We start from the raw sequence: 144,179 nt of genomic DNA, 5'->3' as shown, positions 1-144,179 counted from the left end.
TGACTACCACTGAATTCATGAGTGACTTTGGATAAACTATTTCTGCCTTATGTTTCCCTGAACAATCTTCGGTGTATCTTTTTATCATTTATGTTAGCTGTTGCTACAGAGTCTGTATTAGGTACACAAGAAGATCAAAGAGAAAAATGGTATTTTCTAGACCTCATGTCTGTTTGACTCTGCCACCCAATGGTGTACTTTGTTATTAGCCACTGCCTTCTCTCTGTTTCCGAGGAGTTGTTCCATTATTTATTTATTTATTTAATGCAAACTTATCTCCAGTGATACAAATCTCACATCAATGTAGCAACATTGTCCACAGATAGGAATTGTAATGAAAAACTGTCACACAGGAAAAAGGTTTTTTTTCATATAGATTTTTGCTACTGGTATTGTTGAATATCGTTTCCAAACTCTGTTTACATCTCACTTTTGGAAGTTTCTGATTCCTCTGAGATGAAGGTTCCTTTAATGTGGCACTGTGAAGACCTAAGAAGAAACAGAGGAAGTAAAAGAAGGGATTGCAATTCAACCTCCTACATTTTTATATCAGTCGTGTCATGAAACTCAAAATATCTGCCCCTGAAGTGCTTAAATATGTGAAATAACTTTATATACACATGAGACCTTTACAGGCTTAAACCATATGCCTGAAATGTGTGACAACCTCTCAACCCCTTCTGATGATGGATGCTGCTTTAAAATAAAAAGCTTAACTCTGCATTAAGCCAGGAAATGTGCCAAAAATATCCCAGCAAAGTATTCATGTGATCTTGATGGGATAACTAGCTGGCTCTCTAGAAGATGTACTTCAGGAAGTTGAGCGGTGGAATGGTGTGTCAGGATTATTGCTAGACTAGTCACTCCTCTCAGGTGCTTATTAATGGAACATAGAGTTTTTGAGGAAATGTACAAACTCATTCATCCTTATCAGCAAATGTGTCCAAAATAAGTACTGTCAACTGTCAGATCTGGAAGTGCTGTACATACTGTACCCTGAGAGTTCAGTCACGATGCTATGAGGTTGTTTACTTTGCTTTTTTGTCTTAAGAGTTACACAGGTGTGTACCTTGTGGGAAGATAAAAAAAGGGTGGGAGCTGAGAGAGAGGGAATGTTTAAGAAGTAGGATGATAATGAGCATAGTGCTATGTTGGGAAGATTTGATTGAACCCCAAGTACGGGGTGATTTTAAAAAGCATGGTAAAGGTTTTCAATAGCAGTGAAAAGCAGCTGAATACTGCGAGGTTAGGTGCATAGTGTAAGCTTACCCACTGACAGGGTTCAAATACCAACATAACATAATTATGGTAATCTGTGTAATATTTATAGGACTTGCAACCTAACTAGCCTTGAAATAGTTAAAAATGCAGATCCATCTCAGAATAGGTAGAAGCTGGTAATATTTTAGACCACACATTTTTAGACTGTGTTCAGGTTTTACTGAAATAAGGCTGCATGCCTGTTCCCCAGCCAGGAATTGCTATATTGACACATGAATATTTGTTTTTATTGACACATGAACATTTGTTTTTGTCTTGAGATCAAGATGTCAGTCTTGTGTTTATTTAAGAGACTAATAGAGATAGCGGTTGAAAGGGACCTTCGTTGATAAACTTGTTCAAACTCTTGCTTGAAGCAGGATGTGTAACTCTGCCTGTGTAACAGGCACTGTGTAACTCAAACATTTAGGAAGTCAATGTACTGCTGAAAATGCTGAGCTATTTAACAGTGATTGGTGAGACCGACAGTAGTAGTTAGAGATGTGCGTGATAAAGTGAGCCATCATAACTTTTAACTATTCAGAATATTCCTGCCTAAACTGTGAGACAGTTGCTTTGGAGTGCCAAGGTCTCAATAACAAAAAGGCATCTGGTCTAGACCTCTTGTGGCATCTTGAAATCTTGCTGCAACTCTGGGGCTTGCCCTATACCTATGAAAAGGGCAGGGACATACCTGAACTCTGGAAGAAGTATATTTACATTCTGCCATTGTGGCAAACAACAGGCATGTGGGTTTCACTGCACAATCCCAAAACTGTGGGGCCAGCTGGAATGGGTGGGCAACCTGCCAACACCTAGTGACAGAGGTTGCAGGGAATGTAGTTTGCTTCTTTCAACAGCCTATAGAAGGAGCAGTGTGTAGCTCATTCCCTAAGGCATTTTAACTAAGCCTGCTTTACTCAGAATATATCAGAGTACTTTGGCTGACTACTTGATCTTGTACCAATGGACGGTTTCAAAGCCACAATGTAGTTTTTCAGGAATATTGATCATGCTAATTTACTTTCACCACATAATATGTTAAAGATAAATTTCTCCATCAAAGAAAACAGAGAGGAACTAGTGTGTTCTAATATTGTATTTTGAACATTCTCTTTCCGACTCTAAAAGCAAATGAGGTTGCTTTGTAAAGACATGATTCACTACTTTCTTCTGAGAACAACACTGATGAAGTGAACAGTCCTCACTATTTTGCATTTTAGTGTTAAGGTTAAGTTTCTTTATGTTGCTTGTACTAAGTGTTCAGTACCAGTTGGTGTGCTTGTTTTCAAGGTATTAGGGTCAACTGCATTTTCTGTGACCCAGCTAGTGAGGATGAGGAGAGTGTATGAATTTTCCTGCTATCATTTTGGGCCTTCACTGACAGTGTTCAGCAGTTCCATTTGCGTTTTCCCCTACCATTTTCTTCAGCTGATTTCACGGTAAGGGCTAAGTCTTAACTGACCTGTACTTTTTTTTATTAGGTGCTCAACTTTTCTTTAAAGATATCTCAGAGACAATAAATTACCTCTTTACTGTCAGCCAGAATCGTCTCTTCTTTTGGACCAAGTTGAGATTTATTTTAAAAGGAATACCAACTTCAAATCCTCACTCCTCAGAAACACAGTGTCCTTCCGCAGCCTGAATATCCTGATATATGATAGTTAGCTACCAGTGTGTATACCAGTGTGATCCATTTGATAACAGTTTGTGTGCATTGGTGAACCACACAGGCCTGCACTGGAGCTTGGAAAAAGTACTGAGAATTAGTGGCTTACAAAATCTAAAGCAAACTCTGACGTGTATTCCTCATGAATCTTGTTGGGAGGCTGAGCCTCTGTTTCCCAGTCTTTCTGGCTATGATATTTCTGAGGTTGCAAACAACAACCTGCTAAGTTGTGTAATATGCTTTGACGGCAGCGTAGCGACTGAGTCACTGTGTAGGTTACTACTGCCTTGACAGCACATCTGCTGAAGGGCTGTCGGAGCAGTTTTCAACAAGCCTTTTTTTACAGGTTTGGCCTCTGATGGTAATGTTTCTTTGGAGGTTTTTGTGTAATTGAATTTGGTGTGACCGCTTGCTGTGTGGCATGTTGAAATACACAAATAACAATAAATGGAAATGGTATTTCAGGGCACTAAAATCAATGCTTCCCCTGCAAGGGTTCTTTGGCATGTATATATGGCTACCACCTTCCCTCTAGTTAGGAGCAGAAAGCCACCTCTGGCTTTTCTACCTCACAATAACTGACAACTGTATGAACTCAAAGTGTTCATATAATGATGGAAAAGTTGTGGCTTAATTTTTCTGTATCCATATGAAGGTGCTGGATCTGCCACCCATACACAAAACTCATAGAGAATCTTGAATACATGCTTAGCTAAGAACATTAATCTGTTGTGATTTGGAAGCTGTTTTCCTCCAAAATTGCCAAAGTAGGAAATGAGGAAGTTTTTTCAGACAATTTGGAAAGAGATGCATTACCTTACCAAAAAAGCTTTATAGGCCAAAAATATATTCTTATCCTAACAACATAGAATTGATGGAGGTATTTGTTACAGCTGTGACTCAGGAGACATTAGTTGTATTCTGTACTAAAATGGTCTGGAGAATCTAATGAAAAGGAAAGAGTAGGTCAGATTGACACAGTGAAATTTATAATTATTATTCTTGGCCTGTATTCATGGCCATAGCATTGCATCTGCTTTGTGTGATAGCATTTTTGTATCTAGGAAGTGTTGTAGTTGAAAACCAGGAATTATTACCAAAATATAATTCATATTAAGGAGGATCAGTTCCAGTGTTGCTGATTGTTGCCAGATAAGAGATACATATTTCAGAGAAGAGGGAAAGTTTGGCTATATAACTGAGGTAAGCAGCGTGCTGCCTTTTGGAAAAATGCAGAATTTTGTCACCTTTTCTCACGTCCTGCTGGGAATGCAGCTTTCTGCCCTCATGACATGACTCATTCTGTACAACTGGTTCTGTAGGCTGCATGCAGGGATTGTCAAGCCATGAATTTCCCTTGTGTCTGCCTTCTCTGTAAAGACAGTGCAGGAAACTGCCCCTGTACTCCTATATGGACCCAACTAATCCTGATTTCCCGCAGGCTATTTGTGCCCTGCCTGCATTGATCATCTAAAGTCAAGACAAAGCAAAACCTGATCCTTAGGCAACTGGCTTTCTCAATTTTTTTCAGTCATACTTTGCTTCACATTTAAAATCCCTACTGGATGTGTAATCTGTACTACAGAGGGCATCTATCCTGGACACAGAATTAGCAATCTACTCAGCTTTACAGTCATTGGAAAAGAAGATGCCTTGTACTGTCCTCTGCAAAACCTCCTTTACTTTATTATGAATAGACTAACTTCTGACTATTGGATGCCTAGAGCACTGACCAGTGTCTCTTTTAGTGTACACTTTTCTGTCCTTCCCTGTACCATTAAGCCATGAACTGGGATGGTTTTGGATTCCAAACTCACCAGAGGGCAGTTTTAATTTGGATGAATAGCAAAGTCATTCTGACTTACAAAATTCCTTGGGGAACAAGCATTATTTCTATATTGCTTTCTGTCATGGTGGAAGTTTATCAATGCTTCTGTCACTTGAAACAAAGATTTCTGCTGTAAACTATATATGTTAAAAATTCCTTAGTTTACAAGCAGTTAAAAAATGACTTCTTTTCTGTTCACTTATACTAGATTTCTACATGTATAGCTGCAACAGCTACTCTGAAGCCACTCTAGAGGAGAAATAGGCCTCATCAGTTGCTTGGAAAGTGACCATGAAACATTAAGGTTGTCTACAGAGTTGTTCAACATCTGCAAGCAGAAGTGATACTACAATAAACATAAAAAAGAAGAAAAAATAGTGCTGAAAAGCTGCATTTATGCAAAATTCAAGTTTAGTTTTAGACTATATTCAAGAAAATTGACTTAGCTGTCCCTGCCCACTATGGCAAATACATTAGGCATCCTAATATGGTGGAAAGTAGGCCATGATGCAACTGAGCACATACCAAATGAGGAAGCTTCTATTTGTACTATATATTGTGGATATTTGTCTTTATGAGATAATTTTTACTGGCGTGGATGAAACAGCAATGAAAACATTATTGTACAGTCCTGGGATGGAGTTTTTTGCCAGTTCATAAATGCATGCAATGGAAACAATGTTTCTGAATAAAATCAAAGCGCTAAATGAACTGTTCAGTCATCTGAATGTCTCCATTTGGAATGCTGAATAAAGAGTCCTATTTCTAATCCAAGACGGTTTTTATTAGCATTCAGTGCATTTAGCGCAAGCACAGACCAGTTCTGAAATCAGCCAGGGTACAACTTGAATAATAGGGAAGTTATTTTCTGCATAAACACTAGATTTATTAAAGCCTATTTTTTCTGCCTCATGAAAGACTAGTTGCAACTTGTTTCAGGAAGCCATCAGAACAATTTATACATTCCCAGGATCTTTGAGAAAAGAAAGATTGACATCACTGTACAAACAATACTGCACTTATACCTGTTACATCTTCTACAGAATGCCACAAAATATTGGTGCAGTAGTTACCTGCTCTACAACTCCCTTCTTTAGAATTTATCTAAAATTGGGATCGTACCGTACTCAAAGTACAGCTGGATAATTCAAATGAAAGATGGACAAGTTACCAGCTTTCTAAAATGAAGGTTGCTTTTAATTTATTCTCTGTCTCATCACTTTATTGGCTCACATTACCATCTGTTCCAGTTATGCTACTTATCTTCACACTATTATCTTGCTGCCTGACAATTTATGTAAAATGTCCAAGAAGGTGCAGTTAATCTGTGGATAAGTACCCACTGGTAAAAAAACCTTTTCATAGAAAATAAATATTGACAAGAACACATGAAAAACAACAGCCACAATTCATATCAATTTTAATTTTAATTAATTATGTTGTGCAGATGTGTGTGGCTCTCTTCCAAAGTTTCTTTGCTCCCAAATGTAATATGTGGTCAGCTGCCTTACTTGTAGATCTTAGATAGCTTCTGTTCATGTTGCATAATTATTATCTGTGCTGGAAAATTAAAAGGATGCACATACATTGATATTTTGGACAAGGTCAAGAGTCTGCTTTTGAGGTGAATCTGCCAGCTGTTGACACTTGCAGTCTGGCTGGTGTTGTGGGCTGGTCTTACAGTGCATATACTGGGATTCTTTCAGATGAAATGGAACTGAAGATGTACAGGAGCTTGGTGGGCAGCTCCAACTGTAAATGGAAATTCTGTTCATGAGAAGACACTGGAGTTAGTCCCAAGTAAACTCCTGACAGACATTCAGTGTGACTGCTCGGTTCTCCATACCAATCGTTTCTGTTAAATGGTCCTACTCAGCTGACTTCCTTCTGTTACACCTCGTGACTTGCAGTATAGAAACAACAAGAGATAAATGAATAACATATCCAACTCCCATTAATCTTCATGCTTTTCAATAAAAAATCATTTTTTAGTTGATCTCTCTTTGAGTGCCTGTCTAATGTTTCACACATAAGGTCTTAATGCAGAGCCGACATACAATACGACCTTGTGGTTAAGATACAGTTTTGAGAGGGTAAACTTTGCTTTCTCCAGAGGATTAAGCAGCTTTGTGCAGTTAGCTGTCCTCATTGTGTTTACATTTCTTAAAAGCACATGAAATGTAACACAATTTTCTGCTGTTCTGTGAGAAAAACAAATGAAAAAACTTACTTAGATATCAACTATTTTTTCCTCACTTTTTATTGACTGAAAAAAAATCATGAAATGTTTGCATATAATTTTCCCAGCACCTGTGAATTAATTTAGGTGGGACATTAAATGTCTTTCAGTTGGTCATTTTATGCCTATTCAGTAAGGGTTCCTGAGAAGATTTCCTATGGAATCTTACTAGTCCAGATCCGTTTGGAAATTGAATTTGAAGTTTATTCTCTCAGGACTGAACTTTCAGGCCACAGTATATGTGTTTAACTTTGTGGGGGTGATCCCACTGTCACTTTTTATGGTATGTCGGATCTGCTTAAGTCTGGCCAGCTGCTGGATTTTGGAACAAGAATTAATTAATTTTTTTTAGTTTTAAATGGCTATTCAGTTTATAAATCTTTGTATGTGTAGGCATATCTATATGCCTCTGTATGTGGTCACCAGCGGGGCTTACATAAAGGGAAAATGCAGGAAAAATTACTTTGCTGTAAATATACCATTAGCTAAATTTCAGTCTTTTTGAAGTGTTAAACTGAAATGGTGCCAGAGTGAATTGTTGTGTTGCTGGAACTAAGTAAATGCATATTGCAAAGTAAATGAAAATGTGTCAGGAATGTTTTCTGTTTGTAACTGCATTAATTTAATGCAACTGTAGGCAGTATTCAATGTCATGATTGAATGCAAAGAAAAACAAAATCGTGCCTGATGAAAACATCTGGATTCAAGTTTTGGTGCCAGTAAATTCTTCCCCCACTGGTAAAAAAGATTGTAAAACCACATTCTTTTTGGGTTATGTGATTCATAGGAATGTTCTACAGAGTGCTCCAACTCTTCTTCTAAATACATAGCTCAGGGTCATTGGCTGGCAATAGCAGTGTTCTGGGACTAAATCAGAGAGAGGTCAAGGGGCTATATCCTCGGTTATGCTGAGTTTGCAACTGGCAGGTAGGGGTGATTTAACCTCCATTTCAATTCCCTGAAACTCAGAATTCGGAACAGTCCTGGATGTAACTTGTAGTAGTTTGCTGGAGACCTTTGTGTAAAGATTGTATATTAAACAGTGTTATGTTCTGGGAAGCTGGTTTATGCTTCATTCTACCCCTGGCGTACTTTTATTGCTCTGCCACCTGTAAGGAGGATCAAGAAGTCTGTGATGTAAAATCAGCTATACTGTCTGTTGTAGAGAGTTCTTTCTGTAATGACTATGATCCTCAGCTGCTCCTGAAAACTTGTCCTCAGTTGCTTTTTGCTCTCTCATTACTCTGGAGATACAGTGATTGTGAACAATGTTTTGGCAGCACTGTTAGCTTCAGAAAGCACTGTTGTCTATTCGTTTTCCATGTCCTGGTCACTTGTTCTCACCCTTCTGTTGTCCCCAACCACTGCAAGAGTCACATCAGGGAATGGTGCCCCTGATCAGTAACTGCTTCATTGCTTGTTTCTTCTTTGACCTGTTCAGAGCAAAAGCAGCTGTGCTAGCACAGACGGGGAAGCACAAAGTGAGAAATAAGCAGCTGGGAGCAAGACAGGAAGGGGTGGCAAATTCTGAAGGAGCGTTACTGCCAAAGGTCTAACCATGGACTGAGCTAGGGTGGTTGGTGCAAAACATGAGTTTATCCTGCATTTTCTGGCCACAAATACAGTAAGGATGTGGTTGCGTGAGATTGAGTCTTTGCTAGCAGTCTTGAATATTTGTCTGCAGCCCCAGCCTTCTGCATGTCCGTGCACAGCGTAGATCACTTTATCACTCATGCCATCACAGATGCATGCGATACTGAATTTTGAATCAGATCAGAGAAAGTGATCCAGCTTAAATAAAATACTGCAAAAAGCGTTTCTTAAAGCTGGATCAGTTTGCCATTCCTGTTCACGGCTCAGTCAAAAAGATGATTGCATTCTGACATGTAGGATGTGTAGAAGAACGAGTGGCTGAGGACTGGAGAGAAAAGAGGGCTGCATGTGCATGGAAGCGCAGCCTCATAGTTACTGTACTCAGGATTAGAGAGTGAAAAATGATATGTCTAAAATTTATAGAAGTGTGAGATTCTGCTGAAGACTCATATCAATTTACATTTTTATTGAAATGATGAATCAGTGTCTTTTCTTTAGACTGGTTTATTCTGACACAGAGATAACAAAGATCACCAAGAAAGGCAAAACCATGGTAGCTCTAGTATCAGTACCTTTACCTGAGATATTAGTACCTAGATATGGCCGGACACCCTGTGGCCAAACACTACGTTCAGTGAATTTCTGTAGGGGTTCAATCCCTAATTATTTCAGGGTGACAGTGGTGCACAAGTTCATATAATGAGGAAGGGAACTTCATTTGATAGTATAACTGTGAAGGGGTATTTAGGGTACCCTGACTTACTGTCCTAAATGTGCAGACAATTGTGGGACCAGGACTATGAAGGCTTGAATACTAGAGGTGGGTTCATCTTGCATGCTTGACTTAGAGTTGAAAAGGTCCTGTCCAGAATTCAGAAGCTAACTGCAGCAATATAGTGAAATGAAATTTATGGACATGGGAAAAACTTCACTGCATGTTAGTTGAGGTGCCTTAACTAGCTTGTAAAGGAAGTGGTGGTCCTCAGATACAATGTGATTCACAGCCTGAGAATTCCAGCTTTCTTTGTGGGAAGGGAATGGTCTTCAGACATAGGGAGTAAGGAATTGGAGAGGTAGGAATATGGGATTTAAGAAGGTAGCAATAACATATAATATAGGAGTGGGGTCTTATTGCAGAAAAATGAACTATGGGTATAGAGAATGCTGCAGTTCTCAGCTTCATGAAAGCTTCAGAATATGACTATAAAAGTTAGGAAGTTACTAACTGTGCTTAACTGGTGGTTTTCTTAGTTGTTTGGGTTTTTTTCTTCTTCTTTTAAACTGATTTGGCTTTTTCTTAGTTATTTGCCAAAAACCTCTGTTCAAGTAGGATATGTGTTCTAAGTTTGCTGTCTACAGATCTAGTTCTGAGTTGTGTCCATCCTTAATTGTGTGCATTCTTCATGTGGAGCACTGCCAGACACCCATACTCCGTGTTTTCTTCTCTATTGGAGGCTGCCACTCTAGAGGGAGAATTGCTTTACGTGTTGCAGGAAATTTGAACATGTGCCATGGCTTGTGAAGGCACCATAAATGACAAAGTTAATGAGCTGTACGTGGCAGGACTAGTGAGTGTTCTTTCATTGAATTATGAGCAAAGAGGGAAGGATGTGATGGTGATGTACTTCTGAAATTTTATTCTGAAAATGAGAAAATGCTGTGTAGTAATCTGGTGCCAAATATATTGCTTGCAGTTATTCCTAGAAAAAACATCCAAGCAGTCAGTTTGTCAGCATTGAGATGGTGGTTGTTATTCAAACTAAACTCCCACTGTAACCGCTCATGTTTAGCTGGCCTAATCTTTGTCTCTGCTCAGGCCACATTGCAAAGGGTTTTAGCAGTCACTAAGTCCAATATGCTCTGTTACTGGATCCAAATTTTACAAGCGGGTAGAGCTGTATCAGGATAACTGCAGCAATTCAAGCCAGCACAGCATGATTTTAGGTCACGTCTACACTAGGTGCTTGGACTTTACTCAGCTATAATCATGACTGAGATCCTAATTCAAACAAGCCCTGAGGGTATGTCTACACTAAATCAGAGGCACGAATGCAACATGTACAGGCATGGTTAAGCTACCTTTAAACAATAGCAATGATGGAATGGCAGTGTAAACTTTACAAAAGATTGTCTAAGCACATTAGGAACTTGGTGGATGTATGCAAATAATAAGTTGTATTGAATTTCATGCCTCTACTTTCCCATTGCTATTGCTAACTCATGTTGTAATTGTGTCTCTGACTGCAGTGCAGAAATTCTGTAAAACTGTTTAGTTGCCCTGTTATAGAAAATAGGACATTGACTGGAAAAAAACCAACCAAATAATGTAAAGGTAACATGTCTTTGCTATATTACCAATAGTGTGATCTGAAACTCAAAACCACAAGAAGCATTCACGCAGTTTCCTGTTCACTAGGGAGTACGTGTGACATCCTTTTAAGTCAGAAACTAGGTACAGGCTGTCATAATGACCTCAGTGGAGTAACTACATAGCAGGTGCGTTTTTTTAGTGTTGCTCTGGTTTGAAATTAGAACAAAGGAAGGAACCACTAGATAGCTCTTTCTAGGGAAGTATCTATCTGCCGTAACAAGCATGTGGCTTTAAAATTGTTTTTCTTGTCTGTCTCAGATGCAAGGATATGCCCTGGATTTGGAGTTCAACCATTTTCTTAAGTAAAGACAGTTTTGTGGTCAGCTTGCATATTTGTCTATTCCAATTTCAGTTGTTTCAGTTCATAAATAAGAATTTTCCGAAGTGAATTTTAGGAAGGAAAAGATTTTCATGGACTAAATGTAAAATGTCTGCTGGAGAATAACAGGCTCAGTAGTCTTGATAATGAACTAGACAGATTTTTTGTATATAGCTTATGAGTTCTAATCCAACTGGCAGTTATTACCTAAACAGTAGTCTACACTGAACAGCTACTTTGTAGCCTACAGGAATGAGACAGTTGGTCTCATTTATCTTCCTAGAGGCTAAAGGTGTTCATATTATAAAATCAGCATTCTTATTCTAGCACTGGCTTGAAACAACTCAGAAAATTCAGAAAGAGCTAAGAAAAGGACTAAAGTGTCCTAAAGGAGAAATTAAAAGAACTTTATTTCTTTCATATTTCCCAAACCAGATCAGATCTGATTTAGGGCCTCTCACTGTAAGGTACGATACACATTATGAATCAATATTGGGATCTGAAGTCAGACATTCAATGAGCAATAAGTAACATTTTTAACAGTTAAAAAAAAAACAACAGACATTTTATTAGATTTTTTTATCTACACAATCCTAGAAATATTTTTCTAAAATAATCTATTCAACCTCAGCTGCAGTTACTGATGGAGGAATTAACTGAAAGAAATCCAGTGACTTGTTTTACATAGTAGATCAGGATAAGTAACTGCAGTATGCTCTTTTGACCTGCTAATATGCTTAGAAACACCTAGAAGAGGTTCCTCTAGCTGCAGTCTAGTTGTGCAGACTGATGTAATGTATTACATCTTGTCCTGTGCAAAAATGGGTAGAAGGTTCTGATCCACCTCTGACCTGTACCTTTTTCAAGTGTTACAGCAAGACTGAAAAATAAAGGCAGTCACAGCTGACCAGGAAGTCAAACTCTCATTTTCTGTTTGTGTGCATTAATCCATATCACATACGCAATGAATCAAGCTTTAGTCACCCGGTTCAGTTGCCAGCTACATTCACTTGATGGTTTATTTCTGTATACTAAAGGAACCTTTCATCCTGCAATGTGTGTGACCTTCCAGGTTTGAGTGATACTCAGCTGTTCCAGTCTTAGAGGACAGCAATACTGTACCTACAGTGTATACCTCATTTACAGGCTCTGTGATAAGTTATTGAAGGAAATTATCTTCCCAATAATTAGTCTGTTTTCATGGCTACTCCTCATCCTATTAGTGATAAAAATGATACCATCAAAAATGTCTTGGTGAATGTGGACTTCCTGTTCTTTAGAAAGTGACCAGACACAGGGAATTCTGTGTGCCTTACACCCAGTAATCAAAGGGCAGCACATGCACAAAGCTAGCAGAGCAAGCCAGGATACCTGCTTTGGGAAAATACAAATTCTTCAGATTTTATAAACAAACAGAGTATAAATTAATTCAGTAAGGTTCAGAGATTATTATTCTTGGCTTTGGACACTCAATAGCAAAAGCTTATTTGCAAGTACTTCACAACCGGCTAGAAGTGCATAGTGTTATTTAACATTAATATATTTGGGGATGGAACGAAAAATGACAAAGCAACTTAAAACAAGGTAAAACTGGCTCCCCATGGAAAGGCAAGCAAATTAAATGGATTGCTACTCCTGTCAAATTAAAACTTTTTAGCTGTCTTTTGCTCTCTGTGTGTGGGTTTTTGTTTGTTTGGTTTGTTCTTGTTGTTAGATTGGCTAACTGACTTTTCAAACAGTGTTTATTTCATTATCCAAGACAGACTGATATATGAGATATACGGATGATGTGAGCTGGATTTTCAAGACTGCTTGCATGTGTTTACAAATATTTCTGTTTACTTAATTTGTGACAGCTAATACTGACTTCCAGCTGCTTATCTGGCTGCATTTTCATATACTGGAGTTAAGGATTCTTTATGAAAACCTGAAGAGAATACAACAAAATAGTGAAGCCATGTAAAACCCATAGAGAAACCTTTCAATTTTGCATTGTTTTGATGTAAAATTGTGAATCTTGAGACTGCATCAGTTCAGAAGCCAAATGTTTACATGGGATAAAATCTGAAATCATTAGCATCAACACAGGAACCTTGTACTGGCGAGGAACAGTGTAGGCTTGTGATACTAGGAGTTGGCTTCCACGAAAGATTACCACAAAGATGTAGTTTCACCATAATCTAGCTACGTGAATGTGTACAAGGTGTTGATGTTACTCTCTGGAGGTCACCTCTTAGGTAAATAAATGACATTTGTTGGCTTGTGAGTTTTGTGTGCTGGTCGATAGTACCAAAGGAAGCCACAGATTCATCATACCCGTTTTGCCTCAACATTAGAGCAGGATCCGATTAAGAAACAACTCAAATTGACCATAAACTTATGAAGCTATTTGACAAATGTCTTACCTTTGAAGAGTGGAATGAAAGTAGAAACTATGGAAACTTAGAGTTTTCCTTATATTTCTATATATGTCCGTATAGATCTATTCCATATGATTTGTATTATCATCATATCACTGAAACCCCAAATAAAATGGAGAAAAACATTTATAGTTATAGTAGACATGCAAAATCACAGCTGAATCAGTTTTGTTAACATTAGTTTCAATCTACATGTTGACAGAGAACATTAAGGAAGACAGAAGATTTAAACCTCACATATATCTGAGTTCTAATGAAATGTCACTGAAGCTTGTGAGTATCTTGATCTGAGGATTAGGTTCAGATTCCTGTTATACTTAGCTTCAGACCATCTGCAAAGGTCCTTAACATTAGTTTAATCAGGATGATCAATGTAAAAGCTAAGTGAAACTTGTTTAAAAACCATTGTGATAATGATTTGAAAATGAAACTTTCATTTTTATTTGGTTCTGGAAATGAGATTTAGTAATCAGTTGGCTATAATAGAATGAAGTGCACTCCCTAGGCCACTTCTTAAACTGGGCAAGGGCTGCTAAGGTTAGCAGTATGCCAAATGTCAAGGCTTGTATCTTGTTCCAGAAGACTGTGTGTCATACAACATTGCTGTAATCTGACAGCTGGATGGGACATCTATCTGAGGTCACAGTTGATGCCAAAAGCCCGAAACATTCAAGCAAATCTTTCATTCTCCAAATCATGCAACAATCTGACATGTGCATGGCATTTTTTAGGTCTTTTGATAAGGTTTTCAGTGACATGCTCTTGTTTATTTAATGTAAATCATTAACACTTGGAAACCTGTGATAATGTGTTCTCTGTGAAAAAGAAGAAATTTGTTGGAAGTGGGAAGGGGGGGGGCAGGGCAAAGCAAAGAGAAACATCTTACAGAGAATACTGTGGTATAGTAATGGTAATCAGGCTCAATGTCAAGCACCTCAGCAGCTGGAATAAGCTTGTCTCTGCAGCCTCTCTCAATATGATAGTAAATGTGAAAGCAGTCCCATCTTAACACTTTACTAGATGATTTTTTGAACTTTCTTCTAAGCCTAGCTTGCAGTGAGTCTGGAACCAGAACTTGCCATGAACAGCTGAGGTTATCCGTGTAGTCTGGATGACAGCAGTGACTGACTGTGTCTTTCCAAAACACAAACAGTACGATGTTTCTGAGTCCCTTCTCACTTGAAAGCAACCAGAATTCTCCAGTGCAACCAGAGATTTACAGTGGGTTTTATGAACTCCTTTCCTCCATGCTAATCTCATTCCTGGCCTATTTTTTCTCCCTTTAAACTGGTAATCAAGAAAAAGGAACAAATCTCTTTGTCTGAAGTGTTTGCTGCTTTACTTTTATCCCTGTGCATTGCAGAAGTTTTTGCACGTTCAGTGGAAGAGTTCAGTTGGAAAAGATGCAAGTACAAATTTGGAAAGTACTGGATACCTGAAGGTGTTTGTGTCAGATGTGCTTGTTTGTGAAATACTCAGCTTTAGGCAGTTCCTGAGCTTTTCTTTCACTTAATATAAGGAAATAACATAATTTTCTTTTTCACTGAAAAGTACTGAAATGGTTTGATAGCATGATGTGATACTGTATGTGCCGTGTAAATATGCCATATGACAGTACTGAATGCCATAAATCATGTCACTGTCTTTGAATAGTCACGTTGCTGCTGTTTACCATGGTTTTGGGGCATAGCTGGTATACAGATTGCCATGAGGCTGCTTTTCCTCAGCGGGAACCCTGACACAGAGCATTCTGCAGATCTGTGGCAGACCCTTGACTAATCTCTCTGGCCTGCTTTTCAGACCAGTACAGAGAATAGATTAATTAAGCTTTTCCTGCTCTTTTGAAAACCTCAGAGATGTTTTCATAGCAGAGGAAGGCACAAAATGCAATGTAGCATCTTGCAGACACCCTCCTTTGCTGACTCATCCCTCATGGTCCAAGGGGGCCGAACAGTGTTGTAGCATTTTCTGACCACAGTTTAGAGGATCAACATACATGGCAGTTTTGGGAGTGGAATAACATTGTAGCCAGCATTCATAAGACTTTTGTTGATTAAAAGCAGAACTACCATAAAGTGGATAATAGTCCACTGCCCTGCTGACTAGTAGCTGCAATGCTTGCTCTGTTGTTTTTTACAAAGCTTTTTTTTTTTTTTGGGTGGTGGTGTTATGTAAGGTCATGAGTAGAAATACCCAATTCTATACACTTTTACTCATGTAATGATGGCCTTGACTTGTCCTCACTGTTTATTTACAATGTGGCCTTGTGGCTTAAGACAGAACAGAACTTTCTGAAACAGTTGTTCTGCGTCTCTCTCAGATTTCATGCACTCTTCAAGATTTTGAGCTATTTGGGGCCAAGCATTGTCTGTGTGGTAATGCCCTGCTACAGATCTCATAGTGACCCACAGTGCAGCCAGTATATCCAGTTACCCTTGGATATAGTACAACTCTAACACTATGACAAGAAACCGTTGCAGTATTTACTTAAAGGAAAACATGTCTCTCTCATCTGCCCATATCCATTAGTTTTCCTTCATCTTAGTCTGTGACCATACTCTAAACAGAATTCATTGTATGGGTCTGAGCAGGCAACAAAGGAGCAATCTATATGTATGTACAGTGCTTACAACCTGTCTAGTGGCCACTTGCTTGTCACCCCAAAACAGCATGTTTCTAAAATGAAGTAACTCTACACAAAAGCTGCAATAGAGGAACATGGAGGGGATGTGGTATGGCTCTGTAAAGATTCAAATCACAATTTGGGATAGCCAGATCTAATACAGGGGATGCAAATAAAGGGATCAGATAAATGTGGAGAGTGTGAATTTTGCACTGTGGATTTTCGTATTTTATTGTAATTGGGGTTATTAATTTCTCAGATGTAGATTGAAGAGGAAGTGCTGCAAACAGCATTACGACCCAGTTGTTCTTGGAATTCTTAACAAATCTATTTTTCCCAAGTAAGTTGAATCAATAGGGATTGTATTTTAAATTTAATCTGTATTAAAGAAGAATTGTAGTAAGTTATTTTGTACTGAGTGGGAATGCATTGATTCACATTTATAGGATAAAAGCAGGTCAACAACTAGTTTCCCAGTTCAAAATATCAGGTTTTTGGTGGGGTATATATATCCATCTGACAATTTCTGACTATGAAAACAGCAAACAGTTTTGTGATGTGCCAGGAAAATTATTTTCAGTGGATATAATAACATATTAAAAGTATTGTGAAGCAGATTAACAAAACCACATATGAAATGCCTTTTATGCTTCTGGTTGCCCCTGCACAGAGGATGATGAAGTGTAGAGGAAGGGTGAGCTGGGGAATAAAGCACCTGAATTACAAAAGATGTCTAAAAAAAGGTCCTTCGTCTAGCAAAGTTGAGGTTGGGGCAGATGATTCTTGTTTTCAGTGCTTCAGGGAATAAACACTAGGAAAGGAGGAAGAAAAACTAGCTTAAGAACAATGAATATTTTTTTGATAGAAATGAATTTAGATGTGAAATTCAAGAAAGTGTGTCACTATTGGCCAGATGAAAACAGAAACTACTGTTGATAAAAACAGGGAAAGCAGAGAGCTTCAGTGATTTTAAGATGGAGTTTGATAAGTATATGAACAGGGTTACATGGCATGGTTGCCTCCAGAGGCAGGGAGTTGGACTAAATGGCATGGACAGCCCTTCTGGTCCTAATGATCATCAATCATCATAAAAAGATTGCTTTCTTCTTAAGATTTTAGTAGCATCCTATGGCTTTTAACTGCCTATACTCACTGCTAGTGAGATAGAATAATTCCTAAATTCTCCAAACATCTTCCTCCTCTCAGACTTTACAACCACAAAATCATCACAAATTGGTTTGTGTCATCTGTCACTTTGCTTCCAGTAGACATGTGATAGCCTCATAAATGATCATGTCTTGCTTCCTCTAGAAGGGGCTAAATGTGCTCAGGATTTGTCCCTGACTGCTCATTCCTATTACGTGAACACCATATGCCTGTAGCACAGTTGTGTGCTCAGCAGATTGTACAGTATTATACAGCAGCATGCTCCTGCTTGGTGTAAGCAGAGACTTTGTGACTGGCTGTCAGGAAATTCACACTCACAGCAGCATTACCTGGCATTGAACATACTGTACTCTCTCCAGTTCTTCTCACTGAGTTTTTTTCAACTTTAAATTCCATTTCACAATAATGTGTTTCTGCCAACGCTACCAAATGCATGTCATCAGTAGCTCAAAATGTAATTCTCTTGTCATGTACTGTTGCTTAATTATTTATATTGCTAATTAGAAATATCAGTAATTTAACATAATCTGCTCTGAATGAAGATAGAGACAACAATGCTTTACATGTATTTCAAAGAGTAAAAACAGATATGAAGAATATGAAAATCATCTAACAGTCAGCATGTGACATCTCTGATAGAGCTTTATTTCTCCTGCCAGGCAGGTCCTTTTGTTCATTTCCTTATTTTCACATTTCTAGAAAAAAGGATTGCTTTCATGTTTCTAGAAAAAGGATTGAGAGAAACAGTTAGATCCAGTCTTTGTATTTAGCATAGAAAATCATGTAGCTCAGCTTTTTTGCTGTCATTATTTCACTGAGCCAAATTTATCCCAATACATGTCCAGTGATTCAAACCAGAAATTAATTTAGCCCATAACTTTTGTTTACAAAAAAATATTCAAGTTGGGTGGAACTGCAACTATAATTGGAATCAGAGTCTGAAATAAAAAACATTAAAGGCCAAATTCTCCTTAGAGGACCTGACCTTAGACATCTCTATCCACATTAAAAAAAGAAAAGAAAAAAGGCACGGTCTATTGTCTCTTAGGTCTGGAATATATGATGTCAGACTAAAACTGCAAAGTAACTCTCAGTGAATAAACCTTATCACCAAAGAACTATATATGTAAGATTACAAATCATTTCATAACTGAAAATTGTTGTGATTCTGGTGATATGAAAGACCTTATAGGATCATGTAGCAGTTACAAAATCGTTTTGACATGTTTAAATCTATGTATGATGTAAGGGCTATGTCTTTTAAAAACGCTTCTATTGGCGTATCAAACATCACCTAATTTATGGGGTCAAAGAGCTGATCTCTGTGTGTCCTTCAGATATTCCTACACACACTTTAAGCATTTACAGATTTTTCCTTGGTCACACCAGTAAAATTTCTGCTGCCACTGCTTTCTGAACTTCTCTGTGTTTAAGTATGGGAACATTTTATACAAGAGCTGTAACTACAGTCATGGTGGACATTAAGGCAAAGTGCATATGGTGTGTAATCAACTGGAACAGATGTGATGACATGTGGATTATCCTACTGCACCACGATACTTGGGAGATTCAGCATAAAGGCTGATATTCAAATGTTGGCTGACGGGTGTACACCTGCCTCAGTTGCTTTGTAATATAATACTCCCCTAGATTCCAAACATGGTACAAAAGAAATGTATGTGTCTGGGAATGGAATATACCATTAGCTCTGGTATTCATAATTGGAAAAGTTGTTGCTGTTGTAAGAAGGTTTTAGAAAACTGCTACAGAAATTATTCATGGGAAAAAAAAAAAACAAACAACAAAGAGAGAGAGACTAAGGAGTGAATAGTTTCCCATATATAATTTGGAGGGGGGGAAAAAGAATAAGTAGTAGAATATTTAAGATATGAAGTAAAGCATAACAAAAACTGAGTATGAGATTAAAACAGCCATTCAGATATAAGAAAAACATCTATTTTTAGCAGTGACTATTGAAACCATTGGAAAAAACTGTCAAACACAGAGAAAGGTTCTCCATGACTTGTCTGCTGGTGAATACTGGATACACTTCTGAGAGACTTGAAACATGGTTAAGGAGGTAATATTGAATGACCCATGATATCTGAGGGGGCAGACTAGAATAGGGATAGCCCTCTCAGTCTTTGAGTCATGTGAATGTAAACTAATAAAATTTCAGGTTGGAATTTATAGCAAAACAATTTAAAGGTGTGAATAATGCATAATGCAAAAAGTTTTGTGAAGAAGAGTATTAATGATATCTGAGGAAATTACAGCTAAAAGAATTACAATGAGAGAAATCCTAATAAGGTGAAAAAGAAAACCCTATTTAGTGAGCATCTGACTTCAAATTGCTAAATCAGCCATGTTTTGATAAAGATCTAATAGTAAGTCTCACAAGCCACCTCTGAATTCCCATAGGCATAGTATTAGCATTTCTGGTATGGATTGACTCTAACGTAAATTCTGCTGAGGATAGAGGGAGTCAGCTCTAACAACGAGGAGGAAGAGGAACAGGGAAAATCCCAAGCACCTTCCCATAAGCCACCTGAAGAACTTGTCCCACAAGCCTCAACTGTTTGTTTCCATCAATACCACCCTTTGTACACAAAAAAACAACCCATGCCTAGACCTGCTGGTAGCATGGAGAGCAAAACAGCCAGGGGAGCTAAGAGACGTCTGTCAAGACTTGTTCTTGCACCATGAGCGGTATAGCCAACTGTAGGGATTAAATACAGTGAGCCAGCCCCTTCTCCAACTGGAAGAGCCCGGCTCGCCGTGTTTTGATTGGATTCAAAATCTTAAGATATTTTAATGATAGCAATAATAGATTTTTGTTCTTTACCTGAAATTGGAGTTTTAAGATTGACTTAAAGTATTACCTTTCATTCATGAGGACTAGATTTTTTAAAGGACATGTGAGGGTATCTGTTGGTTTCTACGTTTATATGACAGAAGCAGCCAATCTGTCGCTCACTAGCCATCTGGCTTACAAAGGATTTTAATATGGTTTGTGAGAATGGCTGAAGATAGGCAAAATATGCATCATCTTGGCACAAACAACCATGCTTTGCTGATTATGTCACATACTGAACAGATTTGTGCAGGATTGCTTCCATGTCTTGAGTCCGAATTGTTAGAAGTAACTTAAGTCCAGCTTACGGCTGGACATTTCTGGGTCACCACATTTAGAAAAACACTAAAATATTGCAGAACTAAGAACAAAATCATGAGTTATCTGGCTGAGAGTTGGGTGAATACTACTGGCAAGTATTCATTTGACTGATTTGTTTCCATCAGCTTTGAGTCATGTATGTACTATGTCTTAATTCTTCATCTGGTTGCATTCCTTAGTGAATTAAATATGGGAGTTTGTCGGTTAGCACAGAGTGTGTTGCAAATTATTTTTAACATTGTTTATTTAATTTTTATTCTTGTAAGCGTTACTTATTTGTGCTGCTGGAAACTGATACTGAAATTTCTGAAGTTGCTCTATATGTTCAGTACCTGGAATATAAATAGTAGTTTGAGATTCCAGCAATGGAATTTATGATTCACAGAGTTCTAGTACAGGGAATGACAGCACTGCTATAAATGCTTATGATTTACTTTCTTGTTTTGTGAGTGGCAGGGTTTGGCTGGACCTAGTCAGACCTTGTCATGTTAGAAGCTTGTGCCCTCTGGAGTATATCAGACCTACCTGGGGGTAAAGTCTCAGCTTATTGGGACGGGCAGGCAGACTGAGATCTTTTTCATCCATTAGAGAACTTAGAAAAATAGAAAGGGAAAACAGAATCTGGGGCAATTTCACCTCTCCCCTTCCCTACCTCTGAGGTTTTCTGGGATCACTTCTTTTGTTCATCCTCATTGCAACACTTGCTGTGAAGAGGACTAAAGAACCTGAACAAGACAAAGAGCTGTGGGAGGAGGAGCATGTGATGGGATACAGCAGAACTGATATGCTGGGAAAATGTGGATATAGGATTGGAGGTTCAGAAGTAGACAAAAGTGTGAAAAAGAAAGAAAGCACCCGCAGAATAATATCATCTCCCTCTGTATTTCGGGGGGGGGGGGGGGGGGGGGGGGGGGGGGCGGGGGCTGACAATATGAAATGAGATGCAAAACTTGGAAAGATGAGCAGGTGGATTTTAAAAATCAAAAGGTACATAGATCAAAACTACAAGATGAACAAAACTGATTTCCTGATTTTGCATCATTCTTGTAATTGCCTGCGATCTGAGTATTGCTTTTACCTTTTTGACAATTGCTGCAATAATTCCTATCACTCCTTAAAACTCACCTGTAATAAGGGAGAGAATATAAGTAGACATACTGATGCAATGTGCAATTTTTTGCTTTACTGTCTTTAGGATGGTATTAACAGCCATCACAAGCAACAGAGATTCAATATTCCGTTCTTAATTACTTATATTTCAATATGATCAGCTGTTTGCACTGTTATAACTTGAAGCAGCATTTAAGACAATGTAGAGGGATAAAAAGTAACACAGGTTTCTGAAATGTCATCAGATATATGCTTAAATATATATGGTATAAGTATATATGCATGTATGCATATCTGTATATATGCATATCTACATATATCTATACACACACACACAGTTCCCAACACTCTAAAACCCTGATCTCTGGTATGGCTTTCTTGTTATATATGTGGGTTCATACAGTTTAGATTTATACAATTTAACATGTCATTTACATACACCCAGATTATACTTAATTTGTCTTTAATTACTAAAATAATATTTCCTTAAAATTGTGTAGTTCCTTTCCTGTCTTCTATAATAGAATACCTCCTGCTTCACCTGGCTATAAAGCCTTTTAGGTGAAAACCTGGTTTGTGGGAAATCACATTGAAGTGGCAATAACATAGCAACCAGCAATTAGAAATAAGCTGATGCAAACAGCAAGAACAGCAAATGTAATCAAAACACAGACCAGACACACTGCATTCTGTGCATTTTTTTCTCATTCTATTGTGACCTGTTGGATTTGCCTTAGCATTTCCTTGAGGCTTTCTATGGCTCTCATTAATTAGAATTTGTGCCTATAAATTGCTGTTGCAAAAAAAGCCTCTTCACTTTTGGTTTTTCAGTTCTGCTTTTTGTTTATCCTCCTCCTTGCACATACGCACGCGCATGCACGCACACACACACACATGCTCTAGTTGTTTACCTAGTATTGATTCAAACAAGGATAAATTGATGCTCGTGATTATGCTACAAGACATCTTATTTAAATTAACTGTGATCATAGTTTGTTTAATTTTAATGATTAGGCTTGATCCCTTTCTCACTGGAGAAAGCCATAATGGAGGTTTCTTTAATGCTGAGCAAAGGACATGGTACTCATTGAGGACTGGTTAAATGCACTGGTACAGAAGTGGAAGGTCTTACTTTCAAGCTAAGCCAAAGAGTGAACCATACTTAACTGAACTAGAGAAAGAATACCTGTGGTCCCCAACTGTTGTCATGATGGTTTCAACAAATATGCTTTACTTGGGGCAGAGTAAGAAAATTCTCACTTATGCTACTGTGATGCAGCTGGTGACAGGTAGCTTATAATTACAGAGTTTTCAGTCACATACCAATTTCTAGCCTTATACAGCTGTTCCCCAATAGTGACATTAAATTCAGTTATATACTCATGTTTCAGCTTCTCCATCTCCTAAAGTTCAAAATGTTCAGCTTCAGACTCCAAGTTTGTTGTTTATCTTGGTGTATAATTGCAGCCAAATCTTTAGACAATTAGGTACAGATATTTCGACTGCATGTGTAAGACCTGGTCTCAGTGAATTTTACTGCAGTCAGCATTTGGCCTCCTACTGTAAACATACTTATATTTTGGTGTTCTATACATTCCACTCTTTCTGAAGCACAGAACCTTTGAAAGGCTTCATCCTATAGCATTCATTGTGGTCTAGTGTGTGTGTGTGATAGAACATAGCCTAGAAGGTGGAAATATTAATGTCTCTTTCATCAGCAGCAATGCAAAATGTGTAGAAAATTGTCACATTATATCATATTATGTCCCATTGCCACAGCAGCCTCACCTGAAATAAAGCAGCATCAGGCACAATGACCTCGAATCTGAGAATTGCCCATGAAGAAGCAGCTATCTGTGAAATAGTTTTACCAAAGCGAAGGTCTTGCCAGTGAATATACGATACAAAAGAAGGTGCCAGTGACTGATTCCTGTTTTCAGCTTTGCTTTTTAATCAGTGACCAGTGTGATTCAAGTGAAATTATACAGCTAATTGCAATGCAATCCCAATGGCCCAATAAACATAAATCAGACTGAAGAAATGTGACTGACTGCTGGGATTTACAATAAAGCTGGTCTGAGGTCAATAGGCAAATACTATGTGTTGATAAGAAACCTGTGAAAATGAAAAGATGTTATCACCTGAAGTTTATGGTTGTTGACACACACATCTATTGCCTTTGTGCAAACAATAAGTTTGGTTGCAAGGCAACATTAGCAAATTCTCAGCATGAAATCAGAGGGAATAGTTTTTGGGAGATCTTGCCAGCATTTGAGAAGAGGAAAAGAGTTTTTAAGGGAGGAAAACAGCTTAAGGGAAAATCTGAATTTAGAAACAGATCTCCATGTTTAATGAGATAAATATAAGGCTGAGTCAACAGTAAATGTATCCAAGGGATTAATGATGAAAGTAGAGCAGACGTGAAGGGATCTCTTTCTCACAACACAGGAGCACTGGGAGTGGCAGGAGGCACCAGGACAAAAAAGCTGATTGTCACAGAACCAAATTTGTTTCCCATGGGGGGCAGTCTGCTAAACAGTAGCAGACAGAAAGGCCACACAGGTGTGACCAGAGAGAACACTGAAAAGGTCTTCTACCATCAGCAACCCTTCTGTAAAGATCATATGGACAACCAGCGGGAGAGGACCAGCTGGACCATACACAACAGGATGGAGGAAGTGGTAAGAGTAATACCACATCCTGAATCAATACCAGTAACAGAAACAGGGAAGAAGAGGCTGGTTTGAAGAGCATCATACTTCTAAGATGCAACCCGGTGTTACCATGGGGATGATTTTATGACAGACTGCATACTTCTAATCTGTGGGGTTTTTGACAAGCCAATGCTTAAACAAAAATCGGAACGATGTAATTTCTTAAAAGGAAAAATGTAGCAACTCACATGAATTTGGAGAGCAGAGGAAGTGTTGTAGAGAAGAGTTTGAAGGAGGCACAATGAACTCGGACTGCTGGCACATTGATAGAACTGGCACAAGACAATGACAGAACGTCTCTCCATGTAAAGAACTAGCTAGGTTTGCAAGCAGGGAATCGTGTTTCACATAGCACATAGTACAGAAAATAGTAGCTTTCTTCAGAATTTCACTGGAGGGCAAGGAACTCAGGTGAAAGCAAACCTTAGATCCAATTGGGAATAAAGACAAATGTAGAGCCTTTTGTCTTGAAAATATTTTGCAGCAGTTTTCCTGTGAAACAATTAGGGTGACCTTTCCAGGAATGATGAGTCTGGCTGGAACCCCAGGATTGTCAGAGTTCCCTTTTCTGCATAGACCCCTTCACATGCGTATGCACAGGATGCACAATTATCTTTTACATCTTTGGTTTCCAACAATATAGAAGCAAAAATTTATATTCTTGAAATATTTCAGCGAAATTTACAGTACAGAACTGCAGTAACAAAGAAGTTGATATTCTTCATAGAGTTCCTTTGATCGTATATTGCTTCCATGCACTGAAGCTAAGCCTTTATAGTTTTCCTTAGCATTTCACTGACTTACACACATACGTATATATATTTTAATTTTTTTTAAGGTAGCAGTAGCACATCATGAAATTAAGGCAGTGAAAGTGAAGGTCAGGGGTCATAAAGTCTGTTGCATCTCCACAGAATAGCTCATCAGCCTGTGTGTTTCCTTTTGCAAATGGATCCTTAAATATTGTTTATATCTATTAGAAAAAGATAACGATCTCAGTCCTTTCATAGCTCATATAGAAAAATAATCTTCTTCAACTGTGGCTTTGCTGTGGCTAGATTTTCCACCAGTCAAGTGGTATAGCTCTGTTAACTACTAAAGCAATGTTTTCTTACTCTAGCTGAGGATCTACTTTGGTGCTTCCACCTTTTGATGTAATATATTTCCAGAATGAAAAGTATTCTCCTGGTCTGTTACAGAAGTGTAATAATGAATACTTACTAGTACAAATCTTACTGGATCAGACTGTAGCTTAAAATGTGCATTTACCTTTACGGTGTGCTGACTGAAGCATTTCATGGAACCTTTTAGTTGACAGAGAGTGAGAGAGTTAAGAGGGAAGTGTTTGCCTATGTGTGTTTATCTTCCCCTGTACTGTACAATCCATTCATTCCACTTCTCAGCTGGGATGTTTAAAATACAAGTGCAAGTACCTAATACGTTACTTGATACCAAGCAGTGTTTTACCGGACATTACTTTAAATGTAACTTGCACCCTTTCCCTTCTCCAAGAAGACTGACCTGCTAGTCCTTTCTGCTTCCTGATGTCACTATAATTATGCAGTTGCATGGGATGCTCTATTTACTCTTCCTATTCTTTATTTCCCCTTGCACAGCCTCCTTCTCCCACATTTTGGCTGTGTATGCATCACTTAAAATTGAAGAACTGAAATTTCACCTCTAAATGGACATTGTGGTCCAAATATTTAGAAAAAAAACCCCAACAACCCAACAAACCCAAACTCTGAGATTTATGGGTTTTCTTATGTAAAACAAAAATTAATGTTTCTTTTTCAGACTTCTTAGCAACTGTAGAACAAATGGTTGCACCTTTGCTTTCATTGTCCTCACCATGACCGGAGTGTTCCCTTGTAGGCCACTATAGTTCTAGCCCTAGCTCTTACTTTAGCTCACTGAGGAACTAAAGCTCAGGGATTTCTGGCTAAGGATCTGTGTACTTTGGTGGCAGAGCCAGGCTCTGTCCCGGGGCTTCTCTGTCATATGACATTCCCTGTGGTCAGGAGACTTACTCAGTAGGTGGTATTTCTGAAGTGCCAAATTTGCCACACATGTTTGCAGAGCAACTGTACTACCCACATGCTTTTAGTGAGTGCATGTATCTCCAGCTGAGGACTGAAAGCACCTGGAAAATTATGTGGCTGGTAAGAGCCTGCCACTGCTAGAGAAATTCCCACTCACAACTTCTCCTAAAGATGAATTATCCATGTGGACCATGCAGAGACCATATGCTGGACACTGTTTTATGTCGTGAACTCTTCTGAGACATAAAACTTTTTTTTCTGTTTGTAAAGCACCTAATAAAATGGTTCATGATCCAAGACTGGCCTGTAACCTTCATTTACGATGGTAGCGTGTTAAATCTGTATTAAATTTACGCTCTTCCCTTATATAGATCTGTTTTGTTTTGTTATTCCCCTAATTTAAACCAGAAAGCAGGTTGACTGAAAAGTTTGGTATGGAGGAGCCAATTCTTGTCTCTTAAACTGCGGGAAATGGATTACCGTATTAGAAGTGAAATGTGAACCAGATAACAATAGACTGTAAAATCAGGGGAAGGCAATGTCACTTGAAATTAAAATTACTTTATCTGGGCTAGTAAAGTTTCCTGTAGTGTTTTACAGTTCACAGTAAAATGTAGCTTTTATGCAAGGAAGAAACTAAACAGTTAATGATTATGTCGAAAGTGGTAGACATCAGAATCCTGACAGCTTAATTGCTGTGCTGACAGCACTGGCTGTTTCAGTGCTCTGACGGTGTTTTCATCTATAAAGCTTGTGCTGAATTACGGCAGTGGCTGGGTCTGAGGCACACCTTTGTAAGGCACCTGCTGGCCGGGAGGAGGTGTGTAGGTGGCTCTCTCAGGCAAAGGAGACAGGCAATAAGGAATAACAGGTTCAAGCACCTGTCAGACAGTCTCAACATTCCCTTTTGTGGAAGGGGATGAAGCCCACATTTAAAGGTGTTGGAGGAAAGAGAAAAGAATAAGCAGTACCGTTTTAATTTTATCCAATGCTTATGTTACAGTTAATCAAGAAGGGTTTGATTTTTGCTTCCATCTTGAATAAAAGAATAAGGGATCCAAGAAGTCTTTAATCAGATAGCAAGCCATGAAGTATATTTCTGTAGAGAAATTGATATCTACCATTAACAGCCACTTTGTCTGTGCATTTGAAATTACAGTACACTTCTTTTTCTATGCAGCGACTGCCATATTTTTTTTATGCTGCTACATTTAACAGTGCTGCTGCTGAATAAAGATTCAAGTATTCTAAATATCAGCTCAGGTGACTTGTGGTGTAAAAACCTTGAATGTAGTGAATTCCATGATAAGATGTTTGTGAAGACATGGAAGGATGCTGCTGAATTCTCCTGAGGTCATTTCTTCAGAAGTTCCACTCTGATTTTGCTTCTCATGTTATAAAATTATTTGCATATTTGAGGAGCTAGAATTTGTAATGCTGTCTTCATACTGATGTGCAAGACAAAGGTATGATCTATGGCCAGAACCCAGCCCTGTCTGTTCTAGCAGTCCCACCCTAATGCTTGCCGTACTGGAAATATGGATTGCATAGAAAGCTAGAGGAGATTACTGCACTATGTTCTGCAGGAAAAATGATTTTTTTTTTTTAAACTTAACAATTTCCAAGCAACTGGGGCAGCGGGTGAAGAAGTTCTTTATGAAGTCTTTGACCTGCTGGGTTTTTACAGTGCATGATTACACAGTGGATTCACAGTGTTCAGTCTGTAAAAAAGCACGAAAAAAATTGTAACATGACATAACTACATCAGATGAGCTAATAACAGAATAGCCTTTTCATATAAGCATAATGTAAACTTTGAGTTAGTTGCATTATTAAACTGTATGCATAAAATAAAATGACTACATCTGATACCATCTAACATGGCCCCCTTGTGCAGTTAAAAGGGATGTTCTTTCTGTGCTGTGTGAATGGGCTACAGATGTTAAGTTTTATCTTTTCCTTTTCTGTGGTCTTTGATGGTTCTTTGTCAGCCTTCAGTGTGAAACTTTGGTGAATAAAAGCACTGAGTAGAAAATCAAGCAAGTGCGGTCAGTGTTGGGGGATTTTGAGTAACCTACCTGTAAGAACCGCACACGCACTTTCTATGAAGAATGCTGAAATGCTTTTCAGTAAGTTTAGCTGCAAAAAGGAAATGCTTTTATGGCCTTCCTCATCTCTCAGGCTCTATCCAGTTCACCAAATACTTCAGATTGAGAGACAGAAAGAAGTAACAGCCCCTAGTGTGGTTTCATTCACTAACTTTAATTTGCAGAGCTTTAAGAGCTGGTCCTTATTCACACCACTCCTACAGGATCGTTATATCAGACTGCAGACCTTCTGTGTGTTGTGGGGAGTACTTTTGCTTGCCTTTGAAATCATAATGGGTCTACCTTCTGTTCAAGCTTTCCTAGCTTGCTCGGGACATCATGTTTCAAGCTGCTAGAGGCAGAACACATTGAAATGGAGGTGTCTCTACCACACAAGCCACTGACAACCTCAGACTCAACCAGCCAGTTTTGGCTGTGTTTGCCTGCAAGACCGTGGGCTGAATGTGTAATGTGAAAAGGGTACACTGTCTCCCAAGGTCAGAGGCTAGATATGATTAGAAAATGTTACGTAATAAAAGCAGAAATTTCCCACAGATAATTTCAACAAATGAATGTGTCCTTCTGTTACTCTAAGCCCTAGTTAGGCCTGATTAGATTATAACTGCTGACCATGCTTTACAATGCAGACCACATGTGTACCTAGGGGCAGTATGTCATGCTGCTCACATGTTAATCCCACAAAACACATGTTATATTTCATCGTCTTCAGATTTTGAATTATATTGATTGTTTGTACAAAGGACAGAAAAGACACCAAGATGGCATCCCTACAGCCATTCATTGTATATAAACCTGAACCTGGCAAAGAGGATAGGGAGGGGAATCTCATAGCAGCTTAAAACCATTTGACAGGGAATTATGAAGATGCCAGAGGCAAACTCTTCTGTAGTGGCAGACGGTATAGGAAGGGGAAATGATCAAAAATTGTAGCTTGGGAGGTTCAAACTGGACATGGGAAAAACTTTTTCGCTAAGAGTGTACTCAGGCACAGGTTTCCTAGAGTTTCTGGTATCTCCACACTTGGAGGTTTTCAAGACTCAGACAAAACCACCACAGCCACCCTGATCTAGCACTGATGATAGTCCTGCTTTGAGCAGAAGATTGGGTGACATAACCTCCAGAGGTCCTTTGCAATTTCTATGTTTTTATTTATTTAGAACTATTAAGTAGCTTAACTGTCTGTCTGCCTCAGTGAAGAATTTATTCTACTGTTAGCTCAGTGTATCATTATCACACATGGAGGCAGATAACCAAGCATTAAAGCTCTTTGTGAAAAAATCCCTTTGTAAAAGTGAAGAAATTTAGGTTTTAGCATAGACTATATTGTCTAGGGCTTGTAGTGTGTACACAAAATGACAGTAGTAAACAGTTCATCCCCAGGGTACAACTGAGAGCTGTGTGATGAAGATAGCCTAAATTACTGTTTAAGCACCAACAGAAAATACAGCAATCCAGTCTGCCACAAAACAGCACCCATTAATCTGGTAAAGGATGCTGACTTCCCTGCTATAGTTGGCTCAAAATCTGAGTCAGTACCAAATTTAGGATTTAGCAATCTTTTTCTGCTGAAAACCAGGATTTTCCAACATAGTGTATTAATACGTCACTTGCAGCTCTCACCCCCGCCAAACACTAAGAGATTAACGTAATCTTTATTGCCATGTGGCATTTTTGTGCCTTACATCATTTTTCCTGAAAATAACTGAGTGATGGTTTGACACACATGATTTAATAACTGACATGGCACATGGCCCAGGCTTGGAGATGTCCAGTGTCTATTCAGCTACCATGATTTTTTGGCTAACATTCTCTGAGGGATACATAACAGCTAGTGCAGTAGTTATTTCCATTCAGCTCTTCACATCACTCATGTACTTCTCAGGCAAGCAGGAAAAGGCTACTATGTACGTATGTACAACAGTACCAAATCTGTACCAGTTACTGAAGCCTGGTCTTATTATGAGTGTGTAGTAAGTGGTAACTTTAGAATCTGCACTGAATAAGGAGTGACACAAGGTCAAGAATATTATTAAGACACAAGGCTCAATCACCCTCAGTCAGTAAGGATAGAACAAGATAGTGGAATTCAAACTAGAAAATGGATATAGATGTTTTTATATTAAAGGAAAATATGGCAGCAAAAATTACAGTCACAATGTGATCTGTATGATGTCTCTGGCACTACGTAAAGGATGACTTGTGTGGTTAGTTAAAATACAGATCCTGGCCACATTAAATTTGGGTTAGTAACTTCAGTAGTGGGAGGCAGTCACATGTGAATAGATTAAACATGAAGGAGGGTGTGGAGATAGTTATGAGTTTGATAATTGCAGATGAAGGATGTGCTAGTAAACTATTCAAGTACTTACAACCTGTGCAATGAGACAGTAATTTCTCTTAAATTGAATTAAATAGAATTAAAGCAGAACCAGTTAAAGAAGTCGAGATAAACCACTAATTTAATTTTGTATAATACTTAGCATAAGGTTAAGTATCTTAACCATGGAATTACTAGCAGATGAGTATGAACAAAGATAAAGATCTTAATAAGGACAGACTCAAAACTGAGGATAAACTATTGTAAGAAAGTTGTGGTAGATCTCTGTATAATAGTGTAGAACTAGTTAAGGAGAATTTTTACAAAAGTTACATAAGAAATAACCCATAGAGACATCAGGAAGCTTAAACATGTGATCTAACACAGCAGTTGTCAAATGAGAGCTGAATCATAGTATTTAGTTCCATGCCCCTGCACAGGCTGCTTCTCCTCGGTGCCTGGAGTGTCTGCAGCCACCCTGCTCTGTGTACGTGCTTGTGTCTGCCATGCTTGGGTCGTAGTTTGGAAACTGGGAAAGAAAGCAGGAGAGGTGATAGAAGCACAGCACAACTCCTCACCTGCCTACCCAACAGGAGAAGTGTCTGTGTCTCTACCAGTTCCAAAGATGCCAGGTATCTTTCTTACAGGATAGTTCTTTGTGTAAGAGCAGTTACTTTTTCATCCTGTCCCCGTCAGTGCTGTCAGAGGTACACTGCTACTCTCATCTTTCCTTCTCCCCATTTTCACTCCATACAGTTTTCAGGTTGGACAGTATTAGGCCACTGCTGTCGTATTTTCCACCTCACCTGGTTGCCCCTACTGGTTGCCTTTACTGGTCAGGTCCCCTTCTAGTGGGTTTGTCTAGGCACTGGCCCTGGGGGCATTCAAGTTAGCCTTTTTCTCCGTGCCCAATACACACAAATACACTCCTTCACACAACACATGCACACACACACAAACTCAGAGATGACTAGAGCTAAGCTATTACAGAACTGGTGAAGGAGGGATGCAGCCTAGGAATTTTACAGTCTTACTTACCTTCCACAAAGCTTCCTCCTATCTTTCTGTAGTTAATAAATCTTCTGAGACGCATTGTGCTTCTAGCTTCACTCCCATCTTGTATTAGATGATATTAGGGAGCCAAATTAATTATTTAAGTCTATCTGTCACTTGATTTATACCATGATCTTGACAAAGCAATAACACTGCAGTGATTAATAGTGACAGTAGTATTTTATATGTCCCAATTTGTACCTTAACTTTAGGTTTTGCTGATTCCTGCAACATATAGTACCCATGGCATATAGCTTCCCATGGTGATTTAAAAGGGCACGAACCAAAACATTCCATATTCTGGAAGAACTTAACAATGAAGCTAATTCAGTTCTGGAGCAACAAAAGTTCTCAGTAAAAAATTAACCTGGTAAGGTGTGATTCTGCTAATTTATAGTAAGATTCCACTTTAATCAGGGCAGTGCCAAAGAAAATAAATGATCATATATGGTGTATAAAGTGAAAACAGTTGAAGAGTTTTACTATGAAAGTTTATTTGTTCAGGTGTTCTAAAGCATTACACACTGGTTTTCATAGTTTGGCAGATGCATCAACAGGGCAGGTTCAGTTATCATAGAATCATAGAATAGTTTGGGTGGGAAGAGACCTGTAAGGGTCATCTAGTCCAACACCCCTGCAGTGAGCAGGGACATTGTCAACTAGATGAGGTTGCTCAGAGCCCTGTCCAACCTGGCCAGGGATGGGGCATCAACCACCTCTCTGGGCAACTTGTGCCCAGTGTGTCACCACACTCATTGTAAAAAAATTATACTTTATATCTAGTCTAAATCTACCCTCTCTTAGTTTAAAACCGTTACCTCTTGTCCTATTGCAGCAGTTGTGTGTACATGCCTTTTAATGAATCAGTTAATGAAAGAGAAAATCCTAGACTGTGACCCTGGTTCAGGAAAGTACCAAAGTGTGTACTTAGCTGCTCAAGACAGTACTACATCATGTGCTTAATTGTAAGAATGCAGTTATAAATAATACACTTCAGTGAGATTTAAGCACATGGTAAACACATGCTATCCTAAAACTTTGAGTTACTTCTAATTAGAAATTATCTTTGTCCATGTTGAAATCTATTTGGATTTTCTTCTTATGAACTCTTAGGAAAACAAAATGTGTTTCTTTGAATATTTAGAGCAAGTGAATGTAAAAAATTTATTTTATCACAATGTGGGTTTTATAATGTAGTGAAATTATGTTTGTTTCTTGTTTGAGTTTTGGGATAAGAAAGATTTTAGTAGCTAGAGTGATATTTTTGCTGGGGAAAGAAAAGGAAGCAAAACAGTGAAATGAATTGTCTAATAATAGAGGTTGACCATTAGTCCTACCACAGCTTTTTACATATAAGGTACTATCCATGGATAGCAAAGATGTGGCCTTCCTTTATGTTGAATATTTAATACGTGATGACTCTTTTGACATCAGTGATGAAAATTTGTCATATTGTATTTTTCCTCTGAATGCTTTATGCTAGCAGCATCTCCTTTCAATTTGTTTCTCTTCTTTGCTGGACCAGCAGCTCTAGGAATACTGACACAGGCATGATATCAACTCTCTTTGTTACTGCAAACTATCTTATGCTTCACCTTTACATCTTCATATGTAAACTGGTGCGACTGTTTTGCGCTTCACCATTATATGATGCAAATTACTTTAGTGAGCATGTCTGATTTGGAAAAGTTTTCCTTCTAGCCTATATATTGTTTCACCTAAAATGACTAAATTTAGATTTTACTTATGGGCACTTAAACTGGAACTCCACTTGGAGAATCAAAGCTAGCTTAAATATGCATATTTACTTGAAATTCATGGAGAAATACTTGTTAATGTCAGCTGGAGGTCTGGTCTTCAAATGCTGTAATTTTTTGTGTGGCTAGAGTGTAAATTTACGGTAGGTCTTTCAACATGTTGCATTCTATCCCTGAGGAAAGAAAGACAGCCATACCTGGATGCTCCAGGCCATTTCAGTGGAAGTCTATTGGTCAGGTTGAAGAGCAAGGAAAAAAGAACAATGACAGAAGGCTTTAAAAAGCCAGCACAGACCCTCATCCTAGCTTCAACTCAGTTCTGTTAGAAGTTTGTTGCAACTTTTTCATGTCGTCTTAGTAATTGAAACCAGCACCAATAACCAACAGTTGCAGAGAAAAGAAATAAAAACTGAAGACTCTGATCATGATACAAACTCATATGTCATATAAGGAACAGTATTCAGAGCTTGTACTCCTGCCAGAAAGAGGCAGAGGCCAGAGAAGTCAGGCTCTTCCATCTGCAGAACTCAGACATCACTGAAATGCTAACGAATCCTTAGACTTACACTGTAAATTGTGGCAACTTTTTTGAACTTGTTACCAAGTGACCCAGACTAGCTAGAACAAAAGAAATCCAAAAAAGCCAAGTCGTGTTAGAATATAAATTGAAATACCTAATATTTTAAATGAAGAAAACTCAAGTAATTAGTAGGACAGAATAGAAATAAAAAGAACTTATAAACAAGTTCCCCTGCCCACTGCGTGGGCAGTGGCTCCTCTGGTCTCTTCCCATCACCTCTGAGCCCTGAGTGCTTGCTCAATCATCTCTCTCAGTTGTCCCACTATTTGAGCCGCAGGCTTGGAGCTCCTTGCTGTGACTGTCTCTCTCCCATTTGTCTGTCATGTTCTTTCTTCTGGTTTGGAAGCTTCTGTCCCAGACCAGTCTCAATTGCTCCTCAAGGGAAGAAGCAATTTCTCACTCCCTCCACAGAATTTCTTCAGATCCAGTCACTTACTTTTTAAAGGAAAATAACATACAAATTAAGGACAAATCAAACAGATACTGGATGTCACAGAAGTCCATAACAAACTGAATAAAAATTAGATTTAAATTATTCCTCTGAAGTCACACTGAGTGTTTATGGCACAAGCAAGATTAAACCCAGTATTTTTTGACTGGGTTATAGCTGTGCTTCCTCTTTGAATAATGCCTTACTCTTGCCTGGAGTGCTGGGGGGGTGAGAAGATTCTTTGTAAATTCTGTTTTCATATAGAAGTCTGTACGAATTACTCACAGGCTCTTCTGTGACACTCTACAGTGTACACGTCATGTCATGAAGGGGATACAACAGTTCAGTCCAATACTTTCCTAACTCTCTTGCCATTATTCTGTACAAAATTAAAATACTCATAATATAAATACCTTTCTTTGGTGAGAGTGGGAAACCTCATGAACTTTGAGCTTGCTTTATTAAGCAAGAGAAAGGGAAGCTTATGCATGTTGTATTACAAGATGTTGTTTGGTTTGGATAAACTCACTTGACTTGTACACTGCCTATTGCTGTGGGGAGAGCAGCTGCTTCTGCTGGGCTACCAGCAATAAAGAAATGCAAAACCACTATAGTATTAAACTTAGTAATTTGTTCTTTGATGCTGATGAGTGCCCAGCTGATTCAGGCAGGACCTGTCCTCAGGTTCATCATTGTTCAAAACAGAGTGAGAGACAATCATCTACTTTATTACTGAAATACTGGGAGAGAAAGCAGGGCTAGAGAGGCAAGAGGCTTGTTCACTTGTGTTCATAAACCTACAACTTGCCCAACTTCCACACTGATATGCGATCTGCTCGATTACATTGCTTCCTCATAAACCAGTATTTTTTACAGAAAAAATATAAAACCTAAGAAGCTTGAAATTTTGAGAGCTGTGATACCGTAGTTAACTCTAACCTGGTGTATTTCTCTGTGGCCTAGATTTCAAAGTCCTGTTGTAAAACTGCTCAAGCCCCTAAGTAGACTGTCAAGCTTACAAAACTATCGAGATGTTCCATGCCTTCCGGCAACCTTCTGGACAAAGGCAATCTAAGCTGCTGCAATTCTTTTACAGAGCACAGAGCCCTGATAAGGTGTAACAAAGTGTAACACCTTTCTTAGTTATTTGTAGCAGTGTGTTGGCTAGAGTAGCAGTTCTTAAGTAACTCAAATTTTTGTAACAGTCTTGCGCAGTCGGATTCTGTACTAGGGAAGGCAGGCTATTAGACTCACAAAGGTAAGCAAATAATTAAATACACAATTTATCACTTTCCTTTCCTCTTTTAGTTTTTATAATTAAGAACAACAAGAAAAAAAATGCTGAGTCCTGTAGTCTTTGATAAAGTGTGAGAACTCTTGCCATGAGGCTATGAGCAACATAGGAGCTGCCTGCATCTCTCCACTTCCTTTTTACTATTTCTTTTACTAGCGCAGTAGGAACAGAAATCACACTGTATCAGTGGGAACAGCTATATGTCAGCGATTCCTGTGCCATTTTTGATTCAGGACATTTGTACTTTGCCTCTATAAAGTACCCAGTGCATGTAAATCTATGTTTAGTTTCTTAAAAAGGAGAAACCTGGTCACACAAATACCATATGCACTAGATGTTTTGACATGCACATTCTAAACCAGTGATTTTCAGGCTTCTCTGCAGTCACCAGAAGCCAAGTTGAGTTATCCTACTGTGATTCTCTTGGTGAAACTATTGGACATCATGGGATCACGTGGTACCATGTGGCCAAAAATTACAGGAACTGTAATTAATCAGCAAGGTGAGGACAGCTTTCAGGAAGATACCACAACAGCCTCTCACTTTGGAAATTCTAGCTACATAGTTGGGAAGCTAAAGCTTGCTTAACTTCTGGTTTTAATTTTGTCTCCCAGATGCGTGGTTCCAGATGTAGAGGGCTAGCACGCAAATCTGCTATAGTCCCGTAGTTACTCAGGAAATTCTGATCTTTACGTATGTAATACCAACCTGTGGCCTTGCACCTGCAAAACACTGAACACTTTGCACTTGTTGTGAGGCAACTTTCTTTCTGAATATAAAGGAGAAAAAGAAGAATTTTGTTTTAATAACACATAGAATGCAATGTTTCGTTTTACAATGTGACACACAGAAAACACAAAGTGAGAAAAAATGCACTATAATTTTTTAATAAATTGAAATAAAATACAACACCACCAATATGAGGGTGAATGTTTTTATGTGACAGGTTATAGTTCTAGTGTATTAGTTCTAATCCCAATGGATTAAGGACAGCCAAGTTGCTAAAATAAGACTCATAATAAAAAACATAGACCAAATGAATCATGGCCTGTACTAGTAGACTGGTGAATCACGTTCAATGACAGAACATAGTCACAAAAAGTTTTATAACTATGTATCTTAATGAAAAATAAGTTCCAAATGGAAATATCTTCACTGAAATAAATATTACACGTAAAATATGACAACTACGATACAAAGCTGTCTGGGTATATTGTGTTTAATAAATAATGTTTGAGCATAGGAAATACGCTCCCGGGCCAGTCCAATGGTCTTTGATAATAGAAAAAGGAGACACTTTTTAGTGGAATCCATGAGCCTGGCCACTTTCTGGAGTCCTTTTCCCTGATTTTCCCATGTCATCCAGAACTGATATATAAGGGAGGGTAGAATGTATGTCTCTGAGGGTGCATCTACCCTGAAGGCAGTGATGAGTCAACTGTGTGATGAAGACCAAGTTGGTAACTGCAGCAACAGAACTTTCTAACTGCCCTGTTTATGTTTTCAGTTGTTCTTTGCACAGATAGTGACTTTATGTGATGCCAGAAACTCTTCTGGAAAATATGCACTATAAATGTTCAGGTATACTGTGCTTCTGGATGATGGGTATCATCAAAGTTCATCAGTGACTCTCTGGTCAGTTATCCAGAGTTGTTATCTGTATTGCAACACAGTTGCAGCATACAAAGAGTTAAGACAGTTAAAAACAAAGCCCTTTCCGTCTTGCTATTGCTCATATTATGAATGTAGAAGCACCTGCCCCTCCTTTTTCCTAGTGAGGTATAATTGGACTTTGTTTATGGATGAATAAAAGGCTTCATTGTAAAGACTGATAGGCTCTAATTGGGAAAAATCTGGCAAAGATTATTTGTCAGTTTTGTGCAATAACACTGCTTGTCATGCTTTTACCTCCAGGAACTGGAAGGAATCCAGGGGAGATTGTTCTCCTCTAGCTTTTCATGAAGAGCTTCTTTTCATAGCACACAAAAAAAGTCTATGGAAAAAAAAAAAAAAAAGAGAGAAAAAGAAAAATAACCTCCCCAAAACACCATAATTTCAACATACAGGATCAGGAAACAGGAGCGGCTGAAGAGTCAGGCTGTCACCTTAAGTTACACAGTTGTTCATGGCTTACAAAGCTATTAGACGTCCAGAAAAATGAAAATGATTCTGTGTTAATAATGCTGTTATTTAAACACAATGTCTTGTTCTGATGTCCGCTTACTGAAAGCAGGATGCAAAAATCCCAAAGGGGGATTGAAAAGACAAAACCAATCCAGTAGCTGGTAAACAAATTTTGGAAACTAAATTCATCTGAAAGAGAGGGTTTTAGAAATTACTTGACCACCCCGTGTAGATATTTTCAATGGAAGACATGCAATAGTTAGGGCATTTCAATTGTGCAGACAAAGACATGACAAGATTTCATGCTAGAAGCAAAAGTAAAAAAAATAAGTATGTTTAAAATAAATAATGCACAACTTGCTAGCAGTGAAGGTAATTAAACAATGTGGTTGTTTATCAGGGACAGCAACAAATTCACCAGATTTTGAACATTTACAATGAGATTAGATATCTTTCAAAAATGCGTGTGTTAGTTTAGGCTTAAGAAGAATTACAGCCTCTGTATTCAGGCCAAATTAAAGGACCATAATACTCCCTTTTGGCTCTTTCAGCCTTTGGACCTATAAATACACCTCAGAGAAATTTTTGTTGGGCTGATGTGCTGGGATGGCTGGGAGTTTCAGGATGTCCTGTGAAGATCACCTTCTGTGGCTGAAGGAGAATTTGATTTTCTTACATAGACCCTTGATGGACAGGAGTTTGCCTTCTGATGGCTTAGTGGGTTTTATGGTGAACGAGTGAATTCATTGTCTGTTTCACCACGAGAATTAAGCAGAGGGAGAATCAGCTTGACTGATTCTATATTTAAAATGTTATTTTTTCCCAAAAATATAGGGGTTTACTTCATTATGCAAACATCTAAATTGCCATACACAGAGGGCAAGATGTGACAGAGATGTTACAAATGTCAGACAAGAGAGAGACAAGTCACAAAGCTTTCTACATAAAATCACTGTTCTGTTCCCTTCACTTTGCATATATCACCTACTGATACAAAAACAATGTTTTATGAGCAGGTGACTTTTTAGGATTGTATCATATGGCTCTGTCTTCATCTGAGGCTATTTACACAGTGGCCCCATTTCAAATTATGTTTTTTCTGTAAAATGTCACTATATTGCCTTTGACATCAACTTTCATGTTGTTGTGATATGACCAAACCTGGATGACAAGGTTTCCCTCAGGAAAAAAGAAAAATTTGCATTCCTTGTTCTCCAACTTAAAATCCTATTTTGAGTCCATAAAAAAGAGGATAGATTGGTGTCCAGCTGCATCATGTAGTATCACCTTATTGTTGTTATATATTAAAGTATTTAAATATTATTTAGCCTCAGGGACTTACATCTCCAGTTTCCCTGTGCTTTTGTCCTTGTCCTCCCTCACTGCTGGAGGGGAGTCTGGAGTTGTTATTTGCTACTGGTGCATGGCCCCCTCGTACTGGAATTGGATACATAATATTACCAGTGCCTGCTACTTCAAATGAATAGAGACTTGGGATCCAGGTACCTGACAAAGCAGAGGTAGGATCCTTCAAGTGCACTGTGGACTGACCTTTTTTCTGCTACTCCCAGTTATTTCTAGCCAGTAAGTAACACTGATAGGAACTAAACCAGTATGGTAGTGATGAATACTGTGCCCAGATGTCTGGACTTCATGTCCAGATGTTGTCTGTAGTGCTCTGAATCCTTCCCATTCCCAGAAGCATAGTTAGGTATTTAGCCACCTTCTCCTGTCTGCCTGTATATTGAGCCTTGGTGTTAATGTGGTCAGAAATGGAGTCTCAACATTTTTTTCCTCTTTAGTAACTCCTGCTTATGAAATTGGGAATAAACATGAATAGCTTATTGTTTAATTACATTCGTACATTTAGGTGAAATGACTTCTTAAAGTGTGTGATGTTTAGAGTATGTCTAGACCTCCAGTTGTCCTAGCATGAAGTAACATTTACATAATTTTGTCCAGCCTTTCACAGGAAGAAGGAACGTATCTTCACATTCATTCTTCACATCCATATATTCTGTTTTATTGGTCAATGTCTTAGTAGTGGAATGTGGAAACTGCTATTTCTCAACTATTTTGGAGAAGGCTAGACTAAAATGCTAAGTCTCTCCTTTTCATGTAGGACAAAATGAGACTCTGGTCATATTATGTCTGATTAATATTTTCCTAATTATTCCAAACAGTCTGTCTCTGTGCAACAACTTTGTCTTCAATTAAGCTTTGAGTCTGAGACTTCTATACTTTTAGGGTTACCCTTCACCAGAGTAGCCACTGGGCAGGCATAGCACATGCGCTGTGGTACATGTGTACAGCTCTGTGCCAAGTTTTATATGTCACTCCCAGATTTTGTATAGCTAAGGCCCTTCGTTCATGCAAGGAACCAGAATTAGCTGTTTGTGTTCTTAGTTGTGTTTATGATCACTGCCTATATTCTTGCATGCTTAATGACCTCTGATTTCGTAGCATATTTAGCCTATGATTTTTCAGATTTTTGTGCTATCAGAATCTATTACAGATTTCCTAACTTGTTAAATCTCTCAGCAAAACTAACCAGTATTCATCACAGACCCAAATCTTCAATGATCAGTGGGAGAAGGGATGCCACCCAAAACGTCTTCATTCTTAGAATGCTCTTCTTGCTCCATAAACTACACAGGCTTGCCCAAAGTTCTTCCGTGATCTAGTAAGCAGGCCTTCAGAAGTGGATATTGGTATGAAATGCCAGAAAAAACAACCTAATGCTTCCAGTTTTATACCATTGAATTTATTTTAACAGTAGTGAGAAGTCGGAGCTGGAAAGCTACACAGATTGCATTATAGCCACAGGAGTGGATGTTGCATTATGTTGGTAGTCAGTGCCCCTGGCAAGACTCCTTGTGCTGTGTGCTGTACAAACAAACGCAGAGAAGAGACAATCCATGTCTTGAGGGCTTCTAAATATGACAAACAAGAGAGCACAAAACAATTGTGAGGTCTTCTTCTGTGTCACATCCATAAGAAGATTGTAGGTCCTGACAATGAAAAATTGGGAAAAGAAGGAATGAAAAAAGGAAAGGACAGGAGAGGGCAGTGGTGGCATTTTCCCGAAGAGGAACTGATCCTGAGACCAAACACTGTAACCAAATTGGCAAACTAAAAAAAAATATCAGTGATTGCAGCGTTGATGGGAAACCACTCTGAAGAATTAACCATGATAAGAACTATGAGTAGAAATGTTTGCTAAGTATCTGCCTCCTACTATCCCAACCAATTCCATGTTTTGTACTTGCTAAGGAAACCATGTCTACTTCTAAAATTGCAGAAGATTAATAATAGTAATTGCTAACAATATAGGTTATCCTGGCATCCTGATAGAATACAGAAAAAATTGATTTCTTCTTCCTTGAACAGGAAGAAGGTCAGAAGGGAAGGGAAGGGAATTGTAAAGAAAAAGGAAGGCTAGAAAGTGTTCCTGCTGTGGAGCTGAAGCCAGATTGAATCTGCAATAGTGAAGCTGATACTGGCATCACTGTTACTGGAGTAATGGAAGTGGAGCGGGGCAGGGTCTGTTTTGCTGTTTGTGGTCAGCTTGGCTATATGCCAGAAATTGATGTTTATATTTTTGAATCCACATTTTAAGAAAGGCCTCGATCAATCATTGCTATGTAGATCGTGGTCAGTATTTTTGTAAATAACAGAAATGGGGGGGGAAAGTGACTGTGTGTTATATAGGGAAATGTATTGTTGCATCTTTGTGCACAAGTGAGAATGTAGAGAGGACACAGTCAGGACAAATCTCTCCCACATCTCAGAAAAACACCTCCTGAGACACCCTGGGTTGACCTTGATGGTGGTCTTTTCTGGTCAGGTTCTAGCTGGCAGGAGTTGAGTCTGTTTCCAGTGGTGAAGAATCACAGAAGCAAATACTGTGTAGCTTGGAGTTACTGTTTCTGTGCCAGGAAACAGAGGGAGAGGGAGGCTCTGATGATGGTTGTTCTGGTGCTGGACAAATACTGAGTGAGAAAAAGTCCCTGTCCCAAGAGCTTACAGTTCAAAGGAGGAAGAACAAATACAGTGTTAGGACAAACATGATAGCCTTCCAAACAAGAGGGCACAAGTTAAGATTCTAAAAACAGGCAAAAGATTTTTGTTCTTATCTGTGAGAAAGCATAAGGCAAAACAGCTATCTAATCCCAGCAGAGGGAGACTAGAGAGGTGGAATTGAGGGAATGAAGAACATTCCAGCCAATTTGTTGATGACTAGCATACTTTGAAGCAACAGCTGCTTTTTAAACTTAGAAGGTGACTTGCTGAGTGGTTATTCACTGTTCACTCCCTGGTTCTGATAAGAGCTCCCACAGGACATTCAGTTCTTTCCAGCTTCTCCTGCATAGGTTTATCTGTGAACATCAGTACAAAGCAAAGGGGAAAGAGGCCAAGCAGGTTTGTTTAATCTCTGCTGTGACTAATCACGGTGTGCTGGGCTGGCTGCTCTTTAACGCAGCTTGATATTACTAATCTGACTGGCCTTTTGAAGCATCTTCATATAGGGTTCCATGTTGATAATTATCATAGGATAATTATAAAAATCATACCAATGATTTTAAGAGCAAGACTCAAAAGAAATTAATCTCTACCAAGCTGGGGAACCCAGAGGTCTGTGTGAAATCACAGTATCGCAGATACTTTGGCTCACGAGTTGCCGGGGCCATGCAGGACTGTACTTCCTTTGACAATTGCAGAACTGAAAAGGCCTATTCTGGCATGACTGCTTTGTCAGAGGTCTTCTCTATTCAGTTTGATTTGAGCTGGTCTGCTGTGAGTGAGGGAGTTGGACTAGATGACCTCCCAAGGTCTCTCCTAACCCAAATTATTATATAATTCTACAGTTCATATTTTTATGTTGTTTGCATTATCATAGTTTCATATTTAATATTTGGTCTTTACTATTAGTGCCATATGTGTGCATCTTTAAGCCCTGTAGAGGCAATTTAGCCTGTATTAATGGTGTTACTTTTCTGGGATTCAAAGATCCCAAAGATCTTTTCAAAGCTAATAAGGGAGCTTCATCACATTGATCAGGATCAACTCCTTTTGACTTATGTTTATTCCCAGTATTTGCTTATTATATATACCTAGTAATAAATACTTTGGAGGATGGGCATTGTATTCCACATGAAATGTAGTGTTTAGCTCTGTAACACTAGTACAGTAGAAATAATAAAGATATGTATCTATTTTTAGCTCTAACCTGGTATAAACTGAGTCCAAATGGGTGCAAAAAGAATGATCAAGGTTCATGCAAGACATTAGTGACTGAGGGACTGAGGAGGTGGCAACAGAAGCCCAGCTGGCTGGGTGTTTCATGTCTTAGCCCCTGGACTGCAATACAACCTCTCCTCTTCCTCTTTAGCCTCAGAAATGAAAACATTACTGCAAGTAAAATGAAAGTGAAATGCTTGTCTGCTATGCTGAAGCAACTAAACAGAAAAGGGAAACTTTCGGAAATATAGGCTTTGAAGGACTGCTTGGGATGCTGACTCAGGTGTCTTCTCAGATGTATCATGTTAGACCATTGGGTTTGTTGCCTTAACAGTTTTATTCTTAAGCTAGGGATTTGGTCTCTGCAGCTCCCATGTTTGCCAGCCCTAGAATCAGATTGTTGAACTGGTTGGGAGCCTTCTAATTTTCAACCTTAGTTTATTAGTAGTTAGTCCATGCCTATTTGTTCTTACACCAGCAACAATATTTACCTTAATCTGTTCTTTTGCTTCCTTTCCTATTTTCCTCTTGACCTATTTATAGCCAGAAATCATTCTTTTTCACTCTTCATTTTACTGTGTCTACTGACCTTCTTTCTTGTATTACTCTCTTGCTGAAGGAAAATTAATCTGTATTATTATCTTTCTGGTATTTATACCATATTATAAATAATCTTTATTATTTCTAACGGAGACTTGAGGGACTGGAATTACACTTCACCACTGCTTGAACTTGTGGTAAATAAGACATCTACGCAGTAGTGCAAGATGAAATAAAATATTCGACAGAATAAGGCCTACTGACTCTCATCAGATAGGGTAGTGCTTAGTGTTTTACAAGTTGGAACAGAAAAACATGAGTCTGTCTAACTATATTCCAGCCTTACCATGAGCTGGACTGTGGTAGGCTTATGAAAGATGGGGAGCAGTGGCAGAACCACTCTCTCCAGCGTCGCCAGAATGGTTGTCTTTGTGCTCAGCTTCCACAAAAGTTGTCCTGTGATACACTGCTGGGGGCCGAGGGCTGCTTGGTGAATGGGGATCTGACCACCGGTACTGTGGCCTAACCACATGCCAAGGAAGATGAGGTTGCAGCATCAGCATTTCTAGAGATTACTTTTCTTAAAGTTGAACTTTTCCAGCCGTATGAGAATTATCAATTTTCATGTTAGTAGAGAAAAAATGTGAATGTATGAACCATAAAAGCTCTGAGCTTAGAAAGGAAATAAGAAGTACCCAACTTTTGCCATGTTTAAACTCTCAGCTGGTTAAGCCAATTTGAAACATGCCAGTGAGGTTGGCTGTCCTGATGGTGCCGTGCAGTGGTGATGGGAGAGCCTGTCCTTCATTGCATCAGCGCAAGGTGTAATGCAAAGAGCCTGTCTCAAGTAGGACTGTACTGCTTATTGGTTGGGAATCACTGACCCAAATGTCTTGTCAAATAAGTAAATCAGTGTGTGTATGGGCTTGGTGTGCCAGCAGCAGTTGTTTGTGCTGATGAGGCTAGAAATGGAATTTAGCTCTTTATGGAGTTACTTTAAATTTGTGGGGTTTGGACAAGTATATACTCTCCCTGTTGAAAAATGTAATCATTACATTCTAACTTGCTCTGATATTGTATGTATTTGTCTTTTCACTACTTTTCAAAGTAACTCGTACTTTCTGTTCTCAAGATTAGTACTCAGTTGATGAGATTTGTTCTGATGTCTCAGTCGCTATTATGTTTTTCGTTGCCTGTCTATTCTTTCAGTCAGTACCCAGAGAGAAGAGCAGTGGGACCTGCCCGTGAAGCTTAAATGCAATTTGATTAATAGCGATTAATAAATCAGATGTTTGATTATTTTGGTCTGGCCTGAGTTCAGACTCTTGTTCACTCCCAACAGTGGGAGTGCTAGTTCAGCCAAAAAAAATCCATGCCTAGATTTTTACTTTCGGGAAGTTCAGGGGTTTGAGATCCAAAATTAGGTTTTCAGTTTGTGCCAGGAGGGAATCAGCCACTAGATTAAGAATCTGGATGCTTTCCCTCACAAAAATTTCTGGGAGTTGTATGTCAGGTCCAGGATTTCAGATCTATTCCCAGTGTAAATTCAGAGCTAAAGCCGTGCCTCATCTTATTCCAGAGATAGGAAGAAAAACAAAACAGGAAAAAAAAAGAGCTTGAAGGAGGAGGGGGAAAAAAGATGGAAAAAAAAAAGTAGGAAAGGAAAAAGGAGATCCTGGAAAAGTGAAAAAGATAGTTAAATCACATGGGTAAATGGCAAATGAAACTCAAGGGTGCAGGGAAGCTGTTGAGGGATCAGATAGGAAATGTTGCTTTGTATGAAAGCTGCTCTTTCTCATTGTTCTGGTGGCTCTCCCAGACAGCTAGGGTCAAGGGGTTATTTTTAAACTACCCATTGATTCATTCAAGATGCCTGGTTATGAAATATGGGAATCTTTCACCAGCAAGGGAAAAACTTCCCCCCCGTGAGTGACTGCCTGGAAACCGACAACAGGGAAGGGGTTAACGCTGTTCAGTTTACAGCTGGGAATTGCTGGTATCCAGGAAACAACGCAGAATGCACTAACCATGAGACCAGCTGGAGCCTGCTGGAATCCCATTCATTTTGGCAGAGGTGTCTGTGGTCTGAATTCTGACATCACTGCCTTTTGCGTCACAGAGGAATGCCTTAACCACTTCTCCCTTTCTATTTTTTCCTGTCTCTTATTTCTGTGACTGACTCAGATTTGCAAAGCAACAAGAAGAGGCAGTTCACAAACCCCCCAAATCTCCTGCCATCAGTGTAGCTTGTAAGTGACTCTACTAAAAATGTTAGATGAAAGATTTTTGGTGCACAGGAGAAGCCATGCTCAGGAACTATAGATTAGATGTGATTATTTCTGTTTCCAGTCTTATGTAGCACATTGCTGTAACAGAGAGCAGCCAGACTGAACCCCAAAGAGAAAATACTCTTATGGTTTAGATACTCTAGAGTATGTCAGAAAAGCTGGAAGCTCACTCTAGTAACAGGCTTCCTGAGTTATCTGCTCAGTGTCCTGTGTCTTTCTTGCCCATAAAACAAAAATGGTTTGAAGACATGACAAGTCCACGCTCTGATTCTGCTCTGTAAGATGTTCTTCTGAGACTCAAATCACTATGAGTACAAATAAGATATGAGGCCATTTAAAGACAGACTGTCCTGCTCCTACCTACTTAACTCTTCGTGCTTCATTTTGCCTAGCTAGAATCTGTGGATAAAATTGCTCAGGTATTCTACTTTTTTTTTCTGCTGGCATGTCCTTTTACACCCTAAGCAAAGCTGTCTGAAATTCTTTAGTACTACCTGTGTGCATGAAATGCCATTTTAGTCTCCAGCCTCCCATTGGTCTCCAGATCCTGCTGACATAGAAATAATAATAAAACCTGGTTTTCCCTCTTTAGTAGCTGCGTGAACACAAAATTCCACTGTTACTTTGTGAGTTTAATTTCATTGATTGAACATGATCAGAATGATCAACTATGATGTGGCTGAAAATGCATACAGCTACTTATTGGAATGATTTGCACCGAAGTTGCGTTTTTAGTCCCATGGTGAAGTTGGCTAATTGCAGTGAGAACCCCGCTGCCCAGTGGAAGCCTGTGTCCCATCCCCATTTTCCTCTGGCAAGGCCTGACATAGATGCTATGTTCTGTATGGAAGACGTTTTATTTTAGAAAAGACTGTGACTTCAAAGAGCTATGTTAAGGGAAATATATTGTGTTTAAGTATTTCATGACTCTTCTTCTAAAGCCTGTTCACGTCTGGTATTTGTCCTCTGCAGCTGATCTGCAACTTCACTGCTCTGTAAGCAACCACTGATTATTCTGTTAATCTTCTCTTCATGATTAACGTTCTGAGCCTCAATGTTCAGCCTTAATATAAAGTGCAGAATAGAACCATCATCGTGAAGGAATCACTGTGGTAATCCTGAGAAAACGCATATGTATGACTGGGTCACCAGGGTAACGAAAAAAAATTAAAATTGCTCTTGCAAAATTTGGAAGTAGACAGACTGCTAAAGGACTGATTTAGATCTCTGTTCTAGAAAACATTATTTAGGAAATTAATCTAGAATATCTATATGAAAGTTTTTCACTATTTAATCTCACTATTCAGAGTGTCTTCTAATTAATTTAAAGATTTGCCTTCTTTTCCTCTGCATTTTTTTGCGTCCTCTGCAAAAAACCACCAATATTTATCTTGCTATAAACAGATCTGCACTCACACCCTTAGCCAGACCCTGAAGGAATTTCTATACCTGAAAGATTCCTAGTTGTGTATATACGTAATGATGTACCTGTCAGTGTGAAATGAGTTCAAACGTGGTGCTTACTGTGTCTCTGGTTAGAAGCGCCCATACCTTTTATTCACCAGGCTCGAGGACCATCAGTTCAGCCAACACGCAACGCCTGATCAGCTGACAGCCTGTCTTGTCGTGATTGGGGTGGGCTGAGCTGTCACTTCTGTGTGCAAAAGGGAGAAAAGAGAAAGGGAGGCATCCTTCCTCCTCAACGCATGCAGCCCTTGTTTGGAGACATTGGAACGATCCAGCCTAGTCTGTGTTTTGCTTCCATAGGGTAATTACTGATCCTAATGAGAGATTGTAAGGGTGGAAAAGAGAACGGGATGGAACATGCAAACAGCAGCCTTGCCACGGTTATAGTAACACAGCTAGCATGAATACCACGGCATACAGGTTTCACAGACATCCTACAGAGCTGTTATGAAACTGTCTCTGGAAGTCTTCAGCACATTGATTTTGCTAGATTCATTGGCATTATTAAATTTAGGGGTGGCATGAATCAATTATTTATAAACTGTAATTCCTAAAATCAGGGGCCTAACACAGAAAGATTCTGATTTTCAGGAATTCTGAGCTTGAACAGTTGCCATTAGCTTTCCTGGAATCTGCTGAGTGTTCAACACAGCAGTGTGACCTCTTATTTAGGTACACAGCATCTGAAAATACCAAATTTCACTTTCAAAGCAAGCAATGCATTCGTATGCACTTCTTTCTTAAGATGCTATGGTTCTTATTTTGCTGGTACTTGGAGGTTTTCAGTGACCTTGGGAATTGGGCTCAGAAGCTCACAGTTTAGCTTGTTACAAGGTTTCAGCTTTGAAGAATGCTTTGATAATCTGAACTGGGTGACTGCTTCAGATTTTACACTGCTGTATTTAAGGCAGTGGACCTATGCCCATTTCCATTTCTGGTGCCTTTTTTTCACTGGCAGAAGTAAGGCTTTTCATGGCAGACAGAAAAGCAAGAGAGGTAAATAACCCATGTTTTATGTCTGTCACACACGTGCCTGATCTGTAAACGGGGATCCTAGGCAACACAAATAAACACAACAATTCACAATACTATGCTGGGCTTGTATCCACACACAGATGTTGCTGTCTTCCACTGCATAGGAGGCATTATCATAGGGATGAGTATAATCAGTTTAGTAGCTGGACTTGGATTAAAAACAGATAGCTGGTGCAATCTCAACAGCTGAGTTACACATTGCTGGGAAGTGCAGGCTGAGCTTTGACTATGCTAGACTAGTTAAGGCAACCAGAGAAAACACCTGGCATCATTTAACAACTTGACTAAAAATATGTTTTTTCACATTAATACTCAGGAGGAATGTGCCTCTGACCCCTCCTGGGTGTGGTATGAGGAAAGCCACAGCCATTGGAAGAATGTCATTAACGTCAATCAGGCAATGATCAAAAAACAGCCCCACCCACCCTGCTATGGTGTGAATGTGTCACACAGACATTAAATATTAACAGTAACTAGTGCATCAGATTTCTGTAGCAGTCTTATTTGAGCCCTAAATGTTTATTTTTTTCCTTGCATGATCTTTTTCTGTTTAATACCATCCTTTTATAATGAAGTCACCCATCTTGGATTGTTCAGGCTGGGATCATTTTAGCACTGGGGTTCACTGGGACATCCTTTGTGCTTTCCAGTCTTATCCTCCTTGTCTTCCCATTTCTGTTTTTACAGATCCTCTCTTCATGATAAGTGACATTTCCATCTCAAAGCTGTATTCTGAAAGCTAGCTTGAATTTTAATCAACAGTATGATCAGGATATCTTACAGATACTACACAGCGTGTCTGGCTGTCGTGCGTAGCCCACTTAAGTAGGAGACTTGGCATTCAAGGAGCTGTCTCTGCATGTCCTTAAGTCTAATGATGATAAGCTATAATTAAGTCTTTAGTACAGCATATGAAATTTTGTACCAATTAAGAGGTAGTCATGCCATCTTTATATGAACTCAGTACCCACCGAAGTCAATGGTAGGAGTGTTGTGTTAATCTCCGTTTATTTTTAATGATAATCTAACTTAAACCTGAGGTTTGGTTTTGTACTGACTACTTGGAATGGTAGTGTATGAACTCACAGAGCAAACCAATCCAGAAGAGCTAGACATTCAAAATGAGGTGCAAAAGAAACCATACATATAAAATTAGTCTGATTTTTTATCAAGTCTGGGTGCAGATACTGTTTGAAAATCGATTGTGTTGTACTGCCTGCTTCAGTCCCCACGTACAGGACTCATATTTCATCTTTTCCTTTTCTTGTCATCAATGTTTATACTTTTATTTATGATTAGAAGAGAAACTAAAGGTCTGAAAGGCTATCAGAAGACAAAAAGCAGCACACAGAAGTAACCTGCCTAAAGTCATGTGGCAGATCAATGGTTGGTTTTAAATCAAGTAAATAAATGTCCATTGTATTACACTGGCATCAAAACAATGTAAAAGATCATTCTAACCTAAACACAGCAACAGTACAGTCTACGTCACAGGCTTTGCGTGCAAGGGCTGCTGATGGTTATTGTGTGGCTGTATTTTACAAAGTTAATCCTAAGGGAATATTTTACAGTCAAATGATGGCTGAGGGCTCTGGCCTACCACAGCTTCCTGTCTGCCTCCCCAAGGGCAAGAATCAATGTCTGTTGCATCTGTAAAGTCACACTGGATTTGGCTTATTCTCTAGATTTTTCTTTGATTATGTCCCCTCTTTTACTTCTTAAGAGATTCTTAAAATTTTCAATATAATAAGAAATAATAATAACCAATTAAAAAGCTGTGGGTATTAAGTGGGAAATAACAGACTCAAACAGAAGTCAAGGATTATCCTGGGAAATGACATTTATGGATCCTGGAGCACTCAGTTCTGTGAGGCAATCTGAGGTTTTGGCTGTGCTTAAAAATGGGATGGCTTTACAAGGAAAAGCTTTGACAGAAATCACCAAAGTAGATTATCTGCAAGGTTGAATGTGGAGATAAAGGAGTTGTTGCATCTCCGTTCCCCTCATTAGCACTCCTTGCTATATTGCTTGTGCTTTTTGTCACATTGGACCCCATTTGTATCAAGGCCATAGCATTCTCTGTGTTAACCAAAATAGTCCTGTGGCACCAGTCAGGGTGTAGACAGGGTTATACAAGCAAAAAAGAAAAATAAATAATTTTCCCCATATACCGTATTTCCCTTGTAAAGTTTATACAAACCATATGAGTAAAAGCATTTTTTGTGCTGTAACTCCACCAGGACAACCAATTATTTATATACCATATAGCATGCACTGAAGACAGTATTTGTATGAAAAGCTTTGTCAGACACAAAACAAACATGCTGAGTGGAGTCTGTGATTAGTAGCATCCAAGAGATTTTGATACACACTGTGCTCTCCAGCTGTGTGTTTGTGAGCAAGGTGTCACAACAGGTAACTGCCTAGTCAAAGAGTTACAGCTGGACACTATATTTGCATACAGGGTAATGTATAGGAATTTATAAAAGCATTTCAGGTTGCATTTGCTTTGAAGATACAGCCTATGTGGAGGAAGTTGCAAAGTCCAAATGTTGTGTTACTTGGTCTTTCTCTTCTTTTATGGTTGAATACTGGGGTTTAAAGACATGTTGTTCACACATAATAAGGTATATCTTCCAAAGCGGCTGAAAAAGGTTATACCTTTTCTACTAAAAAAACCCTGCCCCCAGAAAACAGCACGTGAAAGCATTGGCTACCAGAAGTAAGTTCTACTTACTTTACCTACATTACAGTTTGAACACCTTAGCTTTCTCTAATGAAGACAACACTTTTAAGTATAACTGGACCTTAGGCTTTAACACGAACAGTGTAGGGTATATCGAAGCCTACACTAAATGGTTCATGACTTACATTCTGATAACACTCCTAGCTAAGATAAAGAGGGAAGAAAAACAGCTTATCAGCTCTGCAAACATGAACACTTCGGTGGAAGTATAGGACCGAGGACTTATCTTTATCATCAAATCATCATTTTGTTATGTGGAGTTCAGGATAGCGAACAGACCATCAGACTAAATTGGCTTCATTGGTGTAATTTGGAATACTTACCTAGGAAAGGATTGTGTACAATCTCAACAATAATTTCTGGATTTGATCTTTTTTTGTGTGGGCTTTCTCATGTGAATCAGGCTTTCAGGATCAGGATCAAGGCCCTCATCCAAAGGCTGCTCAAGTCAAGGGAAAAACTCTCATTGTCTTTAGTGGGTCAGGCCCCAAAAGTTGAGTCATACTTCGAATGGAACATTTGAAGCAAAACAGGCTGACATAGAGGTTTGAACTGCTCAGTGAAATTTCCTGAACACTTCCTGTGCCCTGCTGCCTACTTCCTGCAGCCTCTTCTGCCGAGGACACACGTGGTCAGGGAGAAGACCATGAGCTCAGTGCTTAACTGCGTGATCTTCAGACTGTTCTCTGCTACCTTTTCTCTATCAAATGATGGAAGATGTCTCTGCCATATGACCAAAATGCAGATGGCCCTCATATCTGATAATGTAACAATAATGCTCTGGTTAGGTTATTTAATCAGAATATGTCCTGTATTGTGACAGAACATCAACACACTAATGTAACGAGGAAGTGGTTCCATTTCAGTCACTTGGAAACATCTGGCCGCCTGGTCATGAAGGACTGACACTTACTGTCCTCAAAAGCTTTGAGTAGGAACCGCCATCACCCCTGGGCATTGCTGATCTAATACACCACCATTCAGATTCCAAATTGAATACATATCTCACAACTTTTCCCCCAAGAATGTGGGGAAAAGTGTTTTTTCTTATTTTAATTTGTCTTAATATTACCGTTGTTATCTACAAGTTCATATTTGTTTAAATTTTCTTTTCAATTCCCACATATATGTGTGTGACTCCAAGTAAACTTTGGGAGCCTGTTCCTTCTGGATAGAGAGGCCCTGAAGCATTTGGACAGAACTCTTTGGTAAGCAGAGGTGGCAGACAGAGTCTTGTATTCAGCAGAGTTTCAGAACAGAGAAATAGTGGTTATACCTCATACTTGCTGTTTTATTGCTTGTTACACATCATCAGGGCAAGAGCACTGGACAGAAGAATGTGTTTGTACTCATTTTTACATGTGACATTAAAGAGGCAAAATAAAATGTGGATTTTCTCCAGATGTGTTTTCTATTATGATTGAAATATAGAAATATGAGGGATGTTTTGGTGCCCTTATGTATAGGTACTTCTTATTTACTAATTTCCATTCATTAGGAAGTGCCAAAAGTGACTTTTTATCTGACAAGCTGTCACTGCTCACCACTTAAGCTCATGGCAATTGGTTCTGTTTTTAATTCTTATTTCCAAGTTCTGTGTGGCAAAGTCATGAAGGCTCACAAAAAATAAGGGGTCAATGGAAGAAGCCTAGTGCAGCTAATCAATCCAAATCATGATTAGCTAAATATGACTTTACTTTGTGTCAAGATGCTATCATGAATAGGATATATCCACAAACTATCTATGTACAAAGAAACATGAAGCATATAACCCACACTGCAAGAAATATGCGTTACATGCAACACAATCCTCAAATTCCTGGCAACGTATTCCACATACTGGATCCACAGACAAATACATGCAGCATACACACACCAAACCCAGCAAACACAAACTCACATAAACCAAGTTGCTACCTATGAGGGATGGGTGCATCACACAGAGTTTGAACCTCTATACGTTGAGTTGGGGAAGCAGTTTTTTGATCTAGTTAAAATATTCAAGCTCTCAAAACATTTTCTTCTCTACGCCAGGTTAAAATGTTCACCTTCCCAAATTGTCCTTGAAGAACATGCAAGCATTACCCTAAAATAAATAATAGTTCAATAGCTAGGACAATTAGCTGGGATGTGAAAGATTTCGTAAGTCAAACCCAGAAGTAGAACTTATGCCCCAAGTCTCACATGAGGGTATTAATCACCAGACCAGTGTTGCTTTAGGGCTCTCCTGTAGTGCTTTTCTGTTTTGATTAAAAATACAGCAGATCATTGGACTTAAATAAAGAGTTCATTTTGAGCCACAACTGTCAGAGTACTTCTGGGGGATGTGGGAGACCAAACTAAATGCATATTTAATATTTAGACAAAACAGGACAGTTCCAGTGTCATGTTCCCATGAAAAATTTCAGGTTTAACACAGTGTAATTTTCCTTTAAAAAAACAGAGAAACTCTTCATCGGTAAATTCCCGAGTAGCTTTTCCTCTTGAACTACCTACGGGGTTTGCCAAAGTAGTTGACGTACAATGAGATTTTTGCCCTCTGTAATTTAAATCCATGGGTTTTTTCTAAGGGTGATTCATTTTACAAAAACAAACAACAAATAAACAAACACATAACTGGAGTTAAGAAGAAGCATGTGTTATGGATTAGGAAAAAGAGCACCCCTCGAAAGCTCAGCTGGTCCTGTTCATTACAAAGATAGTGTTAGTTTTTTCCATGTCATTGTCTTCCTTTTTGTCTTGTTTCTTTCCTCACAGTGTCTCCCTTTATTTTTTCTCTGGTTCAGTCCTCACTGTGTGTGTCATTGATTTGCTTTCCTTGCTTTTAGGCTTTGTCTAGACCAGGATGTGGAATGTGTTAGCTAATACCAGTTAAAAGGAGAGCAGATAAGACAGTGAGCTTCTGACTTGTTTTGAACTGACTTAGATATACTGAAATATTAAATATCTTATTGTCTCGATGAGCCCTTTGTTCCTCTAAAATGAACACTGGGTCCTTTCTAGAGTAGTGTCAGTAACAGTCCCATTATCACACTTTCTGAACACCCTCCAGCCTTGCATAAAGCAACACAAGTCAGACCTGCCATATGCAGTTTGTTTCCTTATTCTCTCTCCAGAAGAAGTGGGTTTGCAGGCAAACATGTGGGGTGGGGTGGGGGGGCAGGGGGGGGGTTCTGTAGGCTCATTTTCATTAAAAGTTACTTACCTGCACTGTGTTTGTGTTTGAGAAGGTGAGTCAAAGCATGCCTGATGCTTGGAAAATAAGTTAATAATGGACCTCAGGTGCTACAGGGTTTATTCCAGGGACTCAGGGCCACCTCTGCTTCCTTAACAAATTAACTTTAACTGAACTGATCATGCAGAGCTATGGTGTTTGCAAATATGCATTGCAAATACGGTGGAGAGAGATGGGGAGAAGTAAGCAGAAGCAGCTTAGGATGCAAAGAGGAAGAAAAAAAATTCATTTAATGTATTACTTGCCACCTAATTTGAGATTTTCTCTCCTTCTTCTCCCTCACCACCCAAATTCCTACAGCAAGTTGTGAGCCATTCTAGTGAAATTACAGTGATTGACAGTACAAGAAACTCAATCAAAATTAAGCTTATTTTCCCCATAGGTCCGTACAGGTTTTTTTCTTTGGTTTATAGGAAACGCATATGTGTAACTAAATCCAAATTTGGCAGAGATATGACTTTTGAATCAATTCACAATGAGTCTCATTCATTCCACTGTAGCTGAAGTGCAGCATCTCCCACTAGAATGTGGTTAACTTCTCCATACAGCAATATCCCTGCCCTTTTTTTCTTTTAAGCATATAATTGGTGAGGCAGAATGTACCTGGAATGTGTCTTGCTGAAGCAGACACAATAGCTCTGCCCTTTGGAAACTGACACTCAGAATTTCTTAGCTGCAGTCCAGTTGTCATAAGAAGAGATGATTAATTAGCCATGGGGCTGGGGCGGGACAGGGGGGCTGAGAGGTTGGGAACTGGCAGGGAAATGGCTAAACAGATTCAAGGAACAGTAAAGCAGTCCAAAAGCTGGAGGAGAACTGCTGGAGAGATCTCTGGTTTGAAAGCCAAAGATTTCCAGGCAAAAGCCATAAGGGCTATATAAACGTAAATGAGTGGGTGGACAGGATAGATCAGCCATGTATTCAGAGGTCTTTCGCTTCACTGACCCTCTTTAGCACCAGATGCTGCTTTTAATGCACAGCTGGCTGGTGGAATAGTGTTTCAGTGTAAACAGAGTGGGAGATGGATCTAATATCCAGGATGGAGCCTAGAGCCGTTTGCCCAGTACTGTACTTGTCCTGACTGAAGGCTGGGATCTTTTTGATCGTGTCCCGCACGTTGTACTGTACTCAGATGAATCACTTCCTGCCTTTGCCCTTTTTGCTTGCTGCTACATCACGGCAGCTCTGCTCTGGGACTGGATCCTGGAGCCTGTGCTGAGCTGTTTGTGTTCTCTGTGCTCTGTCCTGGCGCCTGCTTGAACGGAGAAAAGGCTGCTGTGCGTCTAAACTGCTGTGTCATACTTAGTTATTAATGACCGAGAACCACATGACACAAAGTTCTGGGAAGCTCAAGCAGATTCCAGGAAGGGGTCAAGGAGTTCAATAAACAGTTTTATTAGAACTTGAATTGCAACCAAAAGGCTACACATTTACTTTTTTTATAAAAACTTTGTGAGTGTTACTTGAATTTAGAAATCCTGTGAATGGCAGAAAAAGCACAGAGGGTTATCTTTTCTTCCAGCTGATTTTTATGTCACTGCTAGTTCAAAGTTGTCCTTGATAAGGAAACCTGCACCCTTCATTTCCATTTTTCAGTTACCTTTCCAGTTCAGTTACCTTGCCAGTTTGTTGATAAACTGTGGGGTTACCTGAACTTCAGTCCTAGAAGAAGTGCATCATGGTCGAAGCGTTAGATTCTTCCCTCAGTTATACTGGTGGAAATTCAGAAATGAGTGGAAAAATCCTAGATTTACACCAGTTTGTTTCACGCTACTGTAAAGCCTAGTGTGGGCACATCACAGATCACAGCTAAAAAAAAAAAAAAAAAGAGAGAGATATAAATTCTGGATTAGTGTATTACATTAGTATAGTGCAGGGTTATCATTTGGGATGACAGCTGCCATATCGATGCATATTGCTAAGAAGAGGTTGGAAAGGGTATGCATATTGACACAGAGGAATCGTGTGGGCATGGTGAAAAGATATGGGGCAAGTCTCAGCAGGCAGATGGCCACGTCTCGGTGTCCCCATAGTAAGTGGCACTAATTGGCTCTGTTTCCTGGCAGCAAGCCTGTGAACTGAGTAAGTCGGTGCTCAGTAAAAAATAATTTTTCAGTAAATTGCCTTTGCTAAAGTAATTGCTTTTACATTATCTCTACCACACACTTGTTCAGACCAAGCTACAGTTCTGTCTCACTGAATGTGCTTTTAATTAGTGTTTCTGGCTTTACTTCTGTGTTTCCTTTTACTTCCATCAAGCACTATGAGTTGTCTAGCACTGCGTATGGTAAAAATTGATCAATTTGTTTATTCATCAATTTATGTCAGAAGAAATGGGGAAGAGGAATACATCTCCCTTTGAAAGTGACCATAAAGCATCCATTATAGTAAATATTAACGCTAATGAGTATTGCTATTCCACTGTTACTAATGACTACCAAGGCACAGAGATTAAGGGTCCAAGACAACTTATTCTGAATCAAATTAAGGTGCTTTTTGGTCTTACTAGTAAGTGAAGGAACATGACCAAGTTGCTACTAGAGCTAAAACCAGAGGTCAGGTCTGCCTCAGACTCAACTGATCTGTCCATGAACCAAAATCTTCTTAGTGCTAGCTTTTGTTGGCTGTTTGCTACAAACCATAGCTCTGTATGATAAAGTTTAGTAGTTCTGATTATGAACACACAGAACAAAATTTTCCCTACAGATAGTATTGAACACATCAAAGTTCTACACTGGGTCATTCAAGGTATTGTAGCTACCTTTGGGGTAAAACTCAGCAAGCACTCAACAAAACATACAAAACTACTTAGCAGTCTTTAATGGAGGAAGTGAAAAAATATTGCATCTGTTTGAAATAAACGGGGAATTTTAGAGAGGCACAATGGAATTACCCAAGCTGGAATCTGACTCAGTTAACCGGTGTTAACTCTTGCAAAAGCAGTCACAAATTTTTCAGTGATCACACTGGTCAGAAGTTCAGTTTGACCTCTTGTCCTATGGGTGGCATTCCAAACATCCTTGTACCTCCTACTGGTAGGTGGGCTGGCTCACTGCTGACTCAGGGAAAATCACTGTTACTAATCTTTAAGGCCGCTTCCATACCACTTGGAGTTCGTCGAAGCCTTTGCCTAAAATTTGCCACCACTTGTAGTGGCTCTTCCAGGGTCCCACATTAGGAAATTAGATGCATTAGGAAAGCTTTTTGGAGCATGGCACATCCATTTCTGTTGAATGCTGCAGGACAGTGGCTAATATCTGCAGCAGGTCTGTGACATCTATATCAATAATTTCTGGTCTAATGCAGATTGTTTGCAGAGGCTATTGAGTTCTGCGGTACTACAGAACACTCCGTAAACTTTAGTTCATGTAAAAGCTGCAAACAGACATGCAATAGATATGTTTTCATGCCAGACTATTTGTGTTTTAGGGTATGTCTAAAGCTGTGACTGGAAGGTGTAATTGTGGCATATACAGGGACCTCTGAACTTCTTTTATCTTAGGTGGCACAGGTAACAGGATGAATGAAGGCACACTGACATAGATTTAAGATGTCTAAGTCTTTGTAAATCTAGCATCTAGCATTTGTAAATCTCTGGGGACCAACAAGGGGGGTGCAGCTTAAGAACTGCAGATCACCTTAAACAAAAGCACTAAATAATTTCTTTGCCCCAAAATATGAACCAATTCTAATCAAGCATGTTGCACATTTATAAACAGTCAGTCTCATAGTTTCCTAGGATTTCTAGCATCATAGGAAACAAAGTACAAAAAGTAGCAGAACTAATGAATCTTGCTTTTCTGTGCCTTTATGTCCTGTGGTGTGTGTTCTGATGGGTGTGAACTCCATTGGGAGATTTTCCCATAGCTGGGCATTTGCTGTTCTTTCTTGTCTGCTTTCTGTGGTGTTGAATACAAACAAGGTCACTTCTAGTGAAGCTCTTCCTGTCATAGATGCATTAATAAAATCTCTTCTCTGACTACTACAGTGAAACATAAAAGCTTAACATAATTTAGACCTCTGTCTTTGTATCAGATTTAGTGGAAAGCTGCTAGCTGCTTTGAAATTCTAAAGAATTCATAGTTAGAGAGACACATGTATGTAAGATATGCAAACATAGCATAACCACATAAATCTTTTTTCCTTAAAAAATCAGGTTAAAGGTAAGTCTAGCAAGAAAGAGTCACTGCAGAAAATTCCACCAAGTTAGTATGAAAGTGGGGGAGATGGCAAGAGAAAATTTAGCATTCCACTGGATAACTATTCCTGCCAGATTTTCAGTTTTTAGTAAAATTTATTTGCTGCAAAAGAAATTATATAAAATTAAACTTGATTTTCTATCACTAAAATTTCCATGGAAAGTTTTAGATCAGGCATGATAAGAAAGCTTCCAAACAACAACCAAAACAGACAGGCAGATCTCTTTTAGCTGGAAAATGTAATGATCAACAGAGACATGACATATGGGAAAATATATATGAACTGAGGTGAAAGTTTTTAGGAAGTGAGGACCATTCAGTAACTTGCTTTGGATTTGGGCAACAGTGAAAAAAAATTACTCTCAGAAGTTGTCCAAGCAACAGTGTCCTGTTTATATCTTGTGGTCTTATGAGTAACTGACTGGAAAAAAACAAGAATGAAAAGATAACAATTACAATAAAATTAAATTAAATAAGCCAGTGACTCATTATAGAGCAGTAAAAACAAAAACAAGATCATTTAGGACTCAGTAACAGAAGAATTAAAAGGAAACACAAAAATGACTAGATTGCTTTCCTTATGTATACAACCAACCACACTGAGATAGGAAAGGAGTAGAACTGATCACACAATTATTCAGTGGAAAGCTGGAAATTCAGAAAATATTAATTATAACACTACAGTACTTTGGCAACCATGTTAATTTTAGTGGGACAAAGCTTTTTTTCTTAAAGTGACATAGAGGAACATAACTCAACACACAACCTACCAAGGTACACCACTGCAGCTGACAACAGTATTTATCCTACATACTCAGTCTTGCTCTATTAATGTGTTTTATTAAGCAATATTGTTAGGCTTCAGGAAAGTTATTAGTGAAGACCCATCCGTGATCTCCCTCATAATTTTTATATAGATTCAGGGCTAATCCCAGAGTAAGGGCAATCCAGGAAAGTCTTGAAATATTTATGCACACCAGAGCTCAATTTCATATGACTCTATTGGGACAACTTGTGAAGTTACTGTGCTTCGGAAGCACAGTAGTGCTAGGAACCGTACATTCTGCACTCAGTACTTTTTAAAGAAATCTGACATTAAATGCTGATCCCTGCACAGCTGTAGTGCTTTGACTTAGAAAAAACACTAAAAGGTTTATTCTGAAGAAGAAAATGTATTCTGTAAAGGGATACCTTGACTTTTCAATGCCATTCAATTGTCAATGTCAATACGAAGCTGAAAACATCAAGGTAGAGTATCAAAATCCCCAGAGTTTGTGGTTATTTGTATTGGCTTACCTCTGAACAAATTTGATCTTTCTGTCTCTTTTCTCACATACTTCTAGCATTCTCACCACCGTGATCTGTGAAAGATCACTTTTTTGGTGTACTAAGTTTGATGGAGACATGAACACTTGGACTGCTTTTCCGTTGTTTGTGATATAGTTTACTGACCTTTAATGCAGTAGAAAGGTTGACCTGCTATTCCTGAAGCTTTAGGAAGTCTATTTAGTTCTGCAGTAGCTTTGTATCAAAAAAAAAAAAACAACCGAAAAGTACTTCATAAACACAAACAATGGGTGTTCATACCACTAATAAGGTAATGTAGTATCTTGGAGGAAAACAAGACACAAAGCAGTGAAGTGGTTTCCCCTTATTTGCTCTGGGAGTCACTAGGAGAGCAATAAATAGAATCTAAATCTCCTGACTGCTTGTCCTGTGCTTCAGCCACGAGACTAGGCTTCATCTGACAGACACTGATTTCTGGTGTGTGCATTGTTTTTCTGCACAGATGGTAAATCCTCCTGTAGAGTAAACAGCCTGAAAAGGGAACAGCTGCAGATGCCATTTTGACAAGCACCTCGCCTGATGCTGGCCATGTGGAAGATTTGTACCTGTCAGATATATTATACTGTCCTCATCTTCAGTTGTGCTGTGCTGTTTACAGCCTGGTTCCCTGAAAGTCAATAGTGCTTTTCACAGCTAGTCCTTCAATTCTTGAAAAGACATACCTCAGGTATTTTTAACATTTCACACTAAGGCTTCTGTGACTGTACTGTTTGTTGCTGTTCTGTGCTTGATTTACTTCTGTCCTTTAGTGTGCTGTAACGAGGCAGGAATGTTCTTGAGTGTTCCTGGCACTAGAAGCTGCAGCCATGAGGTTAACATAGAGCTGAACAGATTTCATGCTCACTTCCATTCACCAGTCTATACATTTCAAGGCTTGTAGGGCTGAACAAACACATTCCTTATGAGCACTTCAGCTCTTTCACCACCATGAAAGATGCTGCCTAATAAGACCACATATGGCAAGGTCACTGTCAGTTTCTGGTTTGCACACAAGGACCTTTTTCTAGGGAAGATGTTGTCCTTTCAGTCAAGAAAGCTAGTATGAAACATTTTGTTGCCCCTAGCCTCTCCAGTCCTGAAGAATCCAAAAGAATGACACAGAACTCTCTCATGTTGTGTCTTTGTATTGATTGTACAAATGTGTCCTGCTGCCACCAAGTTCCAATTTGCTAGATGCATGCTCTGGTTTTGATGAAAGTGTGCTGAATTTATACATCTGCTCTAAAATAGCAACTTACCAAGTGGGCTTAGTATTTTAAAATGTCACTGCCGTTGCTGTAACAGATGCTAGCAATAAGCTTACAACCCAGATTTTCCACTGAGGAGTCATTCATGGATGCTGCTTTTGTAGCGGTATCTGTCAGTTCTCGAACTTGTAACTCAAAGGTAACCGCCACTTTGCTTTTCTTAAAATGCTGAGGTATAAATACTTAGTTTTATTTAGTCCAGGAAATGTACTCAGTATGTTACTAGACCAATGCAGCAGAATCAGTCCCCTGCTTGAAGAGATTACAAAACAGAAGGTGATAATAGAGACAAAACATTGAGGAGTTTAGAGCTATGGATAATGCAGAAGAGTTTTCTGAGAGGTTATTGGAAATTCACGGGAAACCACCTAACTATAAAACTAGAGGCTGAGTTCACATCATCTGCACTGACACGTAGTCAGTTCAATGTAAACTAGGAGGGATGAACTGAGTCAGCCTCTTTTCCACCTTTTCCAAAAACCTAGCAAAACGTCCTGAAAAAGTATCATGCCGAATTGGCACATTGCCAGGCTGAATAGGCAAGCAAAGAGAAGGTATTCTGGCAAGAATCTTCACTTCTATCTTCTGCGACTCTGGGAAAACCTAGCTATAGGTTTTGAAACTTAATCTACAAGGTATAAGAAACAGGGAACACTTTGTTTTAAATATCAGTATAGACCATGATGAATTTTATGACAAAATGGTCCATCACGATGTTCTTGTATCTCTGTCTATAGATTAGCTCTGCTAAACAAACTGCTGAGAAAAATTAGTTTAACTACCAGAGAATAAGAAGATATGGTATACCTTGCAGATATCAAACCTGCTGCTTTCAGTATCTCCCTGAAATTTGTAATGGGCCTATACCAGAAAAAAATTATTCACATAGTAAAATGTGTAGTCAGTTGAGTTTTGCTAAGCAAATGAATTTATACTCAGTGTTGTTATGACAGTGTATCTGTTTTTGCTAGCCCTTTTACCAACACACAAATGTAATGAAAAAAAATATTTATAGTTGGCATTTGTATTCCAGCAAATATTTTAGCATAGAGCTGAACTTAGAGCAAGTGCAAATACTGCCATGCACTTCAGAGCGCTGAGATGTCACACAGATGCCCAGTAAGCTGTGATTTGTTTCCCTGCAGCCCATGGGGAATTAGAGTCATTTGCAACAGAACTGATTTTTGTTTTCTGCAAAGCAAACAAGTGAGGGGAGAGGGGAGGAAGCAGCAGGCATACATCAAGTGGTCTTTAAGCAGCTAGCCTCTGCCAAGGGAAGATAAGGAGAAATGAATTAGCTACTCTGGAACCAACTCCACTTCTTTTTCTTAAATAACTTCGGCTTTGTGCCTAGTTAAAGCACATCCTTGTTTTAAATGCCTTGTTTCCGTTCCATGTCAATTTTCTAGTGCTAAACTAATTTGCTGAGGCTTTGCTAATGTCCCTGCCAGAGGAGCTTCCATTGCTCTTATCTTTATTTACTCAGAAGCATCACGACAGTATATTTTAGCCCTCTTTTTCCTTTCAAATTATTTTCAGCATCATTCCCCATGTATCCCAAAAGCTGCTTCCTGCACAGCGATACATCTTAGCAGGAGGATAATGAGAATCCAGCAGTAACATCATAGACACATGTTGCACAATGAAGATTGTTAACAGAGGACTGACTAGCTGGTAACCCTAACCAAGTTTCCAAAGGTCTGTCAGTGAGCAGGCTGGGATGCCACCAACATGATAAAGCAGCACAGAAGTGTAGTAGGTGCCCTGCAATGTGCCATATAACATTTACTTCGGTGAGGAACCCACTCTGCTTGAACCAGGGTGGATTGTCCATATCAGCTCTGAGCTGCTTTCCACAGGGAGCTACACAGCTTACTGAACTTGAGAAGTCACAGCAAGGGTTGATCTGGTGCTGCACTGCTTAACGTCAGTCTCTTCTTCCAAAATTCTTTTGAGGAATTTGGGCTGGTTAATGGGTTTTTTTTAGCAAGTAACTGCAACAAGAAACAGGGATATGCCTTAAGTGCCGGACTAACGTCACAAGACAGGCCCATACACAGTCCATTGCCCCTTATCTTGCAGGATCTGAACCTAGTGGCTCCACATAGTTTATTTCAAGCTTTTAAGCCAGTGGAGTATTTAATGATTTTGTAACTAAAATATGTCCTTAGGTTTATCCATTCTGCTTGTGTCTGCTTCTTTCTCCTTGAAGGCTAGCCCGCTCTTCCATCTGGAGGACTGGGATGTAGCTGTACACAGAGCATCCGCACTGGGCTGGAGGAGGTTACCAGAGGGCAGAAGGCTGATCCCTCCCTCTCTCTAAGGACCTAATGAGGAGCCTCCCTTGAATGATGCAGGATGATCTTGTTCCCCAGTGCTAACCCTGATGTTTCTCTGACAGGCAAAATGATCCCTCCCAGGAGCTGAGCATAGTGCCTTTCATGGGACAGCATTGAAGATGCTCCCTCCCCACAGGCAGAACACCTCCAGCAGGATAAAGACACAGGGCCCTCCCTCTTTCCTGGAAACTGAAGATACAGGGAAGCCCATTCCCTACCTTAAGGGACTCAGCCATTTGCTGCTGCTTAGCCCCTTCTCCTCACCTGTTTGCTTGTGACACTTACTGGGACCAGATTTAATGGCATGCTATTTAGAATATAGTAAAGATTAAGCCTTTCTGTTTTATTTTGTCTGTGGAATAAAGCCCAGAGTTACACTGATTAGAGGGTCACTTCAGTTTCCTGGTAAATCTTTTTTAATTATACATCTTTTTTAATCGTGATCTCTTGGCTGATATTCAAAAGGAATGGCAGTAGGTTTTGACTTTGGAATCACAGCTAATGACTTTCCAGTAGTTTCAGAACAAGAAGGTACCAGTATCACCTGTTCATAAAATATAATAGCTATAAGCCAATGACTAATACTCCAGCACTAGCCTTTCTCTGTTCCACTGCTATCACCTAAAGTCACTTCCACGCTTAGGTTATAGGGCCATTGTGGATGTTGAAGAGAAAATGTTTACATCTGGAGTATGCTTGCAACATTGACAAATTTTGAAAGTTTGTGAAATGCTGCTTATGCTGGCATATAGAAGCACAGAGGTGAGCTGGCGTTCCCATGAACAACAGTACAAGTTATCAGTAGGAGTCCTGAATTCCAACCTTGCTGCTCTGAGCACTAGTACAGAACCCAAGGACCTAATCACCTGCTTGTCTCCTGAGTCACACGAGACTGTAGAAAAACAAAAGCTCTTTTTTCTTGCTGCTTTTAATTGGCAGGGAGCACATGTACTCCAAGAAACAACAATATCAGATTTGAATTACTGTTTATTTCTGCTGCAGTCGTGCCCAAAATCTCAGACTGAGCCTGGAACTCTGTTGCTATGTACTGTTCAAAACATATGAAGAGAAAATACAGCATGAATGAATGAAATCGAAACATTGAAAAAGAAACAAAAGTAGAAGTAAGGGAAATAATTTGAATAGGATGACAGAGCTGGTGATAGAGCTTGGTCAGGAAAAAACAAGTACTGAACCCACATCTTCTGAGTAGTTAATCATACATTTACTTTACCACACTGCCCACTTCCTTTTTTTTATTAAGATAGATGCATGTATCCAGGAGTTATGGGAAAGTTATTACAAGTTTCAGTTAAGATTTTTCTTTTGTACAATGCCAGGACTTGTTCCCTGAAATTATGAGATGGCAACTACTGTATGCTACTCCATCATGGAACTGCTAAACTCCTTACCTGTGCACTGCTGGGATGAAGTAGCCTGTCCCATCTGCCCTTTGGGAGAAACTTAGGATATCTATTCATACCTTCCCCTGCATACACATGCTCCACCCAGGAAAATGAAGGTGCGCTTGCAGCATGTGCAAAAATATCTGTGAGCTTAATCTAATTAGCATGAATAATAAAACCACAGAGAGGCATTTGAGAGGTCTTAAACATGCTAGTAACCAGATTACAAACTCTGAAAGACTCTGCATACACACTGTGGCTGTTAAATCCACATTGGCACATTTTTGCTGCTACTGTTACCAAGCTGTATTAGCCTAGCACAGGTAAATCGGCACATGCTGTAATTACTCCTTCCCCCTTTTTTGATTCATATATACATTCAAAGGCACAATACTTTAAAGAAACCAGCTACTCTTGCACTTTTGTCTTTACAGGATGGTCTATTTAGAGAACCTCAGCATCCTTTTCTTTAGTGTGGCAGATTGTTACTCTATGTTATAGGACTGAAAATAATGAACTTTGATGTTATTAATTTGTTATTCAGTGCCTTGCTACCAACCAGGCTGGCACTTGGGTTTTGGCCTTTGCAGTGCTCATATAGACCTCATATCCTTGAAGAGAGGTGAGTTGAGGGAGCAGAAGGGAGGGCTGGTGTTTTACCCAATAAGCAGTAGATTGGTTAACATACTATCTTTTACAAAAGGCAGCGTAGATTGCCACACTGTCAAGGCTGAGAGGGAACGAATTCGAAGAACGTGGTTTCTTGGAGGCAGCGGCAATAAAACTCCACTGTTTCATCCTGTAACGAGTACTGAGGCAGCACCCTGCCAGAGATGGCTGTGTGTGAGCACTGCCTCTAGCACAGTCACAAGAGGAGCACGCTGCTTGTGCAATCCTCCCGTAGTGCAACCATAAGAATAGAGTTTCTTCCCCACTGCAGCTCAGTCATACTCGCTTCCTGAAGTGGCTTCCTCTACTGGGAATTTCCAGCCTTGGTCATGTTGATTCTCCCCTATCCAAAGTGCTTTTGAGCTCTCCTCCCTAAGTCTGGCAAGAATCTGGTTTTCAGTAAGCTTTCTCCAAGAAACCTGGATTATATGAAGCATTTTTATGTCCTCATCTTGTGTTGTAAAATCAGCTATTGAGGTGTTTTAATGACAACCGTGATGTAGGTGACCTGGTCTCTGTTTCCAGTGTCCATCTGGTGTATGCCCACATGTGGCTAGCCAGAGTTAACTTCATGGCTCCTTTCCCTTCTTTCCCGTTATCTGTTTCCACTGTAAAATGAGGAGCTCGGTATTTGCCCAGTGCTTAGTCAGTGAGCCCCTTTGACAGCGGCTTCTGTGTGTTACCAGAAAGAGAATGGGACAGAATCCCTATTGCAACATACTTCTGATATGAATGCAGATGTTAATCCAAGCCTTTCTGCTACAAACTAAGAACAGTTTCTCTAGTTCTATAAATGGATGAAATTCATATAGCTCGTCCCACCTGCAGAGCTAAGCATACTCTCTCTGCTCCTTTAAGATCAATACAATTAATTACTGCCTTGTTTTTAGTGATAATTGCCTAAGACCCTAGTCTTGTAAAATTTCACCTGATTTTATTGCTATATATATAATATATAATATATATACTAATATATACTACTACTAATATTATTATATATTGGCATAAATATGCTAAAGATTTAGCTTAAGTGTCAAGTGTTGGCCAAATTAGGGCCCTACACGATGCATGCTGGGGAGCAAGTTCCTACCTTGGTTTAGCTGTTTCATTCATAACAGCAGCAGCCCCGATCCTTGACTAGGACTGGAGATGCTGCTGTGATACAAGTAAGCATTAAAAAGAAAGCTGCTCTGTAGCTCAGTGAAGCATTCTTTTGCCTTTGGCCTGAAAGCCTGCATCTCAATTCTCTTGCCAAGCCTTGGAGCTCACACCCCATGGACAGACGCACATGGGTTTTTCCCATCAGTTTCATCAGAATAAAACTGTTTTGTGGTTTCTTGTTATAAAGTCTTTACAGAAGCTAATTACCGTTGGCACAGAATTAACCACCAGTTATATAAGTGAAATTTTCCTCAGCTTTGTATCCTGTGCTGCATTCACAACTGGTAAAAAGAGTGTGCTGCCCAGCTGTGTGTGCTATTCGGCAGATGCTCTGCTAATGCAAGATCAATCCACCTGCCCACCAGGTAGAAGTTAAAATTCCTTTTTTACTTTTTAAATAAACAGGGAGTAAATCCCAGTGTCCTGGTCAACATTTCCCCTCTAAACAAACTCAACTCTAATGTTCAAGGCTGCAAGCAAGCTACAGAAGCCTGCAAATGCATTGATATGTTTACCTGAGTATTTAATACACTTTGTTTCAGTGATACACATGTGCTATGGAAGATTCTATGTAAGAGCCACTCTCAGGCTATTTTGCTTGCAAAGTGCTGAGCAGGTGTTTTTATACTATTTGAGATAGTTGATTTAACTGAAAATTAAGAAAAAAATAATCTGTCCTGTGGAGACAAATAAAATCTGTAAGGTTTGCATTTTATTTATGGAAAATTAATTCAGCAGGGTCAATGGGGCATCAGTTTACAGGATGCCCTAGCTCCACTGATGAGTAATCTGCTAATTAATAGCTTTGGAAATGCTGCCAAGATCCTGCCAGAATGATTGCAGCACACCAACAGACCTTGCTCAACTCCTGAACAGACATTCATAAAAGCTACCATAGCTTTTGGGATGAGCAAGGTTTCCTCTTACTATTTCTTCCAGTCTGTTTTCTAGGCCAAAAGATGTCAGACCTTGCATCTGTCCTTAAATAGAGCTCGCTCTTCTCATGTTCTTGGCAGCATGGGTCTCAGTGGCTGAAAGTCAGGCCTGACTTCTGTTTAAGCAAGATTTCGGTGTTTTCAAAAGCAATAATAAAAATGGAAACAATCTGACAGCTTCCTCCTTGACCAACTGTATCTGCAAATGTATTAACAAATGTATCTGCACACTGTATCTTTAAACCTAGGAAGTCTTTATACTGAAGTTGAGACAAAAAAGCTACCTGTTTATACAGGAAATAACAAGTTTATACATTATGGTCTCATTTTGTTGTTCTCTAATTGTAAAGGCAATACTGATTCAACCCAAATCTGTTGGTGAGACATACATTATTGAAGGATTAGTTTTATCAGATTCCAAGTTATATTGCCAACTGCTGTCTTCCTAGAGTCTTGAATGTTGGAAAAATCTGTTCTAAATCTGAAAATTAATTTAAAATCCCACCGGCCCTTGTCTAGTATCCTCATTATCAACTGATCCTGCCTCCTTGTAGACTGTAAACTCTTTCTGTTCAGACCTGTGTTATTTTGTGAAGCATAGGGAAATCTGTTAAGGGAAGCCATATCTTAGATGTGTGAGAGGCTGGTATAAGAGATCTGAGTCCAAATCTCTATCAATCAGCCACAACAGCTCCATTGGTTTCAATGGAGAGAATCTGATTTGTGTCAGCAGAGGATCTGGCCCACAATAGGCACAGTGTGTTCTGTTCTTCTGTCTGTTTGGAGTTAGGAAGATGAAGGTGTCTCATATCCAAAAAAATACATGCCAAAGAAAAATAACAAGCAGCTGCTCTGAGATGGGTCTGGCTTGTAGGGGTACTTCATATTTACTCCTGTTGGTAAGACTTATTTTATTCTACTGTGGCTTTGGCTTCTATACAACGCACTATTCCCAAGTTTGCTAATAAAAACCACTATAAGACTCTATAAATTCTAAAGCTTGGGAAGACAGTCTGGATGAATAAGTGTAAGGAACCAAAAGCTATGTGCTTTTAAATGCTTCCCTCTTCTGCCTAGAGCTGCTGGCAGCCAAAGGGCTATTCTACACAGCAGAGTTTACTACTCTTAATCTTGAGAAGAGATGCCTTCAATGTTTCCCTTTCCATAGTCTTCCTGAGAGTAAAGATGTACTTTCCCCACTTCCTCAAAGACCACTGAGGATGTTGGCTTGAAGAAAGAACCCCATTCCGATGTTTTCTGTCACATCTGTTCAAAATTCACCCCTTCTTTTTTATTTTAAACATGCTGTTTTCTTGCCAGACGAGGCTGTTGTATAAAATAGAATGTAAAATAGAGAAGAGTTCATGTACAGGGATGCAAGCAAATTGGCACGGATTATTTGTTGTCGAGGGCTTTGCAGGAGAGGATTAGCCATTTGAGGCTGGACCTGATGGCAGTCATTTTCCTTTGTGTGTGTACATACGGAAATGTGCCATTCAATTTCTAATGTGCTGTTGCTGCCATGGAGGAGCTAACATGGCCTTCAAACCATTATACTAGTTAGTGCAGCATTTTCTTCATGTGTTTCCAGATCAAGAATGAAATTTTGCTTGTGTTCTTAGTGGGTGTGCACCTCATGTACTCAATTTTCCTTAGCATTCTAGTACATTTCTGTAAAGTGTTGTGCTGGAAAACCTTGTGATAAACAGTTTTCTTCTAAATTTATAAAGTGGGAACTCATATTGTCAGAATAGGCTTTTCTTCTTTTACTAAAAGACACAAAATTAGCAGTAAAGTCACCACAGGAGAGCATAATATCCATCTTCTCTGTGGAAATCAGTTATACTAGGCAAAACAGCATTCCTTACGTGTGGACAGCTGAGCCAATAAAGCTGGAGAAGAACAGTAAATGGGGCATGCAAAGCCACAGTAGAACGCGTGAAGTGTATCTCCTTCCATCCTTTTTTCTAACATGCTGCTCTCTAGCTTCTCAATGCTAACTGTTTCTGAGAGCTCAGTTTCTTGATATTAAAAAAGCTAAGGAAGCTAAAAAAAAGGTCAGATGGTAAACAGAAAATCTCAAAAGAGCAAGCAGCAGCAGAGAGTCCCAAAGGATTCCAGTTAGGATTTCAATGACTTTGTTTTGGTTTGGTTTTCTGTTGTTGTTCTTCTTCCAAACCTACACAGGGAAGTGCATGTTACTGCTTTCTAGATGTTTTAATGTTTGTCTTTGTACTTCCCCACTCTCTTGATGAAATTCATTTGGCAAACCAGAAGACTTTGGTGGAAATAATACTGGGATTTGCAATATAGGTCCACAAATTAATGCTTCATCTGGAAAATATGTTTGCCATTTTCAACATCAAATAGAACAAGGGCAACATTCACTTCTACCTTGCATGTCCTTGTCACCTAGGAAAGTCCTGAAACTTCCTAGTCTACAACTACTGGATCAGGAAGATTTGTACGTGCGCACTTTTGTGGATTAATAACATGCTGCAAGTCAAAGCATTTTTGGAAAGTTTTAATCTCCACTCAAGAGCACAAAGAATGTCAGCTGTTTACTGCTCCTTAATAACATAATGCTATCACCAGTGATAAGAAAGAGGCCACTGAGCCTGTTCTCAGTGCAGTTTTGGGGGGATAAAATTACCTATCTCATGGTTGTCTGATGCTCTGCATCTCGAGCTAACTGTCCCAAAATGGAACTCACCAAAATGGCCAGTCACGGAAAAAAATGGCATCGTTTAATTGTGAAGTCTGCTTTTTTGTGTCTAGTGACCTCAGGAAGCAGACTGGCAAGTGGAGGATCAATCCTGTGAAAGGGTTGAGCCTGTGCAAAACTCAAGCTAATTCTGCTGAATCCAGTTCACGTTCACTAGAACCTACTCAACCACTTCTTTCTCTTTCATTAGTGGACATGGGTCAAAGTCCCTGTTGATAAACTTTTCATTTTTATCATTGAAGTGCTATCTTTTCCTTGCTTCTGTCACCTTCAGGAAAGCTGTTACCCAATTCTGGGTGCCATTTGAGGAAGCAAAGATTAAGTAATAGGCAGCAACAGGGGATGTGTGACACTGCACTGAGAAACTTCATCTCTGATTAACAGCAGGTTCCGTAAATGCTACCCATAGCAGAGGGACCACTGGATCCTTCCCTGTCTGAAGTTCCTTTCTGGACGCTTTCCCCACTCAGTTAGTGTTTGTTCTTCTGCAACAGCAAGGAAATGAAGAAGAGGAAGGAAAAGAGGCAATGAACACACATCTAATGAGGAAGGGGGCAGATTAAGGTACTAGAGGTACCCTTGAAGCTTATGCAACTGGCCTGCGCTCAGCAATCACAGTGTCCAAACAAGGCATCGAAGCAGCTTTCCTGTTAGACAAAAGCCATGAGAAGGAAAAGAGAAGTGGAGCCCTTTGGGTTACAGGAAAGCAGCATGGACCAAGCAACGCCCTGTCCGGGGACAGCACAGGCCCTGCCCTTTCCCCTCACCTATCATATTGTACGTCTTTATCAGTCATAGAGCAGTTTTGGGTGTTGTTCAGCATCAGCTAATGACGGGTATCTTTGTCCCAAGTGAAGCAATCTGAAGACCCATTCCTTTTGTGTGACTTACTCGGAGGCCTGGGGGCAATTCCAGAGACCAGTTTTTCAGCCTGTTCAGACTGTTATTTTTGCTAAATGAGAGTCTAATAAGATAGAAACTTCACTTCAAACAGAAAGAAAGGGCCAGAGTCCCCTTCTACACATAGACTTTAGCCAAGTCCGTAAAAGAAAGAAGTCCTGCTTAGCCAGGGAGGCTGAAGGCTACAGAGTAAGTCTGATGTCCAGCTGCCCACTGTCAGTGAGCCACTCATTCCTGATCCAGAGGAATCTCTCCTATGCATGAGAAAACCCTTTGGCTGATCTTTGCACATTGCATCTGGACCCCAAGGATTTTCTAGCATATTAGTCACCTCTTTGTGTGGACCTCTGAGTGAGATGAAAAACCTTTCCTCCTCTAGAGGTCCAAGCTGTCTATAATTGATTTGTGGTAACTGCTGCAACCATACTTTTGAATGGCTAATCAGATGCTGCATTTTTTTTGTCTGAAATTACATTATTTTTATGCACTGTTGTATTTTTGCCCAAGTGTTTGAGCTTTCCAAGTGCCCTGAATATCAGGTCCAAAGTAAACAATCTTCTTTTTTTCTGTTGTATATGTCGCCACAAAGTTTAAGATGGACCAGGGAACACACTTGGAGAACAGCTGTCAAGACAAAAGATGTCAGACTTTGTATTCTCATTGGTTTCTTAGACGTTTTCTTTATTTAATTGCGTTGAATGCAGTAATTCTTTTAAATTCTTGTTGTACTTAATTGCCAGTGACAGAGCTGATGTTTTAGTTTCTGGGCCTAAAGAACAACTTGCTTTTTGCAGAGTATGGAGTGTTATGTTATGCTTGAGCTCCCTGTTCAGTGCGAGGGCATCTGCTGAAGTTGAAGGGCTGTGGTTTGAAATGAACTTGTTTGCAGCTTAGAGTTCTGGAAAAAAGAGATTGGTTTTGCATGCTGCTACAACACAAGCCATCTTTATCTCCCAGTGAAGTCTGTAGGACTGAGCTTCGTATTGGGAGTGGTCAGCATCTTGCTAAGTTAAATTGTCATATGATTGAACACTGAGACTGGAGAATACCCTCCAATACACACCTAAGCATGCATTTAAATTATTTGTGTGTATTCTAATGGTGTTTATGAGTCCCAGCTGTTCAGCAGTACTCAGTTGTGCTGGGTGAAGTACAAACACAGAGTACAGACCAACTGGTTCTGTAAGTGTGTGCTTTGTTTTTGCATTAGGGAGATATATGGGGGTTTTTGAATGTGTCAACCCCAACACTGCCATTAAAGTGAGTCAAAGGTACCAGGTGAGTGGGTGGATTTTTACAGAAGGCCTGGCTAATTTTTAGACCATTACTAACATGTAGTTGAGGAAGATAAGATAATGAACAGTATGATCCAGTCTCACGCTGCAGAGTGCAAAGAGTTCAACTGCTAGAGTTAAGAAAGAATTATTTTCCCCATCTATGTCATTGCACAATAGCAGAGGTGCTTGAGTGAGGGGATGTCTGAACTGTTGGGTGTGGGGTTACGGCAGGAGGCAGGATATCGGTTCCACATGCTGTGGTTTATTGCCGACCAGTATGGACAATGCATTTTTTCTTATGTTTCAGAAGTAGGAACTGTATAACTAGTTTTGGAAAGGCAGCTTTTCCCTTCAATTCCTAAATAGCTAACAAAGAGCATTAAGAGAGGAGCTGCGGCCCAGGGAACTGCATTGCAAGAGCAGGAGTCTATTCCTATCTGTGCTGAGAACAGGCTCAGAATATTGCCCATGGTGACTTTGTCCAGGTGGGATGAAGCACCTTTAATGCTTGTGAGCACTTCAGATGAGAAGGATGAAAGATTGTAAAGAAAGTGAATGTTTAATATTCAGATGCACAAACATCAACTACAGGGTTTAAAATAAGGGATTCTTTCCACAATGTGGTTTAGGTGGATCAGTGTAATCTCTTGAAATAAGTGATCTTCTAATTTCAGCCTTACCAAACATAACATCAACAGTTATTGGGTTTCTGTATGATTGTGAAGCTGTTATGGACTCACAGAAAAGTACAGAAATGTCCCTTGTTTTCTGTACAAACCACAGTAATTATCTTCTATGTATGTATGTGTGTGATTGCAGGTAAGAATTATCTTGCAGAGCTCTGGAGATGTTTTCCCAGCCAAGAAAAATGGTGACTTCTACTTCAGCTCTTATTTCACCATCCAAAAAAAAAAGAAAAGATAGAGAAGTTGAGCAGTGCAGTGCACATAACTCTCTCTCTACAATAAATATTTTGTAAAAGCAGGCTCCATTTGGGTAGTAATTTATTTTAATTTTTATATGCAGTCCTATGCAGACCCCAGACTTCTTTACTTTCTTTGGATACACTGAATACATCTGCTAATACTCACATTTACAAGCAGTGTACACATACGTGTTTAGATGCCTGAATATACTATTATAGCACAATTTTTCTTGAAGTGAGATTAGAGCATAGTGCGGGTAATTAAACAGTGATCTCTATACAAATTTAAAGGGTTGGTACATACTTTCATATGGAAGCACAATTACAGTAATTTTATGTGCATACTGGCTGCATAAAAGCATGAACGTGGTTCTGAAAACTTGGGCCTGTGTTTTGTATGTGTGAGTGCTGTTTGCACATGCTAATGTCAGGCTTACTCACCTGGAGAGGCTGCCTTTGAAGCCCTACCGCTGCAGAATTGCTATGTAAATGTGCCTGCGCTCCAAGACTCGGTAGATTTTCAAATGATTTAAAAAACATTCCTTGAAAATTAAGACTCTTCTTCCCATCTCCTGTTGGGCATTGCCAGATCTGAGCAATACATAATACACAGCTGAATAGATGCATTTCCTTTTTCTTCTTCCCAGATTGTGCTGGAGTTGCACTGGAATGCCGTAGCGCTCCAAGCTATGGCAGTTACAGACTGTCACCAAACAAGCTATTTGTTCAATTTATTACTAACTCATTTACTATTCATTGTAACTTAACCATTGTGCAGACTCAAGATGAGCTGATTATATGAACAGTTCATTCCACACAGTTCTGTGAACATCAGGAACCAGCCATCCCGTAGATGTAGAGTGTGCAGTACTGGATGATGCCTTAATCCATTAATTTTGTGTTTGAGCATATTTTGGATTTAACTGTTCCTTATCCTCCTTTCCTTGTGATAACGCGAATGCTTGCGAGCACACTCCAGTATTTTTTTCATCACGATCAGGCTCCAAGCCAGAGCTGATGTCAAGGATCCGTGTAACGAGAACAGCAGGTTTCTTGTAAAAGGGATTGCCTGAATAATGGCCTGCGTGCCGCATCAGCAGGGACGTGAAAAGTATGAAGACACTGTTTTGGTTTTGAAAGTCTGAACTCAAAATCAGCTGGGAAAGCAATGTGATTCCAAGCGACCACTTACAATGTAGGTCAGTTGAATGCAAAAGTGAAAGCACATGTACCATCAGATTCCCACGTCTGGAGGGGGAGGGGATGTCAGCCTGCAAGTGCAAAAAGCCCCACAACTCCTGCGTGACTCGTGCGTTGCGGTGAGTAACACGCACGGCCGCTGCGTGGGTGGCAGCGGCAGGGGGCGAGCGCCGGTGCGGGTACGGGACCGCCGGCGGCGGGACTGGGAGCGGCCGGCAGCGTGCGCGGTGTGCGCCTGCACGTCCGCCCCAGCTCCGCAGACTGGCCACGCTAAGGTTTAGCTGCAGCAGCACCACCATCACCGCTGTGAGCAGCCCACCGCCTGCGCGGTGCGGACCGGGGCAGGCCGGAGCAAGACCCTCTGCCCCGCGGCAGCAGGTCCCCGCGGGCGCGCAGCCCCTCGGTGGGAGCCCCGGAGCGGGCAGGGGATCGGGGCAGCGGGCCGGGCTGCCTCCCCCTGCCCCGGGCCGGGTTGCCTCCCCCCGCCCGCTCCGGGCCGCGCTGCCCTCCCTCCGAGGCAGAGGCCGCGTTTGCTGGAAGCCGAGCGCGACGGGCGAGCCCTGGGCGTCGCGTTGCAGGGAGTTGCTTTTCGTGCTGCTCCAATTAGGTGATGCAGTTTCAGTTACCAACAGACTTAATTGCAGTAACAGTAAGCGCCTCACCACTCACAGTCATGTGTTTCTGGTTACAAGAAGCTGAGCGGAGCCGGGCCGAGGGAAATCCCCTAAAAAGGCCAGCGCGGGGCTGTGCGCACCGCCGCCGGGACGGGCACCGCTGGGGGACTCGGCTCGGCTCGGTCGGCTCGGCTCGGCCCGGCCCGGCTCGGCTCAGCCCGGCTCGGTTCGTCTCGGCCCGGCCCGGCCCGGCCCGCCCAGTCCTCGGCTGCAGCCACCGGCCCAGGGGCCGGGCCCTGGCACCCGGGGCTGCGGCGGCCGCGCGGGGACGGGAGAGGGTGCTGCCGCGCCGGGCTGGCGGGGCACCACCGAGACGGAGGGGCCCGGGGCTGCGGTGTCGTGATACCGACACCGCGAGGGGCGGTGGGAATGGCGGGAGTCGCGACAGGGCATCGCGCCGAGCCCAGGGCCGGGCCGGCAGCAGCAGCCGGCAACACGTTTGCACTGACCGTGCTGCGCTTGCCTGCCCCACGCAGCCCTGGCAGGCCCCACTGGCTGGAGGGGTTTAAAGTTACCTATGAAAATGATCTGGGAAACAAGTTGTCTTCTTTTTTTTTTCCCCTCCCTGTGGCTGAATAAAAATGATTTGTTTATACAGAGTCATTAATTTGGATGAAGTCTTATGTATGAATTTTAAATGGATCGCTATCCCTCAGTGGCACAGATACTCTTCCAGGATATGAGTGTTGTAATGCAAATTAATTTTACTTATTTCCAAAGTGGATTCTAAATTAGCATCCACACAGGGAATTAATTAGGAGTAGCTGTTGCCTCCACAAAAAAAATGATCCTTGAATCCCGCAGTTCTTTAGGGGTCGTGGAATACTGCTGCAAGATGAGACTAAGATGTCTGAAATGTCCCACTTACCTTGTAGTCATTGCTTTCAAAAAGTCAGAACACACTGAGCATAAAGGCTTTCTTCATACTAAACCAGAGATAGATCACCCTATTATCAACTTCTTCTAGACAGCATAATGTGTTATTAAAACTTCCTAAGGGGGTATTAAAAATAATTATTTCTGAGGGTATGGAGATGGGAATATGTTGCTGTGGGGTGGGGTAAGGTGAGGTGTGAACTTGCTGCATATCACCTATGCTGTGGTTTGCCTTGTGTGCTTACTTTTACCCTGTGGTGAACGTGAAGCTGCTCCAGTATGAAAGAGGAAGTATCTCCCTGACTTGAGACATCTTGGTAAGCACCGCAGCAAAGCAGTAATATTTTTAGCTCTCCTTAGTGACTTGAGGATGTTTCTAATGCTCATGCATACATCTAATGCATAAGTTCTGTCAGGTTCTACCTACAGTAGTATCCTACGGTAACGTGTTCCTCCATTTGACCGACAAGAGCTGTCAGAGCAGGTGATGAGTGCAGAGTTCAAACTTGGGTGCTGAGAGAGGCCAGCCTGTGAGTAATGGTCTGTCACTGGCCTCAGACCATGAGCTGTTTGCATAACTTTGGCTCAGAACAAACCCAAGCCGAAGATGATAGATGATGCCATATAAGCTTTCCCAGTTGCTCCAGTTGGCTCATTCCAGTCCGATCCAGATCAGCTGGGCCCCAAGGTCGTTAGCACTCTAGAGCCCTTTATTGTCAAAGGTGATGAGTTTGTGGCCTGCCTCCCACTGTTCTGAAGGATGACAAAAGGGAAGGTAAACAAGTAAGAGCTATCTGCTACTCATGGCCTACTCTGAAGCTTCAGCAGCAGGGAGGAGAAGGGATGAGCCCGTGGTAAGTTACACAGGCTGGTGCTGTTCCTTCAGAGAAGCCACCGCCCAGTCGGTGTCTCTGGTGTGCATGTGATTGCTTATGCACAGATGAGAGCAGTCTCATACCCCTCAGAATTCAGCCACTTCCTAAGTTTGTGGTTTGGTGAGCAGAACAGTATGTTGTGTTTGTTGGCCTCAGAAAGTGACTAAAATTAGAAATTGACCTGGATGTGATTTCCGACTTTTTTGGACCAACTCTCATGGCTGGCATTTCCACCTTATTCTTCCTCCTTGCCCTGCGCATTAGCCACTCACGTTGCGGGGCTCAAAGGAAAGCAGCGGTGTCATTGTACCTGACCACTACCTGACCTCCTAAGAGCATATAGGAGGAGCATATATATATATATATATAGGACTAAAGCTGGACATGCAGGACTAGCCTACAGCTAGCACCTCACGTTGTGCCTACCAGTAATAGCGGGAGCCTGACTCAGCAACACAGGAATACTTTCCAGTCCTGTGGTCTTTGTGCTCCAGTCCATTCTGCTGGGCACAGCACCAGCAGTTTTGACAGACACACCTTGCCTTTCCCCCCCTCCCTTTTATGTATCTGAAGCATTGAGAGGCAGTAGCACTGAGGTGAGCACACATTAATTGGGTTTAAGATCTCCTACAGGTAAGCTGTTTTCTTCATCCTTAGGGGAATTCTTCCTGCTCCAGGCAGAACCTTTTTCCTTGGCAAATGGTAGCAGCCTGCAGTACATCTTCCCTCTCCTTCCCTCTCCCTTCCCTTAGGTTTGACATTCAGAGACACTGAAGTCATGCAGACTCTTCTAATCCAATTTTCATCATTAGTCCCCCCTCCTCATTGCCTGGCTTTCTCTATTCCCTTGGAAACTACCACTCAGGAGAATCATGGTCATGGGGGAACTGTCTGAGTCTCACAGAGGGTTCTGGTAATACGCCCACCACTCTTCCCCATGGTCAGGCTTGGGCTGCTCCGCTCCACTATATTTTCACTGGGGTGAAAAAAAAGGAAAACATTAGGTCAGCAACTCAGAAAACCAGGGAAGGAAAAGGCTTCTTGGTGAAGGCAGGGGCCTCCAGCAGATGAAAAGGAGAAGGAAGAGCAACTGTACCCAGCCTGTGACTTAGTGAATGCTGCCACACACACATCTGAGTTTCTTGGCTGAGACTGTGGGTCACCATTCCAGTGGGTGGGGAAGGTTGAGCATGAGGAAGGCACCGTGTTGTATGTTCACACTCTAGTGTTGGTAAGGGTCTATCAAATCATCTTTTCCCCATGCTTATGTCTGTTCCTCTGGGCGCAGCACTGATTGTTAGGGAAGCTATGGCCTCCCTCCTTTTCTCTCTTATAACCATACATTCATGTGTCCTAAATGTGGCAGCACTGGTTTGAGTGTAATCTGCTCCTTATACTGAGGTCTGACCTGTTACATTTCAGCTTGCTTCTCTCAGAATCCTCCATGGCATTTATTATAATTCTGGAATTCAGGCAAAACCTCTGTAACACCTGAGGAACCTCCTCTTTCCTCCAAGGATCCCTGATGTTCTGGGAACTGAAGACCATCTCATCTCAATTCTGTAGTGAGTCCCTCTCCAGACTGTCTAACCTGAACACTAAAAGATACACGAGAGGAGATTTTTCATTCTGCATCCCTAAGTGTCAGTAGGGTTTCATTGTTCGTTTGGATTTAACCCCTATCCATTTTATGTTGAAGGTCCCAATAAATCCAGAACTGCAGGTCCTGCTTACTTCTGTTTAGATGGGGATGTCTGTCAGATCCTCTGGACACTGAGGTTAGGTCCTTTGGAGAAAGGAGAGAATTTCAGTCTTTCTAAATCTCTGAACTTTGTGCTCATGTCAGGACCCAGGAGGGAAACAAGTTTCAGGTGGATGGGGACTTTGCTGAAAGTATGTAACCCGTCTCTTACCTCAGTGACCCCATATCTGGGGGAGCTGCAGTTTATAAGCAAACAGCAGCACTAAAAATAAATACGTTTTGCCCCTGTCTCTATGCTGTATTTTGTGTGAAAGTATGGCTGAGTGGGTGGACTGACTTTTCCTTGTTCCTTTTTCTTTCCCTTTTTTTTTTTTTTTTTTTTTTTTTGTTTAGCTTAAAAATACATTGTCATTTTCACGAGGCATGACCCACCCCGAGGCCTTTTCACTTCTTTGTTCTGGAGTGGGTCTATAGCTTCTCCCTTTCAGGCAGCCTTGGCTTCAGGCATCTTAGCAGAACAAGGGGTTGCTGGTCAAATTTATCTGTGCAGCTTCTTTTTTCCAGCCAGTTCTACTTCTGGTACACCAGTGCAGGTCTCCCCCATTCTCCTCCCTGCTGCCTTATCGGAAAGCCAGCCTAAGACCCATATGGGCCACCTGCCAACACATAGCTCTGTGCTAACATGGGATGAAACTCTTGATACTGCCTTTTTTAACTTGTTTTTCAGGTAGTTCCTACCCTTTGAACACTGACAGTTTTCAAACTGTTATTCTTACAGCTCACCAGGTCTAAACCCCAGCCTCTGAACTTAAATTTGTGTGCCTGTTTTTTGTGGGCTAGGGTAAAACAGAACAGAACTTTGCAAAGTGCCTGAGCTATTCTATCCCAGTGAATTCCGCTAGGACCTCCTACACATGTGTAAAATACTGCTTCCAAGGTTTGGGCACAAAGATGTTATACTTTGTCCATGAGTAATTAAGCTTGGATCTCCCTGTGACAAGACGTCTGTGAGTTCCAGAAGTGTGCTGGCATGGCTGCGTGTCCTAAGGTGGGCCAGGGTTATTGGAGTTAATGGTAACAAATGGATTTTGCAAAGGATATAAAATCTTACATTTTCCAATCAAAATCAATGTGTAGGAAGTTGGAAAAGTCCTTTGTGTGGAAGGTCATGTCTGCCTATGATAAGAATCATGTCAGCCTTTAAAGTACAATGCTATGTGCTCAGCATGGGCCTTTCTGGAAAGAATGAAATGAAGTTCTAGCAAATTGCCAGGCTTGGCCTTGCTATCCTCCATCTTCTGCCTCATACCCCGCAGCCCACAGTTCTGTGGCACTGTGTGAATGCTTGCTAGATGCATCGGTGGTAGAAAACATCCCTTCATGAGATTCTGCTGCAGAATGGCAATTACTGTATTAATCTGAGACAGAGGGGGCTAAATTAGAGCATGGAGGCATGAATCAGAATGCCGTTCTGATCCGATGTCCAGTGATAATGCTAGTTTCAATTCTGCTTGGAGAAACTTTAAGCGTCTAGCCACCAGTTCTTTGGTCTCCTCCCAGAAAAAATGATATTGCTTGTTTGTTCACTCAGATCACTTCCCGCTTTGGGAATAATGCACAGTAGAAAGAAAAGGAGGTGTCCCGTCAGTTTGAAAATGGAGTCTTTCAATGAAGCAGAAAATAATCCCACAGAAATGTCCATGTATGTGGAAGACTTCTGAACAACCAGCTAGAACAAAGCAGTGAAACCTGATCAAAGAGAACAAACTCCATCATTTAAGCTGGTTTTGTAATTGTAGTACTTTATCAACAAGTAGATATTGCTGGAAGGGCTGGCTGACTGGGTTGTGCAGATGTGTAACATCTGTGCACATTTGGCCTCTGGAAAGTGTCCTAGTGATGGTTCATTCCAAAAATTTTATTGGTTTTCTAGCTTTTCTCTTGACCGGATAAAGGAAGAATGTTTTTTTCCAAGGTCATTTTTGGTGAAAGCGTTTTCTGGTTTAGATCCAGTAGACCAGGGGAGGCAGACTATAATAGCGGAATTAGATTTCAGTTCTCCTCAGACTATCAAAGCCTTGTCACAAGGTTGTGTCATTGATGACAATCTACCTTGGGCACACAGATGTGAGCACTGCTGGTCAACCGACAACAGAGGGAACCAAACCCCCAACCCACCGCTTCAGTGTAAGTTCTTTAGAATGTAAAGAAATCAGGAGTCTTGGTCAAGAAATTAGTACGGCTCAGAGGTCAGCATTTTGATCTGTTCTGAACAGCACTGGTGAAGGCTGGGTCTCCGTCCCAATGTGCAGGGCTGGCTATTATGTGTGCATAGGATCAGGATGAAAAGGCAACAACATCAGTCGCATCCCATTCCAAATCAGATCTGCATGTGGAAATGGACAGCGGACCTTACTAGCTACAGTCAGCAAAACAGGGGGGGTGAAGGTGATGTATTACCCCCATTGTCATGATACAAAGTGTGACTGTCCCACTGAAGTGTGACATGGTCCCATTAGGTCAAGCTTTATGTCCAGTAGAGAATTTCTCAGCTCTGCTCAGAGACATGAAACCATCTCCTGAGGAGAGGTAGGTATTTCGCTTGCGTTACGGCTGTGAGGACCTGTATTTGTGACACACACTCTGAGTAAGTGACTGTGCTCTCCTTCTAAGTCTAGAATTTTCTCTGATGTAAAAAGAAGGGCCAGATACCAACTACAGTAAGAAAACGCTACCTATTTTTTCTTCTTGGCTACACTGTGATCTTAGTGTGTTCACCTTCAGAACCCAGGATACAGTCTAGATTTTCCCCAGAGCTTTACCAGTGCAAACCAACTGAATAAAACATGCACTTGTCCACATACCTGCAGGAAGGAGAAGGAACAATACAAACCCCAGTGGCTTTGCTGCTTACCCTCTTTTTGATGAGTATGTTCTGTGGTTTCTAAATTCCTTCCTTGTGTTAAGACAGTGGACAGGTCCCTCTGTTAGTAAAATATGTATAAAGAGGTTTTATTCTTTTGTGCTCACCATCTAGGTTTGGATGGGTATCTTCTATGCGGCCCCAGCAGGATACAGTTCATGAGAGGCCTTTCTCTCAGCTCCAAAATTCAGGGAAACCTGAACTTTGTACAGGGGAGGGGAAATTTATCCCCTAACATGTTCCTCCCTGACAAATCCTGCTTTCCATCCCCCACTAGCAGTAAGCTGAATGATCTTTTATGAAATACAGACTTTATGGGTAACTTGGTTATTGATCGTTCAAGATACTGGTTTTTTTCAGAATGTTCCTTTATGAGCTTGGGGTGGGGAGAAAATAGCAACATACAGGCTAGCTTAGTGAATGATTTAATATAAGTAACTGTGTTTTACATTTACGCACTTAACTTGCACTTGATCCAAACGGCTGTAAGTGCTTTACAGAAAGTGATATCCCCCCATTTTGTGGAAAGAGAAACTGAGGCACAGGTTCAGCTCAGTTATTTGTCCCGTATCCCTGCTGCTAGGAATAGAAAAATGAGTTGTCTCACATGAGAATCATTAGAAAATACATACTGTCTGGAATATTACTGAATTCTGAAGTCTTAGGAAAAAGTACAAAAGTTTTAAATTGGACAAGGAAGTTCTTCTTAGCTTTCTTCAGCCATCGCCAGTATGTAATATCTAATTTAAATACAGCAAGAACATTAATTGGAACTTAACACTGTCGTCTTTTTTTTCCTTTTTCCTTCTCTTTCAAAATCCTTAGATTTGGTTTTGTTTGTATTAATCAACCCTTTGCACCTAAGGCATTTATCAGCTGCTCTAGCCTTTTTGTTTCTTGTTAGTTTTTTTCACGGTGTGCTGATCTCTTGTAACTCATTTCCCTGTACTGTGATTTGCACTATGCAGTTCCAACACCTGGGCACTCTGGGAGCATGTAGCCTGCGATCCTGGGGGGGGTATATACCCGACACGTCTTGAACAGCCCCCGCCTCCTTGCAGTGGCTGCCCATAGGTTCTGTGGTTTCTTTGTTTTAGCCTGGCAAAGTTCCACTGCGGTGAAATCAGCTCAGCCCCGTGAGCTGGCAGATGCATGGATGGTCTAAGGCTGGCCTTAGCTTTTGCCTTATTTATTTTGTTTGCTGATGGATAAGCACTTTGTCCCCTTTGAAAAGCTGACCGCTTCAAAATCCAACCACTCTCCAATATCTGATTGCACCACAAGTCCTGGAAAGTCTACTGACATTAATACGCATCTTGAAAGAAGGTTTCAGGAGGTAATTTGAGCTGGGGTTTTTTTTGCAAATCATGTGTGTACCAATGAAAATGACTCCAAAGACATCCTGACTGTATCCATATTTGCACAGTAGCTAGTTTGCACAGTGAGTTTTCAGATCTGTTTGTCACCACTACTACACTATAAACGTTAAACAGTAATGGTAATCATAAAAGCACCATAAAAGAGTCTACAGATTGCTTTGGCTTGGCCAGATTCACTTTGGGGTTTGGATGTTTTGGGGTTTTTTGACTTAAAATGGTTATCTTTTGGTATTTAGCATCCGTCCTGTTTAGCTGGCTTCCAGCCAAGCCCTCCTTCCACTGCAGGTAAAACAGACCAGCCGTTGGGTTGACAGCCTGCTGTACTCACCATGAAGAGTGTGGCCACCTCCCCCTGTGGAAGTGGGACTTTTATCTCCCTAGACGCAAAGGTATGGCACAAGATCCCATTTTAAGTGCCACATGAGATTCTGGGAATACTCTCCCTGGTCCCAGAATACTTTTAGAACTGTTTATCTAAGTTTTCTCATGGTATGCCAAACCACCAGGTGTTCTGTATGCCTGGGGCCATGCTTGTTCTGGAAGGCTTCCTTGTTTTTTGTTTGTACAGACAGTTACCGTGGTCTGGATAGTGGGTTCAGTGTGCCTCTCCCAGTGTTATATGCATATACCCATTGACTGAGTGAATCTTTTCATGCTTCCCCACGACGACCCATGTTAGGATTACTATGACCACATTTCAGCGTCCACTTCCAAGGACTGCAGTGGGTGCTGGACAGGACTTGTGGCTCTTTAAGCTGTGTCTGCCTTGATCATTTTAAATACTACCTGTGGGCATTTCTTTAAGCTGTGTCTGCCTTGATCATTTTAAATACTACCTGTGGGCATTTCTTGCTTCTATACAGCCCATTCCTTCTCAGTCACCTGGGACCTGAGCTGTGCGTTTTTAAACGTTTCTGTTTAATGTTATGCAGCAGCCACCATGTTGTTGTCAAGATGAGTTTATTACAGTGAAAACTGGGTGAGATTCCATGGCCTTGTGTTATGCAGAAGGTCAAACAAGATGTCCATCACATCCAGGAAAATATAAATAGAAACTGTACAAAAACCAGCAGAGGATGACTAAAGGAGAGGTCGTCATGTGAAAATGCCCCAATTTATGTGCCCAGTTTGGGAACAGAAGGTTAGGTTGGTTCCCCACATACAAAAAAATACATTTATTTGGAATTAACCTCTGTAAGATAATTTCTTCTCTCTTTCCCTAAGTGCTTAAAGCAAAAAGACCCTCTGAAGTATACAAGAGCAGAGTCCCGTTCAGTCCACACATCAGCAAAGTCATTCTTTTCCAGCTCCCAAATGAAACAAGCAGCTCTGTGGTGCTGTCTGTCTCAGATGGTTCACATACCAAATTGTTACTGGATAGAAACTAGAAGAATTATGAGACCAGGAAGAACAAATAACACTTCTTTGGGTATCACATCACCACTCTCATTTTTGTCCTTTAGAAAAACAATTAACTGCTTAATTGTTTTGTGCAGGTGACCATCACAAGGAACAGGCACAAGCGGCTCTTTGATACCTGGCCTAGGTGGTGGGTTTGATGGCAGTGCTCTGTCTGCTCCTCCATATTTACACACGACTAGTTTGTGCCTTTGCAGAGATTACTCTCCCTTTTCAAACAGAAAGCAATGACTGGATCAAACCCAACATTGTTTGAGAGTGATCTGTGAGTCTGTGGTTTGTTTTCTTGTTTTATTTGTAAAGGTCAAAGACATAATGATTTTATTTTTTTTGGAGGTAAAAGTTAACTTATACTCGGGTCTTTCACGGTGCTGAGCTGGAGAGGAAGTGAAAAAGTAGGTCTTGGTCAAAAGCACAATATTTCTTTGGTAGTTTCTCTCATCAAATACATGCTCAAAGTGGAAGCTGATCACGTCTCCCTGTGAAGCCACTTACCTTCCTTTAATACCACAGTCTGCCTGTCTAAATGTAACCACCTGGATTTGGGTTTAAATCTAACAAAGCCTCCTGTTTCTGACCTGATTTTTCAGGAGTGCCAAACTGCTGTAAACTTCAGTGAGGTGTGTTTCATAGTAAGCACTGTGCAGTGCTAGACCCGTGCCTTGTCTGGGATGTGAGTGAGCCAGGCAGGAGGATCTGGTGTGCTGGAGACTGGAACGTTAATCTGCATTGCAGCGTGGGGTTCGAATTGAGCAGCCTCTCTTTAGGTCCCTGGCACAGTGACAGAAGGAAGAAACTACTCAGGACGAACAAATGCTTCCTACTTCACTGGGGTGAAAGAGACCTTCAGTGGATTATTCTTAGCTGTTTTTCAAGGTAATAGCCAGTGTGAAATTCTTAGTAAGGGATTGCTTGTTACAGGCAAGTCAGTCTTCCGTGCCAGTGAAATGTTCTGCTGGGTCTGATACTTCTGTGAGGTCTTTCAAGGTTATTTACTTGGCTATATCATAGACATTGTACATAAACACAGATACAAATAGGCTTAAGAACTAAACTCCCGTTTTTTACAACTTTCTCAGTGCTCAGTAATAGCTAAATGACGCAGAGAGACATTCAAAATAAGAGTACAATTGTTATTGAACAGGACATCTTATTCATCCGAGTATGTCACATTTTTAAAATGTAAGTATTCAGAGGTGCAGAAGCAGTTTCAGTGAATGTTTTGTATTGGGGAAAAAAAAATGAGAAAATGTTTTTGAAACAACATTTTTAATTGACCCATCCCCTTTCCCCTCCCCCCCCCCCCCCCTCAATTTTCAGTTTGTGAAAATCACCAACATTTTTTCCAAGGAGATACCAGGAAAGATTTTGAAATCTCAAAAATAATCAGAGGAAAGGAAAAGCATTTCCTGCTGATCTCTGCTTGGATGCTTGGGGGAGTATGACATTTTCTGCAAAATTGACAGAAACCAGGTTGGATTTTCACTGCCTGCCGGGCAGGTTTGAAAACCTGCTTGATTTCCTTGCAGCTCACCTGCCCAGCTCCTAGGGAGCCTGCTGATAGACAGATGAAGAGCTGAAAGCCAGAAGCCCATCTCTCTAGCTCTTCAAATCTCAGGGCTGTTACCTATCCTTTTCTGGACATCTGAGAGGAGTGACTGCTCTAGCTCTATGCAACCCATCACTGAACTCTTTCCAGCTAGGTCTTCCAGGCTAATGGATCTCCCATAACCTGCTGGGATCTTCAGGATCTCTGGCTCCTGGGAAGCCTGAGAGGCTTGTGCTCTTTAGCAGACTTTAACACTGACCCCTCCACAGCTCTCCAGGCAGGATGCATGGGACCAGCGCTCCCTGAGGGCTCTGAGCTCTGGAGGCTTGCTTGCTGGTTCCCACCTGTTGTCTCCTCCAAGGGTCAGGCAGCTATTTCCCCCAGAGGGCAGGTATGCAGATTCTCCAGCTGCCCTGTAGCATGTCCAGCTTCAATTCAAAGTTATCAAATTTTTTTCAGGAATGTGAATTTGTCCACTAATTCATGGTGATTTCACTGAAGAAACTTTTGAAATTGAAATGAGACCAGTTGAGGCATATTCTTCAGGGTGTAAAGTGAGAAAACTCATGGGTTAAGATAAAGACAGTAATAGGTAAAGCAAAAGCCATGCACACAAGCAAAGCAAAACAAGGAATTCATTCACCACTTTCCATCGGCCGGCAGGTGTTCAGCCATCCCCAGGAAAGCCAGGCTCCATCACTTGTGGTGGCCACTTGGGAAGACAAATGCCATCAATGCAAACATCCCACTGTTTCTGAGAAAAGCTTCTTTTTCCTCCAGCTTTACATGCTAAGCATGACATTATATGGTATAGAATAGTCCTTGGGTCAGTTGGGGTCAGCTGTTCCAGCTGTGTCCCCTCCCAGCTTCTTGTGCCCCCCAGCCTCCTCACTGGTGGGGTGGGGTGGGGTGAGGAGCAGAAAAGGCCTTGGCTCTGTGTAAGCATTGCTCAGCAGTAACTAAAACATCACTGCATTATCAACACTGTTTTCAACACAAATCCAAAACATCGCCCATACCAGCTAATATGAAAAAGAATTAACTCTATCCCAGCCAAAACCAGCACAGAAGGCCAGCTTGTGACATCTCCACTGAGTGTGCAAGCTCTGGCAGAAGGTTTGCCATGTGCTCAGAACTGTGTTTGGGACCACACTAGCTCATTTTGTCCAAGCAGTTTCATTAGCTCCTGAAACAAGCTGGGGTGGAGGGTGAAGCCTAGAGAGAGTGTTCCCATATAGTTCTGCCAGTGAATCACCGAGACCATGTGGAATATGGCTTGCATTCAAATGGTTGACAGCGTTTAACCTCACGGAGCTCTCAGACACCAGGACCCGAGTGCTTTAGCTTTTACTAAACAAATACTTTTAATGATTTGAGCCTTAACAGGAAAGTCCAGTGGGGGCTGTTGAACTTTGGAATTCGCTGCAGGGGGGCACAGGAGAGATTAGAGGCCATAGCTAATCAAAGAAAATCTGCTTGACGTTGTACTGCTGCTTACACAGCCCCCAATTCATATCTGTGACTCCCTTCTGCCTTAGAGGGAGCTGCCTCTGCAGACTGACCCTTTCTTTGCTGAGTTTCCTATCAAGATCTTCCAGGACAGCCTCTGTTTCTCAGGCTGTGAATTCCTGTCAGGTTTTTCAGGGACCACTTCCCTCCCCACAGCTAGTTGTCCCAGTTTTTGCACCGCTCCTGTTTTGAATCAGCACACCTTTTTCCATGGTTATGGGGTAAACTGAATTGTCAGCTGAAAGGAATTTTTCAGCTGTTCTGGTTGACTGCACAGCTGTACCAAGAGCTGTGCCAGCAGCGCGGTGAGTGTGGAGGGTGGGGGCTGCCTGTGCCACCGAATGTGAAACCACAGCCTCCATCGTTACAACTGAAAAAGGCTGTGATGCCAACAAACCGCTAACGGCAAAGACATTGGCTAGTTCTTCATTTTTCTTGCAGGTAGTGGAAGATAAAGATGGGCCTTCAGATTCTGTAGAGCCAAGAGCTCTTCAACCCAGTAGGTCCAGATATTGAAAATAAAAAGCCTCCAAACTGAAGTGCAGGTGGTGGGTTGGTTTGTTCCAAGGTTTATTCCAACCCAGCTCTCACTAGGGTCTCATGTTAGCGTTATGGGCCTTGGAGGCTTTGGATCTGTGCATGATCATAGCAGATAGAACTGTGGAAATGTGAAACTTCATTTGCCCATAAGATAGATGTTCCCACATCGCTGCCAAAGCTCATGCATCTGAAACTCAGCTGGCAGGACTTTGTGGCATTGCTGCACATCCACTTTGGACAATGTAATCTGCTGTACTTTAAGCTGTTTGTGATAGTTGGAGGTAACCTGGATGACTTTGTACTGAAGTAAATGAGACAAATGCACACTGTTCTGCTAACTCATCTTCCCTTAAAGCACTGTGGAGCAATAACTTTCAGAAACAGTGGTTAAGATGTACCCAGAGTGAAGTAATATCTCAAATAGCTTCCTCTGTTTCTGCAGCGTTTCTCTCACTATGTTCATAAACAGGTTTACAAATGCTTAACCTTGTGCTGTGCACCCACACTGATCCCTCTCAACTCCTTGTTGCTCCTGTAATATTCGGATTGATGGGCCCAAGCACCGGAGCACAGCTACACACCAAACTATCTTTCGGCTGCGTCTGCATCTACATCCCAGTTGGAACATGTCTTTTAAAAGGCAGCCTTTTTGCAGTTTCATACTTCAACTACCAACTAAACTGCTTATCAGTGTGATTCTATCAACAGGAAACTGGTAAGAAAAAAAGAAGTACCCAACCCATATACCACGATGTTATCTAATCTCTATCCAATCTGCTTTCTGATTGGGGACGCATGCAACAGACTGCAGTAACTGTATGTCAGAAGGTCAAAGAATACAGGCAGGGGACAACAGTACAAATAGCCGGTTGGGACTCAAAGAATCCAGAGCTGAAGCAGATTTTAAAGCTGCTTAGTAATCAAAATATCTCACTGTACAAATCTGCCTTTTCCTTGTGGTCATAGCTCTTCTGTTTTGTAGTCGTTGGGATGTTCATCACTGCATCAGAGATGTGACAAGAGTATTCTGAGCACAGAAAGGAAGATGGAGATAGGGTTTTGTCTTAAACCATGTACCTGTACTTTGCAGATGCAGAAGAAAGTGGTTTCACTTACTGTAAAAGAGACTTTTTTTGGAGTGAAGTCAGTTCCCAAAGTGTTCAGCTGTTACAGTTGTGTGAGGATATAAGACTTAGCTGAAAGCTTTTATAAATAAAAGAGGTAAAATTATATGTAGATTTACAGTTGCTATAAATTGGAAATTGTTAATGTTTGTAATTACAGTAGACTGCTTTTGGCACCTGGAAGACGCTGTAGAACTACTTTGATTAGAAAAGATTCAGACGCTACCTCTGGTGCTCACGGCTCTGGTGCACAAGTTGAGGTTGTGCTCGCCACAGACTGAATGCCAGCTACCATAGTTGAAAGAAGGCCCTTATGTCAGAGCAGCCCTGGCAAAAAGGAAAACCAGCAGATCATCTCCCTCACCTGCCCTGCAGAAAAAGGTGCAGTAACAATAACAGAATACATGCCAAAGCGACTGACCAGCTGAAACTGATGGCACAACAATCTTGTCATCCCTTCCCACTGACCCCAGGCTTGCCTAAAACCTCTGCAATCCAATTATTAGTTTTAATCCGATTGTATTACTGCACTAAGCATATTATTTAAAGACTATACAGGTATGGTTAGCTGGAATATGTGTGAGGCTTGCAAATTAAATGCATTAATGAAAGTGGACATGGGTGCACGTCAACAATCCATTTATAAGGAGTGAGGAGCAATCAAAGTGGGAAGACTGAGAATGAGAATTTAGAGTCAAACAGTTTCTTAGGATTTTATTTCATAGATTATGGAGTTAACTAATTCCTGGTTCAGAGACTCTTTTCTTGGATCTGGTAGGGGACATCCTGATAGCAAAAGAGGCTAAAGCCAAATGTGACTCAGCTCCCTCATGTGCATAATCCTGCTGCACTTAAGGTGTCAATAAATGAAGTGGGAATAGGTCTTAAGTGTATAAAGACCTAGGGAGTTTTTATTCAGAAAAAATAATAATTGGAAACATTTCCTTAACTGGTCTAGGAGTTTAGCAGACTTCACTAGGAAAATCTGTTATTGCAAAAGCAGCAGTTGCACACCCTGAAGGACTTTAACCCAACTGTCTTTCCTCTACCTGGAAAGACTGATTTAATTTTTTTCTGGCTAAGGCACTTCTTGGTATGCTATTTGTAAGCAAGTAATTATTTCAGTAAAATACACCGTTGATATCTGTTTTAGAAGGAGAGATCTTAAACATTAAGATTGGTCTGGTGCAGAGATAAGAAGATACTCCATTCCACATCATTGTGGCGCTGCTGCTTTTAGCTCTGCCAGTATCACAGTTACAGTATGAATACACGGTGGAAATCACTTCTTAGTTTGGCTGCTGTTCCTCAGTGAAGAATTGTGTACACAGAGCATTGGTGCTTTTTATTTTTACATTAAGTCTATGAGCTGAACTCATCTGATGATGGATTTTAAGTGGTCCTCACATTATTTGGATAGTAGACCATCTGGGAATCTTGAGTACAGCAGATACAAGCCAAGGAATTGAAAATTTGGCTGTATGAGATGGTGAATGCAATTCCAACTTGTTGCTTGAGTTGGGGAATGAAAATTAAATGTGTGTGATAGAAGATGTAGCAAATAAATAAAGATGATTTAGCCTGCAAATGCACTGCTGCTCCATATGTAGTGAATGGAGCTGACGTGGGATTTAGGTACTCCTGCTTCCTTCATCACTGGTGTCTGAATGAACTAGAAAAATTGTGCTGACTTTTTTGTCCTCCTCATTTCTGACTGCAAATGCAGATGATGCACCTTCAGGAAGTTCTATAAGCTCTCCAGGAGCAAGGGTATAGGCATTCTAGGGGTGTGTGATGTATATAATTCAGAATGGATGTCGGGTCAATGTTTATTGATTAAAAAGGCTAACTTTTCTCTTTAAGTATACGTGTCTTTCTAGGATTTTGGCCTTCTGTTTTTTCTTACTGTTTATATAATTGCATCATTGTTTTTCCATTTCTCTCTCTTTTTTCTTTTCTTTCCTTCTTTTTTTTTTTTTAAGCAAAACCTCCACTTTTTTTTGTAGAAATGCCCTGAGTCTATGCTGGATAAACTCAGGTTTTGCAATCACTGAAACCTATGAAAACTGCCTTGTTGTCTATTGCTGTTTGACAGGCAACGTTCAACCTGTGTTACTGGTGTCATCTCCTTGGCCTGGCTAGCTGTGTACTCACTTCCCTTCAAGTGGTTAAGTTAGTGGTTGTTTTGTGTCTATAATTTAGCTATGGAAAGCAGATCTTCCCTAGCAATGTGGTACTAGAAAAATCCCTAGAACTATTTCATATTTTTTCTTCCCACTCAGTATTATGAAACATTCATGATAAGTTACTGAATGCTAGCAAATGCTGTGTGATGATCATGTGTGCACAACAATATCAATATGCTTTTTATAGCATATAGGTCTGTAACAGGAGGGTATAAGAGAACCACCTGCTGTGGGTGACACAGTGGGATGGCACCTTGCTCTTCCCATTGACTGCTGCCATTTCTGCTCTTTCAACCCACTGCTTTAGCTAGAGGAACGCCTAGAGGACATGAAGAGGGAGGAAAGGAATTTAAAACGGGATTATTTGTATCACTTTAACTTAAAAGTTATACCGCTAAAGGATAACTCTCACTACACTTGTGTAAAGGTTGCCTTTATCAGTGTAACTTATCATGGTAACTTACCAAGTTAATTTAGTCCTGGTCTTTGCAGAGCACCTGCTCCAATTCACCCATGTTTATGGGTTTGGGTATGAATCTTTATGTAGAGATAGTTGAATGGATGTGAAAATCCAAAGTGAAATGGTTATACTAAAATAACTCACACATCTTTCCTTATTCTTACTTCTTGCTCCTTACAGCTTGGATAGACTCCCACCAGTCAGAACAGCACAGTTTCACAGAAACTCTACTGGTTGTGGGAATCAGCATTCAGAGCTGGTTCTGGGAAGCCTCCACTTCCTAAAGCATCCACTGAGACTCAGGGCCAGCTGAGGTGAAGAGAAAGCTGGAGAAAATTAGGTGCTAAACTGACACATTCCAGCTAAAAGTAGGTCTTTCTGAAGTTAACTCTGAAGTTAGGTCCTTTTGCAGGTGCTCTCCAAGCCGTGCTGTTCCCCAGAGTCCATGTCATGGGGAACTTAGAAAGGCGGACCTTCTCAAAAGAGCCTCCTGGAGACAGATGTGTTGGGATGGTTTGAGCCTCAGCAAAAAGCAGTGGTTATATAAACAAAGCATCCTGTCCCCTGCATTTGAAAGAGAGTATTTTTGAAAGGAATGCGCCAAAACCCACAAGAGGTGAAGGGACATGTAGAGCCGCCTACACCCTCCATATTCCTTACACACTCAGTCACTGCAAAAACAAACAAACAAGACGGGACTGGCTTCGCCAAGATGGTTATAGAGACTGACTCAAAGAAGCCCAGTGTCCTGGCTGTAAACAAAAGGGAATATACATTATTTGGAAAATGAAACACATTGATATGAAAGCTGTGTGCAAATAAAGGATTAGAGGGGAGGAGTGGCGGCAGGGCATGTGCACGTTACCACTGAAAGGTGCCTAATGGGATAAGTGAGGCTCTGTGTGTTTGTCTGGGCTCAAGCCTGTGCTCATATATGTGTCTAACTGAGCGTGACTGCCTACGCACAGACATCCACCCTCTCTGAAGGGAAGGACTGCAGGACAGACCTTGTCATTTCAGCTGTGGGGACAACTCCTGGTCTTGTAATCATTTTATTTTTTTTTCCTGCTCTACCATAGGTTGTTGGTGCTGCCTTGAGCAAGTCACGGGTGTGTACTCGTATCCATGTGAGCACATACGTGTGCGTGAGTACCCATGTGCATTTCTGAGAGCGCTGCGTGTCTAAGCTTGCATGCAAGTGTGTTTATACAGGTGCGTGCATAAACATGTGTGATGCATATGTTTGTGTGCAAAATATGGGTGTATCTGTAAATTTGTGACTTTGTAAGTCAGTGTTTCATGGAAAATGTGTGTTATACATGTGAGTATGCGGGAAGCTGGTTTTGTGTATAGGTGCTTCCTGCCTGTATATAGCTGCTTGCCCATCTGTGGATGGGGCTCTTCCATAGCAGGGAACGCTGTTTCATGCTCTACAGACCAGTGGCAAAAGAATGATGCCAAGCGAAAAGCTTATGCAAATCTGAGCTATTGATTGGAGCAGGATAACTACAGTTCCCTAATGCAACAAATGAGGTTTTGCCTCATTTGTTTTGTTGAAACCTTCCCTGCGTTTACATCAAACTCTTTGCAAAAGTGGAAGGTGTCAGTTTGGTTCCACCTGCACTGGGATTCTTTAATCTGCTCTAAGTGCAACATGTCCTTTGGATACAATTACAACTCAGATGTTAAGATAAGGCTGTATCTTTTCTGCATCACTTACAATCAGATTATTACATTATATTGTCTTAAACATAGAGGTCCAGTAGCAGCCCAAGAGCTGAACGCAACTGGGAGCTCCCTAGCACTGGAGGAGGAGACATTTGGCAAGAGTGGCTCTTAATCTCATCTGTGACAAATAGGGTCTGCATATGGAAAGATCTCAGACTCCTTGGGCTTAGTAGTTACAGTGATTGAGCTCTGAAGGGGGTTGGTAGGTATATTTGAAGTTTATGATTTTAAAGAGGCCTGTACTTCACCTACCCCATCTTAGTGATAGAACTGATTGCCTAACCGGGATGCTTAAATATATTTCCCCCTCTTGTTGTTGACGTTTCCCCTTTTAGGTATCTGATTGTTTTAACATCTCTTACAACAACTTAATAATCTTACAACACTTAATTTTCAAAGAAAAACACTTCTCTGTGCCTAGAAAAACTGTCCTTCCCTTCAGAAAATACCTTGTGTATATGCAGATGTATGTGTATATAGATGTATGTGTATATAGATGTATGTGTATTTATGAAATAAGAGTCTGATTATTATCTGCACTATGCTGTGTACTGCAGTATTCAGTTACTACGTCCTGGCCACATCTAATAGGTGCCGTGCTCAGCAGTGTTGCATTTCGTGGCATTGGTTGCTCTTGTATGATGGGACTGCCTTGTGGGTACTCGGTGGTATCTTCTGTTCACAGATGCAGTACCATGGTATATTGTTTCCTGACGATGTTTGCTTTTAGTAGTCCTATCATCTAGGGCAAGTGCAGGTAACAGAGTTTACACAATTCCTGCTGTTTAGCCTGGACTGCTTTGTAGCACTGGATTATGGAATGTATGTTGAGAGTCCAGGTTTGCCATGTAATGATAACCCTGTCCAGTCTTGCAATTTCTTATTGGAGCTGGGAATTCTTCTATTTGAGAAATTGATCATTGAACTTCATTTTGATCTGCTGCATCTGTATACAGTGCCGCGTTATATCTGAGTGTAGAGCTACATGGTTTTCAACATTTTGTGAAATAGCTGTGATTTCTTTGTCAGAAGGGTTTAGTCCTTGGTTTCCCCAACTATAAAATTAAACAAATCCCCAAAAATAGCAAGTTAATTGCCAAGGACTGCGTAGTAACTATGATCAGTGCTTAATTGGCTTTAGATTCCAGACAACATGTAACAAATTACCTTCAGTTTAAGGAGTCCATCTTTCTGCAGGCAAATTGAAAAAACGTACAGACAGATCCTAATGACATAGCAGTGATGTGGTGTGTCTCTCTTGTGTCATTTAAGTGCACAGCATTGTGGTTCACTTGTGACTTTATAATTAAAACAATTCAAAATAATGTTTAATAATGTTAACTATTTTACATATTTGTTCAAACAGTGGCCCATTCTTGAAAAAAAAAGAAAGGAAATTTAAAAGCATAACCATGTGTACAAAATACTTATTGCACAATTTTGCATGCACAATTACCCTGATGGCAAATGCAATTACACACTACCTACCTACAGCTGTATGCACAGACTGGCAAGTGCTCAAGTCAGGATTTTTACATAGTCTGGTGAATTTATTTGGCATGAGAAGACTTCAGGAATGAAGTCTCCATCTGTGGACACAAGCAGCTAATCTTTCTGTAAGGTATGATTCTCTCCTAGCTTCCCTTAGAAGTGAGAATTCAGTTCCATCCCCATTGCTTGTTCAGACATTGATCTTTTCCCTGGAAAGCAGTGATGAGTTTTGAACTTCATGATATGTTCATCTGTCCCTATGAAGCAAATGACATCTCACTTTAAATGACTTTATTATCTCTGATGTGATTTGAGTTTTGTGATTTGAGGACTGTTCCCTCCATTGGCAGAAATGCCCTAGGTCTGTTCTGAGCTTTGCTGTATGCCCTGAGAGTGTTATTTAAGCTGTTCACATGGTTTCACTAGCTCGTGATGTTTTTCAGGGTCTTCATGTTCTTTGTTGGTCTTTTACTCTGGCTTAGTCAGGACTTATTTTTTTACTTTGACCAGAAAAGCCTTGTTGTTGCTAATTGGCTCTTGCCCAGGTGACAGGTGTAGTGAAGTACTGATAGTCCAAATTTCAAAACAGGCCAGATCCAGATTTCCAGTGTTCAACACTTGCCATTAAAGGTCACATTTTCAAGGCAGCCCCCCTCATTCTGACACTTTTGTAATTGAATGTCAAAATGTCTGGTGCCTTGCAGCTCTTTCTGGGATGCTAAAGGTAGATTTTTCCAAAGGGCTTGGTACCTTCTTGGAAAGCTGAATGAGGTCCTCAAAGTACTTGAATTCATGTTACTTTTCTTCCAACAGGTCAAAAATACTGTGTGACAGCGTGAGTCTCCACAAATCATTTGTTAAGTCTATCTGGCACAAACTGGCAGAAAAGAGACAGGGTTATGGATGAAGCTGCAGCTGTTCTTCACCCTGTAGGTCAAACTGAATATCTGTAGCAAATCAGTAACCTGGGGGTTGGGGGGGTAATTCCTGTACAAATTGCTTCTATCCCTTCAGTGTCTTGAAGGAGATGGAGTGGGGAAGCATTATTGTTATTATTAGTAGTAGTAATTACTCACCTGTTGCTAAGTTAGGACTCAGTGAATTTTGGTGACTGATTTTAAAGGGAATCCTGTGTAAGTAACAAGTGAGTAAGGAAGCTTTTAGAGAGTTGAAAGCTTGCTGTGGGTTAAACTGCGTGTCCATTTGCTGCCTGTGGCTGAAAGAGGCTAGACAGGAGCCAGAAAGTAATTTTGCTCCATGGGAGAGCACTAAAATTATTTTTCTGGCTTACACAAGGGATCTGATTCTCCTGTCACTTTTGAAGGCTTTGTAGCTATGTAATCTTATCTGAGCTGCTTAATTTACTGTGATCCAAGTGAAAAGAGAATTCAGGGTATTGCCTTTATGAGAAGTGAGCAAGCAGGAGCAGTACGTATTTGTCTCCATGTTAGCCTTGCTCATTTTACTCAGACCTTTTGTGAAGTTCTTACTACTTGAGCGTCTTCTATCAGTAAATAGTTGTTTTCAGTATCTGAAAAGAACACGACTAGCATGATTCTTTGCATGAGTATATGGTGGGAAGAAAGTCCTCCCATTTGTGAAATGACCTTAAGCAGTCTGGCCTAGTGATGGACTTGTTAAGGGAAAGAGGAAGGAAATTGCAGGGCTATAGCTGCCCTCCCATGTTAAACTGGTCAGTTCCCATGTGATGGAAGAGCATCTGGTTGATTATGCAACCTTCCCTTCTATAGAGCAATTCTATATGCTCTACTGAGATCTTTGCTGTATGATTATTGTTGTGGCCTTACTGTATATACCTTACTTTGCCATTCTTCCCTGCTTGTCACTTGCATCAGAAAAGCAGATTTATCATGTTAAAAACTTGCATCAAGTCACTGTAGGGGGTAAGTGTGAACTGGAGACTTGAGGTGTGAGACCACCAGACAGAGGTGTGTGTGGAGGTGACACTGCCTCTGTCCGAAGGGAAAGGTTTGTCGTTTGTCTTTCTGCACGGTGAGTCATGGAGCAGCACTCCAGCTGACAGTAGCAAAAGAAGCCAACAGGGCGAGAGCATGAGAGAACAGAAAAAGTTGTTTTAAAAAGTCAAACAGTAGACAATCCCTAACTTAGCTGCAATTCCCTGTGGCTGGCAATACGGAGGGGAAAAAAAGACACTATTTTTAATGCTCTCCCAGCTCCGCATTATAAATCAGCAACTAATCTGATTTAGTTATAGCACAAGTAGAAAGATGTTTTTCTGTTGTTGCTGTCCCTAGGAATTCACTCTTGAGTTCTGAATGTCAGAGTCTCTTTTGTTTCTTGCTTAAAATCTGCACTTATCTCCAGATCTGAATGGGAAGTGTTTTGCCATCCTGACAAACTTCTCAGAAATTCGAGAATGTTCCTGTATTCACACTGAGTTGAAACCCACATCTTTTCATGCTTTCTGCACAAAACCCAAGGAAGGCACCCGTGCCAGTATAAGTAGTAGCCTGGTGATTCTGGGAGCCATTTGGGATAAGGAAAACTATTCAGGGGCTACACTTTCTAATCTGGTTGGGATCTGCGAAACCTTTCCGAACAAACCAACAAAACTTCCTCAAAAATATGTACAAAAACATAGCTTGAGAGAGATCTCTTTCTTCTGTTCAAAAATCCTTTTCCTTGAAAATTCCCAAGCAGCTGTAGATGGCAAAGCTGCAGACAAAGCATGCACAGGTGAAAGCTTTCCTGGCCCATTCACAACTCGGTTTTGGCTTTGCAAGAACAACCAGCAGCAGAAGGGCAGGAGCTGCAACGAGGTCAGCAGCTCTGACTGTGAGTACCACAGGGGATAGATTGCTGGGTGAAATAGGTCTGTTTTTCTTGTATCTGTTTTCTTTTCTGGATAATCCTACTGCTGTAGCTCTTGGTCAGGAGTGTGATGAGTTGTAACCCTGATCAAGGCAGCTAGGTTGACCAGAGTCCCTAATGTAAATACAGTCCGGCTGGGACAGAAGCTGAGTTCATGCTGGGCATGTGTTACTGGCATGGTAGATTGTCTTAGCTGTATTAGTGAGATAACAGACCCAGTTACTTAGTGTCTGAATCATACACAGAGGATTTGTTTACAATATGAACAGAAAGTCGTTGCTTGTCCTTTTTGTCAAAGAGGCACTATGTGAATTCAGTGATTTACCACTATTTAACTACATATCACTTTTTCACCTTCAAAGGCTGTCCAAGTGGTTTATTTACCATAAATTTAGCCTTGGACTAAAGCTAAGATGCTTAGATACCACACTGATAGATGCCTTAGAAATGCTAAGCCGGAGATAAAGAGAGTACTAACAGACTGAGTGAAATGAGAAGAACTGTCTGGCCCCTTCACAAATACTGAGGATAAACAATAGCGATCTTTGTACTTGGGCTGTAGGCGTGTTGTCAAGGTAAATGAGACCTGGCAGAGGGCCCTATTGTCTCCTTTCCCACAACTCATTAAGATTTACTTGTTTTATCATCAATGAGTATAATAACCAGAGCTCTGATTATGCCACAAGGACATCCCAATGCCAATGATTCATGAAACAGAGATTGCAATAGTCATCAGAAGGGTCTTCTCAAAGGTCTGCTCCTTGTCTTGTAGGAGGCAGGAACAACATTTTTAGAGTGGGCTGCTCAGCAGGGAACAGTAGGCTGAGATTGCACACTTGCGTGAAGTCTCTTGTGTCCTTTATCCAGCCCTCACCCCCTTAAGTTTATCCACCAGTGATACCCTTCCCTAATGTGCAGCACCAACACCCACACACAAAGGGTGAGTTGCAATAGAGCTGGAGGCTACTTTACTTCAGAGTCTTTGCCAGCAAGGATTGCAGCACATAATGAATCAGCTGGATTACGCTTACCTGGAATAGGTCTGCCAAAAACTCTGACCTGATTTCCTCTCCCCCCACTCTCATTTCATTGTGAGGAGCCAAACGGGCTCTGGCTGCAATGCAGTGCCACTAGCTAAGTTGCCAACCCACAGAATTTTGCAATAATACACCTTTGTCTTTCAGTAGCATCTCTTATCAAACAGTTCATAGTTATTGTTACAGACCTCAGTGCCTCAGTGGAGCAGGTAAGTGGTATTCCCTAAGCTACAGGAGGACCAAATGAGATACTGAAAGATGAACAAGATCTCAGAGCAACTCAGTAGTAAAAGTAAGACCATGCTGGGCTGCTCTGCCACATCAGCCATTTATGAACATACACCTCATCATTCCCAGGTACAAATACAGTACATGAGATCTCAACGCTCTTGTTCCTTGTGCTGCTCCACAATTCACTTCTTAAGGAGGCAGTGAAAGATCTGTGATGCTTAATACAGTGGGGCTTGTTCCTCAACAGATGGAAGCTCAAGTACTGTTCTGCCAGCATTTCCATCTTGAGCTCAGTTCAGGGGGACAACTACCACTGGCCATATCAAGCCTTGATAAAACCCGTTACAGCTAATTTAGAATACATTCTTGGACATGTACACTGGAATACTGTCTGTGGAAGGGTGGCAAACCTATGAAGACTTCAGTATGTTAGCCTGTATTTCTGTCCCTGGTGGTTATTTTGCTGGAGATAGTGCTTCCAAAACAGGAAATGTAACATGCTTAACTCTCCTAGTTTCTAGTTGAACTAATGGATCTACCCTAGCTATTGGACAGTTAATTGCATAAGTAATGTGTTTTAGGGTTTTGTTCTCATTCCTTTCTAACATGGAAAACTGTGTGCAGCAGTGTCCTGTTTCATGTTTGGTTTTAATATACATGCAATACATAGCAACATTCATGTAAGAGACAGCAACATCAAAGTGGAAAAGAATGGAACACAGCGAGAATTGTGAGGCTTCTTAGTTCCCGGGGAGTTTTTTCCACACTCTTGGGCTGGACCACAAAACCCAGCACTTCAGGGTCTCTCCAGTTCTGTGGTCCCACGTACCAGATACAAGGAGCTGGAGAAAGCCTGTGGCGCTGTGCAGGGCGAGCAGCATGTGATTCTCCCTGTCTGCAGTCCTGTGCCTGAGGCCTGTGCCTGTCACACAGTACAATGTGGAGCTTGCCCCCATCAGCTTGTGGTATGGGATAGGACTCAACCCATTCCACTGAGACCTGGGCTGCAACCACCCCTAACTAAATTCTTCATCTTTAAACTCTGGGCAGTCCTTTGCATGCCTGACCTCGGGTCATGGGCTCACGCAGAAGAGGGAACAGCTTGTATTCTCTTGAGAAGCATTGCAGACAAAGAGGGACAGGTTCAATATGTTCAGTCAAGCAAGCGTTAACCCGTGTTTGAGCACAGAAAACTATTTTGTGATACTGCTTCTGCATGGAGAAACTATGGAAGTAACTCTTACAGACTGATTTTTATGAGAGACATGGAGGATATTTTTTACATTAAATGAATACAGAATTTCCATTGGTGTTTATTTTTTCAGGGGAGATATTTAATATGATGTATTGCATGCATATCTCTCATACATTGAAATAATATATTTTGAGGATTAACTGTCTCCCAAACATCTTTAGGATCCCGTAAGTGTTCGTAACTGAATTCTTTTCTAGAATAAGATAAATTACTTAGATATATCTGGAATTTTACAGGCAAGTTTATTTTTAAGTCCAGTGCTACATAGCTTTGTCAAAAAAACCCCTTACTAATCTTAACAGCATTTTCCTAAGTGAATTTTTATGTCAATTATATCAGCAGAAGTGAAGTAACTCTCTGAAATAGCCACACTGCCACTTGCAGAATTTTACTTACTATAAGACAAGCACTTGACGGTTTCATTGCACGCATATACTGCATTTGGACCTTGTCAAAATTAATTCAGAAATTGAATGTGAGTTTTTTATCCATACAAATCTTAGCAAGACAGAACTTTTTAGAATAAACATCATTGAGACTATTTGCAGTAAAATCACAACAAGATATTTTTCTCCATGTCCATTCTAAAGCTTTTTTATCAATAAGACTCTATCAAAGTTCTTTTTTCAGTCAGTTGAAAAATGTATTTGTAATAATGTGCAAACTGTAAGTAGGCAACACCTTATGCAATGCATCAACCACCTTGGCTCCCAGGATATACAGAAAGACTCTATAAATAAGTGTAAACTTGAGGCATGTTTGCAGGACAAATCAAATTAAATTTTAGGCAAGTGTTCTGTTTAACATAGGGCAGAGCAAAATTCTTCCTGTTTTTTCTGTCGGAAGAGATGTTATTTTGACCAAGCGTTCTAGCAAATGTTATAATTCTGATGATATATATAATAATCAATCTTAAATATTGTAATTTTAGCATCTGGGTAGTTTTTGCCATTTCATCCCCTTAGATATATCTGTGTATAATACTCTTCATTGGATGGTTGATATGAATGTGTTTCTGTCTATGGATCACTTTCAGAATATTTGCCGCGGCTTAATTAGTGGTGTAATTTACACTGGCCATCAAATGCATGGCTTTGTAAACAGATAACTCCTAAAGACCCTTCAGGATGGCTGACAGAATATTGCTAATAGAATATGGCTTTGCTGGAGTTTTAATAATATGGGTATTCCTGTGCATAACCTAATGAATCTCAGATGTTTTGCAAACTTAGGACTGTTCAAATCAGAAAAGGAATAGGGCATTGCGGTGGGGAATGGGGACCTGTTTTGTGGAGGACCTTCCAATCTGTTGACTCCTCAAGGTTTTGCAATCTCCGTGATGCATCACATATGCTTTTCACTGTCTTCTTGTCCACTGACTTGTGTTTAAATGTGAAAACATAGGAAAGGTTCCGTGCTGAGTCACACTGCAATCTATTAAGTACATCAGACTGGTATGCCAGGTTGGTTAAGTTCTCCTCTTGATAAGGGTAACAACAGAAAAATAGAGGTATGGGGAGGAGGACAGTGAGTGTCAGGCTTACAAGTGGTGCAAGACAGATGGCCAGCCGGCTCCTCAACCTCAAGGTGCAGATAACCTGCATCCGACTTGAAGTGGTGACAGTCTGTCCCAGGCCATCTCATCTCATAACCTGAATCACTATGAACCCCAGCAAAGTTAACAAAGTTTCATTTGAGCCACACAAGTCAGCTCCATAAGTGGAATGAGATAAAACAAGATTGAAAATGCCATGCGGGAAGTGCAGTGAGGCAACAGGAACAAGGCAGAGGAAAGGCAGTGTGAGCTGATGCTGACCCAGATGGCAGCAGGTCATGTCTGTGACCGTCTGGCATGTGTCTGGCCACGGGAGTGTTGTTCAGGTTAGGCCATATGCCTCACATTTCTGCTTGTTATTCTCACGCAGTTGTAATTTGAATTGTTATCCTGCAAACTAATAAGAAAATCCCAGCCACCTCTGTAAGTTGAGGCAAGTTCCTGGTTGGCATAGCAAGACAGAAATCAATTGACTTTTTTAGAGTTGCACTTGCTAATGCCAACAATGTAATTTGTTTTATTAGTCTGTATGGGCTTGATCTAACTCTTGCTAAAGTCAAGGAGTGAATGCAGAGCCTGTCCTGACAGTCAGCCTTATCACCATCAGGAGAGATGGGGTTCATAGCATTTTATGCCTGCTGCCAAGAATTAATTGTGTTCAAGTTAATGCCTGAGTTAAGATTAAGCTCTACTTGATTGACAACTATTGCTATGGCAGGAAGCATAAACCACAAGGAGCTAACTTAGAAATCAGCTATTTTGTCTGGATCACCTTCAGCAGATGAGAAAAGAAGAAATCCTTGGCTGTTCTGTTGAAATGCACCACAGTGTGTGTCAGGGCTGTAAACACGTCCACTGCACAGAAATTGTTGTCACGAATAACAGTAAGTGGCTGTTGGGGCTGTGCTACAAAGAGGCAGTTAAGAAAAAGGGCTTCTCTGGTGGCAGCCGAGAAATAGGCAGAGCGTGTTGGCAGGGGTAGAGAAAGGAGGGCACGGGGAAAAGGCAAGGCAGGGAGTCAGCCGGTGTAGCCAGTGAGCCATCTGGGAGAACATGGCAGGCTCGGAGTGACTGGCCGTAAAGAGGCAGATCAATTCAGGAAAAATTAAGACTTGAGTCATCAACATATCTGTGCGTATGAGCAAAATCCCCAAGGGGCAGAGCAGAGCCTGGCTGGGGGTAGACTGGGAGCCTGGAGAGAAGGAATGGAAAGTAGCAGCAGCTGGTTAAGGAGTGGGCAGTGGGTGATGTGAACCTTTACGCTGGGTGTCCAGTGAGGTTTCCCCTGCTGTCTTGTAGGTTCTGTGATGAGAATTGCTTCAGAGTTCGATAATAATCAGAACATTAACATTATATCCCTGAATAATATATTAGGTGTGCCCCTGTTCTTACTATTTTCTTGGGTTTGTGCCAAGTCTAAGATAGGTCAGATTAAGCATTCAAAAACTTCAGCAGGGTCTGTCTGCTCAGTGTCTTTGTGACCAAGTGGTCAGGGAACATTAGAACATTGGAACATAGAGCACTGGAGGGAATGAAAACAGCAGCACTTTTGAGAAATGTTTCCTTCATTGTAAATGTATTTTGTTGATTTTTTGCTCTAGTTTGTTTTATGAGTTAGGAATATAGATGCAGGGACAGTTTCTGGCTCAGAGCCTTCACTTGGTAAAAAGTGGCCAGGGATCCCACTCTTGGGCTTAGACACACGAAGAACCTAAAGTGTCCCTTGTCTTTGTTTTGTTTTGGTGCAGTTGTTCAAAATGATGCTAGGTGTACACAGGGCGTGTTGATGCTAGGCCTTGTGGATGAGTCTGTCCAGAGGCTGAATAAGCCTGCCTGACGCCCTAGTACTACCTAAAGTGTCTATATTGGAATAAGCAGCAATATTATTTCTTTTCATGAGATTATTATTAATTACAAGTATTACTATTTCATTGCAAAGTGCAGCTTAGGAATTGCAACATTTTCCATTTCTCCCTTGGCTCAGGATCTCATGGCATTTCAGATTAGACTGGGAAACACTGTCAGGAGGGAACAGAAGGGACCTCACAGGTCTCCGTCAGAAGAGCATTTACGAACCACAGGCTCCCCAGTGCTTCTGAGCAGTCAGCTGTGCAAAGCCGTCAGCGCACTGTGCACTGCCATGCTCCTGTTTTGTTTTGAGCCTGAGCATGACAGTTCCACCACCTCGATGCAGTAGAACGGTGCATTTGAAACGATGCCTGTGGGATGGTTGTCTTGTACTGGAGCAGGATGGAGCAGCTCCTGCTGCATTTCTGCAGCTGGTACCGCACTGTCTGGCTCAGGCAGAGGCAGCATTGCTGAGCAGCTGACTGACGGTAGTTCCCTGATAGCGCCTGTGAGAACTCGGCAGGAGCTGCGAGCTGCTACCCACCAGGAACAACGGGCTGGACATTGCTTGCTGAGTGGTAGGTACCAGCTTCCAGCCACAGCTGATCTGAGCAGCACACCCTCAGCGAGATCCCTTTCCCCCCAGTCCCCTGCCTTGTGCGTGTGACTGCCAGCCCCAAACCTCCCTCCCAGAGCTGCCGTGCACACAGACCAGGAGCTGGGGCACAGCTGGAGGAGCGTGCTGTATCTCGGGTGCTGCCTGGTCAGCTGCTCATTGACGTGTCCCAGATCCCCGTCACAGTGTCCAGCCGCACTTGAAAGGAATTGAGAGGGGAAATTGCTGTAAAGGGCCTTCCCTGTCTCTCCTGAGGGTTCCAGTTCAGAATGTCCAGCTTGTTTAAAGCCTGAGCTCTTCGGGCAAGGAACGTGTATTATCTAGTTTGTATTTTATGGTAGTATATGAATGTTTTGTTATAATAACAACAACAACAATAATAATTAGGGCTGTGAGAGCCCTGGAGGGCTGGAAAGGAACCAAGCCCTGCAGGTTCTCTCGGATGTTCAAGTTTGACAAGGCTGAACCATCCAGGTTTAACCTCCATCGCTGGTGCCCTCTCTCACCCTACTGGCTACCATTACGACCAGGAAGTCTGCTTCTGTCCTCCACATGTCAGCTGGGAACTGGGATACCCTGGGGCTTCTCGAGGGAGGAACCCACAGTTACTGAGGAGGATGTGAGTGAAACTCACTGAACTTTCATGAATGTGGGCTGAGGGTCGTGAATCATCAGATCTTCAGCCAAGGCCAAGCCTGAGTGGGTCTGACAGTCTGCACAGAGCCATACTGAGATTTGGGATTGCAACACTGTCCTTTGTCCGTAGAGCTCTGGGATCTCTGGGTGAAAGTCCCCCTTCTATATCATTTTAAAAACGCTGTGAAGGCACTAAAACTGAATGTGTTAGGTAGTGCTATAGGTAATAGAAGCTGCCCTCTTCCAGAACCTTGGTCCCAGCATCTTTCTTTGAATCTCCTGTCTGGGTGACAGCAGGATCTGGAACTGATACTGAAAAACAAAAATGAAAATTTTTCCAGATCTCCACACAGAAAACCTATGTGGACCTGGAAGGAAAAGATGCTGCTGATGCACCAAAGGGTCAACACTGGTCATGTTCAAGATACTGTGCTGAACCGAGGCACCACGTGTATTTCCCAACAAGGTAGCCTGGCAATCATTGCATGGGATGGGGGTCCAGGCACTGCTGAGTTCTCCTGAGCTCTAATCCCAATTCCCACAGTGTTGCCTCAGCTAATCACTGCCTCAGTTTTCCTCACTTGTAAAATGTGGGGGTAATAACTGTGCATACCTCACAGAGGGCTGTGAGGATTCATTAATTAAATGATGTTCGGGAAGTGCTTTGAAGATGAAAAGCCCTATATAAATGCTGGGTGTTACTAGTGCTTAGTGAGTACCTTCACAGCCACAAGCAGGGTGTGCCTGCAGGAAGCAGAGCCATAGGCTGAGACTTATGGCTAAGTGCCTTTAAAAATAAATATGATCAGTAAATGCACTGGAGGTCAGCTTCCCTCTCCTGCCCCTTGGGGTGAGCTCCCACCTCAAAGGAACTAGGGTTTTTCTTTGCCTCCTCCACTTCTGGAAAACACAAAAGAGGTTTGGGAGTGCTGAGGAGAGAATTGTAGTTGTACTCGTGGCGGTGATGCTAGGAGTTAAGACATCGCAAGCAACCAGTTTAAACCAAGCAGGTACAAAAATCTATATGTTCAATGAGAAGGACTGTCCTAACAGGTACCAGAAGTCTTGGGGAGCGTGGGGTTAGGGGAACAGCGGCTCTCTCAAGCCCACTTTGCCAGAAAAATGTGTGGTTCCTTATGCTTAAATGCTAGGGTTGCATGCAAAAGCATTGTCACTATTAAGACAACCGCCCAAATGACATGCAGGTGGCCAGTCATGTATACAAGTCTCATGACTCCCTGTGCAGTCATACTAATTACATGCATACTTTAGGTATACGAAGGCAAATCTGTACTTGCTCCTTCATACGCATGTTTGAGTGGAAACATAGGTGCTGATTTTCTCTTCTTTTCTGTGCCCCTGGAAAATCTAGTATTTAATATTCACCTGACTAAGCAGAAATAAGAGAAAAGGGATTTTTGATTAGGTTAATTGTTTTTAATGACAGCCTGCCACATTTGACAGATCCCTCTTATGAAGCCTCCAAACAAACTTTTCTTTCAGGTGTGTTGTGCATGTTTCTCTATTTAGGAGGCTGTGCTGAAGTTTCATTTTCTGAATTGGGCAGAGAGGTCACTTCTTTCACAATTCTCTGCAGATTTGTCTGGGAATGACATACCTAAGCAATAATGTATGGCCTAGTGGAGATGTCCAGGTGGAACAAATGGCAGAAACTGATACAGTAAAAGCTGCATTTACTAGCCTAAACAAGACTTGATTGTAGAAAATTAACAACTCGAGACCAAACTTTGAACCAGTCTCAAATGTTCCTGTATAAGAGATTGAGGCAAATTCTCCTGAGATAAATGTGTGAAGTGTTTCAAAAGCAAATGCTACTTATTAAATGGTTTGTAACTCTAAAATGCATCAGACATACCATTGGTTCTTTATATTCTAAAATTATCCAGAAAAGAAGGCATAAATATCCAAGTCATATCTAAGACTGAGGCCAGGGTGTATCTATCATGCTAGGAATACTGTTGGACTGCTGAAGGGGACATGCAGAAAGATCAACAGAAACGTGTAGACATTACACGGGGAGATCAGACATCCTGGATTTGAGAACACAGAGGCCTGTAGGGAGCAGCCAGTGATTAACAGGTTCTGCTCTGTGTGCAGTCTGGAAGGAGTTTTATTTCATTCATCCTGGAATGCCCTCTTGGTTTGTTCCTTCTTATCATAAAGCATATCAGGTAGCTTGGTCATGCACTGTAACACACTGAGCACCAGGCTGGGACACAAGAGTACTGCCACTGGCAGGTTGTGATACTTTAAATCTTTGTGCCTCAGTTTACCCGTTGATTAAGATGATAACCTTCCCAGAGTGTTGTGGTGATTAATTATTAATGTTAGTAAAGCGTTTTGAAGATGAAGAGTGCTACATGCAGGCTAAAGATATTAATTACCTCAGAGTCATGATGAAATTTGATATTTACATAATGAACCAGTCATGGAAGAGGTGCAGAGATGGTCTCTCCTGCTGAACAGATTCTTCTAAATCAGCTATCTCTTCCATCATCATTATCTAAATCAAATCAAATCCTTTTTTCCATGGGGAATCTGCTTTTGGAGCTAGCAAAGCCCACATGCTCCATGTGAGACTCCCAGGATGGCAAGCAGCCATGGTACCTTTGCTAATTTCAGTCCCTGCCCATGAAACTCACCTCACCCAGAACTTGTTTCAACTTCTCCAGCTGTTCTTGGCATGTGTTGAGATTTCATAAAGTTGATGCCATCAACTCCCACACATATGGCAAGAGAGAGTGAGAGAGAAAACCCACACACAGTAACTAATATATAGGGAGAAGAGGTATTTGCATGGGAGAGCACAAACATGAGGCTTTTCTAGCTGGCTCCAATGGCTCTTGACTGTTAATGCCAAGATGCAAAGGGATATGCAAATTAGGAGGATGACTCAGAGAGTCCTTTCCAACGCATAACTCCAGGAAGACGCATGATGCTTCGAGCAGGGCCACTCGATTAATTTTTACGGAGGTCAGCTGGCTAATTTTCACTGCAGTCCACAGTGTGGTGTGAAGCAGTGTCATCGCTTGGACTCTGCCGGAGTTGGCAGGTAGCACGTGGCGGCTTCACGGCTGGGAGCTGTGGTTGCACATTACAGCTGCTTCCTGAGAGACTGGTGAGGAATGTAGAAGGTGACCATGTCTAGGCCATGGCAGAAGCTGGGAAGATCTTATTCATGGTCCAGATTCAGAATGCAGTCTACCCTTGAGTTAGTTTTGCTAAGACATTTTACCTGTGATACAGTAGTTTTATTCTCCTTAGATGTCCTTTTTCCGTTTCCTTTGGAGGCAAGTGCATAATTTTTCAACCTTTCTCAGCCTATGAGACTTGTTTTCCTTCCATAATTCATTATCAAGATGATACTAATTATTTGATAGATCCTTTAAATTTGTAATCTCACCCTACTTTCAACGGGAAAAATCTGGAAACTGCAGGCAAGGGAGAGTTTGAACAAAACCACAGAGTGCAGGCAATAACACCCATTTCCATACTCACATTTAGATGTGGGAAGATTTCCAGGGGAATCCACATTTATCTCCTAGAGCCAGGACTTCAGGAGGAGCATAGTTTTTTTCAGCACTGAGCAGTCACATGAAACTTTTGCTGAGGGTTTGGTCTGCCTGTTCCAGGACAACAAGCTGTGATGCTGGGGATAAGGCAGGAATCAACAATGCCAGGACTCAGTGCGACACACTTTCTGACACGGAATGGGGATGAATCTCAAGTTCCCCTGCTCACTTAGCCTCAAAGTCATCGGGTGCGAACGGACACTGGACATCTATCCAGACTTACTGCCACTGTGTTAACGAGGCGCTTGGCACTGTTCTTCCCTTGCCAGTCTCTTTCAGTAGCTGAGAACAGAATCAATTCCTTGGAGCTCCTCAGCCTCTTGCGCTTGCCGTGCTGTTTAGCACTGGTTATCTTCTTTGGTCTGCCTTGTTTAGCGCAGGACCCAGCCTATCAGCTGCACTTGCTTCATTAGTCACTAATGGCCTGCACAGTTAGAAAGCATTTAAATGTATTTTATAGCGATTGAAAGACTACAATGATATTTTGCTAATTATCTCATTGCATACCCAGAGAGCCCTGCAAAAGCTTGGCCACATTGTGGGGTTTATTGGACACCAAGCAGCAGGCCTTCCGTTTCCTTTTCTATTTATACTCTCTGTTCTAATGAAAACCACAAATCTTTCCAGGTGACTTGTTTATTAAGTGAATTTAGAGCAGTTCACATTTGCATTTATTAATTTTCTAGAAAAACTGGTATTACTAGTTGCTTAGGTCTCTAACTACTATCTCAGCTGCCATTGGATACCAGCTGCAGATCTTGGTAGTAGGGCTTTGTTGATGATTAAGCCCATGACGTGATTTTCAGTGGCATGGAGCACCTGCAGCTTCCTTCAGCTTCACGATGACCTGAGGAGGACTCAGCACCTCGGACAACACCTCTGCCTTGCGTGTGCAAAGCGAAAATAAATGCAAAAAAATCTTTAGGACCTTCTGTGTGCACAGAAGGGTCACTGTTTGTCTAACCTGAGCGTGCATCTGCTCTGATTTCTAATACCTTCAAGGTAATGGCACATCTGAATTATTCTTATGAATTGCATGTTTAAGCACAATGTGAGAGCCAAGTCCTAAAGCTACTCATGTCCCAATACATGAACATGAACTGATTTTATTTTTAATATGAATGTTTGGGTTTCTGAGCTTAGGCACTGAATTTTGATATGCCCTTATCTGAAGAACCTTATCTGTAGTACCTTCTCCCCAAGGTAGTACTCACAGATCCCTCTGTGCCCTGGAGTTTTGTTCTATGTTTCCTTGACTGCGTGATCAGAAATGCTCTTTCAGTAGTTTCACCTCATTTCTTTTCACTAATGATAGATCTTTTCTCTCTGCAAAGCCACCTTCAAATTCTTGATTTCTTTTACTGGGTCACTGTTAACTCTTCTATGCTCTACATAATAATGCTGCAGATTTCTTGTAGATAGGCATCATGCCAGTCTCCTTCATAGAACTGAATTACATCTTGAGCAGGTATGAACTTGGAACAATTCCTACCTCCCAGGTAAAATAACTCATCTGATGCATAGGCGTACCATGAGTCCTGCACAAATTGAAGAGGCTGGGAAGGTGCAAGGAAATTTTTCTAATTCATAGCTAAATTTCTTCTGATGAAGGATATGTGCAACCAACTGCAAGAAAACAAATGATTGCTCAGATTTATTTTCCACTGTAGGAATAATTGGTAACATTGTTCTTCTTGGCAAAGATGAATAGTTGGAACCAGACTATTTCACAGAGACAAAATATCCACAGGGAGAGATTTTTGAGGCAGTCATAGGATGCACCCTACAGAGTGTGATTCTCATGACATTAAAGCAGTGCTAATGGCATTGCGATTAACTTCTAATGAAAAAAGAAATGAACCTGATAAACACAGCATAAATGTTCTAAGGAAAGGGCAATAAAAATATTACATTTTAGGCAAGGTCTGGCTCTCACTAAAGCCAAAGGCGTTGAGCTTGCTGAACTTATCCAAAACAGGAAAAAGAATTTATGACTGTGGAAGACGAAGAAATACTGCCATGCATCTGAGCTGCTGAATAACACTGTACCACAGAAGAGATCCCCCAGAGTTTTGCAATAGTAACTGTTGTGTTACTTTGTGGAATTTTCTGATCCTTTGATAATGTTTCCTCTTTTTAACAGCAGAATCCACACTGCTTCTTGAAATGTTTTAGAATATTTTCCCTTATGCTTTTATCCTAGAGAAGGAGGCAGGATTGCATTTGGTATTTAGGACAGGGAGCTGGCAATCTGGATTCTTTTCAGCTTTGTCACTAACCCATGGTATGACTTTGGTCTACTCATTGTAGAGCACCATGGCTTAGAGAAGCTATGGGGGGTCTCTCTGTGCCTCAGGAAGGGCTCTGATGATGCCTACTAAAGGGACCACCTTTGCAAACTTGGCACTTGGCATTCCTAGCTCCTGCACTGGTTCTTTGCAGCCTGGGAAAAAATACTGCCACTTGCAGAACCCCAGGAAGCTGTGCAGAGGTACAGGTTCTCTGGGTTACCCGCACATGCTTCCTTGACTCAGTCTATGATTTCCATGGAATTGTAACACCATAGCTTTGTTTTACTTTACCTTACCTCCAATGTCAGACAAGCCTCGTAGTAAAGCAAGTGTCTATTTAGAAACAATGAAAATTCAACATTTAGATACTAGACTGGGAGTAAGTAAATGAGTAAAATGTGAACAAGTAAAAACAATTTCAATTCTGGCTTAAATTTTGCAACCAGAGGCCAGAGGTTTTAAGCTATCCTCACTGGAATCTCAAAGAATGTACACACACGCAGGCACTGGGATCCGTTAGTCCCAGTTCTGAACATATGCCATGCTCCATCCTTCTTTGGGCAACTCTTTGAAGTTCTCCACACTTTTATTCCCTAGAAATTAGGTTTTATAATATAAATGTGTCTCTAATTGGCCTTTACCAAAGCCAGCAGCAATGGATATTTTGCCAGTGGTTCCTCTGGGTTTAGACCTAATTGACCTCTATAAGTACACCTGCCAGCCCTTCCTGGGAACTAGGTGCCTTATTATTTCTGCCTTCCTCCTAGCCAGCCTGCTGGCTACTGCTTCCCACCCACTCTGAGCTGCTCCCTTTGTTTCTTTAGAAAGAATTATTAGTGTTATTCAAGACATTGGTTATACACAGATTCTATTAAGTTATAATTTGTGATGTTACCAGTTTCCCACAGAGACTTCTATATGCCAGTCTATATGAATATAGGTTACTGGTTGGATAACAAGTTGCTTGGAGAGGATTTGTCTATGGGAACAGGAATTCCTCAGTTTCATCCTCTGTCCCAGTCACACAGGCTCAAATTTTCAAAACCCTTCAAAGATACTTAGTTTTTGATGTCTGCCTTGAAATGAGTCACTGAGCACCTCAAGGTTCAATTGACCTGATTTGATTTTGGCACTTGTCTTGAAGTGAGGTCACTGTCACTGGGTACCTTGAGATTCCCCTGACTTTGTTTGGATTTTGGGTGCTTGCTCTGGGGGATGTACACACGGGAAGCCACAAGCTAAATAAAAATACGGGGTTTTTGTAAGTGCCTTCAACTTTAAAATGGAACTTTCAGTTTCTAAAGGCTGGCAGGGAGTTAGTTTTGAGTCAGTCTTTGTGTGGTCATTTTTATTCTGGAATGAGAGTGTTCCTGCACAGAATTACACTAAAATGTTTTGTCAAGAGACATTGTCTTTTGTTTCCATGAGTTTGCAAATATTCCCAAACAAGTTTGATGTAAGCCAGCAAGACCCAGCTTTTATCCTACCGAATAAAAGCACCTCCCTGAACAACATAAACTCTGGGCTAACTCAGAGCGCAGGGAGCTGCCAGCACGGGGTGTGCTCCTGCCCTCCCAGCCGTAAGTCCCAGGCTTTTTGCTACGGCTCAGACAAGGCAGTTTGCGGCTGCTTCAGGGGGTCTCCGTATAACACTGTCACAACATCATGTTTTGATGAGACTTGAATAAACTTTTGAAGTTACCTGCATTCCTCTGATGAAGGGCATTATATGTGCATAGTTTGTTTGCATTGTTGCCTAATTATGAACAGCAATTAAGACTTCATAACTACAATTGCCTTGAGTTCTTTACTACTACTACCAGCAAGGCATACAGCAAAATTTGTTTTTTATCCAAGTGCTGTAGAACAAGCCTCTTCCATCAGCCTCACATCTTCAACTGACAGCAGAATGGCCCAGACCTGAAGCAGCTGACTCGATGCCACTGTGATTGTGGCTTACGTGTACCTTAGCAGAGATTGTACACACCTTAGCAAACTGAATTAAAATGATAGTGCACAGGCATCCAGCACATACCATCAAGCCTGATTCTGCAGATCCTCAGACCATGAGTGAGCTTACCCACAGGAGCAGTCCAGTCTGGGGACTCCCACTGATTACAACACTGCAGTGAGATGATTTGCATACAGAAAATTATTCGTGTGGATACGTTCTTGTATTTATTCCGTCCTGTAGTCCCTAGGTACCAGCAACTGTCAGTGACCCTCCTGGAGCTGGCAGTGTTCTGGACTTCATCGTATCCCATGCATCAGTCCTAACTCAGCAATTCATTTAACTGTGTCAGTAAGATTCATACATACCTTTAAGTGATTTGTGGAATGGGGAACACACAGAATACATTATGCACCTCTAATCTACAATTTAATTGTGCTTTGAAAACAGTGCTCTCGGTAAAGAATAAAGCCAATGCTACTTTTTTTTTTTTTCTTTTTTTCCTGATTCTATTAGGTTGGATCAGATTGGGAAATCTGTGTGCAGGGGAGTAAGGAGGCAGGTACAAGCAGTCAGTGCAGGCGGCTTTAGTGGCACTGTTTGTAAGAGCTCCCCAGAGTTGTGCGCTGGGGGCCGTGATGGCTGACACACAGCAGCCAGAACACAAATGCTTTACTCGAGCATGGCAGTTACTCATAAGAGTAGTTACCTTGCAGCCAGAGGGACTGAGCAGGGGTTCTATGTTATATTATTATGTTTGTTGCTGATGTCTGTACATTGCAATCGGAGTTGGAGGCAAACCAGAACATGGCCGTGTTGTTTGGACAAAGAGAGCAGCAACAGCCCCTCCTTCACAGATGGCATCTCTTGAAAAATGCTCATTTTCTGACTCTGCTGGGGACTTTTGCAACAATATATAGTGACTATATTCAAATGGGAAAGTCTCCAAATGGTTACTATAACTTCAGTACAAAGTATTATTAATAAATTAATTGACTTTGGTTTTATTAGCTAGAAAAATAAACCTAGGCTCATGTTGTTTGAGTGAAACTCAAATGAGGACAGACAACATTAAGAACACAACTAGTATAGAAACTACCACACAGTAAATCAAAGAACAAGAAAAGTACATGGCTATTAACATTCTACTATAATATTCCTCACAACCTCTCTGCAGTATGGAGAACTGCAAGCCAACATTTTTCAACTGCCCTAAAGAATGTGAAATGTAAATGTTTAGAAGAGTGTTTTTCTTGCCAAGCTGAGAGTAATCATAAACATCGGCTTCTAATACAAACATTTTAAAAAGATGCACTCCTTGCTGCCAGCTTTTGAGAGCAACACCATTTAAATTAGATTGGAGTCTCCTTGAATTCTTGACACTCCATTGCTGCCTTTTATTTGCCAAAAATTGCTGCATTGATGTTATGCTTGAATTTAAAGTATGAACTGCAGCTTTATTAAATATGCTGCTTAAATGTCATGTGGATAAACAATAAATTACCTGCCTAGGATTCATTTTGAGGACAGGCCTAAAGAAAATCTTGAGGGAAAAGAATGATTGTTTTAATTATGATACTTTATTTCTGTGGCATCATGAACGTGCTTAGTATTTTCCTGTCAAGTGGAGTTTACGGATTTGCTGAGATGTAACTTTGCCATGGCTAGTAATAGACTAAAAGCAAACCATGACTTACTTCTTACTGTACCCTCTCCACCTTTCAGCTGAGAGGTCTGTAAATATCATTGATAAACCAGTGCCGTAAATTGCCATTACAGACTTGGTTTTGGTAATACTGAAATGCTGATGCTGACAGCATGTAATTTCTTCATGGTAACGTCCTCCCATTATTTACCGGATAATCTTAGCCAAAATGTTCACATCTAGGGAAGCTGAAATGCTTTGTGAGCTAGAACTAGTTTCAACTGACTGCTTTAGTTATATCACCATGAAATTCCAAACAAATCCAACTATTCGATTTTAGCATTTTCAAAGTGAAATGTGTTAGCTTTTGGATTCAGAGTTTCCATTTTAGTTTAGTGCTTAATTATATTTTTAGAAGCCCTTAAAGCAAAATTAAATATTTGAATCAAAGCATTCCCTTATGAACCAAACCCTCTTTTTTGTCACTGCCGCTGGTGAACCAAATTTAGTATATCTTTAGAAAAAAGAGATGTTCCTGATCACAACCCAAAGCATCTCCTTATACAGTGTTCACGTTCATCACATTCATTTTGCACCATGATAGCAGATGGACTAGAGATGACATGGTAATTAGTGGGTCATGGCTATTCATCTTTGCGGTTCTTGTTTTGATAAAGACTTTGAAATAACTTTGGAAAAATATGTTCTTAGCTAAACTTTCCAGGTTTTACATGTAGCCTGCTGCTTGTTTGGAACCGCTTTGTTAATTTAAAAAGAGGATTTTGAAAGGAAAAGAAAGCAGTTGTAGGTACCAAGCCCAGGGAAGTAGGTACTTAAAATAGGACCGAAAAGTTAGTACTGTTTTGAAAACCTCATTACTGAAATAGCAGTGCTACGTAGTGAAATCATGAGATTTCATTTTCAAAAACAGTAACACATTTTTGGTTCATTCCTTTCTTCCTTTTTTTATTTGTGCTTTGGGATGATCACATGCTACATCTACAGACTACTTCTGCAAGTATGGTAGCTAGAACTGTCCAGCTGCCCTGTTCTCTCCTGGGTAAGCCCCATGCGAGAACAGCTGAACTTGACTGTAAGGCTTATGGTGAAAAGCCAGGAGAAAACACATTGTCACTATAAGCAGGAGATGTCTGCAGAAGACAGTGTTTGAATCAATTTCCTCTTTTTCTGTTTTGGTTGCTACAGAAACAAATAGGATCTTTAGATGAAGTTAACGACTGTTACCTGTGTCAAAGAAACAGAGACCAAGAATGAGGGTGAGTGGGGAGCGGACCAGTCAAGCCTCAAGGGTGGAAACACGGGAAAAAGACCCAACAACAGAGAAGAGGATGTGAGCTGTACTGCGCTTGCAATGAAATAATGGGGAATTTTACCATTAAAGCAGAACCAAGTTGTTCTTTCAGGTAAGAAAAGTACTGCAAATTACAAATACAGAACTCCGATTAAGAGGTTAAGACAGGAAACTGTTTTCTTCCCAGGATGAGCCAAGAAGCTGCAAAATCTGTCCCTAAACCTGTGTATTCTAGCCAAGCTGTGGCAGAAGTCTTGCTTCCAGCATCCCTTGAGAGTGTGTTTACTTCACATTAACATTTATCATAGTTCTCCCACCGCTTCCTTGAGTTCTAGTGGCCTTCCCTCTCTTTTCCATGTGAGTGAGTGCCTGCACTGTAATCCAAAATATACTGGAGTCAAGAGATGTCTTTGCATTGTCTTTAATAGGTTTTGATTCAGAGCAGAGAAGTTATAGTTCTTAGGTTTATAATTTGTTTTGCAGATAAATCGGGACATTTTGATGTTGTTTTGATCTGAACCTCAGATAGCCCTAGAAATAACAGAAGCAGCAAATATATAAAACAAAGTTCATGCCAACGTGACAACCAAACGAGTTTATGTATGTCATCCCAACACAAACAGGATCTTGGTGGCAGAACTAGGAATGAAAGCTGAGTGTCCTGACTTCCCTCCTTTTGCTTTCACCGTTTGGTCATGCAAACTCCTGAAAATTATCATAAAATTGTGCAAAGAGTAACATCCGGCAGAGACCAGCTCTGCCTGGCTCCTATGAGCTTGCCAAGGCAGTTGGGGTAGTGAGGGAAGAGACACACAATTCATTTTAAGAAGGTTTTTTTCCCCCTTTTTGTCATCTTCTTTGTGGTGGTTTGTGAAATGCTGGGAAGGAACAGTACAATGAACAGAAAATGTTCCAAGGAAACCAGCCTTCTCCATGCCGTTGCCCAACAAGCACCCAGTGTACCAACCACGGAGCTTTGCATAGGAGTGTATGACACACATGGGGACTATGAATTCTGCTGGCATGAGGCCTCCCTTCCCTTTTGAATTCACAGAGCAGAGAAAGGGCAGAGAATCAGAGCCTCTCCCTGCCTGGTCGAGGCTCTCCCTCACCTCCAATACAAATACAGGTGCAAAATTATCAAGTCGATAGTTTTTTTGCATAATTTGGAGCCATAAAATGGAAGCTGCCTTTGAGCATTTGGCTCTTCCTCTCTTGCAAGTTAGGGCCAGATGCAAAAGAGGACTTAAGCACCTACAACTCAGTAGGTTCCTCCCTGCTCAGGATAACATTTCTTCCAGTACCAGCAACTTTATGTCTAGACATGCCCAGAAATGCTGTGTTCTGAGCAGCTTAGTACAGAGTTCCCACCTAAAACCCACTGGGATCCTGAAAGAAGTAAAGGAGTGTCTCTGTTCTCAGGACAGCCAATTCAGATGGAATATTGTGCACAAACCTGCACCTGCAGGACCCATCCCCTCACATGATACACTTGTAACTTTCTTTTAAACTTGACCAGGTGGGAGAGGTGCTACCTGGCTGGACGGCTTGGTTTTGACTGCCAGACCTGAGCAGGGCGAGAGTTGTCCTTAGCCATTTTGCACCAGGGCCCAGGCCTGCCCCGGTCTTGTGGGATTTGTCTAGGAGAATAAGGATTCCCTCCGGGAGTGAGATTGTAAATCTGAGTTTCCAACACAAAGAAGAAACAAAAACGCAAGCCCCTTTCAAGGAAAACATAAATGTAGAGAAATAAAAGAAAAAACAAAAAACTGAAGAAACCACAGTTATTTTGCTGGCTAATATCATGAAGACATGATAGTACTTGCAGCTTCCTGCTTGGACCTGGCTTGCTCCAAAGTTATTTTGTGTGTTAATCATGTGGTTTAGATGATGAAGATTAGGTCTGAGTGAGCTGATTCAGATAAAAGGGAAAAAGGCAGCAACCAAACCTTCACCCAAAGCTCTAACCTAAACTTTTCTAAGCTTTGAATAAAATACAAAAAAGTATTGACTTTTCTTTATTATTCCTTTGTTTTGCAATTAAGATTTTATTTAATGGTACTATTTTTCATTAGCTATAGTTATTCATTCAAAGCTTTGACAGTGCACAGTGCTGTAAGGACAGCTGTTATCACTGCAAACACAAAGGTACACATTTCAAGTTCACAAAAGTACATTTCTGTCCCTTTTCCTGAACTGGGATTTTTAATGGGTTTTTTAATCCTTTTTACTGCTTCCAGTGTATCTACCACCATGCTACAGAAGTCTCTGCCTAGTTTTGTTTTCTATGCATCCTGGTCTGGAATGTTCAGTTACAGATTTCCTGATAAAGACTGCAGCCGACAGCTAGCAATTTGGCCAATCTTCCTTAAAAAATAGGTGTACAAGATCATGTTCCAAAACCTAAATGGAAATGTGTGAGTGGTCTGATTCTCAAAACAAACTAAGAGTTGCTTGCTGCTTGGTAATTTTAAAAATTAAAACTATGTTCTTTAGCACTTTACTACGTAATACTTTCAGATACCTATTTTTAAATGGTTGTCTCAGCTGATGGTGTACTTTTGTGCTGGATTTGCACATGTTTGGTGTGTGGTGCACAAGGGAAATAATGCACTGACTCCATTTATGCACAAGCTGGACAACTCTTTGCAGATGTCAAATAGATGCATAACAAGCCCGATATTTGCTCATGCGGACATTAGGCATAGAAGTATAATTGTTGTAACTACTGGCCTCATCCTCCATTGCTTTTAAGTTATGCAGTCAGAAAGCCTGGCACTTCCAGGTGTGCTAGACAGCATTTTACACACCCTGTGGGCTTGCTATGAGTCCATGGGTTTGACTGCCCAGTCAGTCATAAGACAGTGGGGAATCAGGCTCCAGGTATCTCCTATAGGGACACTCCTGTTTAGAGAATCGAATCCCCTGTGTTACAGCCCGTTCTAATACACCAGTGTTTGGGAAAGCTGACTGGAAATGCCCGTAACGGACTGGCTGTGGGGGGCAGGTTACCGGTCAGGGAGATACCATAACATCAGGCATTTCACAAGACGGCTGGACCTTGATCCTTCCAAAGTGCAGGCAAATAAATGAGATGCGCAAATTAGGAGCCTTGCTCCTTCACTGCAGTCACCAGCAAGAGGCAGGTACCTTCAGAAAGAGGTTGATCTTCCCAAATGTTACGGAAACAGGGATTGTAATAGTTTAGTAACATTAATCCAAGCCTTCAGGCCTTAGATACGAGTATATGCAAAATAAAGTCTCACAGCAGGACACCAGACTGTGGCAAGCACTGCCGTTCAGTTGGTTGATTCTTTTGCACACCTGCGATTACTGGTCTTGAGTGGGTACGAGGAAGGGAGCTACTTTTCCTGACCGCTGCTGCTTGTGCAGTGGTTCAAACCCAACTCCAGCCAGGATATCTTGAAAGCGGAATGAGTTAGCCAGCTCTAGTGAGTGACTTCCATCCTTCTAAAGAGTCTTGAATTAACATTTGATTTTTTTGAATGCTTCTTCTAATTCAACCACAGAATCTTCTGAGAACTTCAGCCATCACTAATTAAGATGTGCAACCATTTCTCTGTGGTTCATCTCTGTACTTAGCAGTTTTTCCTTTAGTGGGACTTGGTGGTGCAAAGGGTCTGTGCTGAGGTGAATGCCATCCAGAGAAACACATGGACTAATGAACTCTACACTTTTATATTAACTCTCTTGCCCCTTCCATAGTTAGGAACAGTACTGTGCCCTCAGATTTAGTGTGAAAACAAATAACCCACTTCAAAAATAAACTGCCCTAGGAAGTGTCTTTGAAATTTTTTTTAATGCTGAATTGAAAAAAGTGTAACATGGATGTAAATAATTTTCCCTGCAATGAATGCAGTACAAACAACACAGTGTGTGGCTAATACCTGAGAGCTGGAACATAAAACTGTATAAACACAACAGCGAATCTGACAGGTCTCTTTTATTTCTCTTCTTCCTCCATATCCCCCCCGTGTAAATTAATAAATATCACTGAAAAAAAGAAGCAATAACACTTACTTATTAATTTTTCTCCTTTTATTTTCTGATCATGCTTAATTTAGAAATGTTTTGGGGTTACATTTATTCATATATATGGTTGTTTGAGCCCTTTATTAGCCATGATTCATTCTGCATATCAGCATAAAGTGGTGCTCAAGCTTTCAGTCTATATCTGTTCCATGATGCTCAGTTATCTTCTGCCCTTGAGCTACTGGTAGGTATGGATTTGCATGTACACTGTTCTCCTATGACAATAGTATGCCAGGAATGACCGGTCTGGTATTACCTGGTCAGGTGAGGTTCCATTCAAATAATGCACATGCCACCAAAACAATTCAGATCAAAGGTCTGTCTTTCAACAGAATTAAAATGTAAGGACTTCTAAAGCAATTTTAGCAGTTGGCTTTACAAATGAACTTATGTCAGCTGCTCTGTATGATGACTGACTAAATTACTTATATATCTAATCTTATCTAGCTATCTGTCTGTCTGTTTTTCAGCATTTCAGTACCCATCACCATATTATCTAGGCGCCACCATAAGATTAAGAAGCTCTGCAGTGACATTCTCAACATGGTCTGTTCAAAGGTCATTAGCAGAGCCTTTCATACCGGGGAAGATCGGAGGAGAGCACGGAAGTGAGCCGCAGAAGGAGAGAAAAAGGAAAAGGAGGCGGAAAGCTGCTGGTGCCATTTTGGTTGTGCTCATCCTGGGGCTCGCTTAGCTAGTCCTGAATTACAGGAGCCTCATGTCAGCTGCCTTTATTCTGCTGCAGGGACTACGGTATGTGTTGTGCACTGCTGTTGCCTCAGAAAGTTATCTCACACGGCCTCAAGATTCTGTCCCTGTGCTTTCTTTGGATACTGTTTACATGCTTATGCTTTATGATTTCTGTATATTACTGCCTCAGAGCAGGCCATTTCTCTCAAAAACTCCTAGTAGAGAGTAAGCACTGCAACCCAGGGAGCCACCTTCCCCAAACTAATACATCAGGTTCAAATCTTATTTTTAGCTTAGCATGCAAATGCTACAAACTTTGTGTTTGAAGAAGCCCCAAAGGGTGGTTTTCAACATATACAAAGTTACACAGGACCCACGGAATCAGGAAAGATCATTTTATCCCATGAGGCCTAATCCTGCTTCCACTGAAGTCAGTTGCTGAGGCATCTCTGATTGCTGTGAGCACATGCTGAGGACAACCTGGGGAACTTACGTTATGGAAAAGTGGCACTGGCCGGATTGCGCTCGCTGATGCAGTCTGTTGCTACTTTTTCAAGGAGTACACTGGTAAGTGAAAAATTTGCCAAAGCATTTTTTTTTCACCACTGCAATTAGGAAGCCTGGTTCAGTCTTGAGGAGACCAATGACAGTATGCTGATGTGTTGCTCAAACAAACCCCTGGAGGTCTTTTGTACCCCTTTTGGTACAAAAACACTAGGGGATTTACACTAGGGGATAAATAGGTGGTTCCAAAGCGAGAAGAGCCAAAGTTGGAAGCTAACCACAATACGTGGGTGTAAACGATTACCAAAGGCTTCCAGTAACTCTGCTATCATCAGAGACTGGCTTTATGGGTATGGCCTCAAGAAGTTTCCCTCCACTTAATTAAAGAGGCAGATAAGTATCTAGGTGGAGTGTGCAGATAGGTTCTGAATGAGTTATCCACTAAGGCTGATTCGCTGCACCTATTGTTAAAGCCAAAATATAATATCAGATTAATGCATTATATTTGCCTATTATAGCACTATGTCATCATTATATGACATGTTATAATTAAAGCCCTGCATTAGAAACAAAACTATTTGGCTTGGGATAAGTTGCCTTTATGACTTCTGTGGTTATGATTTCCTCCTTTTCTTAACCCCTTAAAACTGCATAATATAGCTATTTGTAACTGTATAAAGAAAGTTTCTAGTTTCAGATTCTAATCTCAGGTAATTCCATGTAAATAAAGTCAAAATCTGGCACATAGTCTTTTCCTGTGTCTGAATATTTGCTAATAGAGGGAAATCCACGTTGTTTGGGTCGAAGATGGGCACTAGATTAAAGAAGACCATGCATAACTCACCATCTAGCCCTCTCAGTTGGCATTCAGGTGTCCGCGTGAGTTCCTGATTTTGTACAATTCCCCATTACTTTTCAGGAGAGGAAGCCACTCAGCATATTTTCACTCTTACTTTTTCCTTCCTGGAACTACATGAGGAAAAATTCATTATTAGACTAGTTTCTGGACCTAGCTCTCAGGAAACCATTCTCACAAATGCAAATCTGCAAAATGGGTGTGTGACTGCATGCCTAACTTGGAGATACGATTAAGATTACAGTTTGGGTAACTGACTATGCTAATATGTTTAATTAGTGATTTGCATATGCAAGCTTTTAAATTTCAGTAGTTGGTGATTCATGCAGTTAAGTGCCAACCTTAGCCCTGCTGTCAGATTTAGACAGGGTATGCCAGCAGTACCCCCTCTCCCCCACATCAAATGCACAGAGCAAGTGCTGTCACCAGTCAAGGTGTAATCTCCCGAAAATAGCCAGGCTTTGTCTGTCTGAGGCGCGAACATTGTAGGGCGATGAATCCTCCTGCTGCTATTTGGTAGCAGCCTTTATTATTTAATATTTTGCAATAGTCTTATATAAATCTAATTGCTGTCTTTTATTTCACTAACTGAACTGTGCATTTGTTTGGTTGGAGGTGACCACCTTAATGAAGGTTAATGATGAGAGGACAGTTAGTTGCCAATAGCTAGGGGTGATATCCCACTGCCTTAGTCAATAAGTTGGTGAGAGTTTATTCTGTTGCTGCAATGCTGGTAACTCAATAATTTGCTTCCTGATTTGTGGATGACCTTTCACCTAGACTTGGAGGGAGCTGGATTTGGCCTTGGGAACTTGCTTGTACAGTTTCAGGGCTTAAGCACACCAGGAACTATTTTGTTATTTCTGTTTCACTTAGATCTTGGAAATGTGCATTTTCTTCACGAGGGCAATTGCTGCCATGCAGGAAGGTCCTAAGTGTAAGTGCCAAATGTCTCAGATCATCAGTCTGGGAGACATACAGACTTTTGATTTATATAGCTTACTGGAGACACATTTTTAGCATTTCATCTAAAACAATAAGATTCCTAAAGTGAAAAGTAGAAAAGTAAAAATAATAATATGCAAAAATGTGATTATTGTATTTTTTTGCCTAGAAAAGTTATTTCACCAGCTTTTGCCAATGGTACCCCTGGTCACTGCTCGAGGGGAAACTTCCCTCTACTGCTGCTTACTCACACGAGTAAGTCACTAAACTTGATCCCACTGTGACTGCTCCTCTTCAAACAGAATCAGTGGCTGCAAAGGGATGACTCAGAGGGCAAAACAGGATATAATGGGCCACACATGGGCATTCCAGAAGAGTGTGTTCTCTCCAGTGCTAATTAACTTTCTGCTCTGCAAAATACTTAACAATACAAAACATTGCTTATTTCTTTTTTCTTTAAACATTTCCATCAGCCTCTTAAAGGTGCTTTTATGAACTCCATTCAGTCCTTTTCCATGTTGATTGACGAGTTAGGCCTAATGATGTGAACGGTTAATTATCATGACATGTATTATTGCATGCTTAATAAAACTGCAACGATACCCACCAACGTCAGGAATTACATACTGATCCCTTCAGAGAGAAGGGAATTTGAAAGGAAAATGCTGAGGACTCACTGAAATGCTGTGAAGGCAGAGCTCAAATTCAAGGGTTGAGCAGGGAAGACAGTATCCAGCATTGAGGGTGATTTCAAATACCTTGAGAAGTATGAGGTATGATAAAAATATGGCCCCTGCAGAGGATTTCATCATGAGGGATAGGCTTCTTTACTCACTGAGTGAAAAAAATTACTTTCTAATAGCATCTACCTATTTTACATATATAATGAGCCAAACTCTGTGTGGTCATGTTACTGTCTGGGAAGTGCTGGGAGTGAGGGACAGTTGTGCTTCCAGTTATTTTCACCAGAAGACTTTCCCTGCTGAATTCATTCATATTTTTAGCTTTTAATATAAGCTTAAAATAATTAATACATGGTATTGTCAAGGTCTCGTATCTCATATTTCACAGTTCTTTAAACAAGTAATATCTGAGACACATCCAGGAACTATCTGTCCGCAGATAAAAGAACTGAAGCAAAGAAGGGTGTAATAACTTCCCCGAGGTCTGAAATCAGTTTGCAGCAATGCCAGGTACAGGACACTTTCCTTACTCCAGAATCACTAGGTCATCACTCCTCTTTTCATCACTCCAATTAATGTGGGGCTGGGTCTCCGCAGCAGTGGCTGAAAAGAGATCATCTGGGCTTAACATTTAGCACAGAACCAGTTCAGGGGTCCCGCAGCATGCCAGGTCCCCCCGACTTACTTGGCTGCGTGGTGTGGCCAAAGCCCTGCTGAGATCCCTAGCTAATGTTTAATCCTTGCGGGGAGGCTGGAGGACAGCACAGATTAGCTGAGAGAGGCATTTATTTGGAGGTCACATTCACCTCCTTTCTCCCCGCGAGACATGGTGGTAGGTGAAGGAGGGAAGAACCTGGTACTGCATTTGTAAAGAAGCTTCTAACAAGTGGACTTTTATGGCCTAGATTTTTACACAAGAATAATTTGATCATAAACAACCACGGATCTTGACGAGCTGTGGATGCAGGAGGCTGAGTCGGTCGGAGGTCCCAGGACATAAGAAAGGCAGCAATCCTCATAGGCGAGCTTTATGCAGTATGAAAATATTTTTACATGGGTAATTAATTTTCTCATTTGTCCTCTTCACTTCCTAAAGAACCCTTCCACATAGCCAAGTGCCAGTGACAAACCCTTCTCAGAATAAAGCCTGTTTTGAAGCAAGTGACTGTCACAAAGGTCTGAAATGCTGATACCAGAAATGCTTATTTTAGCCCAGCAGAGACTAAACATTTCAGTGGTAAGAATTGTTCATAAGAAAGGAATACAGGGCTGTTGGGAGATGTTCCTCACCCTCTTCTTCGAATCCATGAGGAAACCAGTGTGCTTTTGCACGGCAGCACAGCCTACCCATATTTTCACAAGCAGAAACACATGCTGCAAGAATAACTTTTCTTCGAGGAGGAAAACCAACCCCGTTGGTTTTGGCCTCTATAGTAATGAAGATAACACTCAGGGTGGGAGCAGCATGTGAAAAATAAAGCAACATCTGCCTCAGTCTGCAGAAAACAAGAAGTAATAGACATAAGAGGTCCATATTGCCTCTTCATTATAGGAATTTGTTGATCAGAAGGCTAAGAAGGTACTAACTTGAGAGCACAGGTACTACCTTGATTAGCAGTTTCATAGTCTTGTAAAAAGCATCTCATTTTGCTTTCCCAAGTAGGTGGAGCTTTGTTGGCAGGTGGAGCCCAGGAAAGGGTTACCACTATTTTTTTCCCCACATCTAATGCTACCTTGAATGATAAAGTGGGATTATTGCATAGGAGAGAGTGCTGCGGCACACTGCAGGCTGCACCCTCCAGCCCTGCTCCACACGCTCCGCAATGGACAGTCACTGCTGGAAGGGGGTGCGCAGAGGCCTTAGGAGGGATTTTTCCCTGAGCTGTTCCCGCTGCCCACCCTGCAGAGTGCACTGCTGCCCCCTGCGACCCCTGCTCGGGGAGTGAAATGTCTTAAAGCAGGATTTTTGCCTCTGTTTTTTTAAAAAAGTAACATTTTAGTTCCACCTATCATAGCAAACTGACTCCAATGCCAGTAAAGCATGCCTAATTAGCAGGATTTAGAGACTGATCATTTCAATTTATGCCCAGAACAGGTAGGGCAGCAATGAAAGCCTCTCCCACCCAACCCCACCCCTTCTCACCGATGTGCCTCATCCCTGCCCTGAAGGGACCACCTGGAGGGCTGAGAAGGGAGTTCCCTCCCTCTGCGCAATAAAAAGGCACAGTCCTACAGTAAATACCAGCTTAGGCTTACAGCTGTTTAATAGTTACTGTACCTCTGGTAATAAAGCTCTTGCAGGGCTCGTGCAGAAGAGCACCTGCTAGTGAATTAATGCAAAAGCAGGAGCCATTTGCTAAGGTTTTGCCTCTGAGGACTTGGCAGAAAACACTAGAGTGGCATTTTCACTTCATGTTACCATGAGGTCAGTGGGAAAATAGTTCATTGCCCCTAGCCTGTCTGTTGGAAACGGTTCCCATCACTGCCACAGCTTGCAATAGCCTTCCCAGAACCATATGCTCTTTGGTATCACTTCCTTCTTTTCAGGCCTCTTCACCACATGGAGATCTGCCTTCTTGTCCTTTTTGCCAATCCCTTTCCCATCTGGAAGCCTCACTGGAGAACTGTATCCCCTACAACCTGGCGCAGTACTGTATTACAAGAGCTTTGATTGCATCATTCCTACCTACTCTGAGTACGCCATCCTTCACAAGCCAAAATCAAATCCACGGGAGCTAATTGTGGAGAAAGGAGCAATCAACCCGTATTTATTATTGACAGAGGAAGAACTACCAAGGAGTAGTGGTTTTCCCCTGTAAAATGAGAGCACGTATTCATCTAAATAAAATGCTTTGGCGGGGGGGAAGCAAAAAAAAAAAGCAAGCCCTGTACAATCACCATGCCACTGTGAGCCTTCAGCGAATCAGGCTTATGCAGTTGCAGAACTAAAATAAAAATAACATTTTCCAGTAGCCATTAGTAGTGCTTAGATTGCCCAATGCAGGTATCATTGCTTTTCTCAGCATCTGCTTTATCAGTTGTCTTCGAGCCCGTAGAAGTCCACGGTTCTTGGCAGCAGCTCTTGCTGATGTGGAGTGAGTTGTTGCTTAAGAAGCCTTTGATCAGCAGCCAGGTACTAACACCATGCTCCGAAACGGTGGCTTGCCAGACCTGGCCGGCATACAAACTGGATGGGCTCCTTCAGTAGAGTAAGGAGGTAATCAGGATTCTTTTTGGCCTGTTTGAGTGCATCTCATTTACCATCTTTCTGGACATCCAGATTTTCTATCATGGTTTCTTTCCCATGCCGCAGGTGCATCAGAGCAGTGTAAGCCAGAGGCCAGGCAGCTGCAGCTGAGGCTCTAGAAGGATGCGTTTCGGCAGAGCGCTTGGCACATCCAAACCACTAAAGCTTGTGTTCAGCATCATTTTGCTTCTGCTCAGGTGGAACATACACTCAAGTACTTTGTGGAATTGGGACCCAACAAGAGCTGTTAGAACATGGGCTGTATCCCACTTGCCAGATGTTTTGTTGTTTGGGTTTGGGTTGTGGGTTTTTTTTTCCTGGGAAATGCAAAAATGCTGAAGCCACTGTCATCTCCTTTTGGACAGGAAGTGACAGCCACATCAGCTCACGTGCATGGATAGCTCTCTTGAATTTGAAAAGACATGAAAAATTAAAGTGGCCAAAATTTGCTAGGGCAGTGCTATAAAACTGAGCAAGGCACAAAGATTTTCCCAGAGACACTGTGATCTCAGATCCATGTATATACAGATCCATGTAAATACATCCATGTAAATACAGATCTATGCATTTACCATTACTCATGCGAGTAATAATAGTTCCACTGAAATCACTACAGCTACATGTATAACATGAAGCACATACAGAACATCAGGATCTAAATATATAATAGGCAAATATACCTGCAGCTATGGCAACTGCTCTTATAACTAGAGATGCACATATGTGCTTACAGCTTCTATTACATTTAGGGGCTAACTAATAAGCTAAAGATGAACTGGTGAAAGAGCCAGGATGAGAAACTGTCTCTTTTGTTTCAAAGCTCAGTATTTAATCCCTTGCATCTTAATTCCTGTCAGTGTTCTGCACTCGTTAGCTCTGCAGCTATGTAACTTGCTTTGAATGTAGTTAAGGACACTGCACCCAATAGCTAAAGTCATATATGAAGGCCGCCTGCCTGCTTTTCTATTCCTTCATATTTGGGGACTCAACCCAGCACTGTTCTTTAAGCACAAAAATATTTTCTGCCACTGCGAGTGGTCATCAATAACTCAAAAGCAAGAAAGCAGTCCTGCTTGGAATGTAACTTCCTTCACAGAGCTGGCACGAAAGCTGGCTGGTGTGCTGCAGTTAAGTGTGAGTGGCTATGGTCCAGCTTGCATTCCTTTAAGCAACCAAACTCCTTGATAATTACTCCTTTTTTTGTAATTCTACTCATCTCATTGTGCCAAGTTATCCCACCGATTTTATTCTGCTTCTTGTACATTTAAATGTCAGATAAACTGAAGTATTTTAATGAATTGCATTCTAGGTTTGTTTTCTGGCCTTTTGTATTTCAAAAAAACCAATAGAGATAGAATCTGTATTTTAGACACCTAGGCTCAGAGAAGGGTGGCAAATCACTGTCACAAACATCCACCCCCGAGTTATTGTCTAGATGGCAGAGGCTGGGGAAATTAGCAAAACAATGTTTCTGCTAGCAAGCCACCACTGCTCGCCTTCTGCTTCTCCAACCGGCTCCAGGCACTTTCTCTTGTTCTTGTGATTCCCTTCCTGAATTACTTCAGCCAAGTAATTGTTTCATCATGTTGCACAGAAATATTTTCCCATCGTGTCACCATGACATTAATTTCTAAAGCCAAAGCTCCTCCACTCGCTTATAGAAAGTATATCACAAACCTTTTGTGGCCCCGGCTCCCAGGTGAGCTAATGGAGGAAGGGGATACGGCAGGTGAGGCGTTAGAGGGATTTTTGCACTGTTTGAAGGAGGCTGTGAGTCCTATTACTGTAATTTCTAGGCAATATCAATGAGCTGCTTACCGCAGGCTTAATGAACTGCTGTTGCAATATACTAGCAAACCCAAGGTATTTATAGACAACAAACAAGCCACTGCGCTTGGTTTGTGTGGGGATAGGGACCACAGCATCTTGTAGCCTCTATCAAAAATTCAGTTCTTTCCTCTGACTATCACGAAGTACAGAGGCGTCTGCGTTCGAGCTGATCAAAACCAAGTCTGCTGACCGAGCCAGCATTTCTATAGTGGATTTTATCTTGCAAATTGTATGAAATTATGAGACCTAACTAAAACCTCTGATTTAAATACCCTGAACTCTGAGAAAGGGCTTTGATAGCTATGTAATGTGTGATACAGGAATCCCAGAGGCAAGAGCAAATAGGAGAGAGCAAGGTGAAAACTGGATGTAGATCAAAGTCTTCCCTAGCTTTTAATTAGCTAGAAAATATTACTGGAATTTATTGTATGAATAATTGTAATAGTGGATATATAGATTTGTGAAAACTTTAAAACAATTTGGCATTACTCTGTGAAATTGTGGCAAACAGTCGGAAGGTTTGGAACTAAATGTATCCCTATTGTAAATGTAGATCAATTAGCTCCAGCAACTATTAACCCATTTAACCTCATTTTGAATCCCAGCCATACAGTTTTTCACATCCAGGCAGATCTAGTGACCAGCATTTCTAGGAGGGGAACAAAACCTTTTATTCAAAACATAACACTCAAACAACGTAGCAGGTGAGGAAATGACCACAAAGGGCATTTTGATTTCCGATTGAGTTTCCAATAGATCAAATCGAGCACATCAGAATGGCAGCTGTGCCGAACTTGAGAGCTGTGCTGTACTGCAGCACCCGAGGACGGGTGTGCTGGCATCACACCCCAGTGGCCACACTGCTGCCACCAGCATCATTTCAACGAGAAACTCTCCTGGAGTTTCACGTAGTTTTGCATCAGGCTAACACCGCACCATAAATTTCACATGATCCTGATGTCAATGCAAGGCTGTATCTAATCTTTTTAGGTGTTTGCATACTCACCAGATTGCGCTGCTCGTCTGTCCAGGCTGGGGCAAAACAGCCTCAGTTCACCTGAAACAATCAGGAACCTCAGAAAACCTCAGGATATTATGCAAGTGTAGAAACACTTTACAAAGTTTAGCTTTATGTTGCAAAGATTAAACTCTTGGACTATGTTTTGGGTCCCAGCAAAGAGTTAAATAGAACTTCATTCTGTTAATGGTTTCACTTGTCTGTTCAGCAAGTATCTCTCAGAAGAGAACTAATTCCCTCACATATTGAATGTACAGGTTTAGCCACATGGTTTTATTCTTACTTTATCGATTGATAAAGTGTTCAGAATTTGAAGGGAATTGTTTCCCTGGGAGTAATTAGCTATATTCCCAGTTTGTTTAGATGCCCTGATTAATGTAAATGTATTAAGACCCTTTCAACTTTCATGCATAGGTTTAAATTTTTCTCCACACTTCATGTTAGTATATGATGTTTGCCCTAAAATTCTGACTGTTAACCATTTGCATAGACTTAAACATAAAAAAGGCTAGCACTCAGGAGAGTAGTAATAAAACTTCTTTTGCATTAGCAATTGGTAGGAAAAAGAGTTAGAACCAAATTCATCATTACCCCCCGTCCACCATATAATCATCTATATCCAGTACAAACTGAATGCAGAACCCTGCCCTTCCAGTTCCGTGGTGCTTCAGACTCACTTTGTGTCGGTATGAATGACAGGAAAATGCAAGACAATGCTTATTGTATCTTAAGCGGTATCACCATAAAAAAAAAAAATATGTGTAATTTGGCCTCATATACATTTTTTCTCTTTATTAAAGCAGATACTGAGTTGCATTGATTTTTATTCTGGTCACAGCTAATGAAACATTACTTAAAAGCTAGCTGGTGTGAGAGTAACTTCGTATTATACATATCCACATCAATGACAGTCGTTCTAGCAATGAAACTGTAAAAGTAAACATTGTGCACAAAGTATTTTTTCAGGTTGTAATTTTGATATTTGAAAGCTATTGCAGAATTTCAATGAGGAAAAAAACCATACTGTTATCAAATGTGATCAAGTCTCCTGCCCAATAACCCTTTGGTGCATGTGTGCAATTTGGATGATTTTATTTGACAGAGGAGAAACAGTTAGCATAGAAACAAGCATATGTTTGCCTGCATCTTCCCGGAGTCGCTAATGGAAGGCAGTGGGAAAAATGTGAAAGCAACTCCACAGTGTCGGAGCTGCACAGGGTTATACATGCTTTGGGCAGATAAGAAGAAAGTAATAATGTCTATTAATAGATAGAAGAACTGCTAACAAAATTATAATTGTATTTTGAAATATGTTGTGTTAAAAGGATACGTATGATTCCTTTTGCAGAACTAAGCACAACTGAATGCAAACACCTAGCAAATGATAAACCAGTGCTGGAAAGGGGAGGTCAGTGCTAGGGATTTGATCTTACAGGCTTATTTCTACATAGGAAGAAACTCTGTTATTTGAGTAGCAATGAGAAAGACCCGTATGAGTCAGTCAATGTAATAAATACTTAAAAGGGGGTTGCGGGGGGTAAGCCCAAATGAAATGCTGTTTCCAAACTTCCATAAAATTCAGAAGTGGCTACTGAAGTGCCTTAACTTCTGTGCGTGGTTTGCCTGTATATAGACTGCAAAGCTCTACCACCAGCTGTACTGAGCCGCTTTAGGAAGAGGAGCGCAAGGGGAGACAACTGACATGTACCAAGTACTGCTCTCAGTCAACAGAATCTTATTTGTAATGGGAAACTGTATCAATATTTGGAGCTGAGGCACTGTTTGGACAGGGATTTTCCAATTCCCCCACTGTGATTAGAAAAAGTATTTGGAATCTTTTGTCTACTTTAGTACTTGGAGTTTTCTCAGATTCATTTCCAAACTTTTTTTTTTTTTCCAAACTTTTTTTCTAGGAAATGTTTTAATTACAGGGGCTTTTTCATATGCTTGCTTGTAAGGCAGGGTGTTTCATGACCTTCATGCATTTAATTAGTGCCACAAAGCTCCTAAAATGTTAGTTATGTGGGTAATACAAGATTAAGAATGAAAGATTCAGGAATTCTCTTACTGAATCTTTCACGGATTCCTTCTGAGACTAAATTGGCGCATTTATGTCCTCGATTTTCCTGTCTGTAACTGCAACTTTCTGACAAAAGCTCATTGCTGTCCAAGTTTCCTCCTGAATGAGAAATCTGTCATCCTAATGAAGAGATAACACTGGAATACAGCAGTAATTTAAACATCATTCTTTAAATTGCAGCAGCACCACCCTAGCTCTCCTGAACTGTGGCAGGCAAAGTTTAAGGATGGGGATTAGCTCATTCATGCCTGGCAGAGCTCTAGCGCCAAAACTGGACTATTATTTAAACAAATATAAATACCTTTAGTACATCTTATCTTTCAATCTACCCTGCTTTCCAGCCCCAACAAACGGAACTTTTGATGGAAGCTGTGTCATTGAGAAAGAGAGAAGGGGGGAGAGAGAGAGAAAGAAAGAAAGAAAGAAGGAAGGAAAAGAAAAAGAAAAGGAAGGAAGGAAAGAAAAAGAAATAAATGTCTGAGGACATCTTCAGTCCTGCAGCAATTCCACGCTCAGCAGCACACGGTCCTGACTGGGAACACTGCTTGTAAGTTTGGGTAACATTACATGGCCTACAGCACAACAAGAAAATAGGATCTAACGATGTGGATAAATTTCGTAACTATAAGAATAGTAGAATAAACAGCCACAGGAGGCTGGAGTAATCATCGTCACGAGGGACAGTCAAGACAAGATCTAACATCTATCTTGCCTGCAAGAACTTGAGTCATGCTGGTGCAGGAGCTCGCTCACCCAAGAAAATCTATTCTTAGGGTATCATAAAAACAACTTAACTGCACTGTACAAATTAAAAAGCAAACGGGGGAAATCTGTACCAGGACTAACACTCCACTGCTTACTACTGCACAGCTCCTAGGAGGAGCTATGGAGGCACTGGGGAAGCAGGGAATGCATAACAAATGTCAGTAAGAGCCCTAGCAGATTTACCCGCAGGACGCTATGATCTAAAGTGTCAAAAAAAGCAGAACAGTTCTTTCAGTAGAAAACACGCTTTGCTTAAAGAAACACTACAAATAATCAACAAATTGAAGATTTGTCTTTCTGCAGTGCACTGCTGTTTGTATTGGAATATATAGGAGCAAATTAAAGTCCACTACCTTTATGCCAAAAAATCCTTCTGTGTTCAGCTGTCAGAGCAGAGATGATTAAGGAGTTTATTTTTTGGGGCACTGGGAATCTGGATCGAAAAAATTAATGCTTAAATTTGGCCTAACAGGAAAATGGAAAATGCTGAGTAAGACCTGATTGTTTGCCCAGCACTCTCCACGTAACTAGCTTGAGACTAACTTCTTACAGAGCTCAACACAGCAGCCTGCAGTGGGGGAAATACCATAACCTGGGAGCCCTGGCAAGGCTGGCTTATTCCATCGGCAGGCAGAGCCTTATTTCTCTCTAAAACAAAGTTACGGCCTGCTACAAACCTCCTTCTCCTCTGCCCCCCCCTCCCCACTTCTCTGTTGCTTGTCCTCAGCAAACACACAGGCACACAGAAACAAACACCTCTCAGCAGAGAAACTAGCTACAGGTTTTAGAAAAATGTCTCAAGAGAAAAATATAAGGGGGTTGTTGAGATGCCTCTCACCTGGCCGGGTTTCATGAGAGCTTCCTGAGCAATGACCGAAATTACCGACATCCAACAGAAATGCTACTTTCTCATGTTTATTCCTGTAAACTACAAACATAAGAAATGCTGAATCATAACTTAGAGAATAGAAACTCTGTAAAGAAAACAAACAAACAAAACCTCATTTCAGGCTTCCTCCCTTTTTATTCCTCCCTCCCACTTCAGACTCGGTGTTACTTTGCCAAAGATTGGTCATGGTTTGGATAGCACATCTTGCTCTACACGTTCAGAACAGCAAGAAGTGCAAAAAAAAAACCCCAACACAAACACCTCCTCCCCAAACAACACCCAAGCAGCAGCTAAAGCAAGGGATTAGAGGAAATAAAATGAGGCAACAAGAACTGGCTAAAGCTTCCAGCTCTGCTCTTTGCTGGGTTTCTCTTGGGGGTTTTGTTTTTGGGTTTGGTTTTTCTTTTCCTTTCTCTGAGTCATAGAGAAAGCCAAAAGACCAACAAAAATCCTGATCCCTCATCACAAGCGTTGAGCCAGATTCAGCTAGAATTTCAACCCTGCATTTAATCTAACTTTAAACGTGCCTTCAAAATAAAACAAGCTACTTTTTTTTAACCTAGTCATAAAGTTTATTAAAATTGTTCATTAATGCTTCAAATGTAGCAAGAATGCATAGATCCCAAAATATACATATGTATTTTCTTATAGAAATAGATTATTCTTTATAATAAAAAAAACTGTAGGAACATCTTTAACAGATTACTCAATTCATGACTGACAGTTACACGAGATTGCATCATGTACACAGCATTCCCAGCCATGCTTAAAGGATTGCATCACTTTGCCCTTGCTCTCCTCTCGCTCTTTTAAATAACCCCAGCGCCCAGCAGCCTGCAGAGCCCGCCCGGGGCCGGGGCCGCCGGCCCCACCGCGCCCCACCGCGCCCCACCGCGCCCCGGGCAGCCCCCGGCCCGGGCCGGCGCCCCGCGGCGGCGGAGCCTTCTGCCAACGTGTAAATAAAGACAAAAAAAAAAATACTGCTGCTCCCCCCCCAAAAAAAAAAAAAATGTTGAAAACCACCCCAGGCGACCCGCCCGCCCCCCGGGCGCCCCCCTCGCCCCGGCCCAGCAGCGCGGAGCGGGGCCAGGAGCCGGCGGCTCCGCTCGCCCCGCGGCCCGGCCGGGGGTCAGCAGCGGGGCGAGGAGGCGAGCAGGGGCTCGGGCAGCTGTTTGAACAAGTTCCTGAGGGTGCTCAGCTCCCGGGAGAGCTGCTCCACCTTCTTCTGCAGCCGCTCGTTCTCGGCCGTCAGTTCCAAGACTTTGTGCTGCGTCTCCAGGTTGCGCATTTTCGCTTTGTCGCGGCTCTTGCGCACCGCGATGTTGTTCCTCTCCCGGCGGAGCTTGTACTCGTCGCTGTGCTTGTCCACGCACTTCTTGGGCTTGTTCTTGCCCGCCGGGGGCGCGGAGTAGCCCCCGCCGCCGGCGGCGGACTTGGAGGACTCGGAGGGGTTGGGGGTGCCGGGGGGGCTGGAGGAGGACGAGGTGGACAGGTTCCCGCTGCTGCCGCTCGGCACCGACTGGTAACCCAGGTAGGAGCGCACGGTGCTGCCGTAGGGTGAGGACATGCCCCCCGGTCCCGGCCCGGCTCCCCCTTCTTCCTTACGGGGCCCTTTGCAAGAGTCCAGGGTCTCGAAGACCGGCTCCACTTTGGTTTCCACGATCTGGGGCGGGAAGCAGCCCGGCAGCCCCCCCGGCTTGTGGCTCTGGCTGGCGCAGGGGTGGCTGTGCCGGGCGAGGCTGATGTAGGTGTAGTCGGGCTTCTTGCTCCCGCCGCTGCCTTTATAGTCCTCGGCGAAGAGATCGGAAAGGAAATCTTGGCCGCCGCCGCTGCTGCAGGGAGGCTCAAAGTTGCCCCCTGCTGCTGCTGCGGGAGGCGGCGGCTGCGCCGGCTGCTGGGATGCTAAGGGGTCCAGGTAGGGGCTGAAGTCGATGGCTCTCTCGTGGTCCCCTACGGTGAGCTCGGTCATGGAGCGGCCCCCGGCCGCCCGCGGGTGCAGCTTGTTGAGCGCAGCCAGACAGTCCGCCTCGTAATAGAAATTAGCCACTTCCATGGATTTAAAGGCGGGCGGCTGGATGGGGAGGCATGCTGCGTCCCAGGCCACCAGGCGTTGCATGAAAGCAAAGGGGGATGCGGGGAGGAGAAAACGACGCAGGGGGGGCCCCCCCGGCAGAGGATCAAGCTGCCGCCGTCGGGGTGGGGGGGGTCCAGACCCTGCCTCAGTCTGCGGCGCTGGGCACGGCCCCGGCTGCGCTGCCCACCTGGGCTGGCTCAGTCCCTGCGGCACGGCGGGGCTTCACCGCTCCGGCTGCTGCGGCGGGAGCTGGCGCGTCTCCTCCGGACCATCTGGTTCTGGATCCCCGTGTCCTAAAGTCTCTGACTTAGGAAAGTTCCTTTCCTCAGTTATTTATAGGGGCGGTGGATCCCATAGCAACAGGCGCGTCACCGCCTGGCCGCCTGCCACGCTGCACGCTCGGCATCTGCTGGCCCCGGCCCCCCGGAGGAGGCACCCGGGGCGGGTGCTGCCGGTGCGGTGCCCCGCTGAAGCCAGCCGCAATAAAAGCGGGGTTTTGCCGGGGAGGGTCCCGCAGGTGCGGAGGGGGGAAGCCCGCGGCAGCGCCGTGCCCCGCTCTAGCCCCCCGGCGCCCCGCACGGGGCGCCGGGGGGCTGGAGCGGGGCACGGCGCTGCCGCGGGCTTCCCTCCGCCGCTGTCCCTGCTTGCCGGTGCCCTTCCCGCAGGATCAGCTGTTTGCTCCTCAGGGTCTGTCGCAACTATCGCGACACACAGCCACAGGGCACCCGTGCACCCGTGCACCGAGGCACCGCGCAAAGCGCGGCGGGGCAGCAGGAAATCTGTACGTGCGCAGAAACATGGGATCCACATGCTATTATTATTTTTTTTTTTTTTTTTTGGAATCGTGCGCAGAAACATGGGATCCACATCGGGGTGTTTTTTTGTGCCCTTCCCGCAGGATCAGCTGTTTGCTCCTCAGGGTCTGTCGCGACTATCGCGACACACAGCCACAGGGCACCCGTGCACCAGCGCGGGGCAGCAAAGCGAGGTACGTGAGCAGAAACATGGGATCCACATGTTTGGGTTTGGTTTTTTTTTTTTTTTTGAATCATGCGCAGAAACATGGGATCTGCATTTGGGTTTTGGGGGTTTTTTTGGTGCCCCTCCCGCAGGATCACCTGTTTGCTCCTCAGGGTCTGTCGAAACTATCGTGACACACCGACAGGGCACCCGTGCACCAGTGCGGGACAGCAAAGCGAGGTACGTGAGCAGAAACATGGGATCCGCATGGTTTTGGTTTTTTTGGAATCGTGCACAGAAACATGGGATCCACATATTTTTTTTATTGGAATTGCGGGGTAAGTTGGGGAAGGAAGACAGAATCTTGATGTCCGTTTTAATTAAAGACACCCACCTTGGGAATCAAACTTATATTTTCACTCTTACTCCCACATTTACCTGTCTACAAGCTGGTGATTCATCCCCAGCATAAAGGACATTAATTTAAAACAAAACATATAATTAAAGGAAGTAGGAGTGGCTTTCGCCTCAGTAAAGAAGACCTGGCACTGCAGGGAAAATGACACGGCCTCTTAGAATAATGTGAAGCAATCCTGCGGTGTGGGAAATATTGTAACGTTAAGCCAGAGGAACAGGTATTGCATTATACGATTCAAACAGTCAACTGTTCATAATGTTCAAACCTCAGAACTTTGAAAAGAGGAAGAATTCAAGAATCAGTGGATCATCGGCCTTTTCCTTTCTTTTTTCTTTTTTTCATTCGCTTTTTGCTTTTCATGGTTTTAAAAGGACTTTTTCTTTCCATAACAAAAGTCCCCTAACAGGTTTTCAGGCTTCAAATATTTCTAGTTCCATCTTTATCTACCGAGTTAATCTTTGGTGAATACACCAGAGATTAAATTGGAGCTGGGCCTGGCCAGAGAGCTGGGTCTGGAGGTTGCACTTGGAGCCCATACCTTTATAAATACAAACATCTGTATTGGGTGCAAATACTGGCAAGTTGCAGGGAGCCAGGGCTTGTTCTTCAGGCTGTTTACACCCTCATTCTGCGTCTTTATCCTGCATTCTGATCTGGCAGTTACATCCAGTGGCTGCCCTAACTGGCCCTTGAAACTCAGCGCTTCAAGTCGGTCTCATGCGCTTCCTACCTCCCCAGCCGCCTGTCTGGGGGACCTGCAAGGCAGAAGGTCCCCCGCCATGGTGACCTGCTGAAATACAGGGTTGGTCTTTCTTGGCCCGGCAGATCTCCAGCTTGCCACGGCCGTTGGCTAAAACAGAACCCTAAAGCTGGTTGGTAAATTTCCTGGGCAGTTTTTCAAGATATTTTTGGAGATCTAAATTTGCCCTCTTCAGATTTCTGCCCTGTTCTCTACTGCTCCGCAGCAGAAAGTTGTCTTTTTGCCCAGGCTGATCTTCCCCAACAAAATAAAATGTCTGTGCAACTGTCATGTGAAACAGATTATATCAGGGATGGTGTGGCCCACACCTCCTTTCCAGGCCAGTGCTGAGTAATTCCGTAGTCACTGAGATCGCGTCAGCCAGGGTGGTAATTGAGGTTGGATGCCCAGCTTGTCCCCTCCTTCCCTTCTCCCCCCCCCCCCCACCTCCGTACTGTACCTGGATCTCTTTAAACTTCCTCCAGCTCACCTCAAATCCCAACATCCACTCTCACGGAGCCGACGTCCGTTCTCAGCTTCTCATGGGAACCTTGTTGGCGGGACTAACCACTTATCCAAAACCTTAGCATTCGGCAAGCAGGTTTGGAGCTAGCCCTGGTCTCTTTTAAATTGTTTCTGCACTTGTCATAACAAATGCATGGCCAGAAATGTATTTTTTTTGAAATGGGAACAGGTGCAGAGCAAGGATTGCACCACAGAGGACTGAGTGGAGGTCTGGGCACCCCGAGCTCTGTGAGCACCATGGCTTGGCCTGGCCAGATGCACAAAGGCTGCTAATAATCAGCCTGGAAAACCTCAGAGAGATGCTTTAGCTAGGAAAGGAGATGCAGACATTCCTGGTGAAGGGATCCGGGCACTGCTCTCGCTCTGTGAAACACCCAAGGGCAGCAGCCCTTCTGCAGCATGTCTCCCAGCAGAGCCATTTCCAGCAGAAAGGCAGTGCTGCTGTGAAAAGCACCTTCTTTCCAGTGATTTCATGTTTTCTTTTTTTCATAACTAGTCAGCTGAGGAAGGAGGCAGCATATCTCACAAAATACTTACCAAGAACATAAACATTTTTGAGCAGAAAAAAAAATATTCTGATGCAATAGAATGCAGATCCCACTACATTCATGTGTGAAACAATATAGATATTGGGAGGATAACAGAAGGACACCAGCATGGTGAAAAGGTGGAGGGAAGAATCTCATCCTCGCTGCCTATTTCTATCAAGAATTAAATTCTGCTCTCCAGTTTCCCTTTTGTACTGTAGAAGCCACAACTTTCCAGCTCCAGGCTCAGACTACAATAAAGCCTTGCAGAGGCATTTTCTTCCTGGAAATTGTCATCTTTTCCAGGATTTCTTGCAAACTCTCCAGTTCATGTGCTCCAGGTCTACATCAGCTGTCCCTGGAAGGACACCAGCTTTGGGGAGAAGCTATTAGTTTAATGGTGACGGCTCAAACACTGAAGTGTTTATAAGAAGGTCTGTGGACTGAGGATACTCTAGAAAAAGGCTGTCTCTGATTTCTGATCCTTCTTGCTGCAAGCTTGTCTCATGTATTATTGCCCTTGCAGCAGCTCATAGCAGATCAGTAAGATCAGAGCCGCATCACGCAGAACCTTGTGTGAAGGCAACTGCTCACCCACAGACCCGCAGTCTAAAACAACGTGGAGGGGCAGAAGGGGGGCAAAGAGTAAAGAAGTTGATGCCAAAAGCTGACAGCTGCATCAGCGAACAAGATGCTGTAGGTGGTACCTTGGAGGTGATCTAAAGAGGAGGACGTGAGGGGTTCTGGAGCAGGGTAGTATCTGTGCAAGCAGGCAGGGAGAGAGCACAGAGGTGGTGTGGGATGGGCTGGGGGGGCTGGGGTGGTGGTGTAGGAGGGGACCTCGCCTGAAAGACTGTCTTCAGTGGAGCGGTGTTGCAATAAAGGCTGCAAAATACAGAAGTAGAATTGAAATTTATTTCTGAGCATGTCGTGCGCCCTGTTTTTTCTTCTTCCTAGCCCCAGGTCCCTCTTTATACAGCCGCACACCTTAAGCCAACAACAGCTCATACGTTGTACCTGGCAGAGGCCAGATTTCAATCTATTGCTTTCCACTTGCCATTCTCCACTGTAAAAACCCAGCACTTATGAAATGTCAGACAGGGACAATGTCTCAACTCGGAGAAAGGTTGGCTCTCCTTCCGTCTGCCCCAGCTCTTAGACCAGGCTCGAAACTTTGCCTCATTTTAACATAAAAAACGATTGCCACATGCTTTCCTCTCTTCTGAAACCGCAGCTGCGATACTCTGCCTCGCAGTCTCCAGTGGCAGGGATCTCCTCAGGCGGTTGCAGGCCATGTCTCCTGGCCTCCTCCGCTTCTTTTGTTACAGACCAGAGTCCTCCCCCTCCCTAAGTGCTCCCTCACCCCTTGTTCCCATGTGGCATGGTGATGCTTGGGTATTGGTTGGTCTTCTGCTGATTTTCTGCTCACCTCTGACCCAGCATGCCTGGCCTTTGCAGGGCTGGGTTGCTCAATCCCCACTTTATCTACACGTTGCTCTTTGCCCTGTCAGTGCTGCAGAGACGACACCTGGAGATTGGCACCGTGGCCTCCAGCCGGTGGGACAACATGAGCGAAATACCTTCCCCTACCAGACTGAAAATTTTCCAGAGCAAATCGGAGGTCAGAGCACCCGCTCGGTGGCTCTGCGAAAGGAGGAAAAGGAGGGAGAGCCGGAGTGCGCACAAGCACCCGTGGACGGGGACAGTGACAGCAGAAGCTGCAGTCTCCAGTCCTGTGTTGCACAGAAAGTCCCTGCCGAAGCCATTCGGATGGCAAGACACAGGCTATCTTTCTGAGCAGGACAGTAAGAGGTGACTTTTTATTTTATGAATAGCCTGTTTTCTTGTATTCCAAAAAAAAAAGGCAGGGAAGTTGCTGTCCGCTAACCTTCCAGAAGTTGTTCGTAGTTGTCTGTCATGTCCTAGGTAAGCATAGCCTCCTCCTTTGATGAATTTGTTACACACCATGGATTAATGCTTTTTTTTAGTGTATCCAAGCTTTTGAAAGATCCATCAAGGGAGCAGGGATTCTGCCCTTCCAGGATACCCTGCCAAGCATCAGAAGTTCTCAGTAACAGAACATGGTCATTCCTTTAGGAGATTTCTGAAAGAGGAGAACTCAGAGGTCCTGAAGCTGCAGGCTGGGTAGCTGCAACTCCGTGGTGTGTATTGCCAGGGGTGATGACATAAATCAAGGGAAGTCTTAGAAAGGGTGACAGGAGAGTGGGATTAAGTGAAGAATTAAAACATTTTTCTTCATTAAAAGCATTAAAGGTCTGTGCCCTGGACTGTACAAATAACTTTTTTTCCATCTGCTCTCATCTTGTGTTGAGCACCACAGGCTGCCAGGGGATCAGTTAGGACTTGTCGGTGGTGAGTGCTGGCGTCCAGGAGCAGCCCCTCGCTGGTCTGTGCCACCTGGCAGCTGGCCTTGGGGGACGGGGCACCAGGTGGGGACAGCCACAGTGTGCCGTGCCCCACACAGCTCACTTCTCGGTCCCTGTCATCTCCCTATCTTTGCATTTATGGCTTTGGACGGGAGCCGTAGGAGTGGCTATTCCAGCTCTCCCACCCACTGACACTTTCCCATGCCAGAGAGTCCAGCAAGGGAGCTGCAGCCAGTTCCTGCTCCCTCGGTGTCTTGCGGCTCGGGAAGAGCCCAGAGTTGCATAAGTGGGGGCAGCAGCCAGAGAAATGGGGCCGAGCGCTGCTGGCAGCCAGGCTTGGGGGGCAGCTCTCGGGTGCAGAGGGGGAAGGGGGCACAGAAAACTAGAGGTGATGGGCGAATTCGCAGGGTGAAGCAGCAGCCAGGGCTGTGCCAGCTGAAGTCATTGCCATCGTTAAAGGTGGGGAGGGAGGGTCGGCGTCCCCCTGCCCCTGCTGCTCGGGGGGCACGGCTGAGACTGCAGCCGCTGAGAGCAAGGGGCTGGGAAGGGGTCAGGCGAGGAGGTCAGTGGGGGTGCAGGGTTTGGGGGTGATGCCTCTCGTGCCTCGCTGGCCATGGGGCTCCGCAGTGGGCGGTGTGGAAGGTGTTCCCGGGGATGCCCCCTGCCCGCCCCCGGGCTGCTCGAGGGGGCACAGGGTGAGAGGGGCGGCGGTGCCGCGGCGCCGCGAGCGGGGCTGCAAAATAGAGAAGTAGCATCGAGATGTTTTTCCGAGCATGCGGTGCGCCCTGGGTGTCCTCCCAGCCCCGGGCCCCCTCACACAGCCGCAGGGCGGCGGCCCCGGAGCTGCCCCGGGCGGGGCGGGGTCTCGGCTCCCGCTGCCCCTGCCGTGAGCTGCCCCCGCCCGGCGGCACCGGCCGGCGGGGGGCACGGCGCTGCGGGCAGGGCGGGGGAGCACACACCGCCTGCTTCCCCTGGGAGACCCCCGGCCCCTGCCCCGCCGGCCCCCAGCCCCCTCGTCCCTCGACCCCGGTCCCCGGCCCCCTGCCCCTTGGCCCCTCGCCCCCCGGCCCAGCCCCACCGCTCCCGGGCGGCCCCTCGCCGGGGCAGCGCCGCCGTCACCGGGCTTGGAGCGCCACCTAGCGGCGTGCGGCGGAGCCGCGGCGGGGGCGGGACCGGGCTGGGAGCGGGGCGGGGAGCGGGGCCGGGCAGCAGAGCCGCGCCGCCCTTCGGAACCTTTCCCCGGCGCCCAGCGTGTGCTGGCGTCCCTCGCCACGGGCCGCCGTGGAACGGCAGCGAGCGCTGCCCCGGTGCGGCGGGGGGGGGCCGCGCCCCCGTCCCCGGTAGCGCCAGCGCCAGGCGGGTGGCCGGGCCCGGGCGCCTGAAGGCAGCGGGGCCCTTCCGCGGGAGCTGCGCACAGACCGGAGCTGCGCACAGACAGGCGCTGCCCCTGCCCCCCCGGGCGCTGGCGCCCCCGGGGGCCTCCGTGCCCCCCCCCGCCCCATGCGGGGCCTGTCTCCTCCAAACAGCATCGAGGGGTCCCTGCAGCATCCCTCTCCCCACAGACTCCTGCTGGGAGCCCCTGCAGCCTCGGCCCGGCCCTGCTGGTGCCCGGCCCGGCTCACCGGGACACCTCACCGTCAAGGTGGCGTCTCTAAAAGCCGTGGCACCCGGGCGATGCGAAATCCTCATGGCTCCACCCTTCTTGGGATGTGGTGGCACCACAGCTGCACCAGCTCCTGGAATTTCACCAGAGACTATGAACTGACTGTTTCTCCCCACTCCTCCAGGTGAGGACAAAAGAAGGAACATTCCTCAGATGTGTCCCGAGCGTTGGTTCATCTCCAGGAAAGGACCAAATGCTCTCCTCAACGGTCTTCTGTCTCGTCACGTTGAGGTGAGATTAGAAGGGCCTTCAAAGCATCTTTTTCCTTCTGCAAGCTTGTCTTTAGGCACATACGCTGACATTATTACTGAAAGATGCAGCTTTATTCCAGCCAATACCAAGGGGAAACTAATAACTGTTTTCCAGGAGAATCTGACAAGCCACCCAAAGCCAACCTGGCTAGCAATTTGCTGCTTTTTCCTCATACTGGCAGCCCTTTTGCCTTGACAAAACAAGTTGACTCACAGATATTGGAGGTATCATGAGAAACATTCCCAAGAACTGTACCTCAAATAAAAGTTTGTATCTTTCCTCTAACACACACATTCAGAATGTGAACATACGGTCACGCATCTCGGAACACATTTAAAGGTGCCATATCCTGCTGAACTGACAGCGATTTGTTCACACTTACACCATTTCTGTGCTAACATTGACGAGGTCGCTGGGACCCTAAGAGTATCTTAGCAAAACCCTCAGCATCAGAGCAGCCTCACCTCACGGAATCTAGTGAAAGCATTGGCATGTCTCGATGCCAGAACATTCCCATCCCTCCATCTAAACTCAGCCCTGTCCAGCAGATCAAGGCACCCCAAGCTAATGCCTTTGAATTGGCTCATTGCCCCATTAACAGAAAAGAGGAAAATCCCCCCTCAGATAAATACCTTCTTCTGGTCAGCAGCAAATCATCATCGTTTTATGGTTTCCAGACCTTTTGAGAGAGGGAGAGATGTATATAAAACTCTTGATAAATCCAGGGCTCGTTGAATTCCT

At 41.9% G+C, this 144,179-nt stretch overlaps 1 protein-coding gene and 2 long non-coding RNA genes across 3 annotated transcripts in view; 2 read left to right on the top strand and 1 right to left on the bottom strand.

Annotated features, from left to right (window-relative positions):
- Positions 1-21,784, top strand: part of LOC308070715 — a 52,538-nt gene extending 30,754 nt beyond the window's left edge. Inside the window, exon 2 of the long non-coding RNA XR_013930812.1 lies at positions 1-21,784. This exon is cut by the window's left edge and continues 21,954 nt beyond it. This is a non-coding gene — a long non-coding RNA (uncharacterized lncRNA).
- A 26,959-nt stretch (positions 21,785-48,743) lies between these two features.
- LOC308070714 lies at positions 48,744-122,327 on the top strand. Its single transcript, XR_013930811.1, has 4 exons — positions 48,744-75,194; positions 93,371-93,503; positions 116,228-116,445; positions 120,857-122,327. It is a non-coding gene; the product is annotated as an uncharacterized lncRNA (long non-coding RNA).
- Positions 122,328-133,903: 11,576 nt separating this feature from the next.
- CEBPB (CCAAT enhancer binding protein beta) lies at positions 133,904-136,462 on the bottom strand. Its single transcript, XM_080405133.1, has one exon. The coding sequence runs from the start codon at positions 136,007-136,009 to the stop codon at positions 135,023-135,025; it is 987 nt and encodes a 328-aa protein (XP_080261259.1). The 5' UTR covers positions 136,010-136,462; the 3' UTR covers positions 133,904-135,022.
- Between the last annotated feature and the right edge of the window lie 7,717 nt (positions 136,463-144,179).

This window comes from Falco punctatus, assembly GCF_963210335.1.
Source record: "Falco punctatus genome assembly, chromosome: 10".
Taxonomy (NCBI): Eukaryota; Metazoa; Chordata; class Aves; order Falconiformes; family Falconidae; genus Falco; species Falco punctatus.
Note: the sequence above shows the minus strand (reverse complement) of the source record. Positions and strands in the feature narration are given on the sequence as shown.

Bases quoted from the DNA above. Each gene is read 5' to 3' on its own strand.
- CEBPB (XM_080405133.1), bottom strand. From the start codon at position 136,009: ATGCAACGCCTGGTGGCCTGGGACGCAGCATGCCTCCCCATCCAGCCG.